The 121,896-nt window shown below is 46.0% G+C and overlaps 1 protein-coding gene and 1 non-coding gene across 2 annotated transcripts; one reads left to right on the top strand and one right to left on the bottom strand.

The window, feature by feature from the left end:
* Positions 1-23,505: 23,505 nt before the first annotated feature.
* On the top strand, positions 23,506-112,862 carry TGFBR2 (transforming growth factor beta receptor 2). Its single transcript, XM_069561226.1, has 7 exons — positions 23,506-24,206; positions 60,653-60,821; positions 65,130-65,320; positions 87,423-88,222; positions 90,052-90,193; positions 107,523-107,650; positions 110,380-112,862. Exons 1-7 carry the CDS (start codon positions 24,113-24,115, stop codon positions 110,557-110,559), a joined length of 1,704 nt encoding a protein of 567 aa, XP_069417327.1. The 5' UTR covers positions 23,506-24,112; the 3' UTR covers positions 110,560-112,862.
* TRNAS-ACU (transfer RNA serine (anticodon ACU)) lies at positions 57,445-57,516 on the bottom strand. Its single transcript has one exon. It is a non-coding gene; the product is annotated as a tRNA-Ser (tRNA).
* Positions 112,863-121,896: the final 9,034 nt, after the last annotated feature.

Here is a 121,896-nt window from a genome sequence, read left to right on the forward strand (position 1 = left end):
GTCAATAAAGGAATTGTTTGTAACTTTACTCCCAGAAGATATTTTAAAAACTACATCTTTTATATGAATTTACTTTGGAACATAGCAAAACAGCTTATACTATATGCAAGTTTTATGACTATTTTCCTTGTAGATTTTTGTAATGGAGATATTCTTACATCTCCATTTTTGCATATGGAGATAATGACTTGATCCAAGTAATCAAGGTTTAAAAAAAGGCTAGAAATTTAACTTAGAAGCCATGCTTTGCTGCCTCCTATAAGATTTTCTAGAATACATCTGGTTCTAAGTCATTTTGGGTGTATGTTTGTGTTTCACTTGATCCTCAGAGGAAAATAGGATAGGGGTGCTATTAACTTGATTTTTCAGATGCTGGAAAAAGTTCTGTAGAAACTTGCCTAATGATTGCAGGGTTTAACTGAACCCTGAACCAAGTCTTGATTCCAAAGCCTTTAAATTTGACTTGAAAACTTCCCTGATTGGAATATCTTTTGGTATGAGAATACCAAAAGATATGGTTGGATATCTAGCAATATTTGCCTCTTTTATTTTGTTGGCTACTTAACTCTGGTTGATCTCAAGTTGCAATCTGACTGGGGACAGAAGTTGAAATAGATTCAGATTTTGGGTAGATTTACCAACTTTTAAGTTAGCTTTAAGACACTGCTACCTTTTTTACTGAGTAAAAAATCAAAGCTATGAGTAAGTTTAATTATATGGAAACACAAGCAAGGGACTGGAAAATTGATTAGGAATTTTCTGGAAAGTCAAGTACTGATTTTTCTTTTCCCTGAAAAGAAACTATTTCTACTGTAACTTCTAATGCCAACTATGGTTTCTGACTTTTCTCCTTTTTTTACAGAAAACTGCATTTGCTTTCCGAACGACAAAAAAATCCAATGAGATATACACCTGATTAAAAGTATGCACAACTCCAACCTACCTCAACATAGTAAAGGCCATATATGAAAAGCCTACAGCAAATACTATTCTCAATGGTGAAAAACTGAAAGCATTCCCCCTAAGATCAGGAACGAGACAAGGGTGTCCATTTTCACCACTATTATTCAACATAGTTCTGGAAGTCCTAGCTATAGCAATCAGAGAAGAAAAAGAAATAAGGAACACAGACTGGGAAAGAAGAAGTAAAGCTCTCACTGTTTGCAGATGACATGATACTGTACACAGAAAACCCTAAAACTAGTATCAGAAAATTACTAGCATTAATCAGTGAATTTAGCAAAGTTGCAGGATACAAAATCAATACAAAGAAATCACTTGCATTCCTATATACTAACAATGAAAAATCAGAAAGAGAAATTAAGGAATCAATCCCATTCACAATTACAACAAAAAAATTAAATACCTAAGGAGACAAAAGGACTATACACAGAAAGTCATAAGGCACTGATGAAAGAAATCAAAGATGACATAAACAGATGGAGAGATATTCCATGTTCCTGGGTAGGAAGAATCAATATTGTGAAAATGACTATACTACCAAATGCAATCTATAGATTCAATGCGATCCCTATCAAATTACCAATGGCATTTTTCACAGAACTAGAACAAAAAAAAATCACAATTCATATGGAAACACAAAAGACCCCGAACAGCCAAAGCAGTCTTGAGAAAGAAGAATGGAGCTGGCAGAATCAACCTTCCTGACTTCAGATTACACTACAAAGCTATAGTCATCAAGACAGTATCCTACTGGTATAAAAACATAAATGTAGACCAATGGAACAAGAGAGAAAGTCCAGAAATAAACCCATGCACCTATGGGTACCTTATTTTTGACAAAGGAGGCAAGAATATACAATGGGGCAAAGATAGCCTCTTCAATAAATGGTGCTGGGAAAACTGGAGAGCTACATGTAAAAGAATGAAATTAGAACACTTCCTAATACCATACACACAGATAAACTCAAAATGGATTAAAGGCCTAAATGTAAGACCAGAAACTATAAAACTCTTAGAGGAAAACATAGGTAGAACACTCGATGACATAAATTAAAGCAACATCCTCTATGACCCACCTCCTAGAGTAATAGAAATCAAAACAAAAGTAAACAAGTGGGACATGGTTAAACTTAAAAGCTTTTGCACAGCAGAGGAAACTATAAGCAAGGTGAGAAGACAAACCCTCAGAATGGGAGAAAGTATTAGCAAAGGAAATAACTGACAAAGGATTAATTTCCAAAATATACAAGTAGCTCATACAACTCAATACTAGAAAAACAACCCAATCAAAAAGTGGGGAAAAGACCTAAACAGACATTTCTCCAAAGAAGACATACAGATGGCTAACAAACACATGAAAAGATGCTCAACTCATTATTAGAGAAATGCAAATCAAAACTACAATGAGGTATCACTTCACACTAGTCAGAATGAACATCATCAAAAAGTCTACAAACAATAAACGCTGGAGAGGGTGTGGAGAAAAGGGAACACTCTTGCACTGTTGGTGGGAATGTAAATAGATACAGCCACTATGGAAGACAGTATGGAGAGTCCTTAAAAAGCTAGGAATAAAACCACCATATGGCCCAGCAACCCCACTCCTAGGTATACACCCTGAGGAAACCAAAATTTAAAAAGACACATGTATCCCATTGTTCATTTCAGCACTATTTACAATAACTAGAACATGGAAGCAACCTCAGTGTCCATCAACAGATGAATGGATAAAGTTTACACACAATGAAATATTACTCAGTCATAAAGGGAGCACATATGAGTCATTTCTAATGAGGTGGATGAACCTAGAACTGATTATACAGAATGAAGTAAGTCAGGAATAAAAGATAAATATCATATTCTAACACACGTATATGGAATCTAGAAAAATGGTACTGAAGAATTTATTTACAGGGAAACAATGGAGAAACAGACATAGAAATCTGACTTATAGACGTGGGGAGAGGGGAGGAGAGGGTGAGATGCATGGAAAGAGTAACATGGAAACTTATACTACCATATGCAAAATAGATAGCCAACAGGAATTAGCTGTATGGCTCAGGAAACTCAAACAGGGGCTCTGCATCAACCTAGATGGGTGAGATGGGGAGGGAGTTTCAAACGGGAGGGGTGATTCATGTTGAGGTTTGACAAAAAACAGCAAAATTCTGTAAAGCAATTATCCTTCAATAAAAAATAAATTTTAAAAAAAGGTATCCACAATTCCATGTTATACCTCTTTTTCACTGCTCTTCCTTGTCTCCAAAAGAGGGAACAGAGTGGGAAAGGCAGCATTTAGTTTTTCACAAAAAAACTATTATTGAAAGAGATTAACCCTGGAACTCATGCTTTTCTATTGTAGTCCTCAATGTTCAAGGATTAGTAAATAAAATAGCACACTATTACACAAACATAACCAATCTATATAAATAACGAAGTAACTCACACTGTCAGGCCTCCAGTATGCTCCATACTGTTTTGGATTTCCATAAGCCAAGGTATAAGTTCCTATGTCTTGAGAATGAATGATGGATAAAACTGAACCACCAGAAGGATTTTTCATCATAGCTGAAGCAATTGCATAGTGTGGAATTTTTTTTTTTTTTTCCCCTTTTTAAGTAAGGAAAGGCCATTCTCAAGGATACAGGGTCCAACAACCAAAACCAGCTCTCAGCATTTGTTACTGTGATATACTCTGACTCCACCTCCTGTGACCATCTCATATCCTCATGACTCATCAGAAATGGCATTTGCTTTGCAGCAAATCTATGACGCTCAGTCCACAATGAAGAATTCAGAAAATGAATGTTCTTTCAAAACTCTTTTAACTCTAGGTCAGACATGGCTTCCAGTGCATCTATACTTCTAAAGGGCTTGTGTGTACCTTTGAGCAGAGTTCAGAGTCCTTGTCCAAGAACAAGTTTTCTGAATTCTGCAGCAAGTTTTCTCTTAGGATCTTGCTTTTTTGGCCCTTTGACATACAGCTGCATTATGTGGTCAACCTCTGCAAGGGCCTTAGCTGCTGTTGCTAAGTCACATCAGTCGTGTCCGACTCTGTGCGACCCCAGAGATGGCAGCCCACCAGGCTCCCGTCCCTGGGATTCTCCAGGCAAGAACACTGGAGTGGGTTGCCATTTCCTTCTCCAGTGCATCAAAGTGAAAAGTGAAAGGGAAGTTGCTCAGTCGTGTCTGACTCTTCGTGAACCCATGGACTGCAGCCTACCAGGCTCCTCCGTCCATGGGATTTCCCAGGCAAGAGTACTGGAGTGGGTTACCATTACCTTCTCCTTCAGGGACCTACTATTCAATTATTCTGCTGCTTGACAAAAAATTAATACCATTTAAATGGAGATGTCTTATCTCTGTTCAGCCAAACAGCATTGCCAGCGGACTTTACCAGTTTTCAGTTGTAATTAGAGGAACAGAGATTCCAAATACATCTTCGCCACTCAACTGGCAGATGAACTTGACCCAGATATGGTGCTTCCCATCTGATCATATCCACCCAGCTAGACCTGACATCCATAACGCAGGAACAGGGAGGAGAAATCAGAGGCCTGGAGCACCTGGTTTAAAAACTGCCAAACTCCTACCTTTGGGGCTCTTGAGGCGAGTCAGCATGCTCCACCTGCGGAGGTGCGTGCTCAGGAGGAAGTGGCCGCTCACTGCCGCTAGTAAACCCACCAGGCGCTGCTTCTGGTACCAGGCGGAGTTTTCCAACAGCTGCTGGCCCAGGCCCGGAGCCGCTCTGCGTCAAGCGTCGCTTACGTGCTATGTGGCGCCCTGCACGGATCTCGCGTGAGCTCTGTGGGTCCTTCCAGCAGTGTGTTCATGTAGTGGCGAGCTCGCTGCGCTTGTCACTCTCCCCAAAGCGCCGGCAGGTGCCGGACACTTAGCCAGTTGGCCGTGGGGGTCAAAGCTGCAATGGGTGGTACTGGGAGAGCCTCCTGGGTCGAGGTCTAAAAAGCTGGGGAGTTCTGACTTCCTGCATCTCTCAGGCGTGAATCCCTTGAACCGACTCAGAGCCTTCAACACCATCAGCACAACCCCTGAGGGCCGGAGTGGGCCTCATGCAGCCCCTGGAGGGGAAGACGCCTAACCAGGCTAGGCCCACAGATTCCCCCTCCAGCGCAGCACGTGTGCGCCGTCTCGGCCACTTCACCAAAGGAATGGTGCCTCATGTGGGTTTATTTTTTATTTAATTTTCTGTCTGTTTTAATTTTTATGTTATATTGGAGTATAGTTGATTTACAGTATTATATTAGCTTAACGTGTACAGCAAAGAGAGTCAGCTATACGTATATATATATTCCTATTCTTTTTCCATTTTTTTTTTCTTATTTGGGTTTCAGAATATCGAGTAGAGTTCCCTGCGTTATACAGTAGGTCCTTGTTGATTACCTGTATGGTTGTGTGTGTGTTAATTCCAAACTCCTAATTTATCCCTCTCCCCAGCATAATGTCGTTTTGATGAGAAACAGATAATACCGTGTGTGTGTGTGTGTGTGTGTGTGTAGAGAGATTCTGCAAATTGGCAAATGCTACACCAATATTAAGGTCTAACTGAAGAATGTATTGCACACTTCATCCAGAAGTAGAATTTTATGTACAGAGTTGTTACTTTTCTGTTAAACATTTATGTAGAAGACCTGATTTGAAAACTTATAAAAGTTCAGTGGTAAAACCATAATCTTGTTTTTCTCTAGTTAAAGAAAAATGTCGTAGGGAACATGGGTGTTCCCCTTTAGAGAAGCAAGTATGTTTTCTTGGAGCAGATGGGTGAGATGAAAGAGTCGAGCGTAATAAAAGGTGTCTATAAAATCAGTCAAGCAAAACATTAAGCGCTGCGAAAAGAGCTCAAGGTTTTCATTGTCTTTCAGAAGTTTGTTGTGTGTGTGGAGGGAAAATGATAACGGTAAATTTCAAAGGCAGCCTCTCTAAATGACTTCCTGTGGAATCTGTAGAACTGGTAGCATTCTGATAGCCTCTAGGTGAGGAATGAGGACGTGGAGCAGATGTTTTAATGTTATTATGACTTGGCGATAAGCATTTGCCTTGGCAACTCTAAACAAGGACCAATGAGTCTATGGTCAACTTCAGGAAGGAGGCAGCCCTTTGAAATGCCTGCAGCGCGAGTGACTCATGCTTTCCCAGTGATTCAGCAGGTTAATAATTAATAACATCTGAGTCTTGTGCAACTGAGTACACAAGAGCACTGCAGCCCACTGTGAATTCTTCACCCCTGATATGCTCAGGGTAAGTGTTTTGTTACCAAATACTCCCTGCAGTCATTCGTAGCCATTAATCTAAAGTTTCTTTGTTTTATAGGATTGCTGTGAACCCACCAAGTGAACCCACCAATTTATCATTGACAAATATTTGGTTCCTTTGGTTGATGAGACAAGTTGGAGATGGATCAGAACTCCAGGTCTCCCCACCTCCCTACCAGGTAATGCTTCACAATGAAAGTGGATCTCAGACTGAATTCTGCTATGTGTACAAATATTTGTCAGCAAACTAGCATTGGCTTCTTCTGTAGGAAGGGAAAGACTCTGCTCTCAGTCCTTTTGTATATCCTGAAAGTATTTTGCAGGAAATAGCCAGTTCAGGAAAATGTGACTGTTTTCTAGCAGTGGAATTCAGTTAATCTGAGATTAAGGGTCAGACTCTCCCAAAAGCAGCAAACACAAGATACTGGGTGAAGCTTAAGGGACCACTTCTTTAAACCAGTCTCTATGTCCCAGCACCAGTTATTTCACCAATGAAAATTCATTTCTCATCTCCTTTTGTCAACTGACAAAACTTCTGGGGTTAGTGATAAAGATGGCTTGGGAATTCCCTGGTGGTCTAGAGGTTAGGATTCTGCACTTCTGCTGGAGCTTGGGTTTGATCCCTAGTTGGTGAATAAAGATACCACAAGCTGCGCAGCAAAAAAAAAAAAAAAGGCTCAAGTAAAGAAGAAATGCATGTGTGCTAAGTCACTTAAGTCGTATCTCACTCTTTGCAACGCTATGGACTATAGCCCTCCAGACTCCTCTGTCCATGAGATTTTCCAGGCAAGAATACTGGCGTGGGTTGCCATTTCCTTCTCTAGGGGATGTTCCTGACACAGGGATCAAATCCACGTCTCCTGGCTTCTGCATTGGCAGGCAGGTTCTTTACCAGTAGTGCCACCTGGGAAGCTGCCTATGGGTGCAGTCATTTGATAACGGCTTCCCTGATGGCTCAGCTGGTAAAGAATCTGCCTGCAATGTGGGAGACCTGGGTTTGATCCCTGGGTTGGGAAGATCCCCTGGAGAAGGGAAAGGCTACCCACTCCATTATTCTGGCCTGGAGAATTCCATGGACTGTATAATCCATGGGGTCACAAAGAGCTGGACAAGACTCAGCAACTTTCACTTTCTTTTCTAAAAGCTACCATTATCCTCTGAATACTTTACCAAACAGAGTTTTTACCAGAAAATCTCAAATATGCATTACATCTGATTAGCATACATGCATATTTTATGTTCTAAGCTGTGAAGTAGCATGCATTTTGAGTACAGATTACATGATGCAGCTCTTAAAATGGTTACGTATTTCTCTGACCCCAACTAAATAAATCCTCCTTAAGATACTTAATTTTTTTTGTCATTCAACATGTACTGTTAAGTGATTTTGTAGTTCTGTGAAATGAACAATTAGAACAGTTGGTTGTAAAGTCATAACTTATGTTTAAGTTTTTAACTTTCAAGTCCTGTAATATAACTAATAACTATTCAATTGAATGATTTTCAAGCTTGGAAAATGATGTCAAAATGAGAGGGAAGTTATCTAGCATTTCTTAGAAAGTAAATATAATCAACTCTGTATCCACAGGTTCCAAATCTATGCATTTCAACCAAGCACAGATGAAAAAGGCTTGATATACAAAATTCCTGAAAGTTTAAAAAGCGAAACTTGAATTTTCCTAATCTACCAGCAACTATTTACATAGCATTTACATTGTATTTACAACCATTTACATAGTATTTACATTGTATTAGGTATTGTAAGTAATTGAAATAAGATTTAAATTATATCTTAAGGGAGGATGTGCATAGGTTATAAGCAAATATTTAGCAGTATTATGTAAGGGTCTTGAGCATCTGAGGATTTTGTATCTGAGAGGCTCCAGGAGCCAATTCCCTGTGGATACCAAAGACTGCTGTATTGTTAGACAAAAAGATTGTTAGACAGAATTGGTTAACATAATTGTCAAACACATAAATCTTCTCCCCTGGGTGAAATCTATCCTCTTTTGTACTATTTTCACTTTGGGAAGCATTTCTCAGCATTTGAAAAGGAAGCTTACGCTGGTGTTCAGATCTCTTGACGAGCATTTCTCGTCTCATTTTATCTTCAGGCATCAGGGGCACCATAGGTTCTAGTGCTGAAATGTCACCATGTGCAGAGTCTCAGTTCTCGAGTGTTACGTGGTACGGAGTTTATCCATTGAATCAGTCTCTCCTTCACAGTATTTATTGAGCAACAAATATGGATCAGGCAAAAGAAGCTAAAGATCTGAAAAAGACAGTCCCTGCCTTAAGAATGTCTCAGTCTGGCGGGGAGCCCAGGAGGGGCTGGCGTGGTGGCAGTAGGTGACAAGGCTGCCGAGAGCCTGGGCTCGGCAGCCCTCTGGCTGGACTGGAATTCTGGCTGCCATTACTTGGTCTCCCTGTGGCTCAGCATCGCCACCTGTGAGGCGAGCACACATCACATAGGGACATGTGCGGGCAACACGTGTTGGTTGTAGTTATTATTAAGTGTAGGGTGCTTGGGAGCTGCTTCCACAAGAAATCCCTGTGGTTTATCCGAATCAATTCAGACACCAGTTCCTTCCAAACTGAGCTCTTGGTTACATTTCCTCTCTAGGATTCTCTTCCACTCCTGATCGTGACTCTAGTAAGAGTTGTTATTTCACACTGCTTTCCCTGGCCCTCAGCAGATGCATCTTTCAGTTGTCCCAGTCACTAATTTGAAAATCTTATATAATTGTCTTTGATCATCTCCCTCCCCTGTTCAAAATCTCCTTCAGTGTCTATCATCATCTTGAGTATAAAATACACTCTTAGTCTGACATGGAAAACAGGATCTCCTGGAGATCAAGTAGTCCTGGGTCCCTCTTGGGGGACCCCTTTCTCCCTTAATGGGGTGACCCAAGGATGAAAGAGCAGATTGAACCGAGGAGGGTCTTGGAATGCAGGAATGGAAAAACCAGATCCTTATCATCCTTCCTCCCCCATATTGTACCTACTGATGGAACAGTGTAACCTGTCTCCCCTCCTACCCCAGAGGGAAAAGGTATTTGCCCTACTCTTCCCCTACCCAGTATACATGGCTCATCCAATCAGCAAGACCCCCATCCCACTCTTTATACCCTGGGTATAAAAGTGGACTAAGGACCCCCACTCAACGTTGGTCCTCTCTTGAGCTGGCCCACTGTTTAACAGCATCTCCTACTCTAATAAACTTGATTTCCCTCTCATTTTGTCTCCCATCTAGAAATTCTTTTCCAAGCCACGCCCAGACATTTTTGGTGGCCCGGAGGGGAACCTTGGAGTCTCTTCCCCATCTCCTCACTTCTTCCTCATGGGGGGAACCTTGGGGTCTCTTCTCCACCTCCCCACTTCTCCTTCCTCATAGGGACCCTCTGTGAACAGGCAAGTGCTGTGGAAGCAACTGAGGAACTCTGGCTGGAGTCACCCTCTGGTGTGCTCCAAAGACCCACTGCTCACTGAGCCCAGTAGCTGCTGGTGAGGGTGCCGGAACAAGGGCCTCTCCTTAGTCTCTTTTCAACTGAGGACTAGGCTAAGCAAGTCCTCATTGTGTGGGCACGGGTCAGCCACTTAAAAGCCATTAGGGCGCCTGACACATGAAGGGAGAAGGCAATGGCACCCCACTCCAGTACTCTTGCCTGGAAAATCCCATGGACAGAAGAGACTGGTAGGCTGCAGTCCATGGGGTCGCTAAGAGTCAGATACGACGGAGCGACTTCACTTTCACTTTTCACTTTCATGCATTGGAGAAGGCAATGGCAACCTACTCCAGTGTTCTTGCCTGGAGAATCCCAGGGACAGAGGAGCCTAGTGGGCTGCCGTCTATGGGGTCGCACAGAGTCGGACACGACTGAAGCGACTTAGCAGCAGCAGCAGCAACAGCCACATGAAGACTCACGTGTGAGGATAACGGGGACGCAGAACAGATCAGACCCCAAGGGCATCCGCCCCCAGCAAGATAACTTCCATGCACCGTGTCAGGCACATAGTGGTTGAAGCAAAACAGAGACCTTCATTCCCTGGCCACCACCTCCCCATAGGATTGTGAGGCAGATTCCTCAGCCTTCTTCTCTGTCACTTTCACTTCTTTCCCTTTTCAGTCCAGATTGATTTACAGGAGCGTAGGTGTTGCCTCTGAGCCATCCCAAGAGTGCCCTCCACATTTCAGGGAATCTCCAAATGTTGCTCCCTGTTGCTCCCAGGAATCTGTCTTTCTCTGCCTGGGTCATATGGTGCCCTAGCCACACGGCTCTCAGGGGTCACCTCTCGCTGTCGGACGCGACTGTTGGGAGGGTCGGCCATCTTTGTGCCATTAGTCGCATGGAGAGATGACTGGGACAAAAGGGACGCCTTTCTGTCAGCCGGTGACTCTCGGTGGCCCCATTCTATGGTGGTGGGCTAAGACTGGGTTCTGGTACGTCCTGGGAGCCTCTCTCAGACTCACCCCGTGGCTACATTCTCAGAAACTGGAAAATTTTGACCCTGCAAAAGGCCTGGCCCCAATACAAACTGGGGACCCCCCAAAAATGGCCTCTGAATGGCATGCTAGCTTTTGCCAAAAGCAGGGAAAGGACTCAGAATTTCCTTACGTTCAGTCCATCACAGCCCTCAGTCAGAATCCGGATTTGAGGGACTCATGCCTCATGTCTTTCAGTTGCCTGCCTATCTCCTGGCCCCTCTGTCTCTCCCCATCGGATTTCCTTTTCACATCCACATGCTCTCTAGGAAAGGATTCGGAGGTTCCCTTTGGTCCAGGTCTTTGTCCTATATTCAAAAGCCTGAAGGATCAAAAGCTCTCCTAACATCCTGAAGAATCCCCTTCTAACTATACTTATCTCTCAGTTGGGAGGGAACCAAGCTTTTCCCACTCCTGAACATCCTAAAGAATTCCCTTCCAACTACTCCTGTTTCTCAGGGAGGGGAAGGACCCAGCTTCCCTCACTCCTGCAAATCCCCTTAACCCTTCAGATTCTTCTGATGGGACAAAGACCTCACTTCTCACCAAAGGGACAATCCAAGATTTTTATAAGCTGATCTGCCCCTGATATCAGAGCTAATTTGAGCACTATTTGGTCTATAATTTAGGTGACTACAGAAAGGAAAGATGACTTTTTGACACAGGATGGCCATTATATTCTTTAGACTCTGGAGAAAACTGGTTAAAATGAAATTCTTTTCTTGGAAACTCAAAACCTGTTCTTTTTGCATATGCAATTAAAAACAGCTAGCTTGTTAAAAAGCCTGCCTAGGGAAAAGCTTGAAGTTAACCCTTTCTGCGTCCCTGAAATGCACAGCTCACTTTGCCTGAGACCTCAGCCTTGGGCAAATTAGAACTTCAAAAAAAAAAAAAAAAGATGGGGGGGAGACGGGGGTGGTATCAAAGAGATATTTTAAATATCAAGTGGAAAACTATGAGATCTCCATCTGTCTGTCTGGATTTATGTATGTCTTAATGTATGTCTTTTTAAAATAATATTGCTGAAGTTGTAAATGAGTTCTAATTTAATCGGCCTAAAGAAAAATAAATGCTTACAAATCAGACAATTCTAAATACAAGAGAAATTTACCTAGAGAATGTCAGATTCATGTGAACTGGAAAATATTCAATATTAAATATCTAGTACTAATGTTTGTTTTGCTAATCTAATATAGCTATGTCTAAGAGTTATTAACATTAAGCATGTTTTCATTGTGCCTAGGTTTATTATAAGTTAAATATTATTTCCTTCCACTGCTGATCGTGACTCTAGTAAGAGTTGTTATTTCACACTGCTTTCCCTGACAAGAGTCTTAAGCCCTCAGATGCATCTTTCAGTCGTCCCAGTCACTAATTTGAAAATCTTATAAAATTGTCTTTGATCATCCCCTCCCCTGTTCAAAATCTTCACTTGGCGGTAACACTAACTTCCTCTTACAGAGAAACTAGAGATTGTGGACTATTAATGAATACTGTTTGATGGCATCCTGAGATGTTCTCTAGAACTTTTTTAAAGAAATTATCACTGGTATTTATGTTCACCAATCTATAGAACGCTAATATAAAGGTCAGTTCTTGGTTGCTTAAGGAAAGTAGGATGTGTGTTTTCAGTAAAGAAGGTATGAGGAATGGAATTACATTTTATGAAGGGAACAGGTGGCTGTTTCAGGATGGGAGAACAGAGTAATGGGTGCAGAAAGTGGTAAGATCTTATGGAAAGTGGACCCCAAGGCAAGAGTTTTGCACATAAATACAAGTTTTCTTGAGATGTTGAACTTCCTTTGATAATAGATTTTAAGTTTCTTTACCTCTGAAGTGATCTATTCTGTTTACCTTTGAAATCTTTGTTACTTTGGCTAAGTGGATATATAGTTTCACAGTGATCTATATGATTCTATCTGACTGAGTGTTATAAACCCTTTTGCTATTTATTGACAAAGCTTCCTATATAACTTGACTTCTGGCTGACTTTGGGATGCTTCAGAGGGCCCCTGAGACATCCCAAAGAGCTATTAAACTACCTGGGTTCATTGGACATGTTAAATTAAATGGGAAGTACTGTTGAAGGGGTGATAAATCTCAGGTTATACTGTATGGTTGATGTTACTAAATAAAGATATTCTGAAATTATGTGGAATTCATATAGATCTTATATGCCCTGATAAAATGTGGTCATTATAATTCTAGTTATCATATTAAAGTATTACATATCACAGCAATGACCAGGCTACTTGGGCAATTGCAATTTAATCAGATTTTAAACTTGTCTTATATGGTTTCACTCTGATGCCTTTGTAAGAATACTGCTACTTCAAGATTTATGGAAAAGACTTTTCCGAGATTAACCGATAAACAAATTTTGCTTGTTTGTTATCTGATAAACTGGTAACAGACTGTAATTTAGTCTACTCTCTCTGGCGACCCCATGGACTATATAGTCAATGGAATTCTCCAGGCCGGAATACTGGAGTGGGTAGCTTTCTCATCTCCAGGGGATCTTCCCAACCCAAGGATTGAACCCAGCTCTCCCACATTGCAGGCAGATTCTTTACCAGCTGAGCCACAAGGAAGCCCAGGAATACTGGAGTGGGTAGCTTTTCCCTTCTCCAGGGGATCTTCCCAACCCAAGGATTGAACCCAGCTCTCCCGCATTGCAGGCAGATTCTTTACCAGCTGAGCCACAAGGGAAGCCCAGGAATACTGGAGTGGGTAGCCTATCCCTTCTCCAGGGGATCTTCCTGACACAGCTGAGGAAGATCTTCCTACCAGCTGAGCTATAAGGGAAGCCCTATATGGTTTCAGTCTGATGCCTTTGCAAGAATACTGATACTTCAAGATTTATGGAAAAGACTTTTCTGAGATTAACCAATAAACGAATTTTGCTTGTTTGTTATCTGGTAAACTGGTAACAGACTGTAATTTAGTCTAATCTCTATGTTAAGAGAACAAAGTTTTCTTAGAATGCAGCTTTCAATAACAGATTATGAATTTCTTTGCCTTTAAGTGATTTATATTTGTTTTTTAAATCTTTTGTTACTTTGGTAAAGAAGCATTATTTAAGATTACGGTACATGTAGACAAAGCTCTTTCTGCTTCTACAAAAAATAAGCCCTCACGGTTAAACTTTTGCTATCCTGATGTCCTTAAAACATGGCAACAGTCTACTCCTAAATGGGGGAATTAAAAATGGGTGAACAATAGCTGTGAATCAAAGCGTCAGGGCTATGGGAAATCCAAGACAGCCACTTGGCTTTTCCCGGCTCCCTGACAAACCTCATTTTTATTTGATGGGTTAAAGCCTTCGCTGGCTACCGGGTTAATGCCCTCATGATGAAAAAAATCATGTTTCACTGTATTAAGTGTTGTTCATTGTTAAACTAAGTTTATAGTTTTGTTAATTAAGGTCTAGTGTTTACTAAGACTCATTTCTGAGATAGTTACCAATCTTCAGATAAAGATCAGATGCTCCATGATGTACACCCAGGAGATTCACACCAGGCTATAGGCATTTAACAAGTGAAGTCAGATGACCTGGGGTATACTGGGCTCTACCTAATGAAGGTTCTTTACTTAAAATCTTGCTTGTGACCTTACTAATAACTGCTCACTATAGTATTTTCTATGTCACTTGTTTCAGAAGATTGTTTCTTATGTTACCAAATGTGTGCCTGAGCCTGTGATAAAAGGCTGATATGCATCCACATGAGATCAATGATTGTAATAATATAACTCTAGATATGGGAAGAAGCGACAAGAGGGAATGTTTCCCTGGACCAAGAGGCTAGTAAAACAGGTATGGTCCAGAGACTTTTGCTACTCGCAATGCTTGGTCCAATAACAGCACACAGAGTGGCTTGTCAATGGAATCTTCGTTAAACCTGGGAATGAGCCTTCCCAGCCCCACAGGACACAGCGGCCAGGAAATACCCCCAAAGCATGGTCAAATATGGGGCTAGGAAGGGACTGGAAGTGGGCACTCGCCAGCTGCCTCTACAAAGATTACATCATGACCACTGCAAGCTGCTGACCTTCAACACCCCCTGAAAGGAGCTCAGGGTGGAGATAAGAAATAAGGCACCCTGTGCTCTGGGAATGGAGAAGGAAATGGCAACCCACTTCAGTGTTCTTGTCTGGAGAATCCCAGAGACGGGGGAGCCTGGTCGGCTGCCCTCTCTGGGGTCACAGAGAGTCGGACACAACCGAAGCAACCTAGCAGCAGCAGCAGCAGCAACAGCAGCAGCAGCAGCAGCAGCAGCAGCAGCAGCAGCAGCAGCTCTGGGAAAAACCCAGAAGAACCAGCCTTCACATAGTCAGATGTTTTCAGGTAAAGATTTTATGAGCCCAAATCCTTGCGTCTTCTCGTACCTAGAGAAACACTAATGTCACAAACCAAGGTCTGGCCCTGGTTCTCCTGGCTAGCCCCTGAGCAGCTTTTCTGTTTCTATCACTCTTTGGGACAAATATCTTTAACTTTCTTGTTAAGTTTGTTTCTTCTAGAATACAACAAATCTCCAAGTGATAGTTTGATATTCCCTGGCCAAGACCCAGACAATGCTGAAACAAGCCACTTTATCATTCCATGGACTCTCATCTGCCTCTGTAAATGCATCCTGACAGAGAACAGGCAAAGGGAACCCAGAGCCCCACGGTGCCCCAGTACAGCCTAAAGAAGCCAGAGCGGTCATCGCCCCCTTTTCCTTTGAGACTGGGTTCCCAAATGCCTGAGAAGGGAAATTAGTAGATAGTTAGAGATGAGCAGGGTATCAAAAGGGGCATGTGGTGACCCAAGGATGAAAGAGCAGATTAAACCAAGGAGGTTTTTGGAACAAGAGGAGCATCTCTTGTTCCTGCATTTTGGAATGCAGGAATGGAAAAACCAGACCCTTCTCGTCCTTCCCTCCCCCATGTTGTAACTATTAATGGAACCATGTAACCTGTCTCCCCTCCTACCCCATAGGGAGGAGATATTTGCCTTACTCTTCTGCCCACTCAGTATACCTGCCTCATCCAATAAGCAAAGGACCCGCAAGACCTCTGTCCCACGCCTTGTACCCTGGATGAGGAACCCCCATTCAATGTCGGTTCTCCCTTGAGCTGGCCCGCTGTTCTAACAGCGTCTCCCACTCTAATAAGCTTTATTTCCCTCTCATTCAGTCTCATGTCTGGAAATTCTTTTACCAACCTGCGCCTGGACCACGAAACCTAATACTTATTTTTATTGTCTGCTCCGGGTCTCAGTTGTGGCATGTGAAATCTTTTATTTGGGGCATGTGGGATCCAGCTCTCCAACCAGAGATAAAACCTGGGTCCCCTGCGTTGGGAGCATGGAGTCCTAGCCACTGGACCATCAGGGAAGTCCCTCCTTTGGGGCTGTGAAATGCCTTATTAATGTGTGAAAATGGAGAACTAAAATAAAACTCTCAAAATTTTGTACATTTACATGTCTGCAACGTATAATAAACATACAAACACATGTTCATATGTATTTATGAGAACAAATACATAAATATAATTGTGTAATTCACAAGATAGTTGGAGAAATTCTACAGTTCTTAATTCATAGTTGATAGGATTTATATTTGGTACACAGATTAATAGCCATATGGTGACTAGAGCATCTTCCTCTTTCCTTATGATCAGTGAACTTCTCTGGTATTAGTTAGGAATGGTTTTGTCTGGAACTAATGACTTATACAATATCAGTTTATTATGTCTCGTGATTCTGCCATCTGGATTGAACTCACTGAGCCTATTCCCTGTGCATTTTCTGGGGCTGGAACGTTCAAGATAGCTTCATTACTCACATGTCTGGTGCTTCAGCCGGGCTGCTGGGATAGCTGGTGCCTGGCTGGGGGCCTCTTTCTCCATGTGGTCTCACGTGGCTAGCTTGGGCTTCCTCAGAGCATGACAGTCTCCGGGTATGTAGATTTCTTAACCTGGTAACTCATTTCTGAGAGAGGAAGTCCCTCTTTGAGACTAGTCCTTGAACTGGTAGTGTGTCATTTCCATCATATTCTGTTGGTGAAAGAAAGATACAAAGCCAGCCCTTTAAAGGAGAGGGAAAATAGAATATAGACGCCATCTTACCTCTGGATGCAGGAAGCAACGTGTGAGTCCAGCGAGGGGAGGGAGGGGTCACAGCCAATTCTGAGGGCTTGGCTACCTGTCAGGTAACATCCACATGGAGGCGGCTGCCGTATTGAGTCGCTGGTTCTACTGTGATACCTTTGGCATCCCTCTCATTGCTGAAAGGCCATGGCATCACCTCTGTGTCAGTCTCTCCTCCTCAGGTCCAGAGGTGGGAGACGGAAGTGGTGAGGGGCATGTGGCTTTCCTTGGGCGCTTCCTCGTAGTCACATAAAGAAAAAAAATCTTTCTCACAAGCTCCAATCAGATTTCTTGTTACATGTCTTTGTGCGAAATTGGATCATATCTACAGTTAAAAAGGATGAGTCTGTTCCCTAAGTTGTAGTTAAAGTCACATCCTAATCAAACTTGGATTTCTGAGAGCAGTATGGAAAAGGGAGAATAGATCTTATACAAGCAACAGTGTTGGCCACGTTCTGTAACTGCTTATATACAGCTTATATACTACAACCAACATTGTAGAACAGTTACATAATTGTATATAACTTCAGATAACACTGTAATAGTCACATTAGATATTTACCATCTACCATCCACATAACAAGCCTCAGACCAGTGTTTGACTTTAAGAACTCTTTGCCTCTAGTGAGAAGAGCCATCCAGATCCAAGGCAAAGAGCATAAATTGCGGGAGGTGTGCAGAATTGGGGCCAAAACATTCCATCTAAAATCCCCTCATATTTATAATCTAGGCATTCTGAAATCTTTGCCTGTCCTTATGCACTCCGAGGTCACACATCTTGTCTTCAGGCTGCCATTCCGTGTACCCGTAACATCTTTCCTTATGCCTTCACCTGACCATCCTTCAAGATTCAGCTCAAAAGGCATTTCTTCCCCTGGGCCTTCTCTTACTCTTAAGCTAGATTAAAGGCCTCTGTTGCCTGTCTGCTCCCATGGTGCTCGGAGCTCATCACCACTGTGCTAATCATCTTATCAGAGTTATTAACATTGTGTGTTTACTTATATATGTTTCACATTAGATCACAAAGACAGCCTAATGCCCTTCAACTAAAGCTAGGATTCCATTTTCTGAGTCCTCATATCTTCAGTGCTTAAAGAGTATTTGGGTCCCAGTAGAGAACCAAACGCTGGTCAAGTAAATGGAGGGACAGTAGGCTGACATTCTACCCTGAAGGCAAGAGGAAGCCACTGGATAATTCTAAATGTGATTGTTGTTGTTGTGATTTCAGGGGGGAACAGTTTGGTAGCAGTGAAGAATGCAGTAGAATGGGTGAGGCTGAAGAGGTGAAAAGATTAGGAAACGGACAGAAGACTCTATGAAGTAATGAGAGATGGAACTAAAATGACGCCAGTGTTGAGGGTGAGAGCAGAACAGACCCAATATTTAGAAAATAAAAAGATCCTAATTCCCTGTTGGTTCTGGGGGGTAAAATAGAGGCCAACTCTTGGCTGATTTTTATGTTTCTGGCTTGCGTTACCCATGAAAGATAGAGCCTTTTCTTCATATTGGAAATGTACCACAGGAAAGATATTCTGGAGCCCAACTTTAGAATAATGAGCATGTGGTACCAGTGGAACACCCGTGAAAAGAGTCGAGTAGGCAGTGGGAATAATTGTAGCTTATATGAGAAACCAGAGCCTGATAATTAGATTTGGAAATCATAGATTAGTAAAGTCATAGAAATAGCTGTGTTCCACGGAAGGAACGAGAGGAGGGGCGGAGAACACACGTAGTAAGAACCAGCACTGACCAATGATGGAAACAAGCCTGTGAAGACACTGAGAAGGAGCAGCTGGAGAAGCAGGCAGAAGGTGGGGTGGACTAGTTTGTTAGGGCTGCCATAGCAAAATACCGCAGACTCCATGGCTTACCCAACAGAAATCTATGTCTCACAGTTCGAGAGGCTGGAAGTCCAAAGTCAGGGTGCTGGCAGGTTTGGTTTCTGCTGAGGCCTGCCGTCTTGGCTCCCAGGCAGCCTCCTTCTCGCTGTAAGTGCACATGGCTTTCTGTCTGTGTATTCACAGCAACATCCTCTCCTTCTGAGGACGTCAGTCACAGGGGGTCGGGATCCTTCCCTCAGAGACAGTCATGTTGTAGGGTAGGGCTTCAACCTGTGAATGCTGGGGATATAACTCAGTCAGTACCAAGGGGATTCAGAAGCAGCCCAGCAGGAAAGGAAGGGGATGATGTGCAAGCATCTACAGCATTAGACAAGGTTCCGACTGAACTGTGCCTACTGGGTGTGTTGGCGACCAAGGTGTGAGCCAATCGGAGTTTCCACCAGATAGGGGGCGGGGGCTGCAGTGGCTGATTAGTGAGAAAGAGACAAGGAAGCAACACCAAGGGTGGCGCTGATCATTCCAGAGTCTTCTCAGAATACAGGGCACAGGTAGATCAACCACCTGACCAGCTTAGCCTAGAGTGGAGACCCCAGAGCTGCACAGGCCTCTTTCGCAGCCGGGCTCTGGTCCTTACTGCTCTGCTGCTGCTGCTGCTGCTCAGTCGCTTCAGTCGTGTCCAACTCTGTGCGACCCCATAGACGGCAGCCCACCAGGCTCCCCCGCCCCTGGGATTCTCCAGGCAAGAACACTGGAGTGGGCTGCCATTTCCTCCTCCAATGCATGAAAGTGAAAAGTGAAAGGGAAGTCGCTCAGTCGTGTCTGACTCTTTGTGACCCCGTGGACTGCAGCCTACCAGGCTCCTCTGTCCATGGGAATTTCCAGGCAAGAGTACTGGAGTGGGGTGCCATCGCCTTCTCCATACTACCCTGCAACCTTGGCCAAATACAGTCTTTCTCAACCTCAGTTGCTTATGTGTGCTTACCTGAAAGTTGAAAAGTAGAGTAATACTGTGAGGATGTGCTCCAGAAGTTAAGGGATTAGCTTTGGGTGACAGGGTTAAGGATCCTTTTCATTTTCTGCCTTTGACTTATCTGTATTTCAGAATTTTTCTACCTAAAATTAACATATATTACTTTTGTGATTTTAAAAGGTTTTGTTGTCTCCAAAAGAAGCTGTTCGTGCTTTCTGTAAACATGTGGCAGAATTGCAGTTTCTGTGAGTATCTGGAGAACTGCAAACAAGGAAATGAAAATGGAGTTGAGAAAGAGGCTCGTTTTTCTCTTTAGTGAGGACAGACGTGCCCTGAATACTGTAGGGCACAGAGGTGGGTTCACAGCTGAGAAAAATCTGTGTTTGCAAAGATTTTGTAATTGGTGGGTTAGAATGCCTCTAAATAAATGAATATGCTCCTTGTCAAAATGGGACAAAACATTTTAAAAACAGGTGATTGTTGTTTAGTGGCTCAGTTGTGTCCGACTCTTTTGACACCCCATGGACTGTAGCCTGCCAGGCTCCTCTGTCCATGGGATTTCCCAGGGTAGAATACTGGAGTGGGTTGCCATTTCCTCCTCCAGGGGATCTTCCCAACCCAGGGATCGAACTGAGTCTCCTGCACTGGGAGACAGACAAGGTTTTTACCACTGAGCCACCAGGAAAGCTTGATAGGTTAAATAAACTCAATGTTCCTAGGGTTCTCCCTGGGGGAGGAGGGATGGCATTAGGCTGGAGGAGGTAGCATCCTGGATGAATGAACTGAGAGGCTGGTGTCCCTCACACATTCACTGCCGTCTCAGGGCTATGGGTCAGCTTCACAGTGGAAGGAAAATTGGTCCAGAGGTAAGAGCTGAGGATGCAGAATGGCCAAGGTGCATGGAGAGGAATTTCCCTGACCACTGCTTTAGTTCCAGTAACTCAACAGCTGCATGTCAGAAAATTCAGGGGAGTGGAAAGTTCTTGCCTCCTCACAGCTGGGAGATGCTAGACTTGCAGTAACCACATTTTGATCAGTCCAGTTGTTTTCTGTGTGTATGTTCAGAGTTTGTAAAGCTGGAAAAATGAAATACGCAAGCTGTGTAACTTTTGTTCAAGTGGGTTTTTACTGTTTTTCAATTTGATCAGAACATAAAAATTTCCCCCTTGTTTTCCTTTTTTTTAACACAGTTACTCCAGCTTTCTATTTCTTTGTCTGTTTACTTGGCTGTGCTGGTCTTAGTTGCTGCATGTGCCATCTAGCTTCCTGACCAGGGGTTGAACCTGGGCCCCCGGTACTGAGAGCTCGGAGTCTTAGACACTAGACAACCAGAGAAAACTCCCCCTCCTTGTTTCTCAAGCCAGGAGTCATACTTTTAGTTTTTGTTCCCATCTGTAAAAGGCCTAGTTTTTGCAACTGGATTGTAACTGCTTGTGTGAACGCACAGTAGATGACATTAAGTTAAATATACAACTCTGTGTGAGGACCATGGCTTAAGGGTATCAGGCTGTTCTTACAGTGAGAATCCCCAAAGGAAGGTCATATGGACAGATTTGTAAGACTGTCAAATTGCAGTATACGTGAGTTTACATGACTCTGATTTCACCTCAGTGGTTTCTGAAAGATGAGTCTGCACTTGGCAATGCTGAATTCAGACTCTCAGTTTCACAGGGGATTGAGGATGATACCAGAAATGTTAAAGGCAAACAAAATTAAAATCAGTATTAATCGCATACAATGACAGAGATCACCAGTTAAATATTCCATCCTGGATTCAGATACCTTAAACTTGGCCTCTAAGAATGTAGAATATCTGTTCATTGCATGCAATAAATATAGAAAAGAAGGCCTTTGGAATTGATTGGGCATTTATTTGCCTCACTGTGTTTCTGGGAGTAAGGAAGTGAGCGTGTGTATACTGGCCAGAGGAACTTGAGTAGGTTTAGAAAAAGAGAAAAAAACAAAACCACATACTTCTCCATTTGTAAGAAAAGGAAATAGTATGACATCATCCTCAGCTAAAATCTAGCTTGTTTATATCTCAGTTTGTTAGGTAATAGAATGCCTTGTCCCAAGTGATTAAATAGGATGATTAAGTACAGTTTTCTTCTGCATCTTGATTACATCATTCATTTATTCACATAACAAATGTCTCTTAAACACCTATTCTGTGCTAGGTCCTGAGTATACAATAGTGAGTGGAGGAAAAGATATATAATTCCTGTCCTCGAGAAATCTGGACATGAATTGGGAGAATGGAAAGGAAAAAAAGGACGCAGATTATTATAAAACTGCAGGTGTAGTAAGTGCTAAAAACGAAAGGCCTGTGGTGCCAGGTGAATCTATAATGAAAGGGAGGGCGGGGAAACCTTGCCCATCAAGGAAGTCAGGATTCACCCAGGAGGACCAGGAGCAGGCTGGGTGGAAGGGAGGTCAGAGGAAGCAGAAGAAAGGGAGTGCACGTCCCTCTGGTGGAGCGGGGAGGAACACACCCTGGGCAAATTCTAGGAATCTAGAGCTGCTCTCAGTGGAAGCGGAGAAACCCGGGAAGGTCACAAGAGAGGAAGGGGCTCCAGGATACCTTAAAGGAGCTTTTTCCTACTCTCTAGCTCAAGATCTGCAGGAGGTCTTCAAATGACTTTAATAGAAGGGTTGGTACAATCAGGTTTGCCTTTTGGAAAATTGACTTCCACTCTAATTTGCGAAATGGAGTGAAAAGGCCCAGAATGGCCCTGACTGGGGATGCATGGATGGAAAACTCCTACTCAAGGGATGGTGGTGGCCTGGATGGCGACTGCGGAGGAAACAGGAGAAACGGATTTTGAACTCAACTTTCCTCCATCACTCAAGTGGCTTTGGCAAGGCCGTTGGTGGGAAGGAAGATGCCCAGCCCCGCTGATTTCATCCCACTTCCTGCACCCTCAATTCTAGAGCTACGAAGTAGTCTTTTCCTAAAAGATGCATGCAGAGGCAGCTTCCATGCTGGGTGGAGCAGTGGTGACAAGACTTAAGTTTATTCCAGGATCACGCAAAAGAACTCTTGAGATTGACAGGGAAGATGGCAGGGTTGGGTTTCCAGGGAGAGCTAGTTGCCTTTATTCCCAGTAACGCTGGCCACCTGCCTCTGCAAACAAGCTTTCTCTCAGATAAAAGAGTTTTATTGTGCAACCTGCTGGAAGATCTGACCAGAGGGCTGTACTGAATCTAAATCTTTCAGGGCTAGAAGTAGGGTGAGCATATCTAACCAGGACACATGGGAAAGAGAAGCAGGGCCTGCTAAAAATTCAACTTTGAAGCAAATATACACCAGGATTGTGTGGGGGCGAACCTGGCCACCTTACCAAGATGGGGAAGTTGGAAGTTCAGCCTGTTCTGCTCTCACCCATGTCCCCTTTTGCAGGGAGGGGCTCAGGGTCCTGTCCTATCACAGACCCTGGCACTTAGCTGACCCCAGGCCACTGTCACTCTCACACTTTCTGCCCTACCCGATACATTCTGAAGATAACACTTCCCCTTACAGTTATCACTCCGTGATGGGTTGTATTAGTAACTGCTCACTGAGTCACTCCCAGAGAGAGAGTCGATTCCAACTGGGAGGCATCACCCAAGAGCTCATCAGAAATGCTGCCTCTTAAGACATGCTGAAGCAGAAGCCGCCTTTTAACACGATTTTCAGGGGGTCCGTGGGTACACTGAAGTGTTCCACCTGCAGTAAAGATAAATATTTTACAATGTGACGAGGTAGGCAAACACAATTAATTGAAACGAAAGTCTAATGAGGAAATACTACTTTATTAGGGGAAAAACAGCTTGTGCTAACAACTCGGATTTCAGCGTCTACTCTTGGGTAGCCACTCGAAGTTTGAAAACCCCGCTCTGAGGCACTTCGGAGCAGCCCGAAGAGGGATGTAGGGAAGTGGGAGGATGCTTGCTGGGGGTGCTCTGGAGAGTGCGCATACACCCTGCGTTCAGTGACTTTCTGGAACTTGTGCGCTTATTGCTCAGCAGTCCTCGGGGCGGGGAACGTGGAGGGCAGCGAGGGGCCGCTGAAAGTTTGCCAAAGCCCCGGAGGGGCCGGTCCCGGGGCCGTGATTGGCAGCTGCGAGAGAGGGCGAGGGCCGGGAGCCGAGCCGCGGAGCAGGCTCCGGGCGGCGAGAGGTCCTGCCCAGCTGTTGGCGAGGAGTTTCCTGTTTCCCCCGCGGCGCCCGGGCGAAGTCGTGAGTCACTCGCACGCCGGGCCCGACGACACTCCGCGCGCGCACCCGCCGGCCGGGCCGGCCTCCAGCTCCGCTCCCCTCGGCCGCCGGGTCCCCCCGCGCCTCGCCCGCCGCCGCCTCCCCGCGGCCCGCGCCGCCACATCTGGCCGCACCGCTGCTGGGCGCCCGCGCGGGTGCGGAGGGCGCGGAGGCGCGGCGTGCGCGCTCGGGCCGGTCTATGCGGAGCGGCGGGGGCTGCCATGGGCCGGGGGCTGCTCGGGGGCCTGTGGCCGCTGCACGTCGTCCTGTGGACGCGCATCGCCAGCACGATCCCGCCGCACGTTCCCAAGTCGGGTGAGTGGCTCCCCGCCCGGACTTGGCGCCGGGGTCCCCGGGTCCCCGCCGGGCTGCGCTTGACAGTCGGCCTGGGAGGCGGGCCGAAGCCGGGACGTGGCCTGGGTCCCCGTGCCCCGGTGCCTTGTGCTGGGACGGGTGGGCTTTGCTTTCCCAAGGCCAGGAAAGTGGCTTCGGCGGGGGGCGCGCGGGGCGCCCGGTCCCCTTTGTGCGGGCAGGAAGGGCGCTGCGTCCCGGGCCGCCCCCACCCCCGGAAAGGGAAGTTTGAGAAGTTGGTGATCGGCGGAGGCAGGACGCGGCGGGCCGCGGAGTGAGCGGCGGGCACACCTGGTCCGGGCCTGGGGTGGCCCAGCGCCCCGAGAGGGCAGGGTCCCCCATTCTCTGCTCCTTCCCAGGGTCACATGCCTCCGGACCGGCCTCTTGGCCCGGAGTAACTTTAGCAAAGTTTCGAGGAAGAGAGCGATTGCCAAAGGAAACTTGTCTGGTTCCACTTGGGGTAGGCATGGATGAGGCCAGAGGGGGAGCTTGTCAGGTGGAAGGCGGAGTGTTTACTGAGTGCCTGCTAGGTGCTGGGTGCCTGAGATGTTGCCGGGAGCAGGACAGCCCCGCCTTCGGGCTTGAAGGCTCTCTGCAGTGGTTTGGTGGAAACAGAGGGGTTAAAATCTTAAATACCCCTGCCCACCTGATCTTGATGTCTAGAGGGTTTTGAGGGGAGGAAAATGCAGAAATTGCGCTCTTAAGGATTTGTTATGAAAAGTATCCAACCCCTGAGACCTCGACAGTTAGAAATTTTGCAACGCGTAGCTGCAGACCTGAGTATATGCATCTGGGATCTGGTAACAGACCCAGAGTCTTTGGACCGTCGTGGGCCTCAGTCTCCTCGTGTGCGGAAGGACGCGGTTAGGTCTGGATCGTTTTAGCTCCCTTCATCTTTATCGTCTTGTGTCTCTCTCCTTGCTTTTGATGACTTGGAGATGCCCCGCGGGGAGCAGGGATGAAATGTGGAGGGTCGGACAGCCCCCTGCCCTCTCGAGGACACATTCTGTTTACCAAGGGCCAGAGGCAGAGCACGCTTGGTTTCATCTGGAAGAAATGGGGAGGGGTTCCTACACGGGACATTCCCTAGTCCTTGAAGCGGACGGACAGCTTTCAAGAATGATGTTTTATGCTGAAGGTGGCATGGAGATGGGAGTTTTTAATAGAACGAGGAAGAAGCAATATTGTAAACAAAAAGATCCTAACACAAATTTGAGATCTACGGTTTACTAACAGTCCACTGTTTTATTCTTGGGTGCTTTCTCGCATTGCAGTACCAGAATGTTTGACTCTCTGATTATACTCCAGACTCTTAAAAAACCAAGTTATATTTTGCTAATATTTTAAATGGCACCCTTAGTTTTCAGTTTACATTAGAAATGATTAAAACTTTTGTTTCAATTTATGAAAGAAGGAAATTAGTGGGCCCTGATTCTGCTCAGGTTTGTTTACAAGGATCAGATTTATGATTTGCAAATTCCAGACCCAGTAGTTCATGAGTCAGTCTCAGTTCATCTATATACACACTTTTAAACAATTAGCTTAAAAGCCAACTGGCTTTTTATTTGGGCTTTTAAACAGCATTACAAAACCCACAGATTTCATATTTTTATGGAATTAAAGCCACAAAATGGTTTAACCCTTGTAATTGGTATTCATTTGAAGTTAAATTTTTGAAGATAGTTAAAGGTCAAAGGTAGCTGTAATCAAGATAGGCAACCTAATTCCACTTGTATATAATTTTCCATGGACGTCAGTGGTTTCAGGATTTTCCTAACATAATTAGTAACCTGTCATGACATTTTTTCAATATATCTTAATGCATAGTTAGGGAAGAAATAAGATTTTTTTATAGCCTTCTTTTGGGTTACGTAAAAAAAAATTCCATCTTATGCTTAGGATATTGACAGGTGAGCCAAGGATTTCAGTGCACGGACAAACTTCACTAAGCTATATGCTTAAAGGTATCTGAGTTTTTGTTTTTGACTTAGTAGACTCACTTATCCGAAATGCCTCAAATTAAGTAATTGCTCTTTGGGGGACAACTTTAAATGTCTGAAAACTCTTCAGATCTGAAAAATATAACTTTTACTTTTCAAATACCTAACAGGATATCCTTGTTGAGGACTCAGTGTGGATGAAAATGTCAGTACAGATAAATTTCTTTTCCCAAATCACTGCTGATTTTGTCAGGGTTCTGGAAACCACTAGGCCTAGAATTTGGTCTATTTGCTTTTGTTCCCAGAAAGCACATTTCTTACCTCTAGGCCACTTGCATTAATGACATCTTATTTCTAAGCAGTTGCGGTTTGTATAAGATGCTCATCACATTTTGGATGCCTGGTCTTTTTTTCAGGGCAGCACCCCACCTTGAAACACTGCTGTCTGTAGAACCAGCATGCCTGCTACATGGTCTCCATTTGCATTATCAACACAATTTAAGAAGATTTTCAAACCCTATTTTTCCAATTAAGAATGACACTTCATTGGTGCTGTTGCGGAAAATGTCCATTACCCTTTCTTCCTTCTTAACAGTATTTATAATGTCATTTGGTGCCAGGCAGGTGGCTCAGATCTGGAAACAGCATCTTGAGTGAATAAGACAGGCCTGGTCTTTGCCTCTGTTGAGTCTAAGATATAGGAGTGTGTTGAGACCCAGAGAAGGATACATATTTTAACCCTGGGTCCTGGGAAGCACTATGGACCCTAGACCCCTTTGTCAGAAGCCCACTTTGTTGAGTGTTGAGTGTTGCCTTCCATTCCCTCCACTGTCCCTCTGAACATAGGTTTTTCATTGATCCATGCTTTTCTATGCCTGCCTTGTTCCAGGCCCTCGGTTGGGCCACCCCACTTTAGTTCAAGCTGCTCCCTGGAATTCCTGCTGCCTTGGATAATTTACAGTCATCTTTCAAGGCTTACCTCAAGGGTCATCTTAAGCAAACCTGCTTTCAGTGCCTGGGGTGGAGCGAAAGCTTCCCTCCAGGGGGCAGGCCTTGCTGGTAAGGGTAGTAAGGCAGGGCTCTCTATGGGACTCTCTCAAAGGCAGTGGATTTGCCTTCCTTGTTTTTCTGTCTCCAGGTCTCCAGCAGCACCTGGCGTACCACTTAGCACCCAGGAAACGCCACACTGAGCCTCCCCTTCATCCTCCGGGAGGCAGGGCAGGTCAGGCCAGCATGTTCACACCCAGGCAGTCACTGCTTATTGGGTATTTGGTCTGAATGGTCAAATCTTTACTTTTAGTGAGAATAGTTTGGCTCTGATCTCAATAGGCAATTTTGCTGTTTTATACTGTGTCATTGGTCCTTTTATTTTGATGATCTATTGGAAAAGCTGCATTTAACTTCTGACAAACATGGAGGAAAGCTGCGAGTTTTCATCCAGCCTCTTTAGCTGTTCAGTTGAATTTGTGTAGGGCATCCAAAGCCATTGCAAAACTTTTTCAAACTTTCTCCCAAAGATAGTTTCCAGTGAATACTGGAAATACAAATGCATTCCCCCCTCCTTTTTTTTTTTTTTTTCTAGAAAATTGTCGAAAGGAGACTTTCATTAAAAATGAAGTGCAGAAATCTACATTTAGCTTTGAAGTTTCTTTTTTCATCAGGGTCTTCTGTTTGGGTTTTTAGGCAGTGAAGCAGAGTCTGTCTAAGGGAAGTGTGGCCCTGGGGCAGCTGCTGTCTGCAGAAGAGCAGTGTCGCTATTATTTAGGTCTGATGCAAACCACCAAAACAGTTTAAAATAGGGTGTGGAGGAAATGTCCTTCCTGGCTGCAGCATGGCATTATTTAGCCAATTTCCACAGAGAAACATAACCCTGTCACCTTGTTGGTTCCTGCCCTTTGGGGCCTTTGGTACAGCGTTCCAGAATAACTCATGATTTTTAGTAGAAGTGATTTAACAGGTAGGCATTAGCAGCAGAAATGCTCACCATGCGTCTCACACTCCTTCTTTCCCTTGTAATATTTTGCTCTGTATGCACCTGTGGCTTCTGACCAAGGTGAGATAACAATGATGGTCCTTCTTGCCTGGCATGTTATGGGGTTTGGGAAGCCAAGCAGGCACACTGGCTCATCTCAAGGACAAGTAAGGAGAAGGGAGAAGTAACATTTGAGAAGCTGCTCTGAGCCAGTGGCCTGACATTACTGTCTAATTTACTCCATTCTAAAAAAGATCAGTCCTGGGTGTTCATTGGAAGGACTGCTGTTGAAGCTGAAACTCTAGTACTTTAGCCACCTCATGTGAAGAACTGACTCATTTGAAAAGACCCTGATGCTGGGAAAGATTGAGGGCAGGAGGAGAATGGGACGACAGAGGATAAGATGGTTGGATGGCATCACCAACTCGATGGACATGGCTTTGGGTGGACTCCGGGTATTGGTGATGGACAGGGAGGCCTGGTGTGCTGCAGTTCTTGGGGTCGCAAAGAGTTGCACGTGACTGAGCGACTGAACTGAACTGAACTGATCCATTCAGTGTCCCAGAGATCATGATTTGCTTTGCTCCTGTGATCTGCCTCCTTCCTGATTGTCACCTGATTGCCATCATACTAGTAAAATCAAGATGGGGAGAGTCTCTTTCCCCAGGAAAACTCGGCCGTTCCTAATAATAGCGTCTGAGTGGTGGGACTCCCTGCGGTGACCCGTCCCTTGACCACTGACAGCAGCTGAACTTGGGCCAACTGTCTCTCAAGATGTGCTCTGCCAACCCTAGATTCCAGGCGTGTAGGACCAGCATCTGTGTACAGACCTCCAGCAGCTGCTGGAGCAGGCGGGAATAGTAGGATTTATCCAGGATCACCAAGGGGGATGACTTGATTTTTGGTGTCTCACTCATTGGAAAGCTTGTAGGTGGTTAATATTCTTTGCCTCCCGAAAGGATCTCTCTTTTACTTGCAGTAATCAGCATTTTCAGTCTTGGCACTCAACTGCCTCCTTGCCTGTTGTCAACTTAGGATTTCCTGCTTAGCCTCTTCAGGGTTCCTAGGTCTGTTCTCAGGGCTGAAGCTATAGCTCATTAGAATGGACTTATCTTGGGGCAAGTGTGTGGGATGGTGAGATTGTATCTGGGGAAGGTTGCCTGCCTTTTATCTTATGCAGCTCTTTTTAAAATTTATTTTTGCTCCTTTCCGATAAGATATTTGCCCCTCACCAAGTTTTTCTGCTTAGTTAAAATATAGGGCTAGTATACAGGCAACAGGAGCCTCTACCCTGGGGTTTAAAGGGCACTGCTTTTATTCTTCTCTGGTCAGGCCCCTGCCCATGGGATGAGGAAACCCCTGGGGCTGTGAGTCCAAAGTCTCCCCTTTTTATTTTTTAAAAATATTCATTTGTTTGGTTGGCTGCCTCGAGTCTCAGTTGCTGCACGCGGGATCCTCGTTGCATCACGTGGGATTTTCCATCGCAGCGCACAGCCTCCCTAACTGTGGCCCGTGGGCTCAGTAGTTGTGGCATGTGAGCTTTGTTGCTCCATGTCATGTGGGATCTTAGTTCCCTGATCAGGGATCGAACCCACATCCCCTGCATTGCAAGTTGGATTCTTAACCACTGGACTACCAGGGAGGTCCTCAAAGTCTCCCCTTTGTAGATCAATTTCAGGTGCCTGGCAACCCAGAATATGCTGCTCGGATGGCTGTGGACCAGCTTGTACAGCTCGTGTGGAACTTTGGCCCATCTTCCTGTGGGCCTTTGTAGCCACTGGTCTGTGGGCCCGAGCGGTGGCGAAGGCACAGCTGTGTATATATGGGCTGTAGGGGGTGTGAACGTGAAAACTGGGGAGCTTACATGGTCTCTCCTGGTGCCGGACGGAGCAGCCAGTGGAAAGAGGAAGGTAGACCGTTGGCCGGGTCTGGGACGGAGTTTCCCCATTTCCTGGGCTGGATTCTGAGCAGGAGTTTGAGAGTTGAACTTGGACTTTTCTAAGGTGCATTTGTCAGTTGAGGCAGAAGAATCAAACCTGTTTTGCTGAACAGTTGGTTAGTGTGATCTGTAACTTTCAGTCTTCTGACCTGTGATCTGCGGGCCACCCTTTGTACGCTGCTGCCCTGGGTGTTCTGATGCCAGGGGTGGATCTATACAAACCACATGCCTTTGCTGAGGTGTTAGGTACAAAATTAGTTGTGGATTGTATCATATTTTCCCTGGAGTAAAGAGATTGCTCATTAATGAAAAGGCTAAGAGTTTGGCTGTAATCATAGTATTGTATCTCCTTGAGGAAATTCAGTTTTTCATGGCTTGTCTTTTCCTGCAGGAAACTTACGCTTTATTCATTTGACTTGTTCTAGCCAGGATTTCACTTACACAGCTTCTTTAAGATTTCCCAGTGTCTTGCTTACGTTTCCTCTTGGTCTTGGGAACATGAGGCACGGTGCAGCTTATCTGGATGTTTTCTTCTCCTATTATAAATATTTTATTTGAGTGATCTGTGGCCTTCTCAAGCCTTTTTAAGGAAACAGGAATATCAGTACAGTATAAAGAAATAAAAAGCCCTTAGGATACCGTACAAGGTATTTTTGTCAAAACTGTGCATTTTGGGGAACTGGTAGCTTCGCAGAATCAACATGAGTGTCTTTGAAGGAAACTAGGGAGTCAGGTGTATATTATCAACGTTTTCTACTTTTTCTGTGAAAGGTGTAAATTGTAGTGGAGGATTCATTAGCTGTGGCAGGAAGTTCACCCCGCTGCTTTGTGGATGACTGATGGTTGTCCTGAACTCTGCAGAACTTTGCTGAAGTAGGGGACAGTGGCTCAAGCCCCCACAGTGGTGTTTTGTCTTGAGGAAGCTTCATGTGAGAGATTTTATGGACAGGTTTCCTGATAATGTTATGACTTTGGTTACTCTCATTGGACCACACTGAGTACTTAATGTGTATTATTTAACCTCCAGGCAGGTGAACTTTATAATGCTCATATTAAGTCTTCTAGAGATCAGGGAAATTAACTAAGGCCACTCAGTTAGCAAATGGTTAGACTGGGGTTGAACCCAAGATGGTCTGGTTTGGGTACCTAGACCCCTAAGTGTTATGCTGTACTGAACAGGCCACCTCAATTGATACAGACCACTTCTCCTTTATAGCCTGGGTGCTGGGAGACTGGGAGTTCAGAGAAACAATGGTGATAGCCAACATTTTTCTAATGCTTTGGCTTTCTTTATATGTTATCCCATTTAATTTCTTTAAATAAAAGAATGTTTAATCCATACACCAGGTAGTCAGACATTAGGCCTACCTTGTGACCTTAATGGGAAAATGAAATATACACATCAGATGAAATAGCCCTGGCTAAATCATGGCCATCAAGGAGTTTAGGTATTCTGAGCAAACAGACACTTTATTTGGAAGGACTGGGGAAATTCAAGGATGAATTCAAGGATGTATAGGTAGGTGGGGGATATATATGGTATGCCAAGGTGGTTTTACCATGATGTGGATAGAACTTAACCTCAAGGCTTCTCCCTGGTACAGGCCTGCCTTCTTGCTCTAGGAGGGACCCTGGCAATACAGTTAACAAGTGTCATCAAGGTAAAGAATATTTAAGGCATCTTGCAATGCCCTGAAAATTACAGCTCATCTGTAGAAGAAACTTGATAGAGAGGCTTTCCTAAATTTAGAGGCATCTCAAAACAGTCATATGATACTAATTACATGAGTTAATTATGAAGCCAAAAAAATGCTTCCAAGTTATGCAAGAATAAATTAAAACATTCTAGGGACTTCCCCGGTAGTTCAGTGGTTAAGACTCCATACTTCTGCTGCAGGGGACACGGGTTCAATCCGGTCGGGGAACTAAGATCCCGCATGCCACACAGGGCATCCAGAAAGAAGGGGAAAAGAAGAATAAATTAAAAATTGTGGTTATCAATTCTAGAGGAAGTATCGAGTTATTTCAAATTTTCTCTGAAGAGATATTGCGAAATACCACTGGAAGAGATGATTAAACACAATGTAACCAAAAACTGTAGTAGCATGTATCTGAGAGGTGTATCAAGCAGTTAATTTGTTTTCTTTTAAATTTTATATTTGTGGTATCTGCAGCTTCTTAAAATTTGGAATTTGTAAGATGCCACTCTAAATTCTAAATACTCACTTTCATACCTAAATTTCTGTTCTTAATTTTATATTCTTTTTCTTAAAGAGTTCCCTTAAAATTGATAAACTTCAGCTTCCAGAAGACCTGACTCTGTGCCTAATGGTAGGGTTTGCTTGTTGACTTAGAAAATAAATTTTAAATGTTCCCCACCCCCAATCCCATATAAATACTCTGAAGTCTGCATTGTTACATTACCAGACCAAAACTTTTTTTCCCTAACGTCTTCATCATTTTGCTAGATTAGAGGCCCCAAGCCAAGTAGAAAAAGAAGTTGTAAATATGTAATTATCACAGAACCTTGATCCTGAATGATCTAAGCCTGCTTTGACCCATGGTTTTGAAATTAAGTCTCTGCCTAGGAGACCGCCGATGAAGATTAAACCCCATCATACTGGCACCGTCAAGGTGTCTCGGGGCCTGGTTGCCTCCTTTGGGCTCCCTGGGTCTCATTTTTCTTCTATGTATAGTGACATGAATTCAACTGGATAAGATTTGCAGCTTTTTCTGTCCTGAAAAAGCTGGGTGTTAGTGAAGGAAATCATCAATGTTGACTTAGAAAAATAATCATTAACTAATCAAAATAGAAAACTATTGAAAGTCATCCCAGATTGGAACAGACGAATACCACAGACATCCAGTTGGAGTTTGTTGGGAATGGATGCTATTAAAAAAAGAAACAAGCCACGGTTATTTTGGAAATCTCCTAGTGAAGCCTGTGCAGACATCCTCACCAAAGAGCACGTTTCCTGCAGCTCCCGCTTTCTCCTCCTGGCCGAAGAAAGGCGGCCTGGGTTTGGGTGGGAACACCATTTCCCTCTGGTTAATTACAGTGTTGGCATCCTCCCCTTCCTCTGAGTTGGTGAGAAGGTCTGTGAATAGTTTTCCTAAGGTAGAGAGTTAGGAAATGCTTCTCTACATCTAGGAAAAGAGAACCCTGCATCTGTCTTTAGGGGAAACAAGTGGAAACTTGTCTGAATATAACTAGTCTTGTCTTGCCTTTCAAAAATTTCTCCAAGCAGTCTCAGAAAGGACAGAATTTGCTTCATCTGGGCAGTTTTCAGATACTCTTTTCAGTGGGGGCATAGCTCTGAGTCCCATAATTGCATTTCTGTATAGTCAGCAGCGGGGGAATCTTCTGACTGTTGCTTTGGATGACTGTCTTGTTATCACAGCTCACATTTATGTTTTAGTCTCTCAAACCCATAGAATTGAGCAAAAAAAGAAAGACCATATGATAAAATTTGCCTTCAAATATGTGAAAAGGCAAAAACGAAACAAAACACCCAATAGTAACATTTTGTATTCACTGTTCGGCAATCCCTTCAAGTTCATTGTTTTAAAATAATCTCTGGCCCTCTGAACCCAGCCTGGGCATGCTTCTATTCCAGCTTCCCTCGTCGCCGCTTACTCACTCTAATGCCCAGCGGGCCAGCCAGTCTTCTCGTCTGCTGCCCTCTTCTGTTGTCCGTCCCCTCCCCCTGCAGCCCTGCTCGCTCCCCTTTCTCACTCTCCAGGAGCCTCATTTCTCTTTCCACATCTACCTTTCATGACCTGTAGTGTGCCATGAGGCCAAATTCTTGAGGTCAAATATGATGCCTTTCTATCATCCCCTGCTAACAGCAACGAAAGATGCTCCAGTGCTTTGCCACCCAAAGGGCGGTCCGGCTTCCAGCAGAATCTGCATCACTGAGGGTTTATGGGGAATGCAGAATGCTGGACCCCTACCCAGACCTGCTGCCTCAAATCTGATTCTGCATTTTAACGAGATCTCTGGGTGATTCATGTATGTGTACATGAAAGTGTGAGAAGCTCTGTTGCAATATTGTGGAAACCTTTCCGCAGGAGTACCAAGTGATCTGCAGAGATTTCAGTATGTCAGATCAGACTTTTTTCTATCACTGAGGAAAAGAAGGAAGAATTCAAGGAAGGGGAGCTGTCCATTTTATGAGGGTACCCTGACTCATCCTCAGCTACAGAGCCCGTTTTAACAGAGGGTAAGTAATGCTCTAAGGCTAGCAGAAAAGAAAATTGCTGAAAGCGAGTCAATTAATTGAGGTTTTAACCCATGTCTTTTGGGCTTCCCTGGTGGCTCAGCTGGTAAGGAATCTGCCTGCAATGCAGGAGACCTGGGTTTGGTCCCTGGGTTGCAAAGATCCCCTGGAGAAGGTAACGGCTACCCACTCCAGTATTCTGGCCTGGAGAATTCCATGGAGAAGTCCGTGGGGTCACAAAGAGTCAGACATGACTGAGCAGCTTTCACTTTCACTTTACCCAGAGCATCCTTCATGCCTGTTTCCTCCACTGACTGTCCCAAGACCACCAAGTGTAGCTCCTAGGGATCCTTTTCTTTGCTAAACTCAGCATTCGTCACGTTTACTCTTTAGGTATTTAATCACAGAACACCTTGACATTTGTAGGCTGTAATTAAGTCAGGAGCTATTATACGCTGGCATGTCTTAAAATATGTTGCACTCCCTTGTATATAAAGTATGTTTCCAATAAATTAATGAATTTTTTTTTTTGAAAGTACTTGTTGGATTTGGTTTTATTCCAATGTTATCCAAGTATCACTGCTTTGGTAATCATTGTTTTAAGAGTTCATTTTTCTGAGATTTTTTGAATACTCTTCTATGAAGATGTTTTTATAACAGAGGTTGTTATTTTAAGTCTTATTTCAAATATCTTCTAACTAAAAAGTGTAGTTGAAGCCACTTCTCTTTTTTTTTTTTTTCAGGTTCTAAGTTTGTTTTTTTTTTAATTTTTAAAATTTTAATATCTTTAATTCTTACATGCGTTCCCAAACATGAACCTCCCTCCCCATAATGTCAGGTTTTTCAGAAAGTGGTTTTGCTTTTCAATATGGAAAAAAAAACCTATTGTCTTGAGAAATGTTTTTGGTCAATGCTCAGGGAGGATTCCATTTTTCTTGAATCCCTCAACATTAATTTTAGACTGTTCTAAAATTTTAGACTGTTCTTAGTTCTGAGAGCTCTATGGCTGGCTTCTTCATTGAGGAGCTTCTGTATTTTACTCAACAAAAGGCAATGTTTGCACCTCAGCTGCTCTTATCTTCCAATAGTTGTGGCTCCCTGTCGGTTGAAAAAACTCATTCTCCTAACAACTTTTTGATTTTTCCAAATAATTTTCTTTTCTGACTTTTTTTTTTCTTTTGACAACTTAGTTGGTAAAAACAAACAAAATGTAGAAAAAACTTTCCATTCAGCCTTGTCTCATGTTGCTTCTTTCCCATCAGATCTCAACTTATTTATCAGTTCAGTTCAGTTCAGTCGCTCAGTCGTGTCTGACTCTTTGCGACCCCGTGAATCGCAGTACACCAGGCCTCCCTCTCCATCACCAACTCCTGGAGTTCACTCAGACTCACGTCCATCAAGTCCATGATGCCATCCAGCCATCTCATCCTCTGTCATCCCCTTCTCCTCCTGCCCCCAATCCCTCCCAGCATCAGAGTCTTTTCCAATGAGTCAACTCTTCACATGAGGTGGCCGAAGTACTGGAGTTTCAGCTTTAGCGTCATTCCTTCCAAAGAAATCTCAGGGCTGATCTCCTTTAGAATGGACTGGTTGGATCTCCTTGCAGTCCAAGGGACTCTCAAGAGTCTTCTCCAACACCACAGTTCAAAAGCATCAATTCTTCGGTGCTCAGCTTTCTTCACAGTCCAACTTTCACATCCATACATGGCCACTGGAAAAACCATAGCCTTGACTAGACGGACCTTAGTTGGCAAAGTAATGTCTCTGCTTTTGAATATTCTGTCTAGATTGGTCATAACTTTTCTTCCAAGGAGTAAGCGTCTTTTAAATTCATGGCTGCAATCACCATCTGCAGTGATTTTGGAGCCCCCAAAATAAAGTCAGACACTGTTTCTACTGTTTCCCCATCTGTTTGCCGTGAAATGGTGGGACCAGATGCCATGATCTTAGTTTTCTGAATGTTGAGCTTTAAGCCAACTTTTTCACTCTCCTCTTTCACTTTCATCAAGAGGCTTTTTAGCTTTCAAATAGAGTCCCCTATAGTGTGTGTGTACACACAGTGAGTCACTTCCAACTCTTTGTGGCCCCATGGACTGTAGCCCGCCAGGCTCATCTGTCCATCCCAGGCAAGAACACTGCAGTGGGTTGCCACTTCCTACTCCAGAGGATCTTCCTGACCCAGGGACCCTGCATCGGTAGGCAGGTTCTTTACCACCAGTGCCACCTGAGAAGCTTCTGACTCTCTTAATTAACTAATCAGACACTATTTACAACAATCACCTAGTTACAAGAAATGCATTTTTGCTCTTAAATTGTGCTACCACAGTGCAAGACTGAACTGTTTTCAGTCATCTGTAAGGCTCTCCTTGTTGGTCTCTGCCCACGGACACCCCTCGTCTTTCCAGCACACAGTATGTATCACATCAGTTAACTCTGCCCCGCAGCTGTCAGGTTGACAGGTGAGCTGCTGGAAAATCTTCCATGGATCCTCTCCATGGATCCGAGGTGACTGCAAGGCTGTCACTTCCTTCCTGAGGTCTGGGTGCATCCCTGGTCTAGCACGCACAGACAGGACCCAGCATCAGTTGGACGACCACGGGCCTGGATGGGCCCAGCCTCTCCCTCAGCCCCGTTCTGTCCTCTTGCAGCCTTAGGCCCTGGTTTCACTCAGCTTCTCTAACTCGCGACTGTTCTGCTCCGCGGGTTTTCCCATCCTCTCATCCCCAGCGATGCCTCTGTCCCTTTGAAGCAATGCCTGGCCAAACCCCACTTCTCCTGTCGCACCTGCAGTCAGATGCGTGCTGGTGTTCCCTTCCCAGTCTCTCCATCAGACCTGGCTTCCTCTTGGGCAGCCCTGGAGGGAAGCTTCCTGTGGCTAGATGTGTGTGTGTTTTAAATCTCTTCCTAGAAGGAAAACCCTCTGAGGGAGAGCCATCTGTCTGATTTTTCCCTGGTGCTCAGCATGCGTTGTCACTGAAAAGATTGTTGGGTTTGAAATTCATTACTTTTAAAGGCCAGGGATGCTGCTTATAAATCCAACATGGCGGGGGGGGGGGTGGTTGACAAGATTTTGTTTTTTGCTCCCCCAGGTGCGTCCTCCAGGGCTGGTTATTTATAGCCACCTGTCGGGGTATGTGAGAGAGCCACGGGCTTGTGGGAAATCGTACGCGTCCTGATTTGTGTAAGTGGCTCTTTACAGTGGAGGTTTCCTGTGTGTTCAGCCTGTAGTCTCTGTGAATTTGGGGGAGCTGCACTCTGTGGGTGGGAGGGCTGTTGTTTTTCCACCCCATCACAGCCGCCTTTGATTCATTTATCTTCTTGTGCACATCTTTTGTCAAGGGCCCAATGTGCTATGACTGCAGAGGCCAGAAAAAGTCAAAGTAAATCACACCATCTGACAACTTAGGACAGTTGTTCTTTTTTTCTTTTTTTTTGCCAGTTCTGCCTTTCATTTTCTGACTCATTGCTTATTTCCTGTGTTGGGATGGTTGGAGAAGGGGCTGTTGAATGCTGGGATAGTGGGCTGGTAGAGAGCTGCTGGAAAACATCCCGTCTGCAAGGGACTCCTGTTGGCACATTTGGAAAAGTCCTGTGGAAATAGCTCATGGGTAGGAGACAGGTAGAAAGACTGCCTTAGGTGGGCACTTAACAGGGATGGGTCTCCAGAGAAGGCCTGGAAGGTCTCAGCCCCGCCATCACAGCCCTTGTGTCAACACTCCATTGCTGGGCTGCCTCCTGCACCAGTGTGGCTTCCAGACACATCTCTCCTCCTTTCCAGCTGAGTCATCACCCCTGAGCCCTCCGCTGTGGACATTCTGGAGTAGACTTCATAAAATAACGTGGACATGGACTAGCAAGCTAGCCCCGTCTGCTCTGTTGATGGAGGGAAAGGAGGTGAAATAAGGAATTTGTGTCTTAATATTTCTGTGGCACTTACTAGACAGTGAATGCTTTTAATCTGATGTGCTGTTGGTGAGCTTTCAAAACTGTTGAAAACATGAATATTCCAAAATGTGGGGATGTTTGTGGCAATTATAGACTCACTTCTGTTTATTCAACACTTTGCAAAGCAGTTTGTCAAAATCAGAGTGTGTCCCATTACCAGTTTTTGAATTAGAGGCCTCTTGTGTCTTCAGGGCCCAGTACGGAATCTGGTTTCCCAACAGTTCAGTGGTTACTTCTTGAATGAGAGTTAGAGCTCCAATGAACTTGAACCTTGAAGCCCCTCTGCTCTAAGCCCATTGGCTTTGCTTCTCAAGGGATCTCCTCTTTTATGTAAAAACAATGGACTAAATGTTAGTTGTCTGTGTCACTCACGTTCTGCCAGTCAAAGCAGTTTTGTTCTTCTCTGTATGTCTTTATTTATACGTCTTGCTTTAAGTTCTGGAAAAGGAAGCCTCAAACAATTCCTGACCTCTGATACAATGGACTATTTTGCTGATGACCTGTACTCTAAAATAATTTATATTCCTGAAAGTTTTTGGAGGAAGCCCCTGAAAATTCTTGACAATGTCGAACTGGTCCGGAGTCACTTTTCCTAAAGCGTCGTCCAGGTTACACAGGCAGCCCATGGAAGCTGTGGTCCTCGCGCCGTCACAGTTGCAGGGTCTTGAAGCTGTAAGAGAGGCACGAGGCCATGGGGAACTGAGGATTGGGCTGGTTGACAGCAGTCACACGAACCTCAGGACACTCTGAGCCCCTTTGCCTTTTATCAGCAGCGAGCAGGGCTGCAGGGGAAGGGCCTGATTTCAGTGAGCGCTTCTGCCCACCGCCCTCTGTGTGCATATCTCTTGGGAACATATACACTGTCTTTCATTGGTAAAATAGCTGTTAAATGAACGTTTAAAGCATACCAAATGTTGCAAGAATAGTCCTTTGCTTACTTGTCCAGGAAGATGGAACACTAGTGCCAGGGAGCAGAAAAGAGAAGTGATTTGAATAACTTGAAGGGAATGGCAACCCACTCCAGTATTCTTGCTTAGATAATCCTGTGGACAGAGGAGCCTGGTGGACTACAGCCTGTAGGGTCACAGAGAGTCGGATAGAACTGAGCACGTGTTACAGGCACTGCCATTGAGACGGACTGGGGAGAGAACACCAGTGGAAAAGATCTAGTCAGCTAACTGAAGAAAACGTATTGAGCATGTCTGATTACAACGGTGTTTTAATCATCCCATATGTTCACAGAATACTTCGTTATCTGTAAAACACTTTCCTTTGCCCATCACATGGAACCTTGGAGACAACCCTCCGAGACGGGCCTACTTATCCCATTTCACAGAAACGGAGGCCCAGAAAGATGAAACCCCAGAGGCATCGTCAAGTACCATTTGTCTTTCATCATTTTTAGTCATTATATTCCCTCACTGCTTCATTTCCAATTAAATATAAGATTGGAACCCTGATCCCATCATGTTTTTCTGTTTCTGTAACTGAACTGTAGAAAAGCGAAGGGGAGGGTTGGTGTCAGAGGCCTCGTGTTTTTGCCTTAAACCTGAGAAGCCGGCTTTAGGACTGGCGCGTTCCTCCTCCAGACATTTTTCTGAGGGTTTTGAGCACCAGTCCTACTGGAGTTCAGACTGTGTTGTGAGTCATTGTTCTCCTTCCCCTTTCCTTGTGGGGACAGTTTCTCTTTTTAACACCGTGTGGTCTACTTTCTGAGGGTTATGTCACCATCGTCCCGAGACAGATGTTGCCATTTAGAAGAGCCCGTGGCCGTTGCCCTAGTCCTGTAGGTTTGCCCTTCCCTTGAGCTTCAAGGTACATGACGTGGTCAGGTACATGAGGGTCTTTATGTGGGAAGGCCCAGAGATCAATGACTTCTGGGATCCCTTCGAAGATCCTCTTAAAGACAGATGCCTGGAAAAGATGGAGGGAAAAACAGAGTTGTTTGGGCTGGCAGAATATGAGTAACATTAGACATCTAGAGTTTAGTCACATTGCTTTGATAGAAAAGAAATTATACCTTGAGGAGTTGTGAAGCCTGCACCTGTGATTATGACATCTTGAAGGGATTTGGTGAGAAATGGCCTCGTTGGCAGAAGCCTCGTCCAGGCTGCCAGCACACAAGGACAGTTGAGAGAGTTCATAAAAAGAGAAGCTGGGTTGTGCTGTTGTTTCACTATATTTCAATTAAGGAAACGCGTAAAAGCAGCCCCGTCTGTCCCACAGACCACTTTCTCTCTGAGCAGGTCCATCGGGATGGTTTCCCATAGCAGGATCCCGGATGAGTCTGATCCCTCCGCCTCGGTGGATGCTCCCTAGAACAGATGAGCTTCTTTACATAATGACTGCGTTCAAGAATTTGTATCATAATTGGAGAGACTCTCCCAACTATAATACATTTCAGTGTTACCTTTATACACTTTCTTTTGCAAAGGGACTTGTAGTAAATCCTCTGCAATAATGCCTTTTATATAATCCTTTAAAATGTATCATTTGACATACTGACTCCTGTTAAGGCAAATGTAATGAGGAAAATACATTTTGAACGTTCTAGAAATGGTCCTTTTTTGAATCTGTCGTATAAATGGTGCTCAATATATGTTTGCTTAAATAGAAAAAAGAAAAATTTCATGAAGACTCGAAACAGAAATTACATTGCTGGGGCATACTGACTTAAAACTTACCTTTTTTTTTTTTTTTTTTGTATTTTGTCTTCTTAACTATGTGGATTTTTCTGAAGGAACAGTTTATCTACAACTGTTCCCTCTGATCTAAGGAACTGTGTATCTTGTTAACTTCTTTGCTAGTTTCTTTAAAGGGAGATAGGCTTTCTCACGTTCGTCTCCTTGAACTCACTATTCATTTTCCGTTATGAGGGTCAAAACACTTGAGAAATTCAGCTTTCTCAGGAAGCCTGCTCCTCAGACTTTTCAAACAGACCTTCCTTTAGGCCTATTGTCCCCTCCGTGATTGACAGAGGATTTCCACCCTTTAAATGATAGGACCTTGTGAAATCTGCACTTAAAAATTAATCTAAAAATGATCTTCCTGGAAGAATTCGTACAATAGCAAACAAGTGCCTGGAGACCATTAGGTTTATGATCCCTGCTTCATCCTAAAGCGATTTCTTGAGTCACATATGAAGATTGCTTAGGTAGAACTTGTCCCTACCTGTGTAAACATTTATAATAAGGTTCAGTTTAAATGCAGTCTGTGATTTTCCTAACAGCAGGCCGATGGCTGGTAGGCCTGGCCACCTATGTCCAGGGGCACCATACCCCTGTCCTTACACCTTAAGTTTGTCCCTGCTGAGTTCTTCATTCTGTATAGTATAAATCCTCCCTGAACAGAATTTAAATTCTGGCTGCACATTAGAATTATCTAAGGAGTATTAGATGCCTCAACCAAACCCCTAAAAGTTTGACTTCTTTGCCCTAGGTTTAGGCCCTGGCATCAGGATTGTTTTGAAAGATCCCCAGATGGTTCTCATGGGGAACCCAGAGTGAGAAACACAGGGTTTAGCCTAACCCAGCTGGGCTACAAATGGAGAATTTGACCAAGGGATTTACTTGGTCTCCCAGCAAAGAAGTACCATTTTTTAGGTTCAAAATCTCACATCTTCTGACTTTAAATCCAGTGTAACCGATAAGAGCAAGGTTTTGTTATAGAGCTGAAGGAGAATCTGAATCCCTTTACTTCCGGAAATTTATCTCCAAAGTGGGGTAAATATAGGCCCATGTCACTCTAGCGGTGGTGAAAAGTCAAGGCCAAAGGAGGCGGAACGCTGTGGATTGGGTTGGAGATGGATGACTTTTCCAAAGGAGGAAACGGTTGACCGCCAGGGTCAGACTTGTGAACCTGCTTCAAGGACGTGGCAAGCTGGGAAGACGCCTGACTCTGATGTGTGCCCGCCGACCACACCGAGGTCGTTTTCCAGCTCCCTGACCGTAGCCAAGGTAGGCCCCAGCCTGCTGTGGACACCAGGCCTCCTTGGAGAAGCTGTTCTCCTGGTCCCAGTCACCCTCCGAGCTGCTGGCAGGGGCACTGAACTTTCTGTGGGGCCAGGGCAGGCCTCCTAGGTGGTGATCCCTTGGCACAGCCAGGAGATCTTGGGGGAAGGTACAAAGGCCTGGGGTGAGGGAAGCAGAAGAAAGGAACATATCAAAGGGTTTCTGATAAGGGCTTTTTGAGCAGGAAGTTAATCAGATTATGAGGGCCTTCGGTGCCAGGCCAGGTCCTTTAGGCTTAATTGTTGTTGTTGTTGTTTAATCACTCAGGTTGGACTCTTTTGAGACCTCATGGGCTGTAGCCTGCAAAGCTCCTCTGTCCATGAGATTTGCCAGGCAGGTGGGTTACCATGCCCTTTTCCAGGGGATCTTCCCTACCCAGGGATCAAACCCATATAGGCAGTTGGATTCTTTTACTGCTGAGCCACTGGGGAAACTCTTTGGCCTAATTGGTGACTGGCAGATTATAAGTAGGGGCATGTCATCCTCAAACCATTGCAAGACCAGGAGGGTGTGATGTTCAGGTAGTCGACTCCTTCCTTCCTTTCCTGCCACGCGTGTGCGATGAGCAGAAGGCAGGGGAGCCCATCACAACCTCCCTGCACGTCAAGTTAGCTCCTGGACCCTTGTTTCTGATCCCATGGTGAAATATATGTCTTATGGCTTTACATACATATTTTTTAATTTAATTGAAGTATAGTTGTTTTACAATTTTGTGTTAATTTCTGCTGCACAACAGAATGATTCAGTTATACACACACATATATATACATACATATACATATTCTTTTCCATTATGGGTTAATCACAGGATAGTGGCCCTGAGCTAGGTGGCACTAGTGGTAAAGAACCCGCCTGCCAAAGCAGGAAACATAGAGATGCGGGTTTGATCCCTGGGTGGGGAAGAGCCCCTGGAGGAGGGCATGGCAATCCCCTCCAGTATTCTTGCCTGGAGAATCCCGTGGACAGAGGAGCCTGGCGGGCAACAGTCCATAGGGTCAGAAAGAGTGGGTCACGACTGAAGTGACTCAGCACGCACGCACCTTCCGCAGGGCCTTGTTGTTTATCCATCCTCTGTATACTAGTTTGCCTCTGCTCATCACAGACTCCCAATCCTTCTCTCCCCCAAACACTTCATAATTTTTTAAAACAGTATTTTCTTCATGGCACCTCCAAAGATATATAGCGAAGCTCTTAAGAGGCCCAGAACCTTTAGTATCCCCATTTACCCTTGGTGGCTCAGGCTGTAAAGAATCCGCCTGCAGTGAGGGGGACTTGGTTTCATTCCCTGGGTTGGGAAGGTCCCCTGGAGAAGGGAATGGCAACCATCCAGTATTCTTGCCTGGGAAATCCCATGGACAGAGGAGCCTGGTGGGCTACAGTCCATGGGGTCACAAAGAGTTAGACATAACTGAGTGACTAACGCTTACCTTAGTTTCCACATAGACCTCACATCACTCACAGCCTGCTGACTCCTCTGAAATACAGTGTGAAAAAAACAAGGGCACAGATTCATTCATTCCAAGGGAGCACTTTCTTTTACCAGGCCTCACTCATATTTTCCTGGCATGTCTGCACCACAGGTGCCTCAGATGTATGCTTCATACTTTTAGAAGTCTAAAGAATGTAGCATTTCAATTAAGGAGTGCCTCAGCGGAATCCTTTTCTTCTACCTACTGCCATTTGAATGCCTGCGCCCAGGGAGGTTGGGTTGATTGGACAACATAGATAAACCTCTGCAAGGAATTCATTAGGTGGTGAAGGATGCCAGTAGCCCAGAAACGTGGTATCCAGGGAGCTTTCTGTTTCATAATCTTCATGACGTCATGAAGACAGATCGTGTGGGCATCTTGGTAAGCAGCGCTGCTCCGTGGAGCTTTCTGCAGTGGTGACCTTACCTTGTATCTGTGCTTGCTGTCTTCTGTGATAACCATTAGCTACAAACAGATGGCTTGAAGTGTAGCAGCTGCAGCTAAGGAACTGAATTATAAATATTATTTTATTTCAGTTAAATGGGTGTATCCACATGTACATAGAGCTACCCACATGGCTACCATAATGGACAGGACAATTAGTGCCTTCAAATTCCCCTTCTCCTCAAGTCATCCAGTGAGGGTAATCAGGTCGTTTCTTAGCGGGACGGACTGAATTATTTGCATCTCTCCATTCCTGTCTTTTGGAATTAGTTAGAGGCTGTCTCTTTCCTGGATCCATGATATCTTAACGTCTATGGAAATACTCATCAGCAGTAACACTTGAATCATAGTACTTTGCTGTAAGAGGATGCAGCCAGCCCTCTTATTATCTGTGTGTGGGGTTGTTTGTTTGTTTTAATCTTTAAAGGACTGGACAAACAGTATCGTCTTGTAGGAGAAGAATATGCATAATGTCTCTGCCCAGGGAAAGGTAGAGACTGTAAAATATTCCTCCTGGGAAACCGGGTAAAGAAAAGTTAAAGAGGCAGGTAGAAATCTCAGGGAGAAAACTTTTCCTGAAGGAGTGCTTTTCATTGGGTTCCTCTTCCTTCAAAAGACTCCAGGGTAAGAAACTTCCTGAGAGCACTGGAATTTTCCCTTGTGAATAAATACTCCCTGCTTTGGTCACCTCTCGGCTATGTTCTTCTGGGAGCTCACCCTTCTTTGGCGTGCTGTGACTTATACCCTTGTAAAGGCTGAAAAAAAAAAAAAGGCTAGTATTTTTCCTGAAATGTTCATTTCCTTGCTGTAGGCTTATGTGGGCTTTGAGTGGAAATGTGATCTGTGTGCCTCCCTCTGCATTTGGTCTCAGCCATTGAGATGGGGTTTAATAAGAACAGTTTGATGCCTTAGGAGTCAGACGGGCCTCGCTTTGTGCACAGAGTGTTGTTTTAGACAGAGGGACTTGTATCTTGAGAGTGGCGCCAGCTGGCGTGAGTCCTCCCAGGCAGCAGCCTGTTGCAAATCTGGCTCAGTCCACGTTTTCTCACTTCTGGAACCTTCTGTGGCTGCCACTCACAGCTTGTGGGTTTACTCTGGAACTCTAGCCCCTGTCCCCAACTGTCTTCTGTCCTTCCCTCAGCTGTAATACTGCACACGGGCAGTCATTTAATACAAACTGAATACAAATCACATTTCTTATGAAGTCAAGATGGAGCTTTAATTTCCAAGGACATCTTAGCCAGTCAGCACGTCTCTTCTGGGGAGCAACTTTTCCGTTCTGTCTTACTTCCCTTTCCATGTCCTGTGGAGCCTTTGGTTTCAGAGCTCCTTGGAAGATGAGAAACCCAGGTCTTTGGGGATTTCTTTGTATCAGTGTTGTCCAGTAGACCCTTCTTCTGTAATGAAAAATGCTCTAAATCTATCCTGGCCAAATGCAACTACCAAGCCTTTTGAAAATGGCTATTGCTGCTCGAAACTGGAGATTTGATTCTATTTCACTTTAGTTAATTTAAATTGAAATGTCAGCTCTCTTTGACTTCTTTTTTAAAATTTTATTGAAATATGGTTGATGTATAATGTGTTGATTTCTGCTGTACAGCCAAGTGACTCAGTCATACTTGTCTATACATTCTTTTCCATTCTGGTTTATCACAGGATGTTGAATACAGTTAGCTCCCTGTGCCATACAGTAGCCCTTGTTGTTTATCCTTCTTTGACTTCTGAACTGACTTCTTTATATTATGGCTAGTGTTGACCAACCAGATCTCGAGCTTTTCCTTTTCTCTGCACTCTGCCCTGACTGTTCATACCTCCATGTCTGGGTCCAATACATCTTTTTGTCTCTATTGTCCTGTTTCCTCTGTGAGTATATTTTTATTCCTGCTCCAGAAAATGTGTATTAATTTTTTACAAGTAAGGAGAACTTATCAGGAGGGTAGAAGGCTTCTCTTGGAACCTAAGGAAGGCATATGAAACTTGCCTTTGAGAACTCAGGGCAATGGAAAACCCCAGGGGCCTACTGCGCGCCAGGCAGTGTTGGCAGTCCGGAGCACAAAGTCCACGCGTACCAGTGAGCAGACGGGGCTCTGCTGCTCTGTCAGGGATGGTGAGCTCAGGGTGCAGGAAGAGAGCGATGACTGGCATGTCCTTGTGAGCAGAAGGCAGGCGTCTGGAACAAGAACATTTCGGTTGGAGGCAACAGCCAGTTCAGATGCCCTAAAACCAGAGGCCGCATGTCACCTTTCCCCGCGCCCAGCCGCCTGCTGGCTTTCGTATTTACTTCTGTTTACATTTATAGACACGTCTTACATTGTGCTCCATAGAAACGGAGCCAGACTGCGCCAGCACTGGTGTAGGCAAGAAGATCAGACCGAGGTGGTGAGGGGGCTTCCCTTGTAGCTCAGTCAATAGGGAATCTTCCTGCAAGGCAGGAAACCTGGGTTCAGTTCCTGGGTCAGGAAGATCCCCTGGAGAAGGAAATGCAACCCACTCCAGGATTCTTGTCTGGAGAATCCCATAGACAGAGGAGCCTGGCAGGCTCCAGTCCATGGGGCTGCAAGAATCGGACACGACTTAAGACTAAAACCACCACCACCAAGGTGGGGAGAGACCATGAAATGGAGTAGAATGTGCTCTCTCAGTCTCCTAGCAACCGTGCCGGTTTTTACACACCTTGGCCTTTGCTCCAGCACAGGGTACGTTTAAGGAATGAGACTGAGTGCAAATCAAAGACACCAAAGTCAGTTGCATACAGGAGCCTGCAGAAAAACTCTCCTGAAGAGCCTGACTGTAGTCAAGAACTGTAGCTTGACTTCCTAGTCAAGGGTCATTGACAACGTTTTGAAGTTGAAGTTGCATGCGCCACCCTCAGCCCTTGCGGTGAATGTTGCTTCACCACCGCCCGTCATTGGAAGCAGCCCGCTGGATCCCAGTACCTAGTGATCAGATGCACTTCCGGGGCCTTGTGGTTCTCATTGTTCCTGGCTAAAATGACTGTCGGGTGGATAAAGATGTGGCGCACACACACGATGGAATACTGTTCAGCCATAAGAGAACGAAACAGTGCCATTGTAGCCGCATGGATGCAACTAGAGATGGTCACACTAAGGGGAGTCAGGAAGGCAAATGCCGTATGCTGCCACTTACACATGAAATCTGAAATATGGCACAGACGAGCACACCTCTGAGACTCAGACTGTGAGATCAGACTTCGGTTGCCAAGGGGGGGGGGGTGGGGACGGGAGTCTAGACGAGGCAGAGGCAAGCTATTGCATGTAACATGGAAAATCAACAAGACCCTGCTGTGTAGCACAGGGAACTATGGAGAAGAATAGTAACAATTTTATATCTCTGGATAACTGAATCGCTTTGCTTTGCAGCAGAAATTATCACAATGTTGTAAATCAACTATACTTAAATAAAATAATTTTTAAACGTAAAATGACTATTGGGACCTATCTTGACCCTCCTGCGACCTGTTGGCAAAGATCGCCATGTAAATGCTGCTTTCTCTTCTGCCGACTGTGGGGCTCTCGGGACTTGCGGGGGTGGGGGTGGGGCTTTTAACGTCTCACTTGCTGGGAGATATCACGGTGTGGCTCACAGCTACTTACCTGCCCAGAGCCTTTCACACTGTTTACTGTAAGTAACAGTAAGGTCCTGGCAGTCGCGAAGGGCAGAGACCCGCCTCACCTTCTCATCGAGCTGCGCCTTGAGAAAACAAGCCAAGCTGCCCAGTTTAAGGGCAGATTCTCATTTTGTTTCAAATTCCCTGCTTGAACTTAACAATGCTTGAAACTTGTTTCTTTTCTGTTTCACTTCCTCTGCTTGAAGGACGCGAGGAGGGGGGTTTCAAAATGGGTGGCGTTATCTTAGAAGCCAAAGTGAGCCTGAGCATGCTTTTTCCTCCTCCGATGCCAGCAAGCCAAGGTTTGTTTGGCTGCTCTTAATCCAGTAAAGGTGCCCCACTCCCCCTTCCCTCGCCCGTGGCCAAGTTCTTCTAGAACTGGGTCCCTGTTCACATAACACTGAGACTCAGAGTGCTCTTTACTTTCATTTCCTTAAAATTGACTGTAGTTTCTTTTCCTTAATTTGCATTTTGGAGAGAATCAGCCTTAAACAGATGGCATGGTAGTAGGAGCTTGATTTTGAATTTTGGCCTTTAACTCAGCCAAGACTTATGGAGCCCCTGATACATGGTCCACCTGGGCTGAGGCTGTCTGTCCTGGAATAAGACAGGTGACATTCCTGCCCTCATGAAGTTGCCAGCCTCAGCTAGGTACTTAAACACTTACCTCATCTGTAAAGTGAGAACCGTCACATCAGTCTTTCATAACTACATGTCACACAGAATCAAGGCATTGAGCAAGCAAAAGGGTCTTTTTGTGGAACCATTCCTGTTGTTATTACTTATCATTCAAGCTGAGCTGGGGAAATAGACCTGGAATAAACTGTTAACAGTAAAAGTCTCTGTTCTAAATTGGAATTTCCTCCTCATCCCCCATAGTTAGTGGAAAGGCCTGTCTACGGACTGAGTGGAAAGTGATCCTGTCCCCTGACAGCATTTTCCTTCTTTCCAACCTCGTGATGCACGGGTGGCACTCTGGTTTTGCTCTTAGAAGCCCGGGTCAGCTGCCTGATCAGGTGTGTGTCTGCGCGTGAAGGGGGGATGCGGTCCTTCAGCAGTGTGCTGAGAAGTGGCCCACAGCGGATTTCTCCATCTGCAGAGAACACGCAGCAAAGCGATAGTCCGGACGCCGTTTCTCTCGTGAATGGAAACATGGCGTCTCATGCCATTTAAGTAGGGCTGCCAGGTCAATGCTGGGACATGTTTGAATTATTCAGCTTTCATGACTTTGGGGGTGGAACTGTGAATGTTTTCCAGAATGAAAAGGACTTGAGACATCATTGTGCTCAGCACAGTCTTTGACTGGTCCGAGGATGAGCTGTGGAAACTGGCTGGGAGCCTGGAGCCCTGTCGTGGTCTTCTAGAGCCTTCCCAACTCCCTGCCTGGCTGGCTCTCCAGTGCGATTCGGGGAGCAGTAGCCCCTCGTGAATTTTCACGTGATGAAATGGCCTCAAGGAAAAGAGGTTAAGGAATAGTGCTTTCCATATATCCAAATGGCATGGAGCCCCTCTTAGCCAGACACTTAAAAATCTAGTCAAGTTGTTGTCTGTGTCCTCCAGTTTTCTGTCCGCCGTGAACCTGTGTCCCGGTTCTGTTTGCTTGAGAAGGAGAGCCAGCCGTAACCGTATTTCAGCATGTTAGAATTCCAGAATCTTAAAGTGCCTCCTTGCCTCCCCATCTCTGAATGTTGAAATTCACTAATTTTATCAGCATGTTGCCAGATAACACACTAGGTGTCTCAGTGCCAAAGCAGACCAGCTCTGGCTTGTTGAATGTTTTGCAAAGGTCAGCAGAGGATTAGAAAACTTGACCTTCAGCTTACTACCTATTTGCCAGATCTAAGCTGGTTATAGACAGTATTTTAAAACCACATTATTTGTTTCTAGAAGGATTGTTAAAAGACCCTAAGCACTCTTGGAAACCTTTTGGTAACAATGATTGTTTCCATTCTATCTCTGAAAGCTTTGGGAGCATCACAGTAACAAAAGTTGTTATCTTTTGTTTTGTCTATTCCCTCAGATGTCCTGAAAGATTTCTTGGAAGTCATCAGCCTGCCGCATCCAGTTGGTAACTGGGAATAGATTTGCCAGACTCTTGGTTATCTTTGTCGCTGGCATGCCTTTCCTATAATTTTCGTAACGGAGAGAGAGCATTGCCTGCCCTGTTCCTTTTCTCACCAGAGAGTCCTTGTGTGGCTCTTACATGTATGTCAAGCCTGTTTTCTCTCCATCTTGACCCTGAAAAGTACCATTTCATAGATCAAGAAACGGAGGTTCTCAGAAGTTAAGTGGCTGACCCCCAAACCTGAACTCACACTCGCGTTTTTGTCTTGAAAAGTCTTGGACTTTACCAGCCTGCCCTTATTATAAGTGAAGTAATTGCAGGGAACCAAAGCTGTCTTCTAAGAAGCTTACCGCTCCCCCACCCTCTACCTTCCCAACTCCCTCTGGCTGCATTCAGGGTCTTTGCCTTCGGCTGGAATGAGCATACACCTCTGCTCTTAGACCTCTGTAGCAGGAATCTCTGTTTATTGTTCATAGCAAGAAAGATGAGGGCCTACATATGACCTGTGGCTTTGTCTCTCCTTGACTGTCTCTCATTGACCTTCCATAAGTTATTCACCTTTGACCCTGAACTTCCCCATCTATAAAGTGATGATGAGACAAGTCCACGGCATTTGTGATGAGTAAATGAACTAATCACCACAGCGCTTAGCACTGGGCTATGCATTTGGCTTGCCTCCAGTAAATGGTGATAATAGAATTAATAGTATTAGTTCGCATAGATCTGACTTCTGAAACAGAATATGTTCCTTCTCCTTGAACTGCAATGTGAGTATCCAGAGTAGAGAAGCAAATGCATATTGGGAAATATCCATCCTAGAGAGTTCATCACAAATTTTTACATTCCTGTGAAACCTCTAGTAATGGAAGAGAGAATTGAATGGACATGATAAACACTCACTAATGGAAAACATTTAGATGGCTGCAGGGTGGGGCCAGGAGGCTGGAGACGCAGAGCAGCAGCTGGGAGGAGGCACGGGTACAGATGCTTTGCACCACCTCGAGAGTGCCGACCCTTCCCTCCAGACAGCGGTTATCAAGAGGGGAGGTGGCCCATTGTTGCCCCATCTTTTTATTTTCTCAAATTCAGTTAGAAATCCAGCTTTTCCTGTAACATCTCCTCATTTTTAGACTTGGTTCACATTTGAAACAGAACTTAAGCCGTGTCTGGGGGCCGTCCCCACCTCCCACCCGACGTGGTGATCTCGGCTGTGGCATCTCCCAGCCTGGGCCAGCCCCAGGCTCCCTCGTCGCCAGAAAGCCAGCCTCTTGAACCAGACTCACCATCTAAAGGAGTGGCTCTCTCCTGACTGCAGCAGCATTTCCGGCCCTTTTTCAGATCACAAATATGGGAATTATCTGCTTTGACTGATATTTTCACATACTTCATAAAACTGTAGTTGAAAAACCTTTCCAGCACTGGGCACGCACTAGGACAGGACCCTGAAGCACATTTTGAAAGAGAGGTAGGGAAAAACCGCCACAGAAATTTGGAAATGAAAAGCCGGATCTCACAGGAAACTGATACTCAGACCAGATTCCTTGCTTAGTTGAAGCAAACAGCTTAACCTAAATACTAATTTTTCTGATTGTCAGAAAGTTGCTACCTTTTAAAAAATCCTTTCCTACTGGGATTTTGTATTAGTTCTGGCATTTTGCTTTCAGTTGCCTCGGCATTGTGAGTTAAAGTATTGTTTAATTCATAAATAAATAACTTAATGGAAAAGCATATCTTTGGGTAGACGATTTCAAAGTTCTGTTGGCAAAAATCATTTTGTGCATGCTTTTCATTTCCTGTCAGATCATAAACATCTTGCAGAAAGAACCATGCTCTATTCTGTCCAGCCTTTCCATAAAAGGTTAATATGAAGGCTCTTCCAGGGCAGATAAATAATGCATGTTTGTTTATGTTGGCTAATTTTTCTGCTAAGTAATAAATGATTTTAGCTGAATTGGAATGTGATAACACTCCATAAATCCTGTGCTCACTATCTTGCCTCCATCAGACTATTTACCATGTTGTTTTGACTGTCACTAAGAGAGGTAATCATCTTTTATTTTCAATAATCTCTGTGTTATTTTCCTTGTTGCTACAGCCCATCGTCAAGTCACATTACCTGAAGGAGACTTGTTTTCTCCGTTACTGTTACTTTCTGTAACGGGCCGACTTTAATGCCCTTCCTAGCAGGATGGTTACAATTTTGACGGTCTGTGAAATGACGCCACAGTCTGCTCCTCACTCGGTGAATGACCCCGTGTGTGTTGATGTGGATTCATTTTTTGTCAGGTTGTTCCCTCTCCCTCAGCCCCAGTGCCTGCATGCTGTTGGGTTTTGGCTCATTTCAAAAATTCTACAGTTAGGATTTATGCGCTGCAGATAAACGCGCTGTTAAAAATCAGCTTTCTCAGTGATGAACTGAAATTGGCAAGCTTGGATGGTGGTTTTCGTTGCAGACTGCTCACCTCTGCCCAGCCTTCTCGGAAGTGTTTCATCCATGAGATCTCTGTTAAAGTTGAGAGGCCTAAAAGTGTTGCAGCTCTCTGAGCAGGCAGAAGTGCCTGTATTTTGAAATACTGCCTCTGGCAACAAGACAGATATTTCCATCTGCAAGAGTCATTTTAAATGTTTGCGTTTTGTCACCTGATATGTGACCTGATTCTGGGACATATATCAGGAAAAAAAAAAAAGCAAATTCAGCAGCTTGTTTGAGAACTCAAACTGTACTCCATTCCTCAGTGATCCGAGAAGTTCAGGGATAAGCAGAGAACAGAGCCTGCCTGCTTGGGAGTTATTTGGAGTTCGTGGGGCTGTTGCTGCTGCTGCTGCTGCTGCTGCTGCTGCTGCTGCTGCTGCTGCTGCTGCTAAGTCGCTTCAGTCGTGTCCGACTCTGTGCGACCCCAGAGACAGCAGCCCACCAGGTTCCCCCGTCCCTGGGATTCTCCAGGCAAGAACACTGGAGTGGGTTGCCATTTCCTTCTCCAATGCATGAGAGTGAAAAGTGAAAGTGAAGTCGCTCAGTTGTGCCTGACTCTTAGTGACCCCATGGACTGCAGCCCACCAGGCTCCTCCATCCATTGGATTTTCCAGGCAAGAGTACTGGAGTGGGGTGCCATCGCCTTCCCCGTTCGTGCGGCTGGGGAGTATAAAATAGGGAAGAAGCAGGTGAAATTCTTACTCAGCTGTTTTATGTTTGTCAGCCTATTCAGCTCTAGCTTGTTTTAAATATATATTATTAGTTTTATATGTATATAACTCCTTTAATAGTTCCTTGCAAATCAAAATTTAAAAATCCTAGTTCAAAGGCACAATCAAGTTTTCAATTTAAAGTACTCTATGGAATTAATCCCTTTGACACATCCCATAATTCCTTAATTTGCTTGTTTGGGGAATACAAATTTATGTTTATGTGGCGTAAAGCCATCCATAGATCCATAGTGAAGTGTTAAACTCATGAGCCAAAAAGGCTAAAAAAGAAAAAAAAAAGAAATCCTCAAAGCTAAGTTCCCTCAGTTGAACAAGTCAGAGGGTGGGGAATTACACACACACACACACACACACACACACACCACACACACACACACCCCACCACCTTCCAGGGCTTCAGAGTTAGCTCCATGAAAGTGACATCAGACTGGAGTTTTATTAAGAGGGCAGAGGGCCTGCAACTGCCCAGATTCAGGGGTTTATTCACCAGCTCTTGATTTTTAAGGGTTTAAACCAGGCTTGAGTTTCTCCAGTTCACTGTTAGAGTGTTGTCGTTGTTCAGCCACTCAGGCACGTCCGACTCTTGCGACCCCGTGGACTGCAGAGCGCCAGGCTTCCCTGTCCTTCACTGTCTCCCAGAGTTTGCTCAGACTCCTGTGCACTGAGTCAGTGATGCTGTTTAGCCATCTCACCCGCTGTCGCCCCCTTCTCCTTATGCTTTCAGTCTTTCCCAGCATCAGAGTGTTTTCCAGTGAGTTGGCTCTTCACACCAGGTGGCCAAAGTGTTAAAGCTTCAGCTTCAGCAACAGTCCTGCTAATGAGAATAGGATAGTCTCATAATAGACTAGGTAGACAAAATCAGATTCTGTTGTTGCCTGTTGTGCGCCTGCTGGGACGTTTTTTATGCCTCCTCACTCTCCTCGCCTTTTGTAAATGTAGTTTTGGTCAAGCCATGCTATGAGCTGTGTAAACCTCGGACATCCCTGTGGCTCTCCTTCTCTCCATCTGTCAAAACAACAATTGTTGTTGAATAATTCTCTGTCTCCAGAGATCCTGCCCCTGGATTGTCTGGATTCCCCGTTCTGCTCAGCCTCTTGTGGTCTACGCTCTGCTCCCAGGGAAAGTGCCTTTCTGTCCTCTCATGCCTCTGAAAACCACCCATCCTTTAAGAATAAGCTCCTCCATGAATCTGGCTATCCCTGTATCAGCTTTCTGTCCTTTTCTGACCTCTTGCTTGCACAGAAAGCAAGTTGGTTACATCTGACAGCATTGCCTCTCTATCTAGTACGTAAGCCACAGGAGGGCAGGGACCCACCTAATGTTTGTTTTAAGTCTCTTTCTGTGTGGAAACGATTTCAGAGACCTGATGAACCCCGGTTGTTGACCATGTAGTCGGCAGCTTCAATGTGGAAAAATAGGTGTCTTTTCTTCCTAGGCTTTTAACTGCTAGGAATGATCCATCTCCTTGCCTCTTCAGATAGATTTTAGAGTATGGATTAGGTCATGCTTGGAGGGTCCTTAAGGAGTATTATTGCAAAAAAGTATTTGCATGAGAAACATGGATGCCTTCAGGCCAGTGTCTCTGAGTCTTTCCTGTGCAGACTCTGGCCTCCCAGGTACCCTTGGGGTGGTTTTTCCAGACCAGCTCCTGGTGCCGAGACCTTGGGGCACTGCCGTTGGAGAAAAGCCCCTCCTCTCCTGCTTTCAGTATGCTTATCATTACTTAAGGGATGAGGGTTAAAATACAATTTTAAAACTTGTAAAGAAGGTACCGCCTTGTGTTAGAAGTTCCGAGTATGCAGCAGATGTTCAGAGAAGGAAAATCTTTCGCAACTATCTTTGGCTTAATTATGAGGTGTCTTTTTGGTGTATTTATTTACTTATTTATGGCAACTGGCCAAAGGCTTTGACTGACTGGGGAATGTCTCTCTTTCATTATGAATGTGAAGGGTCCTGTGCGGTTGTTTGGTGCTTCCTTCTGGGCTAGAGAATGCATGTAACAGGCCCGTAGACTGGTCCCGCTGGTCTCAAGGGCCCTGGGTGTCTGTTGCCTGCATCGCAGACCATGGCGGCTGGCTGCCAGATGGTAGCCTCCGTGTCTGACTCTGAAATGCCAACTGCAATTGAAAACCTTCTTGCTGAGAACAAGTCTTTCCATTCCGGGACCATATGGTGATCAGAGCCTCTGGGCCCACGACCGTTTATGGGGCCAGGCTCAAGAGAAGAGCAGATGAGAAGAACTGTCATAGGAGAGCATGGCTGGAAAAATGGTGAGGAATTGGTATTCAATTTTGCTAGATCCAGAATGAGTGGAGACAGGGGACTCATGGCCAGCCACAGACTGGGTTCTCCACAAGACTGCCCGAAGAGTGACCGGGCAGCTTCAGCGTCAGCTGAGAACGGGGCCAGCGCCTACCTGAGAGGAGGGGCGGTACCTGTGAGTGCTTGGTGCGTGCTGGTTGGTGCTTGGTGGGGGCTCCAGTGCTGGTTCTCTAATCAAAGAGGAGCCCGGCGCTTGCTGTGAAGGTAGAGGATTGACAGCTACCATCAGCTGACCTTCCGAAAAGTAGATCACCCTCAGCAACGTGACTGGGCATCCTCCAGTCAGTTGGGAGGCCTTACATACAAGCAAGAATTGAGGTTTCCTGGAGAAGGAATTCTGCCTGAAAACTGCAATACTGGTTCCTGCCCGAATCTCCAGCTTGCCGGCCTGCTAGAAATTCCAGACTGGCCATCCCCACCGTTGCTTGAACCAGTACACGTAGTAAACACGCCCGGGTGGGTTTAGCGTGTTCCCAGGGGATTTGTGTGCTTATTAATGTCGGAGGAACACTGCCCTGAGTCATGGTAGTTCTGCTTGCCAGCTGCCTTGGATTATTCTTTGAGATGCTGCGCTTGGTTCTATCAGTTTTAATAATCCTTGCTGTGAAATTTATAGCACAAGGCAAGACATCCACAGGTGTTTGTAGAATAAGTGAATTTCTAAGTGCCCTCAAAACATGCTGTAAAATGACAGTAGATAGATGCAGGAATTCAAAGCTACCCAAATGCATTTCTGCCCAAATGTTTGGGCTTATTTCTGGAATTTTGAGACTTTACCTAATAGTTCAGCTAATGGTAGACACCATTCCCAAAGGTATGAAGTCACAGTTTGTACACAAAATCCTCAATATTTTTATGGAATAATCTAACCCTTATTAGGCTGCTCCTCTTTGACCTTCAAAGACAACAGCACTGTTCTAGAAACAGACACAGCTAAGTGTTTACTTTGTTCATATTCTCAAGACCTGGCAGCAAGGTCTCCAGGCAGCAAGTTTGGGGAAAACGTGCTCTAAAATGAGGAAGGCGATGTGATCGAGACTGAAGGTCTTGCCGTGACTCACGGGTCTGTGTGAAAAGAAGTGACATGTGACGTCCATGTGACCGTCATATGCTGAAGGGAGGCCGCCTTCGCTCACTTCCCTTGCTGGGTGGCTTTCTAGGTGAGAGATCTTCTCATTCTGGAGAATGCTGCATGCTGGTTCAGTGTGTCCAGCTCTTTGTGACCCCATGGACTGTAGCCTACCAGGCTTCTCTGCTTGGGGCTCTCCAGGCAAGAGTACTGGAGTGGGTTGCCGTTCTTTTCCCATGGACTGGAATGCACAGAGGCAGTCGCATGTGGAGTGAATGACCATGTCCCCTTGCCCCCCGCCCCTTCCCCCCGCTGCTCTTGCTTCCCATTCTAATTAGCCTTGAACTATCCAGCAGGTTCTCTGGAGTGGGCCTAGGTTTCTTCACTTGGGACCACGGCCCTTCAGGGAATAGTGAAGCGATGAACCAACGTTTGCAGGCATTTCTCTCTACCCCCTCGCTCCAGAGTGAGAGCAGAAATCTTTTATCAAGATGAGGTGACCCCCAACAAAGATGTAAAGAGCACTGCATCCTTGCACTTACCTCTCTGCCCCACCAGGGCTCCTGTTCACAGAGGACAGTGCTGGCTTTGAGCAGAGGTTGGAAGTTACTTGCTGGCGGAATGCTCCAGGTCCGGAGCCTCCTGGTCAGCTAGTAGGGAGTGGCTGGTAGGGCTGGGGGCATGGCAGAGACTTTGCCCTGTGTCAAGGCTTTCAAACTGAAAAAGAAAAAACACTGCCAAGCTAGAAAGTCCATTCACCTTAGCAGTGGTAGCTTTTACTGTAACAAAGGGAAAAATGGGGCCTCCTTGCGGTAACTTAGGCGGCTCTGTGATAACTGAAAGGGAAAGTGAAGTCGCTCAGTCGTGTCCGACTCTTTTCGACCCCATGGACTATAGCCCACCGGGCTCCTCCATCCATGGGATTCTCCAAGCAAGAGTACTGGAGTGGGGTTCCATATCCTTCTCCAGGTGATCTTCCCGACCCAGGGATCGAACCCAGGTCTCCTGCATAGTAGGCAGACGCTTTACCAGCTGAGCCACCAGGGAACTGAACACCTTGACAAACAGGTGAGGCACAAACAAGCTGCCTCCCTCCACGGGCCTGTGCCTCCAAGCGGGGGGTCAGATTGTCCTTTTGCCTCTCCCCAGAATGCACCTCTCGCGTTTGGCCTCCCCACTGGGCAGCCAGGCTAGGCAGCGCCCCGAGGCCCGGCCCCCTAACCCTGCAGCCTGCTGGCCCTTCTTTCTCCTCCTCCTCTTCCGTTTTCCACCTCTTCCCTGTGGACTGTTTTGCAGACATCAGGTCTAAAGCACTTCTGCTTGTCCACACATCTGTGGCTGCTGCCGCAGCTTTCGCCGCCAGTCACGTCTGACTGTCTTGCTCTCCCATCACTTCTGACTGTCACTTTTGACACATTTCTTAGCTGTTTGCTAGAAAAAGATTTGCCAGCCCAAGGAAGGGCTCCTTTGGATCAGCAGGTGGCGGTGTGCTGATCATGTGGCGTGGGTGCGTGCTTTTGTCCGGCTCTGCCGAGAGGCTGCCCTCGCCGTCACATGCAGAGTGTGTGTGTGTGTGTGTGTGTGCGCGTGTGTGTGTTGTGGATGGGGAGGGCATTTTTGTGCCACTTTGCTTTGTGCCAGTTATGTCATTTCCAACTAATTCCAGCTCAGCGTCTCAGCCTTGGTTGCATGTGAGAATTGTCTGCGCAGCTTCTAAAAGTCCTGGTGCCCAGGCCACCCTCCAGAATAATTAAATCAGCATGTCTGCGGGGTGGAGTGTTCCATGAATTTGTTAAGCACCCTAAATGATGGATGGATTTCAGCATTGGCCTCAAAGTTGATAACCACTAATAGAGGCTAAAATCCTAAAATGCTGGAAGGCTGAATTCCAAGTCCTGGAGGCTTGATGTTATATTTGAAAGCAACAAAGCTTTCTAACCAGCAAATAGATGTTTGTCTGAAGCTACTCTATTAAAAAAAAAAATCAAACAGAACTACAGCCTGGTTTGTTTTTTTTTTTTTTTCCTTGCCCATGTCTTTTAGGGAAGCCCGAAGGTTAAATTAGCTGTTTCATAAATGGACTCAAATCTAACCAGTGTAGGGAAAAAAAAAAAACAAAAAACGTATATATATGTACGTATTTTTTTTCCCCTGTTGTCTTAGTCCCAAATGGAACACAAGATTCAGAGAACATTGCAGCCTGTATTTTTAGCTAAGTTTAGTTAGAGCTCTTGGTCTGGGAGACATTGAGAATTTCAAAATAGTTTGTTACCTCAAAATACATTTCCTGAAATGGACTTGAGGCCTGAGAGGGATGAATGGGCTTTTTTTTTTATGCTTCTATATTTATTGTACCACAAGAAAGCAAATCTTAAATTTATGTAAGTTTTTATTTTTAGAGACCCAGGAAACAGGTGTTTTGCCCAAGCGACAGAAGGCTGCGTGGCAGAGCGCCGCCGGCAGACTCGAATTCACGGGCAGGGAGCGGCGGGGGAGGGCCTGAAGCTGTGCACCCGGCCTCAGGCCCGAGCATCCTCAGTGCAGGGGCGAGCATCCTCAGTGCAGGGGCGAGCATCCTCAGTGCAGGCCCGAGCATCCTCAGTGCAGGGGCGAGCATCCTCAGTGCAGGGGCGAGCATCCTCAGTGCAGGCCCGAGCATCCTCAGTGCAGGGGCGGACCCGGAGGCCTTGCTCAGGCCTGAGAAGCACCGTCCCGCCTCCTGAGGGCGGGTCTGGTCCTGTGCCCCTGCACCCGGGCGCCCTGTCTTTTCTCGTCCAGCAAGAAGGGCCGTTGAGTTCAGGTTTGTTGAGGATAGCCGGGCTCCATCTCCCGGCTCACACCTTCAGTTACCAGCACTGCCAATGGCAGAGGGTCTCACAGAGGAAGAAGAGGGGCGAGGGTGTCACGCCTCGTCGGCGCCCCTCAGCATGGCGTGTGCTGCAGGGACAGTTTGCCTTCCGCGTGTCACTGGGGAGCGGGAAGGAGTCTCGCGTTTGCTAGCGCACTCTGCCCGGGGGGAGCGGGGAGCGCTCTGTCCCTCCCTGCCTGGTGCAGAGCCAGATGCGTGCCTCTGTTTGCGCCTTCGTGGATTAGCCAGTCACCATCGATCAGTACACGTTTTGGATGGCATCCGTGTGACAGCCTCTCCTCTTGGCCCTGGAGGGGCCGCGTGGAAACAGGCAGAGAAGGCCGCATGGAGCTTGCGTTTGGTGTGGATTGGAAGCCACTGGGTGGTGGAGAATGTGCAGAAGATGAGACGAAGCCCTGTGTTGGTCCCTTGTGGGCTGCCTTAGGGCCACGTGGTGACGTTTAAGAGAGGCCAGGAAGGCGCAAGAGGGCAGGCGAAGGCCAGAGGAAGGGCAGGACCTGAGGCCTGGCTTCTCCCGGGAGAGGCCCTGGTGTCCTTGAGGGGAGTGAGTGAAGAGAGCGGGCAGCCGGTGGTGCTGGGAGGGCGGAGGGCAGAGAGGGGGCAGGCAGCAGAGCCCAGAGCTGGAGCTCGCTGGCACGCACGTGTGTGTTGCGTGTGTGTGTGTGTGTGTGTGTGTGTATGTGTTTGTCTGGGAGACACACTTTTATCAGCTGAGTTGGCTCAGGGCAATAGGGCGAAGTCAGAGCCAGGCTTTTGCCAAGAAGGCCCTGATGCTCTGGTGAGTGTAGGTCAGGAAAGCAGCGGCCCAGTCTGCCCTCTCCCCCAGGGTCTGCTCCGAGCCGGCTGACCCCCTTTGCAGATGTGGCAGCTGCACTCCACGTGACCCCGGGCTGCCCACCGCCCTCGCCGGGCTCCCGTGCCCCCTCTGCGTGCCTCTCTTTTGAACTGCCCTGCCCTGGTCTGTTTTCATCTCCACCCAACCAGCTATACTATAACTCCTTTAAGAGTACGTCCAGCAGCACCCAGTACCATGTGGTAGGCTGACTTGACGTCTGTCTCTGGATTGAGCGCAGAGGTTTTGGTGGAAGGAGTACCTTACGACGGTCACTGACGGAGGCGAGACGTTGGCCCAGCCATCCCCACCCCTCGCTGGCTTCCATCACAGCCTTCTCCTCTGGTGCGGAGGTGTTAGCAGCCTTTCTCCACGTGCCTCGTTCGTGGGCGCGGGTTCATCTGGCATCGCATCGTACTGGGACTCCGTTGGTAGCTGGCCGCCTTGGCTCACCGCGTGGCGCGTCTCTCTTCTCTCCGCAGTTAACAGCGACCTGGTGGTCACCGATCACAGCGGGGCCGTCAAGCTGTCGCAGCTGTGCAAGTTCTGTGACGTGCGGTCGTCCACCTGCGACAACCAGAAGTCCTGCTGGAGCAACTGCAGCATCACGGCCATCTGCGAGAAGCCGGAGGAGGTCTGCGTGGCTGTCTGGTGAGGGTGCCTCTCAGCGCTGCCCCCCCTCCCGACAAGCAGTGGGCGTTCGTGGGGTGTGGAGTCACGCGTCTCGTCTCTTCGGCATCTGTCCCATTCCCCCACTTCAGTCCCTCTCTCTGTTTCGCGGTGTAATTTCTCGAGCTACTCTGTACACTTTCAAATACACACACACCCCTTCCTTGAGTCAAGGAGAGGGATTTGCCGCTTACCAGCCACTTAAGTGACCCCCCCTGGGGACCCTGCAGTGATGCCCAGAGCTCTGTTCTGAGGCAGACTCAGCCCTGTCTCACAGAGATGCATGCTGGGCTGCTGCAAGAGGGGCGCACTTGTCAGAGATGGGGCAGCGACTCAGGGCATCAGGAAATAACCCGTGCCTTAGTCAGAAGCCTGGCTAGCGCAGCACATCACCGCTGGCCAGACTCCGCCTCTTTCTCTGGGAGCAGATTCTTTCCTCCCTCCCTTTCCCTTTTTTTCTTTTTCTTCTTCCCTCCCTCATCCTCTCATTTTTGCTACGTACACACACAAACACGCACACAGTGGGAATCATTCGATCGGCATGTAGTTATTAACATATATTATGAATTGGGGGTATGAGCCAGAGATTAAAAAAGCAGTGATAATTAAGAGAGTCCTCATTTTATTAAAAAAAAAGTATATATTTGTTGATGAAATGTAACATTTTGAAGAATTATATAGATGGTTTCAATGCATCAGCTTTTTTTTTTTAAAGTAAGCTCTATGTCTCCTGGCTGTTAGCAAATGAGAATATCCACCCAATCATCTTTGCCTGCGCCTTTGGGCAGGAGTCTCCGGAGACTTTCTCTGGAACATGTGCCCTCAGCCTGGACAGTAGATCTGAGAGCCTGGCACATTTCCCTACCCACTGGGGCATGAATCAGGTTCTTAAGAGCTAAAGGAAAGTTCACAGCCAAGACCTGTCACAGTGGCTCGCCATTACCTGCCGGCTGCACCGTGTCCAGCTCTGAGCCCTGCTTTTGCAAAAGGGCTTTGACAGAGGTGGTGTTCGAGGAGAGGGACACGTGTGATGGGAGGTCCAGACGCTTGCCAGCCGAGGGCTGGCGGGGGCAGGGAGCCAGGTTAGTCCAGTAAAGAGGACGTGGGCTCTGCGGAGAGAGCGGAAGGGCTCTTGAGTGGGAAATGTAGTAAGTGGTTGTGCGGAAGCCTACAAGGCTGGAGAGATACACAGTTTCTCGAAGGCAATGGACAGACAGACTTGAGCTCAAGGTCAGTTGAGGTGTTCTCTCAGTCATGGTTTCCTGCCCGTGGGGCAGGTGCCCTTCTCTGGAAGCATCAGACCAAGGTCAAGAAGGGGAGAGTGACCACCGGTCAGGTTCAGGGCAGGAAGCTTCAGAGCCCGACCGGGTGACCCCAGGCTCCTCCTCCGTGTCTGTTCTCTGCTCACCCTTGCTTACATAGCTGATGGGGATGAGAACTTAACTTCTGCACCAAAAGCAGACTTTTTCATTAAGGGGGGTTTCCCTACCCCTAGTCCAAGTGCAGGGGGTAGAATGTGAACCGCGCGCTCCTGGCATTGATGCTTTGCTATCTCAGAAGGGGGGCCCCGCTCTGCCCCCTCCGTGTTTCAGATGTAGAGTCAACTGTCTGCAGAAAGACACATCCAGAGGTGAAGAGAGGGGATGCCAGTGTGGGCGTGGGCATGCTCCTGTGGCCCCACCCCTGCAGCACCGGGGCACTCACCCCACACCCTCCAGGGAGGGCCCCTCTCCTGCACTTACCAAGCTGGAGTGGCTCTGCCTCCAGGGACCAGCCCCCAGGACTGGCTGGTGCAGGGGCCTGAATGCTTGACCACATCACCTCCGCTTGGGACGGCTCTGACGGGCCCTCCCAGCCCCCAGCAGCCCAGAGGGCAGCTGAGGCCTCATCGCAAACCCCTTGCCCACTCTCTGCAGCTTTGCTCCCTGAAAGGACGTTTCCCCAAAGCACCTGCGCAGCCTCAGAGTCTGTGTGCCGGGGCCCTCGCACTCAGACACAAGTCTGTGTTAGAAATAGCCGAGCGGGGGAACAGAAGACCGCTCTCTGTGATCTGTCCTAGTCTTCTTTTCATTCATTCATTTGTTGAATTAATGCCAGTTGTGTGCACTCTCACCAAGTGAAATGCTTAAGTCCTTTTCAAGGATAGAAATATTTTGGAACCAATATTAATTTGATGACTGTGGTTCTTTCGTCATGGATATTGACAGTCTCTTCAGCTGCAGGACAAAGAAGTCTGTGTTTATTTCCCTGTATTTTTCCTTTCTGTGCTTCAGTGAATCCAAAATGTTTTGCACAGTGGGCCCTGTCTGCCTGGGGGGCGCTGTTACAGCACCGAGTGGAGGAAGCCCTTAAGGACCTTATGGAGCCTCAGTCTTGTTGGTTTTTTTTTTTTTTTTTTCGTTTTGACGCATGTATATGTGTAGTGAAGGAAGTGAAGTCTCTCAGTCGTGTCCGACCCTTTGCGACCCCATGGACTGTATAGCCTGCCAGCCTCCTCCGTCCATGGGGTTTTGCAGACAAGAAAACTGGAGTGGGCTGCCATTTCCTTCACCAGGGGATCTTCCCGACCCAGGGACTGAACCTGGGCCTCCCGTACTGCAGGCAGTTTCTTTACCATCTGAGCTAACAGGGAAGCCCATACATGTTTGCATATATCCATATATGTATGCCCCCTCTTCTTTAGATTCCTTCTCCATGTAGGTCATTACAGAGTACTGAGTAGAGGCCCTGTGCTATTCAGCGGGTCCTTCTTAGTGTCAGTCACAGACGGTAGTGCGTGTATGCAGTCCCAGGTTACCGCCCCCCGCCCCCGGTAACACGCGTGTGTCTTCCACGTCCGAGACTGTGCTTCTGTTTTGCCTCGGGTACTGAGGTTGAGCCCCCTCCCTGCGGTCCCTGTTCTGCGGTTAGTGGCGGTAGAAGGCGAGGGCTCAGAGAGAACCGGCCCAGGGCTCTGGAGAGGCTTTTCTTCAAGCTCCCAGTTTCTTCCTTGTCCCATCCCAGGGCCTCTGGAAGCTTCGCAGAGGAACGATACCATGCCCTTCCCTGGGAGCCTGGGGGACTCGGCGTGCCTTCATTTTGTTACCAAAGTCAAACGCAGGACCCCCCCCCAATACAGACGAGCACATACCTGTGTGCTCACTCACCTGCGTTCCCCCCGGGAGCCCTTGAGCTCTCTCCACAGCCCACACCCTATGGGGTAAGGAGGGCCTCTGGTTTCACGGCCACTGTTTTCCTCAAGACCTCCCAATAACTTGGGGGTTAAGGAGAGGATTTTTCTAAGTGTGTTTTTCAAAATTACTTTTTAATTTTTATGCGATTTTTAAAGGTCACACTCCACTCAGTGATTAGAAAGTACTCCTATACGCCCATCCTTGCGTGTGCCTTACACCAGCAGTCTGTGCCTCCCACTCCCCCCACCTCCTGACCGATTTGTTCTCTTTGTGAATCTGCTTGTGTTTTGTTACCTTCACTGCTCCGTCGTGTTTCTTAGATTCCACATATAAGCGACATCATACAGTACTTGTCTTTCTGTGTCTTATTTCATTTAGCATAATTTCCCCCAAATCCATCCATGTTGCTGCAAACGGCAGGCTTCGGTGGGGGAGTCTCTGGGCTGTCTGCTGAGCTGGGCTCCAAGCGTGCGGTGTGCAGGGACAGTCGGTTTATGGCGTTGGCATGGAAGGACGCCTTGTAGTTCTTTCCCACGTCGCTCTGTGTTTTCCCTCATGTCCCTTTCTGTCGTGCAGGAGACCGCAGTTCTTCATCTGGAAGTTTCTTCTGTTGCCAGCCCCACCAGCTGCTGGCTGGGATGGCGCCCTCACTCACGGAGCCCCGGGCCCAGCAAACAAAAAGAGCAGAACTGCAGCCGTTTTGCCAGACGCACTCCCTGAGAATAATTTAGCCAGATTCTGTCCAGGAAACTAGGGATGTGTTGGCAGCCTCACAGGGCGGTCAGGAGGGAAGGTTTAGAGTCACCCCCAGGACCTAGCCGTCTCCTTTTCCCCACGCCCTCCCTCTAATGATTGAATGAGTGAATTAAGGCTTCAAGTGTACTTTCCCAACAAGTTAGTCCCCGAGACAGCCGTCATGTTATGCTCTTAAGTGGGCTCTGAGATAAGCAAAGGGGAAAGTGGAGTGGGTGGGAAGGCATGGGAGATGCCGGGCGAGCTGCCAGAGATGGAGCTGTGAGTGACGGGAGGCAGCGCCGCTTAAGAGACAACGTCCTGAGGTTGACGCGGCCCAGACTGTCTTGTTGGGGTCACACTCACCTGCCTTCTCTGCACCCAGGAGGAAGAATGATGAGAACATCACGCTGGAGACGGTCTGCCACGACCCCAAGATTGCCTACCATGGGTTTGTCCTGGACGATGCTGCTTCTCCGAAGTGCATCATGAAGGAAAGAAAGGGGTCTGGAGAGACTTTCTTCATGTGCTCCTGCAGCGCTGAAGAGTGCAACGACCACATCATCTTCTCCGAAGGTGAGTGTCCTCTCCGAAGTCTGCAGGCGCAGGTACGTCCTTCCGTGGCTGGTGGGAGCGGGCTCACAGGCCCCCTTACTTGCTGGAAAGAGGGGCTTAAGGGCTGACAGGGTCGGCTCCGGTCTGTATCCAGTCTGGCTCCTGGGAGCCACATTATGACTCTTCACCGTGGTTCTCCAGGCGCAGGGCCTGGAGAGGCAGTAGCGGCATCACCTGAGAACCTGATAGAAGTGCAGGCTCCGGGCCCCGGCCTGGCCGTGGCACTGGAGACTCTGGGTGCCCGTCCAGCAGGCTGCGTTTAAACAAGCCTTCCAGGTGATTCTGACGCCGCTCAAGTTTGAGAACGACTGGTCCAGCGGTGGGGGGAAGCTGTGTGATTCGGGAAGAGCCGTGCTTTGAGTCAGCTCACGTGGTCATGGCACACGCTCACCCCTCGGATTTGTCTAAAGGGCACTTACCCTTTGTCGCGTTTGAGGAGGACTGCGGTGCAGAGGCAGTGAGGCCAGCCCACACTCGGAGCCCAGCTCAGCCAGTGCCCAGCAGCTGGCTCAGTGTGGAAGGAGGGCACCCACGTTTCCTACAGTGTAGAAACATGGTCACTGACTTTAAGGACAAAGGTAGTGTATGCTCTTTATCAAATACCAGATAATCTAACAGCATATAACAACTTTAAAATGGAAGTCCCTTCACCTGTCCCCTGACTCCCAGCCCAGCAGATGAGCTGTATTGATGGCCTGTTGGATACACCCGTCTCTGCCTTTCATCCATATTAGCCTTCCTTCCCTCCCCTCTTTCCCTGCTCTGTCCCTCTCTCCTTCCTACTTACCTTCCCTCCCTCCATCTGCCCATCCGTCTGTCTGTCCACTCTGCCATCTGTCCATCCGTCTGTCCATCTATGTGTCCATCTGTCTATTCATCCCTCCATCTGTCTGGCCATCCATCTGTTATTCTGTGTCCATGCATTCACCCACCCATCCGTCTATCCATCTATCTGTCCATCCATTCATTGTAGCTGCTCATCCATCTTTCAGTGCAAATAGTTAATCATACTATAAATATTACCTGGCAATATTGTTTTTCACTCAGCCACTTTTATTCCTTTTCTAAACAAGATAATATATATAGATCTATTGTAACCTGTTAATTGCTGTCTAGAATTGTATAAATATATCTTCAAGTGACTTAACCATTCCCTTGTTGATAGATTGTTTTAGATATCTCCAGTTTTCCACTTAGTGCTACACTGACTATCTTAGTAAGAACATCTTACACATTTGTGCTAATATTTCTGCAAGATAGACTTCTAGAAATGAAATTTCTGGATCAGAGATATGCACAGTTTAAATTTGGATAATTTACTATTAAGTTGTTCTCATGCCCCCAAAGATACATAAGCATATGAATTTCCATCTACTTTCTCCAACACTGGAGATTATGTCTTTTAATTTTTCCAGGCAGTAGTGAAAATAATATTCTTTTGGTTTTAGGATTGTAAATCAGAATAAGGAAAAGTTATTTTAGCCCTCCATAGGTCCAATTCAGTAAACAATCCTGTAGAAACCCAGGTGCTGGGCTGGCATACTACCCCTTCTGCCGTGTGCGTGCCAGCTACGGGGCACGGTGAGCCTCTGCTTTGTGGTGCTCGTGGGCGCTGCAGACCCACCTCTTCCTCTGTGTCCTTTAGCCAGTTTCCCTCCCTTCCTGCTCAGCTTCCCATCTGTGTGAAACTCTCAGCGTGCAAAGGCAGGCATGTGCACGTTGTTAGCACAGCACTGTTCAAAATCACTCCTCTCTCCTACTGTTTCCTCCTCCAAGCAGGCCATTTCGTTCTTTCCTTATGTAATTTAAGTTAGGAGAGATGCTGCAACTAGATTTGATCACACTAGAACATGGCAACCCTGGTGTCCTGGTTTACCCTGTTAACCTTCCCCAAGTACTTCACCTTTAAAAAGGCGGCCCAGACTACGCCCAAAGAGTTAATCCCTAATAGTGGAATGTCCATTCATATTCACGATCATCTGTGAAACTTTTCTTTCCTTTTGCATACTGGCTTATCCACAGTGGAAGAATTTATTTCATTCAAAGGTGACAAAAGTTGCCAAATGGCTTGACAATTGGATATATTATATATGTGTGTGTGTACTCCTGTACGCTGTTAAGGTGTTAATGACTTCGGTTTTCAGCGTATTTCAACTCATGTGATAATCATGGGCACACGTTCACATTTTTGTTATCAGACTGTTTGTTTCCTTGTGAGGTGAGATAATCAGCGTGAAGGCAGTTTCTCATTGGACAATTCAAGAAATCCAGCACAGCTGATGACTCAGATAGCTGCGTGATTTCAGAGTCTTCTGAAATGCTCCAGGGAGTATGCTTAAAAATAAGTCTTTCCTCTCTGGCGGGATATTTTCCTCACCTACAACATCAGGCATTAGAACACTTTGGGACCGATTTCTCTTATTGCCACTATCTCTTCTTTATACTAAAGAATGAAAACTTAAGAAAAAAAATTGAAGTATAATTGACCTGCAATGTGTTTTAGTAATTACTGCTATATAGCAGAGTGATTCAGTTATACACCCACCCCTCCCCCACACTCATTCTTCTGTATCTGTTCTTTTGTGGCTGATCACAGGGGACTGAATACAGTTCTCTGTGCTCTACGGCAGGCCCTCGTTGTTTATCCACTTTGTATATGAAAGTGTACGTCTGTCAATCCCGATCTCCCGGTCGATCCTCTCCCAGCCCCGTCCCCCTTGACGGCCACCGATCTGTTGCCTGCGTTCATGTTTCTGTCCCATAGATAGCTTCGCTGGTGTCGCAGTTTAGATTCCACATACATGAGCTCTCAGACAGTATTCGTCTTTCTCTTTCTGACTGAGTGTGGCCATCTCCAGATCCACCCAGGTTGCTGCAAATGGCACTATTCATTCTTTTTTACGGATGTGTTCAGTTCAGTCCAGTCGCTCAGTCGTGTCCGACTCTTTGCGACCCCATGAATCGCAGCACGCCAGGCCTCCCTGTCCATCACCGTCTCCCGGGATTCACTCAGACTCTCGTCCATTGAGTCCGTGATGCCATCCAGCCATCTCATCCTCGGTCGTCCCCTTCTCTTCCTGCCCCCAATCCCTCCCAGCATCAGAGTCTTTTCCAATGAGTCAACTCTTTGCATGAGGTGGCCAAAGTACTGGAGTTTCAGCTTTAGCATCATTCCTTCCAAAGAAATCCCAGGGTTTATCTCCTTCAGAATGGACTGGTTGGATCTGTACCACCTCTTTATCCATTTATGTGTTGATGGACGTTTTGGTAACATTGCCAAACTAATCAGTGAACCCAAGAAGGATACAGTTGATCTTAAACCTGGTCATTTGGAAATGAGCTAAGTAAGCTTTACTCAGTCCTTTTGTGTGACAGAATTCCCCAGTGAAATGGAGGTGTTTTTCCATAGTGGTAGTGAGCACATTTGTGTGTGTGTGTGGCACAGACTTTGTGCCAGCATGGAGCTCCACGTTGAGAAGGTGAGGTGCCTTTTCAGGAATATTTCTTTGGTTTCCATGATAATGTTCACATTACTTTTTCTGTGGAATTGTAACCATACTATCGCCTAAAGCAGGAAGACACGTAGGAATGCCTTCAGGATGCATTTCACAAGATGCTGTTCTGAACTGGATCTCCAAGGGAGCTGTTGGATAGCCTGAGGAACCCTGGACAGGAAGTAGAGAGGCATTAAAGGGGTTCGCCTGTGTCATCTTGCTCCTCAATTGTCTATTATGTTCATCTGCGGGGGTGAGAAGCTGGATCTCTGGCCATCCCATTCTCTTCCTGACTTAGAGCTTAACTTCTGGAAATGACTAGGCCTCTTGGCCATGCGGGAAAGGGCATTAGCAGTAACCTCAAGCCTGGACTCTGAAAAGTTTGGTTTCAAGGCCAGAGGCCCACCCCCTTCTTAACTGGCGTGCAGCATGCCCGAAACCCAGGCTGTGAAAATTCCTGAACAGCAGTAACAGTGGCCTCTCTCCTGCATAGGAGCCTGGTGTGGTTGTGCTGACTGCTTTCAGGCGCACTGCTTTGCTTCACTGCTTTGCTACAGGCATAACTTCTTTTGACATCATACTGTACCATTTTTTCCAAATTTACTCAGGTATATTTAACAAATAAAGTTGTACATATTTAAAGTGTACATCATGGTGACTTGATATACATATACTTTGTGAAAGGATTTCCACTCCCTACCCCCCTCATCTAGGCAATTCACATATCCATCACCTCACATATTTGTCTTGTGTGTGAGATTATTTAAGTTCTACTTTCTTAGTAAATTTCAGTTGTACAATAATGTTATCACCTGTAGTCACCATGTTTTACACCAGATCCTCAATACTCATTCATCTTAGAGCTGACAGTTTGTATCCTTTTAACAACCTCTCTCTATTCCCCCATCCTCCAGCCCATGGCAACCACCATTTTTTTTTTTGCTGACTTTTTCACATTTATTTTGCTTATGTTAAATGTATGTATTCTTGGATTCAGTTGGACCTAAGTTTATTCCTAATGTGGTTAAAAAGCACTAACTATAACACTGCAATCTGCAACCATTTTTCTGTTTTTATGAGTTAGCTTTTTTTTTTAAGATTCCACATGCAAATCCTACCACGAGGTATTTGTCTTTCTGTCTGGCTTATTTCATTTAGCATGCTGTCCTCAGAGTCTACCTGTAATGTTGCAAGCAGCAGGATCCCCCTCTTTTTCGCGGCTGCACACCGCTCCGTTGTGTATGCACACCACATCTGTGCCCACGCGCCCCTTAACGGACACTGGGGTTGCCTCCACGCCTTGCTGATTATTGATGACGCTGCAGTGAATACGGGAGTGCAGGTATCTCACTGAGATCCTGTTTCTTTGGATAAATACCCAGGAGTGGAATTGCTGGATCGAATGGAAACTCTGTTTTTCTTTTTTTGAGGAACCTCCATACTGTTCTCCACAGGGACTGTACCAGCTTACGTTCCCATCAGCAGTGTAGGGGGTTCCCTGTTCCTCATGTTCTTGGCAGCACTTGTCATCTCGGTCCTTTTTAGGGTCATAACTTTTTTTATGCTGAAATGAAGCCCATGCAGTTAGCTCGTTCAAACTTTTCATTTTACCCACAAAGAAATGGGTTTTTAGAGAGTGATGTAAATTTCCCAAGATTTCACAGGTGGGTCTCCACCATTTGTCTGTGGGAGAGTTGGATAATTTGGCCTGTTTTTGAGGGAATACCATCAACCTCCCATGTTCGGGGGTGGGAGGGTTGCTTGTTAACAGCTGTCTCAAGGCTATGGACATACACCTGGTCACTGAACTGTACCCAGACTTCCCATTCAGCCAGTCCGAGGCAGGCAGCTCAACCAGAGGCTGTATCATTCACGGGCTTGTGAGAGGACTGATCTTCACAAATGACGACTAGTGGGATGCTCATCTTTTGAGATGATTGTGGTCTCCCCAGTGAGATTTTCTGGGTTCAGATCCCAGCTAAGCCATTTATAAGTAGTTTGTCCTTGGATGAAACAGTTTCAGTTTTCCCCTCTGAAAAATGGGGATAGAAAACAGTGCTCACTTTGAATAGGATTTCTGTGAGGATAAATGTGTTTATTCATGTGTGGAACATAGAATAAGGCCTGGCAGAGAGCAAGTGTGCTATACGTTCTGGCTGTAAAGAGTCACTGTTGTTTCCTTTGATCCATTTGAATCTTGTCTTTCGATTTAGCCAGAGGAGTGACGTGCTTTGTATCAACGTCGTGTTGCGTTCTCCTTCTAGAAAACTCCTTCAGCAGACATGTGTATAGGTATTGTCCATCATCAGCAACAGCCCTGGGAATCAGAGGAAATCTGTCAAGGATGCTGTTGAGGAAACTATTCTCTGCATTGTCACCTTGCTGAGAAAGCTGGGAGAAATTTCTCTCAGCTCTCTGCCTTGGAAAGATTATTCCCTTCATGAGGGTATATTTGCTTCTGATCTTTAGGACAGCTTGAAGCATAGAGAGCTTCAGATAGAGCAGGGATTAGCAAACTTCTTTGCTAAAGGACCAGTTCCTGATTATTTGGGGCTTCACAGGCCAGAGAGTCTCTGTTGCAGCCACAGGCAGTATGTAAACAAGTTGGACACAGCTGTGTTCCAATAAAACTTTATTTACAAAACACGCCTTCGGGCCAGCCCCTGATGTGGATGTCACGTTTCACTGTATCTCTCCCTGCAGTGCAACCAGAAGAGCTCGAGTCATGCTTCTGGCAAGTATGTTGGTGCGGACTTTGTGTACTGGCATCGCCCGCTTGCTGGTTTGCCTGCATCTACTTTCCATTTGTCTTGATTCCAGCTCCCATTCTTAGTTTTTCTTGGCCTTTCCCCTGACTGCATCTATCTCTAGGTTGCATGAGATTTTATATTTTTACAGGATGGAACTGTCAGTAAATACGTCAGTTCTATCTAATTAACTTAGAAACCGGGGCTCCAGAAACCTCTCTGACTCAGAGTTCACCCGATGTGGTTAAACAGCGATGCAGCCTCCACGCAGCAATGTGAGTGCCGCCGGCCGCCCGCGAGCTGCCTGCAGGCCCCGAGGTACCCCAGAGGCCGAGTGCAAGGGGCCAGGGCTCCTGGTAGCCACAGAGTCTCCGTCTCTCCTTTCTCATTGTTGTCGAGTTTCTTTTAAATGAAAACAGACTCTTTGGTTTGCAAGCCTAAAGCTGGCAGGAAGACAGATGACTTTTTTTCACAGTATCAGACACGCGGTTTCCTGTCTCTGTTTAACTTGCTAGCAGATCATCTCAGCCAGCTGGGTCCCCATGGGCCTGTGTGACCTTAATCCTGTCGCTTCGCGCCGCCCAGCAGACCCACTCTGCGCGTGGACCACGTGCCTTGCGCGCTCTGTGGACGCGTCTTGGTTTGTGAGGCAGGGAGGGCTGGGACGTGCTGCCTCCTTCCTGTCCAGTCTCACTTTGCGTTCCCTCCGCTCCAGCAGGCAGGGGCTGGTTCTGTGGGGGAGAGGCAAGTTTCTGCCGGTAAAGCAGCAGCAGAATGCTGGTGCCGGGCGGCCCTGTGTGTACTGCTGCCCGTGAGCGTGAGCGCGCCCTCGCCACTCAAAATAGCCGGCTGGGCAGCTGGGCCTTTTTGTTTCAAGGAAAACAAAGCAGATTTACTCTCTGGTCTCAAAGCAAAAGGAAAACAGTAAGTGTGGAAACACGGTGGAGAAAAGTTGTTAGATGAGAAAGACAATTATGGATTAAAAGTTCCACGTCTCATTCCTGGGAAAAGAAATCAGTTATTTGAGGTGATGACTCAGTGCTGAAGGAGCCTTGGGTCATGAATGACTTAGAAGCACCCCCCGAATCCCCGAGTACAGCCCATGTTTGGTCAAGGAGATGATAAAGATCGTACATGCCAGAGGGTACGGTGACTCAGTCCAGTGAGGCTTAGCATGTATTTGAAGTGTCTTCAGGCAAAGCAACTGGCTTCTGTAGGTTTTTTCCCCTTTTCCCTAAGCAGCAAAGTAAACAGAGATGCTTTGAGGCCATGTGTGGTTGCCGGCTGTGAATATTTCTACCCTGGAGCCTCATTCTGACGTGAATCACAGCCGAGTGGAATCCATTAAGGACGCAGTCTGTCTCGAGTCCCAGCCCCTGGATGTGAGTGGCCAGTGAGACGCTTGGGCCAGTGGGGCTGGCCTTGTTACAAGTCTCCCCTCTCCCAGCCGCCACCTGGTGTTCTGTAAACAAGACGCAGATGGGTGACGGTGAAAAGGGGCCAGGAGACTGTTTGCTCCTTTCCAAGCACCCCAATGTCCCACCAGTGGAAAAACACTGGAGTTAGCTAGCCACTGGGAAACTGACCCTCATTTCCGCCCGTTCTGAACCCCAGAGGCTGTATTTACCTCTAGTTGGACATCTGGCTGACTGGTTTTTCGGAAAACCTTTTCTGATCCTCAAATAACTCTTGCTTGTTGCTAATTATGTAAAATTTCAATGTTCCCAGCAATAATCATGCCTTACAAAAGCTAATATCAACTTTTAAAGAAACAATACATATTTGCTTCTCTGCTTTAAAAACACATGCACACCTCTGTCGCTGGCTCAGTGTCAGGGACAATGGATCCTACACTTGGTGACTGAAATTCTTCTCACGACTTCTCTTTTTCTGGGGTCGTATCCTAGTCTGCTGTCAGGCTGAGGTCAGTCTCGGCCTTGGCTACACGTTGGAAACACCTGAGAAGCTTTAAAAAATGACTCATTAACTGGGTCTTAGCCCTGCAGTTTCGGACTTAATTGGTCTGGGGCCTGGTGTCAGGATTAAAAAAAAAAAACCCAGCTCACCAAGATATTCTAATATGCAGCCAGTGTTGGAAACCACTGAATTCAAGACAGTTTGTTCTGCCAAAGGGATTTATATGTTTCATCCTGTTCCGCATATAACCTGAAAGAGGACGGGGACAATTAGAGTGGCAGCCACCGCAGGAAGTGGCCAGACTCAGCCCCTGAGGCTAGAGGAGCTGAAGAACACGCAAGCCGCACACCTGGGTCAGCCCTTCCCCGGGGAGTAGCAGGGTGCCTTCATAGAGGCTGCCACCGTGCTTGCCACACTCCACGAGCAAGCGCTCCAGAACGAGGCCAGGAGCCTCCCTAGGTGGGCATCTCAGAACCGGTCAAATGACACATTCATCTGCAGCCCTGAGGAGAGATGGCAGGCGTGGGGGCCGAAAACCAGCCAGAGCATGCTTCGGGCGGAGCCAAAGGGAAGGCAGGGGGTGGAGGTGTTTTGGTAACGAGGCAGGTGTTGGTACTGTGCACAATTGATGTGCTTTCCTAAAGCCTTCTGGCCTCCCTGTTGGAGAAGATAGTGCGGTCACTCCAGCCCAGCCTCTCTACCTTAAGGTCTCTCGAAAACGCGAAGGGCCCTGAGACAGGGTAGATGATACAGCCCAGACCGTTCTTTTCCAGCCAAGGAGCAGAATGAGAGAATTGGGGCAGCAGCGGGGAGGGGGGTCTACACCAAGCCCAGGCTGAGTGAGCGCCCGGAGGACTCTCCCCGGACAAGGGGGTGAGGAGATCCCGCTCCAGACAGCGCAGTCAGCCCATGGAGAAAAGACGGTCATGAGAAGTGTCCGCGTCGCAGGCAGAGCCTGGCTCCTGGTAGGCCCTGTCTCCTGCGGGAGGGACAAGCAGCGCAGGGGCAGGAATGCTCCCGGGGGGACAGGACCCGGGCTCTGCCTGCCTGAAATGACCACGTGGGAAACTGGGCCAAACACACGTATGAGACGAGGCCTGTCCGTTCACACAGTTGATGGTAAGTAGGCAGCTTATCAGAATGCGGGCTTGGCATCTGCTCAGCGGGTTCAGAGGTGAGTGCAGGTCATTCTGAAACTGGGGACTTGGTGAAGAGAGTGAAAAGGAGACAAGAGCACAGCAGCTAGGAGTCGTCCTCACGCCTTGCTAAGAGCGGTGGGAGTCCCGCGCTACTGCGGTCCACGTGGGGGAGCGGGGCCTGGTGAAGCGTCACGGAGAATCCTGAGGAACACGAACGATTTCGGAGAACAGATCACTTTATGCTCAGAAAAAGGACCCAGTGTATATGGGGCGCCTGCTTCTTGCTGGGTGGGCAGATTTTAGGGTCTGATAAATATGAGCGTGATAGATAGGTCTTTTCAGGAGTGACTGAAGAAAATAGAGATGTTGAGCCTGAAAAAGATGATTTAGGGAAATGGGCTAAATGCCCAGCAACAGTTTGAGAACTCCCATCCCACAGCAGAGCAAGGCATTGTGTCATCTTTTGCTTCAGAGAATAGCAGGAAAGCTGGTAAGTGGGCTTATGGGAAGGCCATACCTGATTATAAAGAATGTGTTCTAGAATAACCCAGTGTTAAGACTTTCTCCTAAGATGTCTGTCGGGGTGTAGAGTATAGGGCGACTTACAGAGGAGTGGAGTCCTGCTGTGATTACCTTTATGGCAGGTTTCCTCTGCACCTCTCAGGAGTGTTCTGAGGAGGTGTCGTCCTGGAGTAGACTGCCTGAAAGGCCCTTTTCGGGGGAGAGAGGAAGGGAAGAAGTAAATAATGGAGGCTGGAGTGGGATGTGAGGAGGGAGGCAAAACTTACTTTTGAGATATGTACAGTTAGAAGAAAACAATCACATGGGCTAGAGAGAATTCATCATTTGGGGAAAAAGTATTCTCGAAGTCTGTCTAGTGTCAAACAATGCTGTCCACATGCTGGAAGTTTAATTAGGCCCTGCACGAGCTCCTGGCCTTCTGTTGTTTAATTAAAATGGTTTTTTACTATTTGGCTGAATTTGTTTACTTTTTCTTGAGATGATGGATAGGGAATTATCTCTCTGCACTCCCCCCTGCAGTTTTTCTACTAGAACATTCTCATGGGCCATTTTCTCACTGGCTGGCAGAGTATGGTTGTCCTAGGGCTTTGCCAACAAGTCCTATCTGTGGCAGACTCCCAAGGGATGTTTGCTGAAGCAGTGCTTCTCAGACCGGAGTGTGTCAGTGAGTCTCATAGAGGACTCTCTCACACGCAGGGCTGCTGCCGCAGTGTAGCACAGGGTGAGATGCGGCGTTTCCCCACGTCCCCAGCTGGTGCCTGCTGACTGCGCCGGTCTGAGGGCATACCCTGAACAGCAGCGTTCCAGGAGATTCTTTTTGTACCATGCCGTCAGTATTTTTAAAGATGAGAAAATAGACAAAATTTTGGAACTCCCAAGTTAGAAAGTATGTATATATGGTAACTCCCGGATTATAAAGTGTGTATGTAGTATGCTGGATGAGGATGTAAGGGAGAGACGGGGCGAGAACAGGAAAGCTAATAGGATGTGGATGCCGCAGAATAAGGAGGCAGTTTGCTTTGCTTCTTACGAGAGCCTGTATATTTTTTTCTAGGGATCCATGTCCTCTAGGGGCCAGGGCTGCGACTCAGTAATGCTTCCCTTGTTTGTTGAGTGAACACACTTGGAACTTAGCCAGTAAATGTCTACGGGATGTTGGTACCTTTTGTTCACTTTCAACATCTTCTTTATTATAACTGGGTCCAACATCACTAGATAAGTGGTAAAACTGAGTTTTGCCTCTGGGAAAACAGAATTCAAACCAGACAGCCAAAAAGCACCTGCCTCTCTTCTCTTAGTATAGCCAGACTGACTCCCTCCATAGCCTTCTACTTGCTTTTTTTTAAAATTGAGGTACAGTTGATTTACAGTGCTGTGGGTGTTTGAGGTGTGCAGCAAAGTGGCTCAGTTATATATACATATACACACACACACACACGTTCTTTTCCATTGTAGACTATTACGAGGTATTGAATATAGTTCCCTGTGCTATATGGGTCCTTAATTGATTACCTGTTTTATATGTAGTATCAATTGTTTGTACCTACTAATCCTATATTCCTAATTTATCCCCTCTCCCACACTTTCCCCTTTGGTAACTGTAAGTTTATTTTTGAAATCTCGGAGTCTGTTTCTGTTTTATTAATTCGTTCATTTGTATTGGTTTTTAGATTCTACATAAAGTGACATCATATGAAATTCGTCTTTCTCTGACTTACTTCACTTGGTGTGATCATCTCCAGGTCCACCCATGTTGCTGCAAATGGCATTATTTCATTCTTTCTAATGGCTGAGTACTATTCCATCACACACACACACACACACACACACACAGAGCATGCCTTCTTTTACTGTTGATGGACATTGTGGTGGCTTCCATGTCTTGGCGATTGTAAATAGTGCTGCAGTGAACATGGAACAACATATTTCTCCAGATACATGCCTAGGAGTGGGATTGCCAGACTGTATGATAGCTTTGTTTTTAAGAAACCTCCATACTGTTCTCCATAGTAGCTGTTACCAATTTACATTCCCACCAACAGTGTAGGACGGTTCCCTTTTCTCCATGTCCTCTCCTGCATTTCTTGTTTGTAGATTTTTTGATAATGGCCATTCTGATCAATGGGAGGTGGTACGTCATTGTAGTTTTGATTCGCTTTTCTTTAATAATTAAAATACTGATCATCTTTTCATGTGCGTTTTGGATATACATATGTCTTCTTTGGAGATATGTCTATTTAGCTCTTCTCATTTTTTTTTTCAGAATTTAAAAAAAAAATTTACTTTTGGCTGTGCTGGGTGTTCTCTAGTTGCGGTGCTTGGGTTTCTCTCGTTGCAGAGACCTGGCTGCAGGTCACGTGGGCTTCTAGAGTTGCGGCCCGTTGGCTCCGTAGTTGTGGCTCTGGGGCTCCCGAGCACAGGCTCTGTAGTTGTGGCACGCAGGCTTAGTCGTTCCGCAGGCTGTGGGATCCTCCTGTGTCAGGTTGAACCTGTATCCCCTGCATCGGCAGATGGATTTTTTACCACTGAGCTACCAGGAACACCCCCGCCCGCTTTTTTGATTTTTTTTTTCTTAATATTGAGCTGCACGAGCTCTTTGCATATTTTAGAGATTAATCCCTTGTGGGTCGCTTCATTTGCAGACCTTTTCTCCCGTTCTCTGGGTTGTCTTTTTGTTTCTTTTGCTGGGCAAAAGCTTCAGAATCCCAAGTTCTTAAAAACCAACTTCTACCATGCTGGTTCCTCTAAATATACAGAATGATAACTGTCAGGTTTTGTTTTTGTTTTTTTCTTTCCATGCTGCATGGCTTGTGGGATCTTAATTTCTCAACCAGGGATAGAACCCAGACCCTTGCCAGTGAAAGCACAGAGTCCCAATCACTGGACTGCCATTGTAGAATCTACTTTGATTATTCTTAGGGGTTTCTATTGCCTGATAAAATATTGCTAGTTTAAATCTAGAACTTTTTTTTCTAGACTTCTATTGACAACTTTTTCTTCAAATTGTCAATAAAGGCAACTTGTAAGTGTGTATTAAGAAAATCATGAAATCGAATCTCAGCTCGATGTAGTGTCTGGTTTAGAGGCAAAGAGGTAACATGAAAAGTACAATACCTTTCTTAGATTGTAGACTTGGAAAGCTCAAGAGAAGTTTCCTTCCAAGGGCTGCAAGTTCAGGATTTGAAATTCAGTCACTGTTGGGTAATGTCCTGTACAAAAAGTGACCTTAAACCCCAGGCTGCAAACACAGCAGGGCAGAGATATGATTTGGGGATATACAGGAGACTTGGGATAAAACTTCTCAAGCCATTTTAACAAAATGTACTTTGTGTTGGTCTCTTTGGAAATAATAGGGTTTTTGGACTGAATGAAGAGTGCTTTAAATATTGTGAGCTTGTCTTCCTGATGCCACATCATCCCTTACCTATAAATTGTATCATCAGAAAGGCAGTTGCCTGTGAGTGGCTCTGTTCATACAGTAGATAAGCAAGCCCAGTGACATTTGGAGGCTAAACAACACTGATCAGGTGTAAAGGACCAGGTAAGATGAGCCTACCTGGGTAGACCTTCTTAACTGGTATGGCACATTCCACCATTCTGCCTCCCAGTACTGGTTGGTTGGGATGTAAGTCACGTTGAGTAGAAATAGCTCTAGTTGGCCTCAGTGCCTGAGCCGTTTTTCAAAGGAATGCATTTGAAATATCCCCATTAGAATAAGGTTTGCTGAAGATTGTTGGTATGGATTCCTTATGGAGGCCTTTTGCTCTATCATATACTTTCTCTGTATCTACCAAACTGATCATACATTTTTTTCTCCTTTAAATTATTAGTGTGGTCAGTGGTAGGAGTTGCTTTCTTTGCATACTTGCTTTCCATTTAAAATAATGCTTCTGTAGCTTTGGCTGGATTTGGATTGCTAGCATTGTTGTTATTGGTGCTAGTGGTAAAGAGCATGAATGTCGGCGCAGGAGACAGAAGAGACACGGGTTCGATCCCTGGGTCGGGAAGATGCCCTGGAGGAGGGCATGGCAGCCCACTCCAGTTACTCTTGCCTGGAGAATCCCCTGGACGAGCAGCTTGGCAGGCCACAGGGTCGCAAAGAGTCAGACATGACCGAAGCAGCTTAGCACTGCACCGCACACCAGTTTTATTTAGAATTCGTTTTCAAAATCGTAGTATGTGAGATTGTTCTGTAGTTTTCATATATTCTTTCTGGTTCTGGTCGTCCTGTTTTCAAAGCATGAGACACAGTGCTTTTCCTATTTACTGAGTGTGGGTGACATTGAAATGACCTATCCTTGAAAGCTTGGGGGCTCTCAACTTCATCTGAGATGGGTGTGTATTAGGGGCTTTGAGGGGAACACTGTTGCCCCCATGTTTTTGGATACTTCCCAGTTTCTACTGGGAAAAAAGAAACTTTCAGATGAGCTGAAAGAGTGCAACAATGAGCCCCTGCGTACCTTTTCCCTTTCCATTTGCCACCTTCTCATCCCGTGGGCATTTTCAGGGGTGTATCACAGTCACAGTTCAGTTTCCCCAGAGCGGTGAAGTCACTGCTGGTCCAGTCAAGGACCAGGCATGGCCTTCAGTTGTTCTGACTCTTCCATGTGTCTCTGATTTTTTGTGACATTGACTTTAAACAGGTGGACCACTGATTTCATTGAGGCACATTCCGGATATATCTGATGGTTCCCCTCTTGTTTTGACAATGGTCAAACATTTCTATAAGAAGTCCACTGGCATTTTTATTGTAGGAAGTTTAGGGGGTTGACAGTTCTGCAAAAAACAAACTCTGACATGTGTATCCAGTCACTGGTACTAAGAAATTTGACAGTGAATCATGGGCTTTAAAAAAGATTCGAAATTACAGTTGTCCTCTATAACTACTCAATTTCTTTAATGTTTGTAAGATTATTCAGTTTGGGGGGGCTCAGTTTTAGTGAATTACACATATTAATTTTTAGGACATTGACCAGTATTGTTTAAGTTTTCAAACTTACTGGCAAGAAGTTTTTCCGGTGCCTGAGATTCTGTGTCCCCCAGGCCTCTATCTGCCCTTTGCTGCACATCAGTGTCACCGAGGTTCATCTGTGTGTTGGTCACTGCAGCAGAGTCTGTCCAGTGTTGCTGATCCCTCCTGTGTCTTTGTTTTCCATTCCTCTGATTTCAGTGTTTCTCTTTACTCTCTTTCCTTCTCTTTGACTGTATACTCTGGTCCTTTCTCTAAAAGTTCTTTTGAACCCTCTGTTGGCTGAAGATCCTGGGAGCTACCGTCAGCATCCCTCTTGAGGGACACTCCCCCTGCAGCTGGCCACTGCCTGCCACACCAGCCTCCACTGTATACACAGGATCCCCGTGCGCATGTCTAGGAAGTGACCTGCCACGCCAGCCTCCGCTGTACACACAGGATCCCCGTGCGTGTGTCTAGGAAGTGACCTGCCACGCCAGCCTCTACTGTACACACAGGATCCCCATGCGTGTGTCTAGGAAGTGACCTGCCACGCCAGCCTCCGCTGTACACACAGGATCCCTGTGCGCATGTCTAGGAAGTGACCTGCCACGCCAGCCTCCGCTGTACACACAGGATCCGTTAGTGTGTCTAGGAAGTGACCTGCCACGGCAGCCTCCACTGTTCACACAGGATCCCCATGTGTGTGTCTGGGAATGAGACCTGATTCAGATCCAGCAGCGTGGCTACAGGACTTCAAAATGATCCATGTGAAACCAGTCAGTGCTTGGCATTTAGTAGGTTCTCAGTAAATGAGAGCTGTAGTTGTAAATATCACCATTAACCCAGTGGCTTTAGGCAGGAAATTCTCCCTTCCCCCAGCCCCTCTCTCCTGAGCACAGCTTCCTTGCTTGGCTCTCAGCCAGTTGCATATGTATGCTGTTGCTTTAGATGCGCATGCTGGCGTGGGGGAGTCTCTGTGGCTGGGTGTCACTGCTGGCTTCAAGCAGCTCTGTGGTTGCCTTGCAGTGTTCACCAGTGCACCGAGGTGCACAGAGAGCGAGCATCTGTAGCCCCTTCTGTTGCTTGGGTCACTTCGTGCCTTGGTAAATTTCTGCCCAGACTGCTTCACTGAGTCAAGGAACTGCAGAGCCAATTCAGCTAGTGAAGTAAGCGCACCTCTCGCACAGTTAGCTCTGTGGATTTGGTTTTCATCAAGATGCATTAAGCAATCCATATCAGCATTTTAACTCTCGACCTTAGTTTAATGTCTTTTTCACTATGTGACTCTTTTGAAGAACAAATAAATTATAGAGATTCAGTGTTAAGTTCCTTTTGGCAAGCAGCGATGGATTTGGGCCTCACAGAGGACTTGAAAGAGCTTGGGAGTGACCTCTTTTCATTGTGGTGTGTGTGTGTGGGATTAGGCAAGTTGTTTACTTTTAAATTACTCAGGAGGAACCTATACCAAGGACATTCCCCTTGAGGTTTTCTGCCAGTTTGTATGTTTTTATGGCATACTAACATTTATCTTTGACGTTTGTCCTTAAAAAATATTTATCAAGATTCTGACATTTGCAAATGGCTCTTTATTTGCAGCTCACTTGGGCTCCTGTACGTGGGACACATTTGGTTGGAAATTTTGGGAATTACCAACCTAGATAGCATATTGAAAAGCAGAGACATTACTTTGCCAACAAAGGTCTGCCTAGTCAAGACTATGGTTTTTCCATTGGTCATGTATGGATGTGAGAGTTGGACTGTGAAGAAGGCTGAGCGCCGAAGAATTGATGCTTTTGAACTGTGGTGTTGGAGAAGACTGTTGAGAGTCCCCTGGACTGCAAGGAGATCCAACCAGTCCTTTCTAAAGGAGATCAGCCCTGGGTGTTCTTTGGAAGGAATATGCTAAAGCTGAAACTCCAGTACATTGGCCACTTAATGTGAAGAGTTGACTCATTGGAAAAAATTCTGATGCTGGGAGGGATTGGGGGTAGGAGGAAAAGGGGACGACAGAGGATGAGATGGCTGGATGGCATCACCGACTCCATGGACATGAGTTTGAGTGAACTCCGGGAGTTGGCAATGGACAGGGAGGCCTGGCGTGCTGCAGTCCATGGGGTTGCAAAGAGTCCAACATAACTGAGCAACTGAACTGAGCTGAACTGAACTGAAACAGCCTGTTGGGTCCATTGCTGGGGAGACAGCTTGTTGGTGTGGAGAGAACACGGGCTCTGGAGCCATCAGACCTGCAGGAAATGGGGCCCCCTCAGTTTCTCCCCTCCCCACCCCTCACTCTGCCTTCCCTCCTTTCCACCCTCCCCTCCCTTCCCTCCGGTAGCCTCCTCTGTAAACTAGGCAGTGAACAGAAGGCTGCTGGGGAACTAAAGTGAGATGCTGCTGATACAGTGAGGGACCCAGGACTCAGCTCAGTAAAACCCATAAGGGGTTGGTTACCTCCACCGTTCTTCACAGAGTTCAGAGGAGGGTTTCCCATCCTTTTCCACTGCAGAGCTGCCCTCACAAGGGCAGAATCTACCCTTGTCCCTGGGGTACAACACACCACCCCAGGAGGACCACTCATTGGCACCATTTCTCCCTTACTCAGTTCCTGCAGAAACAGAGGCGTCTGGAAGTTTCTGCTCCAGGAAACCCAGGCAGAGAGACCAGCACTCAATGCCTTCACTTAGCCAGAGCTCTCTGGTGCTGTGCGTGCTGTGCCTAGGGAAGCCTGTGGATCTCTTCACAGTGATGTCTTTAAAACAGCACACACAGGAATTCAAAGAAAATCCAACATAGAGTCGTACAATTAAACCATACAAATGACTTAAGAAATTTGTGATATAGTAATCTTTGCTTCTATAGTAATGGATTAAGTAAGAAGATCTAGCGTCAGATGGAACAAACTGGAATGGCTAAGTGCTGCATATAGAGGATTCGTTGAGGCCTCTGTAAGAAACGTTAACATGGCATAAAAATATCTGTGGCTCATGCTGGGAAATGTGAAATTTTAGTTAAAGATTAGAAAAAATAAAAGGTGTCATTTTGCCCATGTAAGTTTACAGGCCCACTGAATTCTGTCTCTGGAGCTGAGGCTGAGAGCTACCTTTGTGTGCGCCTGGGAGGCGTCCCCCCCTTTGTAGGAACCCCAGAACTCAGTGTGGCCACTGTTGTCCCCTGTTGCAACAAGGGAGTGTAAAGTGAACCTCGGGTTCTGAGCACTGGTTACCTGTGTGTCCAAGAAATAGCTGATGGAGAGTACTGATCTTTGATCTCGGGTGTCCTTGGCCTGCAGTGTCTTGGAGCAGGGCTTGGGTTCCCATCCGGAGATCAGGGCTGGGTTGCTGCAGTGAAAGCACTGGATCGTAGCCACTAGGCCAGTGGTCACTGACAAGGGCCCTGGCCCTTCGGCTCTGCAGAAAAGAACTTCCACAAAGGTGGAGCGCAGTGAAGCAAGTACAGTGTTTTATTAGCAGGAAAGAGTACAGTATGTATGGATCGACACACAGGCAGACTCAGAGGGAGAGTCCCTGAGTCACATCCTCGTGGCAGTTTGAATCACTTATATGGGGCATTTTTTTTCTGGTTTTCCTTTGGCCAGTCATTTTGATTTGCCTGGTTCACAGTCCGTATTTGGTATATCTCAGGATCCTCCCAAGTGTGCTACACATCTCTTAGCCAAGATGGATCCTCTGGGTACAGCGTCCCATGACATAGCTCCCTTGCCGGCCTGCAGGGAGCTTTTCTGTGCATGTGTGGTCTGGGAGGTTTCCTGACTTCCGGAATGAGAAGTATGTGGTTTGAGCAGGCCAGCCTTCTCCCTTAATTGTCTTGCTATTCTTGTCTTGGAATTTTAGTCAATAGAGAATGAATTTTCAGTTGCTTTATCCTGCAGGGGGGCCCATCTGCCTCCTCCCTCAGTACCAGCAGTTCAGCAATTGTATGTTAGTTCCCTACATGCTGTGTCCTGGGATGCTGGGTTCTGAGAAGAAAGCAAAAAGGTTTAAGGTTGTTCCTTGTGTAAGACTTTTGATTCCCAGACAGGAGAGACTTGCACAGTGGCAGGAACACTGCTCAACTCTGGTTCTTCGTTAAGAACCGAGGGGAGGAGTCTGCACACCCAAATGTGCCCCTTTGGATGCCCCGGGATCACTTAGTGGACGGCCTGAAGTCACTTAGGCCAGCCCCAAGTGAAGACAGCCACTTCATCAAATTGAGCGCTTGTATAAAGGCATTCTTAATTGGCTCCCGGTGATGTGAAGTTTAGAAACAGTAATGGCATGGGGTTAAGAGCAGGCGTCTCTAATCAGAGTCTGAGAATCTGCAGAATGGGGTTTATAATAATAGCAGTATCCATCTCATAGGGTTTTCTGTCAATTAAATATAAATACTATATAAAACTCTTGGCACACAGAGAAGTATATAATTTGTATTCGGTTTATTCTTCTATGTGTAATTGGGGGTTGGCAGGAAGAAATACTTCCTGCTGCTCCCTGAGTAAAGGTGAAGCTGACTTGTACCTGCTATACCCACAGCTGCTGGTTTTTCTAGGAGCAACTCAGGGGTTAACTCTGAGAGGGTGTGGGTGGCTTCTGTTTAGATAAAGCCACATCCCAGAGCTTCCTTTCAGCCTGATTTGCTATTGTTAGGGTTTTTTACCACCTCTTTGAAGTTTCAAGACTGACAGATGTTAATAGATAATTCCCTCCCCACCAAATTTTTATGTGTAGGTTTTCAAAAAGAAATCACAGGAAATTTGAGGGGAAGGTAACACTTGGTTTCTGATATTGAAAGGGGGATTTCTAGAGTCTTCTTTAAGCAGTAAATTTCAGATTTCTGTTTCTGTGTCTCCTTTAACCCGAAAAAGACTAGAAATCAGCAAAGAATGTTCTTTTTCATAAATGGACAGGAACTGGAAAACAATCAGTGAGACATGACCAGTTCATTTGGATGTTTTACCCCCTTTAATGAATTGGACACACAGCTAAATAATTAGCAATTAATATTTAGAAATTTTTCATTGAGTTGTTTTCTCATACATAAAAGAATATTCACGTTGGAGGAACAAGACAGCTCTTCAGATTTCCCCGGTGCGCTGCAGGTTGTTAAAATAGCAGCAGTAGAAGGGGGGCGAGCAGACTTTTTCTGTAAAGGGCCAGGTAGTAGATGTTTTAGGGCCAGAAGTGATCTCTGTTGTATGAGCTACTTAGTGTCTCTCTCTTTTTTTTTTAAATTTAACAGCCCTTTAAAAATGGAAAATCCATCCCTCTTGAGGCTGAACGAGAGCAGCCCCTGTGCCCTGGGGCCATAGTTGGCCGACCCCTGCTGAACAGCGTGGAGAATGGGAGGGAGTTTTTAAAATTGAAGTCTAGTTGATTTACAGTGTTGTGTTAATTTCTGCTGTACAGCAAATTAACTCAGTTATACATATATACATGTACATTCCAATATGTATATATAAAGGAATATAGATATACATGTATACATTCCCTTTTTCACATTCTTTTCCATTATGGTTTATCATAGGATACTGAATATAGTTTCCTGTGCTAAACAGTAGGACTTTGTTATTTATCCATCGCATACATTCTCGTTTGCATCTGCTAACCCGAAACTCCCAATCCATCCCTTCCCCAGCCCTCTCCCTCGGGCAAGCACAGGTCTGTTTGCTATGTCTGTGATTCTGTTTGTTTCAGAGATGAGTTCATTTGTGTGCTATTTTAGATTCCATATGTAAGTGATAACATACTGTACTTGTCTTTCTGTCGGACTTTACTAAGCGTGATAACCTCTAGCTCCATCCATGTTGCTGCAAAAATGGCATTTTGTTCTTTTTTATGGTTGAGTCGTATTCTGTTGTCTGTATGTACCACGTCCTCTTTATCCAAGAAGGGAGGGATGTTGTCTCATTAATCATTCATCCAGCTTCTAGGAAACGTCTGCTCAGCATCTAAGTGCCCTGCGCCAGCTGCTTAGTAGAGGGTGGTGATCAGTACCTCTAGATTTCCCCCTGTAGAGCTTACTTTCTCATGGGAGGAACAAGCAGAGAATCAGACACATGTATTTTTAAGACATCTTACGTTGTTACAGACAGGTGTCCACTTGAAGAACAGATTCCCATTGGAGAGTCCAGAGAGTACAGGTGGAGTTGCAGGAGAGGAATGTTATTTTCTGCAGCGTCTGCTGCGGTTTCTGGTGCTGACACTGCATCAGCATCATTTTATCTGTGCCCTCAGTCTTGACCTTGAGGCTCATTCTGTGCTGGGTAACAGGGGCCATCCGTATCTCCACAAGAGTTTCTGTTTCTCCTGTAGTTCAGTCTTTTCCTGCAACCATTTTCCCCCGTCACACTTCAGCCTCTAGTCCCACCTACCCTGGGTCCCATGCAGCCTGCCAGTGTGAGTAAGAACTTAGGTTTTCAAGATTCAATCACCAAATTTTTCCTTCTTCCTGTTTTTTAAAATCTTTTTGAAGTATAATCGATTTACAATGTTAATTCCATACAGCAAAGTGACTCTCTTATATATACATATATATGTGTGTGTGCTCTTTTTCCTACTGGTTTCCATTATGGTTTGACACAGGATGTTGAACATAGTTCCCTGTGCTATAGTAGGAGCTTGTTTATCCATCCTGTGTGTAACAGTTTGCATCTGCTTAACCCAGACACGCATCCATCCCTCTCCCATCCCTTCTTGGTAACCATAAATCTGTTTCTGTGTCTGTGAGTCTGTTTCTATTTTGTAGATAGGTTAATTTGTGCCATATGGGAGATTCCGCATATAAGTGATATTATACGATATTTGTCGTCGCTTAGTATGGTAACCTCTAGGTCCCTCCATGTATCTTGCAGTGGCGTTATTTCATTCTTTCTTATGGCTGAGTAATACTCCATGTGTACAAAGGTGTATATATGTACACCTTTATCCAGTCATCTCTTGATGGACATTTAGGTTATTTGTATGTCCTGGCTATTGTGAATAGTGCCAGCAAAGCATTTTTAAAGGCCAGTGAGGAAGGCTTTGTTCTCAGCTTGTAATCAGCTTGTTCTCAATTCTGATTGGTTGATGGTGAATTTTGATTTCCAAGCTAAGTTTTGAGGGAAGAGTAAAAAACATTGACTAGATGGCCAGATGGACAAGCATCCATGCATCCATGCATCCATGCCTGGAATAAAAACTAACCATACTGTGTCCATAAAAACTGTGCTGATGGGGAAAACACACAGTGCCTGGGGTGTGGACCACTTCCTCCCAGGGCACACCTGCTGACCCGCTGCTTCTCTTTGTTTCCACTTAGAGTACACCAGCAGTAACCCCGACTTGCTGCTGGTCATCTTCCAAGTGACAGGCGTCAGCCTCCTGCCACCGCTGGGCATCGCCACCGCAGTCATCGTCATTTTCTACTGCTACCGCACCCACCGGCAGCAGAAGCTGAGCCCAGCCTGGGAGTCGGGCAAGCCGCGCAAGCTGATGGAGTTCAGCGAGCACCTGGCCATCATCCTGGAGGACGACCGCTCCGACATCAGCTCCACCTGCGCCAACAATATCAACCACAACACGGAGCTGCTGCCCATCGAGCTGGACACCCTGGTGGGCAAGGGGCGCTTCGCCGAGGTCTACAAGGCCAAGCTGAGGCAGAACACGTCTGAGCAGTTTGAGACCGTGGCCGTCAAGATCTTCCCCTACGAGGAGTATGCCTCCTGGAAGACGGAGAAGGACATCTTCTCGGACATCAACCTCAAGCACGAGAACATCCTGCAGTTCCTAACGGCCGAGGAGCGCAAGACGGAGCTGGGCAAGCAGTACTGGCTCATCACTGCCTTCCACGCCAAGGGCAACCTGCAGGAGTACCTGACGCGCCACGTCATCAGCTGGGAGGACCTGCGCCGGCTAGGCGGCTCACTGGCCCGCGGCATCGCGCACCTGCACAGCGACCACACGCTGTGCGGCCGGCCCAAGATGCCCATCGTGCACAGGGACCTCAAGAGCTCCAACATCCTGGTCAAGGGCGACCTCACCTGCTGCCTCTGCGACTTCGGGCTCTCACTGCGGCTGGACCCCACCCTGTCGGTAGATGACCTGGCCAACAGTGGGCAGGTAGGGTGGCCCTGCCCCTTGCTGCTGGCCCCTCCCGCTCAGGCTCCATCCGCCCTGCACTCTGACCTCATCCAGGGGATCCACTCAGCCCAGGAAGTGCCCTGCTCTCCTGCCAGGTTGCCTCCGACAGCCAGCACCACTTCTCTCCCTGGCTCTCGGACCCTTCCCAATCCAGGACAGCCATTTTCTCCTTGAGTCAATCCTCATTTCTTGTCCATTTAGACTTTTTTTCTTTGCTTCAAGCACTGCTAGTATCTCTTTTTCCTTAGGGCAGTACTCAGCCTCTTTCTGCTCTGTACTTTTGGTCCTTATATTACTTTTTTTTAAAAACCATTTTAAAAGGCAGTCTCCTTGAAGTTCAAATCCACACACTTTTGGTCACATCCAACACAAGGCCTTGAACAGGCAAAGAGACCAATAAGTATCTATAGAGTGAGTGAGTGACTGGGTGAAGGGAGAGTTCTTTTGAAACATCTCACAGATGAAAATGGAAACCTTTGTTGGCTAAGGAGCTCTTAGAAACTGGCTAACGTTACCATTGGGCGTCCCAGGTGGCAGTAGTGGTAAAGAAGCCACCTGTCAATGCAGGAGACATGAGAGACTCGGGTTCAGTCCCTGGGTCATGAAGATCCCCTGGAGGAGGAAGTGGTCACCCACTCCAGTATGCTTGCCTAGAGAATCCCATGGACAGAGGAGCCTGGCAGGCTACAGGCCATGGGGTTGCAAGAGTCAGACACGACTGAAGCGACTTAGCACGCACACACACAGCACTGCTGTCATCCTTTATAAAAGATGGGCCCCGTGTTTCACACACCCGAAGCTTGGCTGTGACTGAGAGTGGCGTCTTGGGAGCACCGTCACCTCCTCTGACCAGGCTGAGGGCTGTGCTTTTGGAGCGCCTTGTCACTGCTTAGGCAGCCCTCCAGGGGCACACGTCCAGTGAGGAGATAAGCACGTTGAAATTCGGACAAATCAATGTGCCAGGGTGACCAATCGTGACATAACTTATTGAAAAGAAAATTGTCTTCTCATGCATGACAATAAAAAGCATTATGTTGGAGTAATATTATCAACTCTCTTGACATTCCCCTGGATCCTTGGGAAGGACTTCACTGTTATTTAGTCAGTCTATACAAGCTGCATTATCACTCACTCAAATGATTTTTTCCTTAGAAATATTTTTTTCTTTTTTCCTACGTATCACAGTGTTTTCATACTGTCAGATAAAATCACACAGCATGCCTATCAAAACTATAAAATGACCAGATTTGAGCTTGTAATGGAAATACTTTCATACAGTTTCACTTAGCAGAGCTTTTATGTAATTACCTGACATCTTCGGCACACTAGAACCTGCCGTGGGGTGAACAAAGAAGATTAACGCAACCCTCAGGGGACAAAAAGAATCCTGGCAATTATTATTTTCACCTCGTATCTTGCAGTTTCAAGAATGAAAAGATATTTAATTTGGAAAAACACTGGAAGTATCAGTCACCAGTGTGGTCTCAGGTTCTCTGCAAGGATGTTACGGCACACGTGGTATAATGATCTTGTGTCCTGAGCCTAGACACAGCAGCTCTGGGCTTTGCCATTTCCTTATTTTGGCATTTGTTCTTTATATTCTTTCAAGGTTTTTCAGGGAGAGACAACCTATTTTTTAAAAAATTACATAAGCTCTGCCCTTCTATGCAGGTCTCATTATCTTAAAAATCATCATGCTTTTTACAGATCAACTAACTGCTCCTGTAGGGGCCAAGAGTCAGCCGTATTTTGAAAGCAGACCTACAGCTGGAGTTGGATGATGGGCCTCTGTGTGTGTTCTTCTTTAGGTGGGAACGGCGAGATACATGGCTCCAGAGGTCCTCGAGTCCAGGATGAATCTGGAGAATGTCGAGTCCTTCAAGCAGACGGATGTCTACTCCATGGCCCTGGTGCTCTGGGAGATGACGTCTCGCTGCAACGCCGTGGGAGGTAGGCGTGGACCACCATCCTGGTGCACCTTCAAATGATGTTGTGCTCATTGCTTCAGCACGAGTTCAGGGATACAGAAGAGCTGTTTGAGATCTGGTAGGACACAGATATTCCAGCATGATGTGGAATCACTTAATTGTGCTAAAAAGCCTTGGTTCTGTAGCTGAAAGCCAGGTTCGGAGCATAAAGCATTTTGTCTCCTTTCCTGAAGTATATAATTACTTTTCCCTGGACTTATCTCTCCACTGGTATCTACAGATCTAGCAAGAGAGGAACACTAATAATATTTATAAGAATTCATTTCTGCTTATCAAATGAGAACCATGATTCAGAATATTACCTGATTTTTTTCTTGTATTTTAAGGTTTTTCAGAATTAAAAGGTCCAGAAAATAGATTTTACTTAAAATTTACTTTTATGGACTTAACTTTCCTTTGCTAGAGAAAACAAGCAGAATGGCTTGATGGATTTGTTTAGGTTTTGAAAAATCTAGAGAAGAGAGGTTATTGAGGAATGCAGCATTCTTCAGGGGTACCGGGGAGGTCATGTTTTAGAGGGCATTGTCCCCTTATCTTCCTGGAGATGGGCATGGCTGATGTCCACATCACTTCATCCTTTTCTGAGCCTCCTCTCAGTGGTTACTGTCAGGATCTGAGGTCTCACCTTAGAAGTTTACATATCCTAACTTGCTCCTGGTCGGATGCTAAGTCAAGTCAAGCTAACTCCAATTTTATGTTTAACCCTTTGTTTCATAATAATTGTAGACTCACAGAATCATTGCGTGAGGAGTACAGGGAGTTCCCATATGCTCTTCACCCAGCTTCCCTGGGTTAGGTTAACATCTTACCTAAGCCAAGTACAGCTGTGAAAGATGGGAGGTTGACACTGGTGCCATATCCTTAATTACTCTCTAGGACTCGCTTGTATTTCCAAGTCCCCAGAATTGGGGAACAGGATTCGCTGCAGGATTCCACATCGCCTTGGTGTCCAGGCCACCTCCGTCTCCTTCAGCACGTGATGGTCACTCAGCCTGTTTCTTTCATGACCTTGGCAAGAGTTCAGAGCAGTTATTTTACAGACAGCCTCTCACTGCGAGTTGCTCTATGCCTTCCCATGGTTAGACTGGGACTGTGCTTTTCCAGGCAGGAATGCCACAGGAATGGTGCCGCGCCCTCAGTGCCACATGCAGCTGGTGCGCCAGCGTGCGTGCTGTCCCGTCTCCTCACATGCCGAAGGCGGCACCAGCTCTCTCCATGCGGAGGCTCTACCCTTTCCATTTGTAATTAATACATATCTTGTGGAAAGGCACTTTGACCTGTTTCTACTAAACACCTGTTTAATAAGGAGACTAGGCCTGTTTTTTAATAATAATTTTGCCTGCTGATTTTTAGGGTCAATTACTAGTTCACAGACAACAATTATTACTGCAATGTTTGCTTAATGGTGGTTTTCTATTTTTCTTATCCCTTCTACATACTTTTTCATAGATACTTGGGAAATATCTGTCCTTTCTCTCACCAGCCCGTTATTTATTCATTTTACTCTGTGTTTACATGAATATGGGATTGTGGGTATTTTATTCCGTGGATATTTAATATCATCAGTATTTGTCACTTGGGTCAGTTTTGGTCACTGGGCCAGACTCTCCAGCATTTTGCTCCAGGTGGGTTAGGTTGTCACCGTTGCTGGCTTTGATCATTCCTCCTGCTGAGAACTTCCTTAGCTGACTCTCCAGCATGGGCTAGGCTGGGAGCCTTGCTGTCCTATCACCCATATCCCTGAGTCTCTGCACAGGACGTAGCACTTCCTGTCTGGCTAACCCAGTTATTTTCTGGTTTTCTGCATGAGATGTCTTCCCCCACAGTATTCCCAAAAGTAACTGAATTTTTCCTTGCACAGTGGAATTTGTTTAACCAAGTTTCAGTCACTGAGACTCATTTTCTGCTTGAAGCTTTGACAGCTCCAGAATGAATCCTTAGACCAGACCAGTGTGAACTGTGGAGGAGGAGACAATGCCGCTGTCACTGTCAGAATAAATTCACCTAGATTTTGGTCTCTCTCTCCTTTCAAAACGGCTTGTCGTCCTATGAACATACGCTGGAGACTGTCTCTGCCGTCCCCTCTTAAGGCCTGATTTGAGCTCCCTGCTTCCGTAGTTATCAATGACTGAAGCCCTTTCCTGTTGATATTTGCTGACTGTGGAAGAATTCTGGCTAGTGGGGAAGAACCGAGTTCACCAGCTTTTACAAGATCTAAAAACGGATACAGTATAAACAAGTTTTCCCAAGGAAGGAACAGGGTCCTGTTTGTTCAGTAAGCCTCATAACCTTTAGGATAAGAACAGACGGCTTTGGGGAACCAGAAAAGAGGCCATCCCAGTTCTCATTTTGTTTGATCTTAAGCCCACAGTACGGTTTCTCCCATCAGGCTGCAAAAATCAAAGTAATTTGTCTATCCTCACTTTGGTCCAGCATACAGCCCTTCTCTTGACTAAGTGTGTGAACGCACATGTTAATAACCCCTTTCTTTTGCCTGCTTTTAAAAGTGTTATTATTATTATTGCATGTATGTGTGCCTCAAAAACTGTAAAGGCAGATTTTCAGCCTAATCTTAATTTCAGAGACTTTTATACTTAAAGAGTTTCTTAGAAGGTACATTAAAGTTAGCACCTTCTAAGGGGAGCTAGGATGTGTTGCCTCTTCCCTGCTGTACAAGCACAGATTTCCGTAAAGAAGCTTGCTGACCACTGATGAAACAGGCTTTTTCCCCTCTTTCTTTTTTAAATATTTGCACTTTCAGACACGTTTCTTTCTTTACACATAAAATAGGTAATACCACTCTAGTGGATATTAGGCTTTAATTTATACAGAGGGCAGGATATAAAAGGCCTTCCTGAAGCTTAAACTTCTTTGTATAACTTGAAATACCACATAGAAATTACTGTATTTTTCATGGACAGTCTCATTTCAGAAAAAGAAATGTGGAAAATGCTTACCTCAGTGTGGTGAGTTATAGATTGATATTTTATTTCACAAAATAGAGCCACTGATATTCCCTCCCAGTTATTCTGAGGAGCTGGACATCTGACTGAATGAAGCAGGAGTCTAGGCATCAGGGAACTCTCTTGCAGGGGGAGAATGTGAAATCCCAGCTTTCCTCCCTGGAGAACAGGACCGCATTCTGTTCTCAGGGCTGAGAGTAAACTTTTGGCCTGGATGCCCAGGCGCTGCCTGCTTTTTTTCTGCATTTATCACAGGACTCAGTACTAGACTTTGTCTTGTGCTGCTTACCAGGCCTGGAACACTGAAGGAGACTTTTTTGCAGGCGAGGCAGGGTACACCAGACTGAGTGCCCAGGTTGGCCAAAGATAGTGTGGCAACAGGGTCAGGCAAAGAGGGTTAAATCAGCTCTTGAAGGAACAGTGAGCCTCAGAACTGTCTTCTCTGTGCAAGCAGCACAGAGGGAACATGAGCAAGAGAAAACAGAGGGAACATGAGCAAGAGAAAGCATGACACTGGAGAAGCCATATTCTTCTCAGGTGAGAACGTGCAGACGTAGTAAGAGCACCTTTTGGAAGCAAGCTGGTCCAGCTCCCTTACCACAAGATTCCACCTAGGAGCTCAAGACATGGATTTTCATAAGTGAAGAAGGTGGTCAAAAGTGAAAGGCTTTCTGGTGGAAGTAGGTTTGGTCCAGATGAAGAAGGCCACCAAGAAATGACAGCTACCGTTACATAAGCAACAGCATTATGGAACCATTCAGCCCACTTACCAAGGGTTCTCTGAAGGGTGTGCTGTTACTGTCCCCATTTTACAGGTGGGTAAACTGAGGCTTCAAGAAGTACAACAGTGGAGACAGAAATCAAAGCCCTGTTGTCTGACTCTGGCCCACAGACCCTAAGTGTCCTACTACGGAATTGATAGCTTATTTAGTCTGTGGCAGCTAGGATTACCATTATTATTGTGGAAGGGATAGTCAGTCCTACTCTGCATAATGGCCTTTGACTTGAAGCCTTTCTGAAAGCACCTGGCGGGAACATTCAGCAGTGGCCTCACTGCAGCGTGTTTCCACTGGTGGACTTTGTGAGTCTGTTCATGGGATCCCAAAGCTGCTAAAGGCTGTAGCATGTGTATGTCACATGCCTCGGTGCCTTAAAGTCTGATAACTTCTTTACCCTTTTTCTCTGAGGATGTATCAATTCATTATTTCTTTCACCCAACCTGTATTTTTTGAGTGCCTTCTGTGTGGCAGGCATTATTCAAAATGGGAAGGGTGCAGAGATTCTCAGGAGATGACAAAGTAGAAGGTAGTGAGATTCCCACCTTCTCACAAAAACACCAAAATTACAACTAACTGCTGAGAGCCATCAACAAAAAAGAAACGGTGGAACCTACCAAAAAAGATACCGTAGGTCCAAAGATAAAGAAGAACCCATAACAAGACAGTAAGAGGGGTGTGGTTGCGATAAAATCAAATCCAATACCTGCTGGGTGGGAAACCCACATATTGGAAAGCAATTATATTGTGGAGGTTCTGCCACAGGAATGAAAGCTCTGAGCCTTACATCAGGCTCCCCAGCCTGGAGGTCTGTCAGCGGGAGAAGGAGCCCCCAGAACATCTGACTTTGAAGGTCAGCAAGGTTTGATTGCAGACCTGGGGAAAACAGAAGCTCCACTCTTAGAGGGCACACAGAGTCCTGTGCACAGCAAGACCCAGGGGGAAAAGCAGTGACCTCGTAAGAGCCTGCGGGTATTAGAGGGTCTCTTGCAAGGCTGGGGTACAGCTGTGACTTACTGTGGGGACAGAGACACTGGTGGCAATAGTTCTGGGGAGTTCTCATTGCTGTGAGCCCTCCTAAAGGCCATCATTTTTTCACCATGACTTGGCCCCACACAGCAGCCTATAGGCTCCAATTCTGGGATGCTACAGGCTAACCAACCAGAATGGTGGGAACACAGCTTCACCCATTAACAGACAAGCTGCTTAAAAACTTCCTGAGCATGTGACTGCCCAATAAACACACCTGTTGACACAGCTCTGCCCACCTGAGGGACAAGAACCAGTTTCATGCACTGGTGGGAAGAAACCAATCCCGCCCACCAGGATGCCAGCACAAGCATCTTATACCAGCCTTATCCACCAGGGGGCAGACAACAGAAGCAAGAAGACCTACAACCCTGTAGCCGGTGGAACAGAAACTGCAATCATAGAAAATGGAATGGCAGAATATGTCTGAGGTGAGGAAACAAGATAAACCCCAGATGACCAGCCAAATGAAGTGGAGATAGGCAATCTACCCAAAAAAGAATTCAGAGTGGTAACAGTAAAGATTATCCAAGATCTCAGTAAAAACAATGCAGGCACAGATAGAAAAGATGCAAGGAATTCTTTAAAAAGAGCTAGAAGATCTAAAGAACGAACAAGCATAGATGAACAATAAAATACTGAAATGAAAAATGCACTCAAATGAGTAGAATAGATGAAGCAGAAGAATGGATAAGTGAGTTGGAATACAGAATTGTGGAAATCGCTACTATAGAACAGAATATAAAGAAGAGAATGAAAAGAAATGAAGAGTCTGAGAGACCTCAGGAGCAACATTGAACGCACCCATGTTTTCATCATAGGCTCCCACAAGAAGAGAGAGAAAGGACCTGAGAAAATATTTGAAGAGATATCAGCTGAAAAGTTCCCTGACATGGGAAAGTAAACAGTCAACCATGTCCAGAAAGCTCAGAGAGTCCCAGGCAGGATAAACACAAGGAGGAACACTCAAGACTCACAATAATCCAGTTGACAAAAATTAAAGACAAAGAAAATTTTACAGCAACAAGGAAAAATCAACAAAAGGATGCAAAAGAACTCCCATAAGGTTATAAAGCTGATTTTTCAGCCGAAACTCTTAGGAAGTGGCATATTTAAAGGTATGAAAGGGAAGAGTGTACAAGCAGGAGTCTACAAGCAACGTTCTCTTTCAGATGCAATTAAGAAATCAAGTTTTACAGACAAAAGCTGGAGAATTCTGCACCACGAAACCAGCTTTGCAACAAACGCTAAAGGAACTTCTCTAGGCAAAAAAGAAAGGGCCACAACTAGAAACAAGCAAATTACAAACGGCAAAGCTCACCACTAAAGGCAGACACGTAATGGCAGGAAATCATTCATATTCAAATATGATGACAAAACCAGCGATTGTGAGACTAGGAGAGCACAGATACAGGATATTGGAAATGTGTTTGACATGAGAAGGCAAGCAACTTAAAACAGTCTTGTTTATATATGGACTGCTGTATCCAAACCTCATGGTAATCACAAGAGGAAAACCTACAGTAGATACACACGGATAAAGCAGCCGAAACACAACACTAAAGTCATCAATCACAAGAGAAGAAAAGAGAAAGGAAAGAAAGAAACACCTACAAAACGCAATTCCAGAACAATTAGTAAAATAGCAAAAAAAGAACATATACATTGATAATTTTCTGAAATGGAACTGGATTAAATGCTCCAACCAAGAAACACAGACTGGCTAAATGCTTACAAAAACAAGGCCTATATATGTGCTGTTTACAAAAGACATACTTCAGACCTAGGGACACATACAGACTGAACGTGAGGGGATGGAAAAAGGTATTCCATGCAGGTGGAAATCAAAAGGAAGCTGGAGTAACAATACATATATCAGACAAAATAGACTTTAAAGACTGTTACAAGATACAAAGACTGACACTACATACTCATCAAGGGATCAATCCAAGAAGAAGATATAACAATTGTAATATATTTATATATATGTACATATATATGTGCATATATATTCCGTCCATGGAATTTTCCAGGCAAGAGTACTGGAGTGGGTTGCCATTTCTTTCTCCAGGGGATCTTCCCGACCCAGAGATTGAACCCGGGTCTCCAGCATTGCAAGCAGACAGTTTTACTGTCTGAGCCACCAGGTAATCAGTAAATATATATGCACCCAACATAGGAGCACTTCAATATATACGGCAAATACTAATAGCCATTAAAGGAGAAATCAACAGTGACACACTTTGATCAGTGGATGGATCATTCAGAAAGAAAATAAAGAAACACAGGCCTTAAATGACACATTAGACCAGAGGGACTTAACTGATATTTATAGAGCATTCCATTAAAACTGTGAAGAACAAAAACATGTGGAGGCTAAACAGTGTGCTACTGAAAAGTCACCGACTGAAAAAATCAAAGAGGAAGTCAGAAAATGCCCAGAGACAGATGAAAACAAAGCATGACAGTGCAGAACAGAGGCAGCAAAACCAGTTCTAAATGGAAAGCTTGTATCAATGCAGTCTTATCTCAGGAAACAGGATAAATCCCAAATAAGCAACCTGAGGTTATACCTAAAGCAACAAATGAAACCCATAGTACAAGCAAAGAGATCGTAAAGATCAGAGCAGTAAAAGATGAAATGGAGACAAAAAAAAAAAACAATAGATAAGGTCAGTGAAACTCTATAGCTAGTTCTTTGAAAAGATAAACAAAATTGGCAAACCTTTAGCCAGACTCATCAAGAAAAACTAGAGGGCTCAAATCAATAAAATTAGAGACGAAAAAGGAAAAGCTACAGTGGACATCACAGAACACAAAGGACCATTAGAGACTACTACAAGCAACTATACGCCAATAAAATGGGCAACTTAGAATGAACGGACACATTCTGAAAAAGGTACAATCTCTCAAGACTGACCCAGGAAGAAACAGAAAATATGAACAGACCAATCACAAGTATGGAGTTGAAGCCATGATTTTAAAATTCCCAACAAACAAAAACACTCCCATACTCATTCTATGAGGCCATCACTCTGCTACCAAAACCAGACAAAGATATCAGAAAAGAAGAAAATCACAGACCAATATCACTCTTGAACATAGACCCAAAAATCTTCAACAAAAATACTAGCAAATCAAATCCTACAATACAGTAAAAGGACCATAGACCATGATCAAGTGGGATTTACTGCTGAGATGCAAGGATTTTTCCCTAATATCTGCAAATAAATCAGCATAATACACCATATTAACTGAAGAATAAATTTGTTTCTTATAGTAAACACTCATACCATATGATATAAATAAACCATCATACCATATGATCCTCTCAACAGATACAGAAAAAGCTTCTGACAAAATTCACACTCATGTATGAGGAAAATCTCCAGGAGGTGGACATAGAGGGAACGTACTTCAACATAACAAAAGCCATATATGACAAACCTACAGTCAGCATCCCACTGAATGGTGATAAGCTGAAAGCATTTCCTCTAAGGTCAGAACAAGGTACGGATGTCCACTCTCATCAGTTTATTCAACAGCTTTGGAAATCCTAGCCACTATAATCAGAGAAGAAAAGGAATGAAAAGGAATCCAAATGGGAAAAGAAGTAAAACTATCACTGTTTGCAGATAACATGATACTACAGATAGAAAATCCTGAAGATGCTACCAGAAAACTATCTGAGCTCATCAGTGAATTTGGTAACATTGCAGGATACAAAATTAAGACACAGAAATCTGTTGCATTCCTACACACTAACACCAAAAGACCAGAATATGAAATTAAAGGAACAATCCTATTTATCATTGCATCAAAAAGAACAAAATACCTAGGGATAAATCTACCTAAGGAGGCAAAAAACGTGTACTCCAAAAATTTTATACATGCTGAAGAAAGAAACCAAAGGTAACACAAACAGATGGAAAGATACACCATGTTTCTGGATCGGAAGACATATTGTCAAAATGACTATACTACCCAAGGCAATCTACAGATTCAGTGCAGTCTCTATCAAATAACCAGTGGCATGTTTCATAGAACTGGAATAAAATTTTTTTACATTTGCGTGGAGACACAAAAGACCCAGAATAGCCAAAGCAATCCTGAGGAAGAAAAACAGAGCTGGAAAAATCAGGCTCCCTAACGTCAGACTATACAACAAAGCTATGGTAATCAAAAAAGTATGGTATTGGCGCAAAAACAGAAATACAGATCAACAGCACAGGAGAGAAAGGGCAGAATGAACCCATGCACCCATGGTCAATTAATCTGCACAAAGGAGGCAAACACATACAGTGGAGAAAACGCAGTATCTTCAATAAATGGTGCTGGGAAAACTGAACAGCTACATGCAAAATAATGAAATTAGAACATTCTCTAACACCATACACAAAAATAAACTCAAAATGGATTAAAGACCTAAAGACAGGACAGGATAATACAAAACTCTTAGAAGATAACATAGGCAAGACACTCTTTGACATAAATCACAGCTATGTCTTTTTAGATTCATCTTCTAGAGTAATGGAAATAAAAACAAAAGGGACCTAATTAAACTCAAAAGCTATTGCACAGTAAAGGAAACCATGAACAAAATGAAAAGATAACTCACAGAATGGGAGACAATATTTGCAAACCACGAGACTGACAAGGGATTAATCTCCAAAATTCACAAACAGTTCATGCGGCTCAATATCAAACAAACAGCCCAATCAAAAAATGGGCGAAGACCTAAATAGGACATTTCTCTAAAGAAGCCATACAGATGGCCAAAAGGCACATGAAAAGATGGTCAGTACTGCTAGTCACTCAGTTCAGTTCAGTCGCTCAGTCGTGTCCGACTCTTTGTGACCCCATGGACTGCAGCACGCCAGGCCTCCCTGTCCATCACCAACTCCCGGAGTTCACCCAAACTCACATCCATTGAGTTGGTGATGCCATCTAGCCATCTCATCCTCTGTCATCCCCTTTTCCTCCTGACCGCAATCTTTCCCAGCACCAGGGTCTTTTCAAATGAATCAGCTCTTCACATCAGGTGGCCAAAGGATTGGAGTAATCACTGCTACTGCTGCTGCTAAGTCGCTTTAGTCATATCCGACCCTGTATGACCCCAAAGATGGCAGCCCACGAGGCTCTGCCATCCCTGGGATTCTCCAGGCAAGAACACTGAAGTGGGTTGCCATTTCCTTCTCCAATGCATGAAAGTGAAAAGTGAAAGAAGTCGCTCAGTTGTGTCCAACTCTTTGCAACCCCATGGACTGCAGCCTACCAGGCTCCTGTCCATGGGATTTTCCAGACAAGAGTACTGGAGTGGGATGCCATTGCCTTCTCCAAGAGTAATCACTAGAGAAATGCAAATCAAAACTACAAAGAGAGAGCACCTCACACCAATCAGAGCAAACAATAAATGTTAAGAGAGGCTGTGGACAAAAGCGGATCCTCCTGAACTGTTACTGGGAGAACAATATGGTGGTTCCTTACAAAACCAAAAATAAAGCTACCATATGATCCAGTGATCCCAGTCCTAGGCATACATCTGGAGAAAACCATGGTTCAAAAGGATAGATATCACCCCAGTGTCCATTGCAACACTATTTAAAATAGTCAAGACATGGAGGCAACCTAAATATCCATTGCTAGGTGAATGGATAAAGAATATGTAGTTCATATATACGATGGAATGATACTCAGCCATGAAAAAGAGACACAATGCCGTTTGCAGCCACATGGATGGACCTGGAGGTGATTATACTAAGTAAAATAAGTTCAGACAGAAAAGGACAAATGATACGTTGCTTATATGTGGAGCCTTAAAAGATACAAATGAATTACAAAACAGACTCACAGACTTAGAAAAACGTATGGTTATTAAAGAGAAAGGTGATAGAGATGGATAAATAGGGAGTTTGGGATTGAAATATACACACTGCTACATATCAGATAGATAACCAAGAAGGACCTAGTGTATAGTACAGGGAACTCTATTCAATATTCTGTGATCACCTAAATGGGAAAAGAAATTGAAAAAGAATAGATACATATATATGTATAAATGAATCACTTTGCGGTACACCTGATGCTGGTACAGCATTTTTAATCAACTATAGACCAATATAAACTTTTTTAAATGCTGAGAGTGCAGCAGTGAGAAAAATCTTTGTCCTCGAGGGACAGAGTGTCTAATGAAGAGCTAATACGGCGTGCTGCACTCCATGAGGTTACCAAAGACTCGGACCCAACTTAGTAAGTGAACAACAACCAAATATGCTAGAAAGACAAGCAGTGTGTCATTATCAGGGCTGGGGATGATGGTTGCAGAAAGGAAAACCAAGTTGGGCATAGCTAATAACAGAGACTGCTACTTCAGAGACTTAGGTCATCTGGAAGTATGCAACAGAAAAAACAAGAAAACAGGTTTTTCAGAGTCGTTTGAGGAGGGAACAAGATGGAAGGAGCTGGCTGGTGTGTTATTGTTTTATAAAGGAGTAAGTCATAACTCACCATCTCTCCAGGACAAACCTGGAGACTGGCTCTCTTACAAAGAAATCTCTGTCCTGGCTTTGGGTTCGTCTGGTGTCCATGCAGGAGTTTGTGTGTAATGTGTGGGAGGCAGAGGAAGGCGGGTCCTTTCAGGGCCCCCCTCTGGGAGCACGGCAGGCAGTGTTCATGTCACCCAGCCAAACTGGCCCCCAGGCCGCCTGACTTTCAAACCCCTCGCCATGTCAGCCTTTGAATAGCAGCTGACACACAGCAGCCAGCTGAGCAAGTATTTTCACAAGATGACGAGAAACAAACTCAGCTTGCTGCAGCCTGTGAGGCAGAAAAAAATGAATCAAAAGGAAAGGAGTGGGGTGGGGGCAGGGAAGAGGGTGGGAGAGGAGTGAAGAGAGCCTGGGATAGCAACCTTCGCCTTCCTGCGTTTTGAGGCAGGATAATTTGGAAGGAAGACAGATATAAAAGGGTTCCGCTCTGGGGAAAACTGCCAACAATTTTGCAGCTCTGTGAAGTTGGAACCACGATCAAAACAGCAGCTGTGGACCAGATGCTGACTTTAAGAGGAGCATCCCTATTGCCCAGGCCCCTCTGAGCACCAGAGCTCGAGACGCGGACTTTTCTTCTGACAGCCTCCAGCCAGACAAAGAGTGCCAAGGGGTGAGGTTGAGGCCCTGGCCCTCAGGGGAGCCTGGGATGGGGGTGGAAAGAAGAGCAGTGAGATCTAGAAGCTTCCTAGAGCGGCAACTGTTTGAAGCCTTCAAGGAGATCCCAGGGTGTCCCTGGTGTACCTAGCCCTGGGTGGTGGGGGAGGGGTGCTGATCTCAGCAGGTGGTCCTGTTGGGGGAGCAGGGTGTCAGCCAGGGGATGGACCGAACCCTTAGGTCAGCCGGACTCTTGAAGAGGAATCCAAGTTCAGCAGTCTGTAGGGAAAAGAAGGCAGGAAAGGCCTAGGAGAGAAGGAACAGGAAGTGAGACACGACGTGGAGGGTGCTGGTGAGGCCCAGGCGGTCACCTGGGGAACAGATGAAGCATGATCCCGCTGGGGACTGCGGACGCTGGGGCAGAGCGCACACACATCTCAGCATCACACCCCTGACTCCGGGTTTATCTTCCACCTGCTGTCAGTTGACAGGTAGTGCCTCCCACTGGCATCTGCAGTTCTGCATGCCCAGCTCTAACCGCTCACAGATCTTGTATTGAGTTTAGGATCCACAGCTGCTTGACTCACGGATGCAAAGCTCACGTATACAGAGGATCAAGGGGGAGACTGGGCGTCTGCGGATGTTGGCGTCTGCCTCTGGTCCTGGGGCCGGCCCCTGCAGGTGCTGAGGGAGCAGTGTGCTGAGCGATGGTGGCTGCCCTTGCGCTCCCTTTTGTGCTGTGGATATGGAAACTGAGGCACAAAGTGTTGCCCTCTCTCTTCTAAGTCCTCACCTCTAGTTTGTGATGGGATCCAGGCAGGCATAACCAACAATATCCCTGCTTACGATGCATATTGTTAGCACTTTTAAGTGCTAAACTTAATCTTACTCTCTAAGCTCCTTGATTCTTTTTTCATAGAGGTATTTCCTTTTTTTTTTTTTTTTTGGCCACAGTGCACAGCACACGGACTCTTAGTTCCCTGACCAGGGATCGAACCTATGGTCCCTGCAGTGGAAGCATAGAGTCCTAACCACTGGACTGCCAGGGAAGGCCCCAAATTTTTAGAAGATGGTGTTTTAAAAGATGGCACTCTCTGACCTACCCTTTGACTTGCTTTCTCTGCTGTTCTTCATATTATTTAATCAAGGGCACAAAGAGGAAAATGCCACAGTCTCACTTATCCCCACCTGCACTGCCACCAGCCTGATCCCAGGACTGATTCTGATCCAGACATGAACTGCACCACAGTCACATCCTCCAGAGGCAAGACACTTAGACTGTTCAGACTCCCATGTTGTCATTGGCTTCAGACTGCCCCCAGGGCTGAGGCTGTCATATTCTAGAAATCTCCAGGCCAGGAAGCTCCTATTAGCCAAGGGCAGTTCTCCACAGAAGGGAGAGAGTGTGTGCCCTTACGACCCAATGCCTGCAGCAGCTGGGGGCTGGTGCCTATGGCTCAGTAAAGGGGCTTTAGGCAGGCTGCCAGCCACACCTGCTATGGCTGGAAAGGGAGAGTCAGTGGACTAATACATTGTCTAAGGAGCGGTTTATGTCATATGCAGACCCTGTCACACCACATTATATTACACATACCTCAGGGCGTGGCTCAGTAAAGGGGCTTTAGGCAGGCTGCCAGCCACACCTGCTATGGCTGGAAAGGGAGAGTCAGTGGACTAATACATTGTCTAAGGAGCGGTTTATGTCATATGCAGACCCTGTCACACCACATTATATTACACATACCTCAGGGCGTGGCACATTATATTACACATACCTCAAGACAGCACCATCATTTGATCAGATTGGGCTACAGGACAGCTCTGGAGCGGGGACATGGAGGTCATCCAGTTCAGAAGCCCATTCAGTTTAGAGAAGAGAAGAGTCAGGTCAGAGTAAACGCTTACTGAGAACAAACTCTGATTCTGAGTTCTCAGCTCTTGCTTGAATCCAAGCCAGCTCATATTTATTGAAAGCCACCTATGTATAAGACATAATTTTAGGAGGGAATTAGAACATAAAACTCAGTCTGTGTCTTGGTCTTTAGGAATTTACAGTCTGGTAAAAAGGTAAAGGAATGGAAGAAAGAAATAAGACATCTAAGTACTATCCAAAGTAACATTCAGATCTCACCTCCAGAGTGGTACAGACTTAGGGCCTGCGGGCTCTTGAAGGCAGAAGCAGACACACAGTAGGATGGTTTATGCTAGTCTCAAAGTGATGGGGGCTACGAGGAGGGTGAGAGAAGCCTTCATCCCAACTAAGGAAAAAAACAGTATCCTGCCAGCGCTTCTAGCTGGGTGAGGCTGAAGAAGATAAATATGCAAGAGGGTTCTGGGAACGGGGGAAAGTCAAATAAACAAGAACAAACCATCTCTTTTCAAAATGTCATTTTGCCTTAAATGCTTCTTCAATTCTAAGCCTGTAAGGGCAATTTATTGAAAGTTTCACTCATTAAACAGGGTTATTTTGAAGTAAAGGCCAAAGGTTGTATTTGTTTTGGAGGAAAATGTTGAATCATGCCCACTCTTCCCTTTGGGCTCAGACATGTTTCAGTGCTGTAGTGTTTTTATTTTCTAAATTGTCCTGTGACTCACTGATGTGGGTATTGTCCCACCCACTTAAATTAACAACCTTTCTAATCTTCACCTCGAGTTTATACATGGGCCACTTTGGATAGGACCTAAGATTCACTCATTTGTGATAAAAACTCTCAACAAATATGGCACAGAGGGAACACAATTCAACATAATAAAGACCACTTACGATAAATCTACAGCTAACATTATACTCAGTTGTGAAAAGTTGAAAGGTTTTTATCTAAAATTAAGAACATGACAAGTATGCCAAAGTTGCCACTTCTATTTAACATATTATTGGAAGTTTTAGGTACAGCAGTTAAACAAGAAAAAAAGAGGCATCCAAATAAGTAGAGAAGAAATTGTCACCATTTGCAGATGACATGATATTATATGTAGAAAACCCTAAAGATACCACCAAAAATCTAATGGGACTAATGAATGAATTCAGTTAAGTTGCAGGATGCAGGATTAATGTATAGAAATCTGTTGCATTTCTAAACACTAATGATGAACTATTGGAAAGAGAAATTAAGAAAACAATCTGATTTACAATCAAATAAGAATAAAATACCTAGGGATTAATTTAACCAAGGGTAGAAGACTACCTGTACTCTAAACACTATAAGACATTGAATAAGGGTAAATGGAAAGATATCCCATGTTCATGGAATAAAAGATTAATATTGTTAAAATGTTCATAATATTCAAAGCAGTCTGCAGATTTAATGTAATCCCTATCAAAATACCCATGACATTTTTCACAGAACTAGAACAAAATAATCCTAAAATGTATGGAACTACCAAAGACCCCAAATAGCCAAAGTAATCTTGAGAGAAAAAGAACAAAACTGGAAGAATCATGCTCCCTGACTTCAGACTGTACTACAAAGCAGCTGTACTACAAAGCAGCTGTACTACAAAGCAGCAGTAATCAAAATGGTGTGGTACAGGCACAAAAATAGACATGGAGACCAATGGAACAGAATAGAGGGCCCAGAAATAATCCCACGCACCTGCGGTCAACTACCCTGCAACACAGGGGGCAAGGATATACAACGGAGAGAAGCCATTCTCTTCAGTAAGTGGTGCTGGGAAAGCTGGACAGTTACGCACGAAAGAGTGAAATGACAGTTTTTCATACTACATGCAAAAAAGTATGTGTGTACACACACACACACACACACACACACATAATGGAATATTAGCCATAAAAGAGAATGAAATTTTGCCATTTGTAATGACATGGATGGAGCTAGAGGATATTATGCTTAGTGAAATAAGGCGGACAGAGAAAGACAAATACTGCTTGATTTCACTTAAATATGAAATCTACAGAATGAAATAAGAGGCAGATAAACTGCCACTCATCGCCAGCAGGGTGGGGGCTGAGGGGAGGGGAAATGGGTGAGGGTGATTAACAGATACAGACTACTAGGAATGAGATAGGTAAGTTACAAGAGTACAGTGGACAGCATAGAAAACATAGCTGTCTTTACAACTTTATAAGAGCACAGCCTATAAAAACACTGAGTTACTCTGTTGTATACCTGAAACCGATACGATGTGGTCCATACCTGAAACTGATACAATGTGGTCCGCCTGCCAGTCAAGGAGATCTAAAAGACGCAGGTTCTATCCCTGGGTCGGGAAGATCCCCTGGAGTCGGAAATGGCAAACCACTCCAGTATCCTTGCCTGGAAAATCCCATGGACAGAGAAGCCTGGTGGGCTCCAGTCCATGGGGTCACAAAGAGATGGACGTGACTGAGCAACTGTACTTCAATTGGAAAAAATTAGAAGGAAATAAGTGACATGAATTTCCCTTAAAAAAAGAAAAGAAATGGACCTTATTGAAACCTGAAACTCTGATGAAGGGTTTACATCATCCTTCATTATTTTCTTTTTAGCGAGTACCACTGAAGGAAAATTACATTTTAGAATTGTGTTTGTTATCAATCTCTCTCCCCTGTCAGCTAACTAAAACAGCATTTCTGAACCTCTTTTTCATTATTACTATTGAAAGGAGCCTTTGTAGACTTCTTTTTTTTTCGTAATCACTACTCCCCACAACTTTTTATTCCTGTGGGAAAATATACATGATACAAAATTCACCAGTTTAGCCATTTTTAACTGTTTACGATTTTTTAAAAAGTGGTGCAGTTGGGTAGCATTAAGTCCATTCACAATGTTGTGTAATCATCATCATCATCCATTTCCAGAGCTTTTCCATCTTCCCCAGCTGAAAAGCTGTACTAGTGAACAGTCTCTCCATCCCCCCGACCTCTCTCCTCTCTGCCTCTGTGAAGTAGCCTATTCTAGGTACCTTACATAAGGGGGACCATACAATGTTTGTCGTCTAATGTCTGGCTTACTTCATTTGGCATAATCTGTGTTGCAGCATCTATCAGTTTCATTCCGTTTTTATATGGCTGAATCTCTGCAGGAAATTTAATACCACATGTTAAATCTATTTATGTGCTGCAGACCTTTGTAGGGCCACGAACCTTTGTAATACGGAAGGTTTTTCTACCTCCCAGGGACCATGATCCTTAAAGCCCGTATCCCCTGACCTGGTTGATCTTGTTCTCGGATCTGTCTCCAGTTGTTAGCACTTCATGGTCACTGAACAGTCAGTCATGTGTTGACGACTTCAAGGTCCTTCTATGACCCCTCCTTATAATTTTATTAATCGATTAGAATTAAAAACCACCCCCAGCGTAATCACAGGCGAGTCCTGACAGTCAGTATCCCAGCTGTGCACGCCCCTCTCAAGGCCCTGTGTCCGCCTGCTCTCTCCAACAGAAGTGAAGGACTACGAGCCTCCGTTCGGGTCTAAGGTGCGGGAGCATCCCTGCGTGGAGAGCATGAAGGACAGCGTGCTGAGAGACCGGGGCCGGCCAGAGATCCCCAGCTCCTGGCTCAACCACCAGGTGAGGGGGGGCCGTGGTATTCACCCAGAGGGAGAGGGACAGCTCAGGCAACAGAGAAGTCCAGGCGGCTGGGCACCAATCTGATGTGTTCCGTGATTCTGCTTGGTTTTCTTCATAAAGGAGTTTCAGTAAAAAGGGATGACCTTGTTACTGTATGTCCCACCACAAGTAAGAAAGGGCTCAAACACAACGTGTGACGGGCACCTGTCATATTGTCCAAGACCCCTTGGTTCTGAACTAAAAGATTGTGTTTACAGCCTCTGCCACTCATCCTTTCCATAGGGAGTTTGTGTTTTGCTCCCTTCTGGGTTCCAAATGTTTTCTTCTGGGAGCCTTCAACATTGCCAGGAACTACTTGTGAGAAAGAAGGGGACTGTCCGCCAGCTGGCCTGTGAGGGGCTGCTGTGTGCTCAGGCCGCTGCAGGCCTCTCAGGGAGGAGGCCGGGATGAAGAAAGGCAAAGAAGAGCAGAGGGCAGGGGAACAAACAGGAAATCTGTCTTTCCAGAATCTCCTGACAGGCGGTGGATGCGGCCGTCCGTCCGCAGCAGATTCTTTGCTCTGGGGGCATTTTGATGGGGCAGCAGAGGGGGAGGAGGACCCGTGGGCTGCGGGAGCCGGGACGGTCTGGCACAGCAGGGAGGAGCTCTGGACCACAGCCCCGTGCTCCCAGCTCACGACACCCTGTCTTTTCCATTGACGTAAACCTTTTATGGCTGCCTTTGGATGAATTCCCTCACCCAGGGAGGGCTGGGCTAAGTCCTAGGTTTCCTAAGGGTAAGGCAAATGCAGATGAGAAGCCGAAACCACAGGTCAGGCGTGGCCAAGGAGACAGATGGAGCAGGAAGCCTGTGTGTACCCGCCTGGCTGAGAGCCGCTTCAGTGGGCAGGCCCGCTGACATCAGGGAGAGCCTGCACCAGGCCGTGGACCCTACCGTGGGGGCCCAAGGTTTCTCCCCGGCTTTCAGCAGAGCCTCTTTGACTTTGAAAATGCAAAGCTGTTTTGTGTTCACTCTAAACTCAGAAGGTGCGATACTGTTTCCTTCAGCTCTGTCGCCTCCTCTGCCATATAGTTCTTATAATGAATAGCCATTATTCATGATGGTAAAATTCTGGAAAGAATTTGCATAATACATTTTTCCTCTTAATGAGATTTGTTGCCCTATTGATTTCAAGTTAATGCTTAATATTTAATTTAATTTACTGCCTGTAATTACAGTGCCAGAATAAAATAAATGTTACTTGTGTACCAACAATAACACTCCACTCTTAACAGGGCCATCAATCAATACCATCAATTAGGGGAATTATACAATTAATCCAACATCATGGGCTCACTCATGGGGCAGGAAGGGAGGGCAGGTGCTGGGTGTGGGGTGCTGTTGCTCAGACTGCAGACAGGCAGGTGCTGCTCTCAGGGAAGGGCTGGGACGGATGCATCCCCCGGGCCACCCGTGTGCGCGCTCACCAGTGGCAGGGCCGGGCCTCTGAGAGGCAGAGTCTGTTTCCACTCTTTGGGCTACGTAATTAGTCCATGTCTGCCTTATTTCCAAAAAACAACTTGAACTAACAAAAGCATTTGCAAAATGAGAGTTAAAGCCACGAGAGAGACCGTGGTTGTCTGTTGTGGACAACATTTTCTGGATGGGCCTTTCTGAGTGGGGCCTTCAGGGGGTTAGGTCAAGACCCCTGATACAGCCTGCAGGACATACGAAGACAGCTATTTCCCAGGGTCCAGGCTGAAGCTGGAGAGGAAGGGCCGAGCAGAGGGTGTCCTTGAAACTGTTGGAAGACGGGCTTGGATCCTTACAAAGCATGTGGGCTTGACTAATGTAACCAGACTCATGCCCACATGTCCCTCCAGCTGGGATAGTCAGTCCTGTTTAAATAGGAATGCGGGTGGCTCAGATGGTAAAGAATCCACCTACAGGGCAGGAGCCCTGGGTTCGATCCCTGGGTCGGGAAGATCCCCTGGAGAAGAGCACGGCAACCCACTCCAGTATTCTCCAGTATTCTTGCCTGGAGAATCCCCAAGGACAGAGGAGCCTGTTGGGCTACAGTCCATGGGGTCGCAGCGTTGGACACGACTGAGTGACTAACACACACATGTGATTCCAGCTCTGACTCTCTGGAAAAGGCAATGCCATCGAGACAGTTAAGAGGTCAGTGGTTGTTGGGGGCTCGAAAAAGGAAGGAGGGCCGAGGAGGCACACGCAGAGGATGTTCAGGGCAGTGACCTTGTGAGGGCTGTAATGGTGGACGCTTGTCAGAACCCTGATCCTGTACCTCACCATGAACCTCACTCTGGCTGACTGTGGTCAACAGTGATGTGTTAGTGTTGCTTTACTGGCTTTAACAAATGCCTCACACAGATGTAGCGTGTTGATGGTGGGGGAGGCGGTCTGCGTGGGGGGAGGGGGTAGACGGTATGGAAATTTTGCTGTGAACCTAAAGCTTCCCTCAATAGTAAAGCCTGTTACTGCACCCCCGCTCCCCAGAAGAGAGAGGTGGGAAATGGCAGTGCAAGCCCACTTCTTGGGAATTTTCACGAACGGGTATGCTGCTGTCCCCAGAAGCCTGCTGGGGACCTGAGCCTCTCTATCTGTGTCTCTGCTTCCCCGCTTCCTGTGAGCGGGAGACCCCGAGTGCTGCGGTCAGATGGCGCAGGGGGCTCCCCGCCCCAGGAGCTGCCACCCCCTCTCAGGGGCCTGTGGACCCTCTCCCCCTGCAGGGCATCCAGACGGTGTGCGAGACGCTGGCCGAGTGCTGGGACCACGACCCCGAGGCCCGGCTCACGGCGCAGTGCGTGGCCGAGCGCTTCAGCGAGCTGGAGCACCTGGACAGGCTCTCGGGGAGGAGCAGCTCGGAGGAGAAGATCCCCGAAGACGGCTCCCTCAACACTACCAAATAGCTCTTCCCGCGGCCGGCCCAGCCCGGCCACCCTGTGGCCAAAGAGCAGGGTCAGCAGGAAGCTGCCCCTGACGATGCTTCCTGGAACCCGGGGTGCTCCCTCCCCTGAGCTGGGAGGGGGTGGCAGGAAGCAGCCTCTGCCTTTGACGTTGTCATAGGATAAGCTGTGTTAGCACTTCCTCAGGAAATGAGATTGATCTTACAATAGCCAATAACATTTGCACTTTATTAATGCCTGTATATAAATATGAAATAGCTATGTTTATATATATCTATATATGTCTATATATACACAGCCATACTAGTGGAAAGAGGTGAGGACAGAGATCACACGTGTCCAGACGTGGGCTGGATGGGCAGCCTCAGCACTTGGTGGCACCCATGTGCTGGGCTCGGGGCACAGGGGGAGGGGGTCTCTGCCTTCAGAGAGAGGCAGCCTGCTGTGCCAACATTGCACTTGCTTTTGCAACGTAGTAACTCCCTGCACCGGGTCCTGTTCTGGCTGTGGAGCCAGTCGGAGCCACACTGTCTGGGGACCAGACCCCGAGGTCCCCACGTCCCATCATCTCTCCTGGACTCGGCACTGAGCTTCACACCCGCGTCTGGTTTGTGAACCGCCTTCCTCAGCTAGCTCTGAAAGTCTCATTGCGTTAACGTTTTAAGTCCCATCTTTTACCTCCACAAGCTACAGAAAAATCAGAACATGTTTCCCTACCCGTGAAACTGCCACACCTTGTACTGAGAAAGTGTTCTTTTTAAAAAAGTCCCCCCCCCAACCTATGTTACTGTTCCCCATTTCCTAAAAGGGAACAGATCTCCCTTCCAGGTTCTTCATGTTCAGTTTTTCATCACGCTTGGTTTCTGTCTTCCGCTTGCTATGCATCACTGGTAGGTCTCAGGCTCCAGGGGGCTTGAGCACGTTTTGGCCGCATGGACAGTATTGAAGCAGCATGGTGCTGCGACAGTCAGGACTGTCTCTCCAGGCACTCGGAACATGTGTTTTGCTTGGCCAGCACAGTGTTTAACAAATTGAGCCACTTTTTAAATATCTGGAGATTTTGCAAAAAAAATCTGGGATCCCCGAGTGAGACTAGATAGCAGACAGCTTACAGTTCTCACTGTCCCACATCATTCACAGATGAAGGTGTAGACACACTTAGAAAGCTGCTCTCTCCCCCTGTTCTCACCCTAGTTTGGGAATTAAACCTTCTTTCCCCAGCCAAGGTTCCCTGCAAGAAATGTGCATTCACGCAACCATTCTCTGGCTAATAGAGTGTGGTTTTGATTCCCTTCCTGGGGTTAAAATTTGAAGTTGGCCTTTTTTTTCTGGAGTGACAAGGACTGCCTCTGGATGGTCCCTGTTAACCCAAATCTCTTTTGCTTGTATGTTAAGAGTGTTCCCCTCTGCATTCAAGGGGGGAGACCTTTACTCCAAGAAGTTGTTGTCATGGTTACCAGTCTCTTAGTCTCTTACCCACCTTCCCAGTGTTTGCAGAATTTGAATGTGGGATGCAGGAGTCCCATCTGCAGTTAGGAAATCTGTGTCCATGTGGGTAAGAACCAAGAATGAGCTTTAATCCTCCATAGGAAACTTGGTAATCCACAAGCAGGTGTTAATGCTGCAAATAAGCTCTTTTGTAAAAATGATTTGAAGCTTATTTTCAGCCGAATAGGTAGGAGTATTGGAGAGGGACTGGCAATGATCAGATCAGCTCTGCTTGGGTTTTGGAAGCCACATCTCGTTGGGGTTTTAGCAGACACGCTGAAGTTGGGATTAGGTGGAATTTTTAGGAACCCTTCTCGGTTCAGGTGGACTGACAGAGATAAGGCAGTTTGGCCACAATGCCATGGAAGTGCCCAGAAGTCCCGTGCACTTTAGAGCTGGTGATGCTGTCCCAATAGCTGTTGCTCATTGACCTCTAGTGGTGAATTTCTAGAATACTGGTCCATTATGAGAACTTCCAAGATTCGAAAGAGCTTTATCACTTCTGGGTCATCATCAGCATAAACTGGAATGTAGATGATACTGTGGCTTGTTTTATGTTTGTTTTCTCCTTATTCAAGAAAAAGACCAAGGAATAACATTCTGTAGTTCCTAAAAATACTGACTTTTTTCACTACGTAAAGGGAAAGTTTTATTCTTTTATGGAACATTTCAGCAATACTCATGTATTAAAATAGGAATGTGAATGCTGTATACTCTTTTTATATCAAATGTGTCAAGCACTTATTTTCATTCTATGCATTGTCTTTTATATAAATAAAATGTTTATTCGATTGAATAAAGCAAAAGTACTCAGGACAGCTTCCTGCCTCCTGTTCCTGTTCATAGGAGCCCACAAGCCTCATTTGGTTATTTTGTAGTCTGCAGAAAAATCCACAAGACAGATCCTCTCCAGCTTTCCCACGTTCCCTGTCATCTTCACCTGACTGTGGCAGGTTCCTATTTCTAAAAATCAGTCACTTAGTACTGTGACATGTGGCAGGTGCTGATGGTGTCTTGCTCCTCATCCCAGGGTCAGCACGGTGTCACTCTGCATCTCTGAACAGTATATGTCCATTGTTTCCCCGTGGCTTCTCCTGGGGCGTGGCTTCTCCTGGGGCGTGGCTTCTCCTGGGGCGTGGCTTCTCCTCGGGCGAGGCCTCTCCTGGGGCGTGGCCTCTCCTGGGGCGTGGCCTCTCCTGGGGCGTGGCCTCTCCTGGGGCGCGCCTTCTCCTGGGGCGCGCCTTCTCACAGAGCTTGGCTTCTCATGGGGCGTGGCACAGCCTCTGCACATGCTTGCTTCTGCCCTCCCTTCCTCCTCCCGGTAACTGGCTGCCACCACCTTTCTCCTCCTCCAGCTGTCATGCTTCCTGCCTCCTCCTGTCTACCCAGCCACCTCATCTCACTTGAGGCTTTTTCATTGAGGTATAATTGATATAAACACTATATTAGTTTTAGGCATACAACAGAATAATGCAATATTTGAATGTATTGCGAAAGGGCCACCATAAGTTTAGGTAGCATCCATCATCACAGTTACAGAATTTTTTTTCTTATGGTTCAGTTCAGTTCAGTTCAGTCGCGTCCGACTCTTTGCGACCCCATGAATCGCAGCACGCCAGGCCTCCCTGGCCATCACCAACTCCCGGAGTTCACTCAGACTCACGTCCATTGAGTCAACGATGCCATCCAGCCATCTCATCCTCTGTCGTCCCCTTCTCCTCCTGCCCCCAATCTCTCCCAGCATCAGAGTCTTTTCCAATGAGTCAACTCTTCGCATGAGGTGGCCAAAGTACTGGAGTTTCAACTTTAGCATCATTCCTTAACTTTTAAAACCTACTCTTAGCAACTTTCAAACATGCAATATGGTATTATTATCTATTGTTGCCATGCTACACACTAGATCCCTGGGACTTATAAACTGGAAGTTTATACATTTTGACCCCTTTCACCCGTTTCATCCACTCCCACCCTCTGCCTCTCTGGCAACCACCAGTGTGTTCTCTGTAGCTCACCTGTTTTATTTTCAGATTCCACACATCAGTGAGATCTTAATGGTATTTGTATTTTTCTGTCTGACTTATTTCACTAAGCATGATGCCCTCAACTTCCGTCCATGTTTTCACAAATGACAAGATTTAAATTTTCATGACTGAAAATATTCTGTTGTATATAAGTGCCACATTTTTTAATCCATTTATCCATCAGTGGACACTTAACTTTATATACTGGCTTAATGCTGCAGTGAACATGGGACACAGATATGTTTTCGTTTTGTTTGGATAAATACCCAGAGGTGGAATTGCTGGATTTGGTAGCTCTATTTTGAAATTTTTGAGGACCCTCCATATTGTTTTACATAGTGGTTGCACCAATATGCATTCGCAGCAACAGTGCACCCACCCCCACAGCTGTGACAACCAAAAGCATCACCAACATTGCCCGATATCCCGAGGACAAAATCCCAGCTGAGGGCCGCTTAGCTGGACGTGGTCCTGTCCTACTGTGGGCATTAGTTCTAATGCTATCTTAACTAGCAGCTTGGCAGTTTTAGAGATTTTAGCCGTTACGTGCTCCTCCATTTACCACCTACGTGACCTGAGTAAATTACTTAATCTTCCCATGCCTCACTTTAATCATGTGTACAATGGAATTTTTACAGGCTTCACCTGATACCAGAGACCACTGTGGTAAGGAATACTGGTAGGGCTTTTGGAGTTGGTATTGAAATCGGAAAGCCCTCAGGGCATATTGGCCAATGTTAGGCTGCTTCAGTGTGCCAGGGCTGCTTTCCGGAGAGGCTAAGACTGAGATACACCTTAGGGACTGCGAACAGCGCAGAGGAGAAATGGATGTGCCGCAAGCCTGGAGCACAGAGCGGCTCCTGTCCTGGGTACACACAGTCACCTGCGGAGGACGCCCATTCACCGAGCACTGGCCTGGACTTCCTCTGAGGCAGCTACTGTGCCCATTTCACAGAGGAGAAATGCTTGGAAGACTCCGGTAAGAAGCTTAGGGTCTCAGAGAGGTAGGTCTGCTCACAGAGCCAAGTTGTCCTGGACCTCGAATCTGGAATAGTCATTTGGCATAACGCTTGGTTCTTTTCTGTCCTGTCTCCTGAGGGCTGGTCTGCCCGGTGGCATAACAGGGCCACATCACCACAAAACGTCCTGCCTCATTGCACGGCACCATCATTCTCATCCCCCCTGCTCCCCTGGGGCTGTATGCCCAACCAGGACAGGGAAGGTGTGCATATCCTCATCTGTGCTGCCTGACATGCTTCCTCTCGTGTGAGAGGTGCTGCCTAAGTTCTTGCTGAGAGCAGGACTGGGGGACAAATGTGCACACTCCTTCAGAAAGTTTCAGACTGTGTCAGCCTTTAAAAACATTTTTTTTTTTTTAGTGTGTCTGTTTATTTTTTAGCATATGCTAGAAAAAAAATTAACACATTCAGCCTGGACTTTTACAAATATTATGGCTTGAAATATAGCTGAGTTTAAAAACTTGAATTGACTTTTTTTTAATGCATTAAGTAGATAATTATCCTTATTTTTGGCAGCTGCAGGGGCTGGGATGAGGAAAGATGAGGTCAGCATGCTCCCTGCAAGGAAGCAGATCCATACAAGCCCTTGGGAAGCACCAAACACCATGTGCTGTGTTTTACCATGTGTATCTGTTTTCATCATCACCACCAACCTATGAGGTAGTCTCACCTCCACATTAGAGGTGAGGAAATTGAAGCAGGGAGTGAGACATCAGTAAGGGCCCATGGTGAGTGGTCCTAAGGCCAGGACTGCAACTGAAGCAGTCAGATTCCGGAGCCCACACATAGACCCTGAATACAAGGTGAAGCGGGAGTTGAAGGCAGGTGGAGCCTAGGATGCTCAAGGGTCTGACTCCTTATAGTCAAACCCAGATGAGGATGATGCAGTGCACACTGGAGGGGTTGGGGTGGCGCTAGGGAGAAGATTGTTCCTCAAAGGAATGGATTCTGGGCTCCAGCCCAAGTGCTCCAGCCAAAACGGGAGCCAAGGTCTTCCAACCCGCCTCGAGGGCTCCGTTTTGCCCGGGTTATTTCAGTTCTGGCTACTGCAAAGTCGAGAGCATTCCTGGTGGTGGTAAATCTCCAAGTGCCCCCAGCAGGGTCCTGGCCCTCACACCCTTCAGTAGCTCTGGAATGCAGGCACTCTCTGTGCCTGGCAGTTTCGAGTGTGCAGTGGTGGCTTTTAAGTTCTCTATGCAAATGACAGTGTGTCCACTAATAGTCTAGTCTTGAGGGAAAAGCCTTCCTGAGTGACAGGGAAGTTTTCATTTAGCAAACTTGTCCATCCGTTTTCACAAAAATCACTACAGTTGACATCTGCAATTTTGTTCATTTTCCTCCCGAAATAGGCTGCCTAATCATTACTTATCACATTTCCAATTAGTTTTTGTTTTTTGAACTTGGATAATTATAGCTCCAGACCATGAGTGTGGGGCCATGGCTTTGGGACCTACTTTGCAAACTGTTCAGATAAAGACAAGACTGGGAACTTTCCCCCATTACATGGCCTGCCAATCAGCCTCATGTGGTGAAATTTAATTCTAATATACCTCCTGATACTGGTGCATTTAAAAATAGCTTATTAAGAGTCTTCCTATTCTAATTAAGCTAGAATTGCACATGCTATGAAATGTGTGCTCTCACTTTTCCCACACACACACACCCCTTCCTGAAAAGTCACACTTGTGCAGCCTATGCGAAACAGCACTGCTAAAACTGTCCTCTAATCTTCCCCCTCTGTGTCTGCAATGTAGACAGTAATGATAGCCCTGGTGCTAGAGAGTCATCAAAAAGAATGACGTGTTTTCAAAATGTCATATTTTGTCTATTCATAACAAAATGATTAAAATTCGGACCTCTGGAGCCAGACTTCCTTCAGTTCAGTCGCTCAGTCGTGTCCAACTCTTTGTGACCCCATAAATCACAGCACGCCAGGCCTCCCTGTCCATCACCAACTCCCGGAGTTCACTCAAACTCAGGTCCATCAAGTCGGTGATGCCATCCAGCCATCTCATCTTCTGTCGTCCCCTTCTCCTCCTGGCCCCAATCTCTCCCAGCATCAGAGTCTTTTCCAGTGAGTCAACTCTTCACATGAGGTGGCCAAAGTACTGGAGCTTCAGCTTTAGCATCATTCCTTCCAAAGAACACCCAGGACTGATCTCCTTTAGAATGGACTGGTTGAATCTCCTTGCAGTCCAAGGGACTCTCAACAGTCTTCTCCAACACCACAGTTCAAAAGCATCAATTCTTCAGCACTCAGCTTTCTTCACAGTCCAACTCTCACATCCATACATGACCACAGGAAAAACTATAGCCTTGACTAAACAGAACTTTGTTGGCAAAGTAATATCTCTGCTTTTGAATATGCTATCTAGGTTGGTCATAACTTTTCTTCCAAGGAGTAGGAGTCTTTTAATTTCATGGCTGCAATCACCATCTGCAGTGATTTTGGAGACTCAAAAAATTAAGTCTGACACTGTTTCCACTGTTTCCCCATCTATTTCCCATGAAGTGATGGGACCAGATGCCATGATCTTCGTTTTCTGAATGTTGAGCTTTAAGTCAACTTTTTCACTCTCCTCTTTCACTTTCATCAAGAGGCTTGTTAGTTCCTTTTCACTTTCTGCCATAAGGGTGGTGTCATCTGCATATGTGAGGTTATTGATATTTCTCCCAGCAATACTGATTCCAGCTTGTGCTTCTTCCAGCCCAGTGTTTCTCAAATGTACTCTGCATATAAATGAAATAAGTGGGGTGATAATACACAGCCTTGACGTACTCCTTTTCCTATCTGGAACCAGTCTGTTGTTCCATGTCCAGTTGGTTTGGTTCAAATCCTAGCTCTGCACTGACTATCTGACATGGTGTGAGCCTTTTAATCATCCTATTTGATTCCTTACCAAATAAAATGGAACCTACCTGGGAGAGTAGTAAGAATAAGTATAAAAATAGAGTTCACTATTTTCAAAGTGGTTAGGACAGAGATAGGTACATGTTAAGTATTGATTTCTATTCAGTTCAGTTCAGTCGCTCAGTTGTGTCTGACTTTGCAGCCCCATGGACTGCAGCACGCCAGGCTTCCCTGTCCATCACTAACTCCCAGAGCTTGCTCAAACTCATGTCCATTGAGTCAGTGATGCCATCCAACCATCTCATCCACTGTCATCCCCTTCTCTTCCTGCCTTCAATCTTTCCCAGCATCAGGGTCTTTTCCAGTAAGTCAGTTCTTCAGATCAAGTGGCCAAAAGACTGGAGTTTCAGCTTCAGCATCAGTCCTTCCAGTGAATATTCATGACTGATTTCCTTTAGGATGGACTGGTTGGATCTCCATGAAGTCCAAGGGACTCTCAAGAATCTTTTCCAACACCACAGTTCAAAAGCATCAATTCTTCGGCACTCAGCCTTCTTTATGGTCCAACCTTCACATCCATACATAACTACTAGAAAAACCATAGCTTTGACTAGATGGACCTTTGTTGGCAAAGTAATGTCTCTGCTTTTTAACATGCTGTCCAGGTTGGTCACAGCTTTTCCTCCAAGGGGCAAGCATCTTTTATTTTCATGATGCAGTTACCATCTGCAGTGACTTAGGAGCACAAAAAAAATAAAGTCTGTTACTGTTTCCATTGTTTCCCCCATCAATTTGCCATGAAGTGATGGGGCCAGGTGCCATGATCTTAGTTTTTTAAATGTTGAGCTTTAAGCCAGTTTTTTCCCTTTCTTCTTTCACTTCTGTCAAGAGGCTCTTGAATTCCTCTTTGCTTTCTGCCATAATCGTGGTCTGCGTATCTTAGGTTATTGATATTTCTCCCAGCAATCTTGATTCCAGCTTATGCTTCATCCAGCCTGGCATTTTGCATGATGTACTCTGCATATAAGTTAAATAAGCAGGGTGACAGTATACAGCCTTGACATACTCCTTTGCCAATTTGGAACCAGTCTGTTCCACATCTGGTTCTAATTGTTGCTTCCTGACCTGCATACAGATTTCTCAAGAGGCAGGTAAGGTGGTCTGGTATTCCCATCTCTGTAAGAATGTTCCACAGTTAGTTGTGATCCACACAGTCAAAGGCTTTGGCATAGTCAGTAAAGCAGAAACAGATGTTTTTCTGGAACTCTCTTGCTTTTTTGATGATCCAACGGATGTTGACAATTTGGTCTATTATCTACTCCAAAATGAAGTTATGATGGTGTCATATTTTAGAGACATAATATCTCAACATCACTATCAGAGAAATGCAAATCAAATCTACAATAAGGTATCAGCTCACACTGGTCAGAATGGCCATCATTAAAAAATCTACAGACAATAAATTCTAGAGAAGGTGTGGAGAAAAGGGAATACCCTTACATCACTGGTAGAAATGTAAATTGGTAACAGCCTCTATGGAGAACAGTATGGAGGTTCTGTAAAAAACGAAGATATACCATATGATCCAGCAATCCCACTCCTGGGCATGTATGTAGAGAAAACCACAATTCAAAAATACACATTCACCCCAATGTTCACTACTGCACTATTTAAAATATCTAGGACATGGAAGCAATCTAAATATCCATTGACAAATGAATGCATAAGAAGTAGTGTATATATGTGTGTGTGTGTGTGTGTGTATATATATATATATATATACACACACATACATATATACAGTGACCTCGGACGCGGGGTAGCTCCTCTCAGCTGCCACCCCTGACCTCGAATGCTGAGTAGCTCCTCTTGGCCGTTCTGGTGCCATTGCAGCCTGGCACTCTAGGCTGCTGACCCTGACCTTGGACCTGGGGTAGCTCCTCTTGGCCGCGCTTAGTGCGCTGGCCCTCGCAGCCACCAGCACTTAGTGCACCGCCTGCGCTTAGTGTCCGAGGTCAGGGGCGGCCTGGAGGAGCTATCCTGCATCCGAGGTCAGGGGCGGCGCCGGGAGGAGACACCCCGCCTCCGAGGTCAGGGGCGGCAGCCGAGGAGCTACCCCCAGTCTGAGGTCAGTGGCGGCTGGGAGGAGACATCCCGCGTCCAAGGTCAGGGCGGTGGCCGAGAGGTGCTACCCCGCATCTGAGGTCAGGGGCAGCCTAGAGGAGCTATCCTGCATCCGAGGGCAGGGGCGGCTGGGAGGAGACACCTCGCACCTGAGGCCAAGGGCAGTGACCCTGAGGAGCCACCCCGAGCCTAAGGCCAAGGGGGTTAGCTGGGAGGAGACTCCTTGTGCCCGAGGCAAGGGGCGGTGACCCTGAGGAGCCACCCTGAGCCTGAGGCCAGGGGCAGCAGCTGGGAGGAAACACCCACGCCCAAGGCCAGGGCTGGCGGCGGGGTGGCCAGGAGGAACATCCCGAGAAGTGGTGGCTGCGCAGGCGCAGGAGGGCCTAGAGAAGCTATCCCACGTTGAAGGTCAGGAACGGCGGCGGTAAGGAGATACCCCTCGTCCAAGGTAAGGAGCAGCGGCTGTGCTTTGCTAGAGCAGCCGTGAAGAGATACCACAAGCCCAAGGTAAGAGAAATCCAAGTAAGATGGCAGGTGTTGCAAGAGGGCATCAGAGGGCAGACACACTGAAACCATACTCACAGAAAACTAGTCAGTCTAATCACACTAGGACCACAGCCTTGTCTAACTCAATGAAACCAAGCCATGCCCACCGGGCAACCCAAGATGGGCGGGTCATGGTGGAGAGGTCTGACAGAATGTGGTCCACTGGAGAAGGGAATGGCAAGCCACTTCAGTATTCTTGCCTTGGGAACCCCATGAACAGTATGAAAAGGCAAAATGATAGGATACAGAAAGAGGAACTCCCCAGCTCATTAGGTGCCCAATATGCTACTGGAGATCAGTGGAGACATAACTCCAGAAAGAATGAAGGGATGGAGCCAAAGCAAAAACAATACCTAGTTGTGGATGTGACTATTGATAGAAGCAAGATCCGATGCTCTAAAGAGCAATATTGCATAGGAACCTGGAATGTCAGGTCCATGAATCAAGGCAAATTGGAAGTGGTCAAACAAGAGATGGCAAGGGTGCACGTCGACATTCTAGAAATCAGCGAACTAAAATGGACTGGAATCGGTGAATTTAGCTTAGATGACCATTATATCTACTACTGAGGACAGGAATCCCTCAGAAGAAATGGAGTAGCCATCATGGTCAACAAGAGTCCGAAATGCAGTACTTGGATGCAATCTCAAAAACAACAGAATGATCTCTGTTCGTCTCCAAGGCAAACCATTCAATATCACAGTTATCCAAGTCTATGCCCCAACCAGTAACGCTGAAGAAGCTGAAGTTGAACGGTTCTATGAAGACCTACAGGACCTTTTAGAACTAACACCCAAAAAAGATGTCCTTTTCATTATAGGGGACTGGAATGCAAAAGTAGGAAGTCAAGAAACACCTGGAGTAACAGGCAAATTTGGCCTTGGAATGCGGAATGAAGCAGGGCAAAGACTAATAGAGTTTTGCCAAGAAAATGCACTGGTCATAGCAAACACCCTCTTCCAACAACACAAGAGAAGACTACACATGGACATCACCAGATGGTCAACACAGAAATCAGATTGATTATATTCTCTGCAGCCAAAGATGGAGAAGCTCTATACAGTCAACAAAAACAAGAACAGGAGCTGACTGTGGCTCAGATCATGAACTCCTTATTGCCAACTTCAGACTTAAATTGAAGAAAGTAGGGAAAACCGCTAGACCATTCAGGTATGACCTAAATCAAATCCCTTATGATTATACAGTGGAAGTGAGAAATAGATTTAAGGGCCTAGATATGATAGATAGAGTGCCTGATGAACTATGGAATGAGGTTCGTGACATTGTACAG

This window comes from Ovis canadensis, chromosome 19 (genome assembly GCF_042477335.2).
Source record: "Ovis canadensis isolate MfBH-ARS-UI-01 breed Bighorn chromosome 19, ARS-UI_OviCan_v2, whole genome shotgun sequence".
Taxonomy (NCBI): Eukaryota; Metazoa; Chordata; class Mammalia; order Artiodactyla; family Bovidae; genus Ovis; species Ovis canadensis.

Coding starts and splice junctions, on each gene's coding strand:
- TGFBR2 (XM_069561226.1), top strand. CDS start 24,113: ATGGGCCGGGGGCTGCTCGGGGGCCTGTGGCCGCTGCACGTCGTCCTG. Junction 60,822..65,129: donor GAGGTCTGCGTGGCTGTCTG/GTGAGGGTGCCT, acceptor CTCTGCACCCAG/GAGGAAGAATGATGAGAACA. Junction 107,651..110,379: donor GCTCCTGGCTCAACCACCAG/GTGAGGGGGGGC, acceptor CTCCCCCTGCAG/GGCATCCAGACGGTGTGCGA.